The sequence below is a fragment of the Haemaphysalis longicornis genome, unplaced genomic scaffold, assembly GCF_048455015.1.
Source record: "Haemaphysalis longicornis isolate Haplotype H1 unplaced genomic scaffold, Haemaphysalis longicornis Haplotype H1 scaffold_4, whole genome shotgun sequence".
Taxonomy (NCBI): Eukaryota; Metazoa; Arthropoda; class Arachnida; order Ixodida; family Ixodidae; genus Haemaphysalis; species Haemaphysalis longicornis.
Genome location: NW_027526361.1, coordinates 150,335,152 through 150,479,330, shown reverse-complemented (window position 1 = coordinate 150,479,330; position 144,179 = coordinate 150,335,152). Strand labels below are relative to the sequence as shown.

Sequence of the window (144,179 nt, the reverse complement as noted above, 5' to 3'; positions counted from 1 at the left end):
CCCCGGGTGCCTTCTCTATTGTCAGCCGGTCTTTGGGGCGGGGGATTAAGCGGCCTATAGTTGTCGAAGGCTTGTGGGCTATTTGTACTCCTACCCCTTTGAAAATGCGGGCCAAGGCCTCGCTTGTTCCTGGAATATACGGCACCGGCACGCGTTTCAGGGGTCCGGCGGTTGAAGTTCTTGGAGAGTTTGTCACCCTCTTCTGCTCTTTGCGGCGGGTCACGGAGTGAATGAACTTTTTCGGGTAGCCGTTTTTCTTGAGGTCCGCAAATACAAGGCTTACTTCTTTCTTACGTTCTGATTCGGACGAGCAAATTGCATCAGCTCTGTTAATTAAAGACGACACAACTGAGGCTTTGTGGTTAGCGGGGTGGGCCGAATTAAAATGAAGGTAGCGGCCGGTGTGCGTAGGCTTCCTGTGAACGGAGAACACCAGGCCCCTGCCTCCTCTTGTCACTTGGGCGTCAAGAAAGGGAATGGAGCCGTCTCGTTCACATTCAACCGTGAACTGGATGGCGGGATGAACTGAATTTAGGCGTTTTTTCAGGCTGTCAACTTCGGAGGTCTTCACTATGCAGAAGCAGTCGTCTACATACCGGAGAAAAAGTTTTGGTTTCGGCCGGAAGGAGCTCAAAGCCTTCCCTTCCACGTGTTCCATCGTCAAGTTCGCCATTGTTACAGAGATGGCGGCCCCCATTGCGGTTCCAGTTTGTTGTTTGAAAATTTGCCCATTATGCGAAAAATATGTGCTGGCCAAGCAGAACTCGAGTAGGCGGCATATCTCGTCGGCAGTGAGCGGCGTCCTTTCTTTTAGGGTTGCGTCATTTTCGAGGGCAGTTCGGACCGCGGATACAGCCAGCGGTACAGGAACACTAGTGAACAATGACACGACGTCGAACGAGACCAGGCTCTCGTCTTCGTCAATGCACACCTGTGACGCAAGTTGCACGAAGTGTCTTGAGTTGCGTACATGAGTCGCGGTCTTCCCGGCGAGGGGGGCGAGGATGCGGTGCAGGAAATTTGAAAGGGCTCGGCACGGGGATGATGTGAAGTCTACGATCGGGCGAAGGGGGGCGCCAGGTTTGTGGATCTTCGGTAATCCGTAGAAACTAGGTGCGGAGCCGTTTCGACAGATCAAGCGAAGGTATAGAATTTTTTGTTCGGGGTGGTTCTTGAAAATCGCCGCGAGTAACTTGTTCAGCTGCGTCTGCGTTTGGTTTGTAGGATCCCTCTTTAACTTCGTATACTCGTCTCCGTCCAAGAGAGCCGAAACCTTCCGGTCGTAGTCCTGACGGTCTAACACCACCGTCCAGTTGCCCTTGTCGGCAGGTAGGATGACAATGCTTTCGTCTTTTCGAAGTTCCTGGAGTGCTCGGTTTTCCTCTGCGGTCAAATTTTTTCCCATTTTAAGCGGCAATTTCGATAGGAGGCCAATCGATTTAAGTCTTATTTCATCTCGGGCGTGCGGCTGTACTTGTTGAACGGCTTCCTCTACCGCGGCAACGACCTTTGCAAGGGGGGGGCTCGTAGCCACATTGTAGCTGTGTCCTTTGGCCAGAACAGAAGTTTGCTCTTGAGTGAGAGTGCGGGATGACAGGTTGGTCACAAAACCTTGATCTTGGGCAATTTGGGGCGAGGGCCTTATCGACAAACAAGAAAGTTTCTTATCTTGCGTGATCCGGTGTTTGTCCGCAGTCGATGCCGCCACGCTGTCAGCAAACTCGTCGACGGAGGCCATCAGTCCGGGGATGCGGTGCTCCAGTTGGCGCTTGGCAAAGAACAGGTCCAGTTCTTTCTTCCTGATGGCGGCGTTGCATTCGTGGAGGCGGGCATTGACGAGTCGATGTTCGGCTTTAGTGATGATATTCAGGCCCTCGCGGGTCGACACGGGCCGTTTCAGGCGCAGGCTCTCAGGTACGACTTCCCTTTCTTTACAGGTGCGGTTGAAGTCAAGATGAGTTTTGAAGACGGAGATTCCTTCCTTGATGCGTATGTAGCGCTTGACGAGCTGCATGGTGTCATGGCCAAAGCCTTGGCTGATAGACTTGAAAGTGAACATTTCGACAGACTTCTGTCTGGTTGGGAAGTTACTGAACTGAGATTTATAAGACGCAGCTGCAGCGTGGCCACTGTCACCCCTGAAGAAGAAGCCGAGCCGGCTTCGAAACGTCGGGTTTTTGCCTTTTTGCATTGTATTGGTTGGAGCCTAATTAAATCTCAGTTCAGTAACTTCCCAACCAGACAGAAGTCTGTCGAAATGTTCACTTTCAACTCATTGAAATTGCACTGCATTAATTATACGCAAATCTTCTAGGATGTATACTGTAACGCGCCATGTACTGCCCATACACCCTTACCGGGCGAGAGCTCGTCAAGTTGTCCACAGCAGCTTTTTCTCTCGCCTCGTCTTGTCTTATAAAGAACATCAAATAAACTTCTAAATGTTTGCCCTTGCTCAGATCGCGCAGCGGAAACTTATTGCGAACTTGCACAGAGTGCTGGCCCCTGTACGTCACCTGTACGTAGAGCGAATAAACATTTTGCTTAGAACTCATTGAAGTCCTCGGGCTGGCTTGCTCAGTATAGGGCACCTAGAGAATGGGCCGGGACCACAGCCTTCTCGACCAGCCGAAGCTGACTGTCAGGGCTCAAGGCTCTCTCCCAAAGCTCATCGCTGGGATAGGAATTGGGACGTGGAGGTCTCCTCGAAGAGTGCAGATCCTTGACGCGGGGGGAGAAAAAGTTGACCCTGAGAGAAAAACTAAGAGTCCGGTTCGGACTGTTTTATTTTTATTTTTCACGGGCGCCCTGCGCGGTTGCCACGCGTGCCTTCGCTGCTGCGCGTCGTTTGAGCAGGAAGCGCCGCCTTATCTCAACCGTCGGCGCTCACCAACCAAGGAAAAAGTTGCAGCGGCTGAGGCAACGCCGTCGCATCTCCTTTGTCGTGCCGTAACGACGCCCACAACTCGCTGAACACGCACGGTGGCGTCTTCAGAACAGAGTCAAGTTCATCGTTCCATCACGAAGCAGGTGTGTCGGATTCTGCCATGGATAATTGTGCGATACCGTTTCCTTGTGGGAGGACGAAGGTGAGCAGCTTTCTCTACCATTCACCTTTTTGTGCCCAGCGTGTAAACAAAGCGTGTCATCTTGTCATTGGGCGCGCGCGCGCTGCAGTTTGGGAGTTTTTTATCCTACCGTTACGGTGTCACGTGGTTGTTTATCGTGATTGCGGGAGCCGGCTGGCCAGGCGCAAGCAGTTACAGGGATAGGTAACTTACAGGGACAACCAACTTACTGACGGCCGAATGAGGCCGTGGTCTAAAACAAAACGTACTCCGTTTAAATTTTCAGAAGTAAATACCCTTTCTACGTACTTTCAAAGGAGCCCAAGGTTGTATTTTATATGGACCGGCAGACACAACGATACGCGCCTGAACATGAGCAGTATTAATTTTTTACCGTCCACAACATGAACAAACTATTCATCTGCATTGTCTCTGAAAAAGTTGTAACAGGTGTAAAAAATGTTTAACTTTCGTACCGAGAAACACCGCATTTCTTCCCTGCAAAGCACATTTTGAGACACACTAACAGCTGGGAATACGTTATTAATAGCAAATAAACCAATTTCTTTTTCCACGAACAGAAGTTTTTTTTTTACCGCAGTCCGTATATTATTTTTTATTTTGGCGAATACCTTTCGCAAGTTAGATTTTGTTCACAGCCACGACATTAAACCTTCCCTGATAGAGATAAAAATATTTTTCATCCTAAAATTCTTCGTCAAAATGAATAGTGTAGTGAAGTGACCGACGATGAATTTTGATTGTTTAAGCGGACATGGTCGAGTGCACTGCATGGGACGCCTGGCATGGAATGGCCTTATTGTATCATTCATTAATGTTTATATGTAATATTAGTGGTATTGTTTATTTGTAATATTATTTGCAATGACTGAAACATAAATAATGAAATAAAACATGTAAGTCTGACACACCGCCGTACATAACTACGCCGAAATCAAAGCAATCTAGAAAGAACAAACGAAAATACGAAACAAAAATTGAAAGATTCCTCGGTGCTTGTCTGCTTGCGTGCGTCGAAGGCGAAAGCCTGGAAATAGTTACTGACAACTTCTTTGTTGCTACATCGTACTTGCTTCTCTGCCCTTTCGTTTATTTCTGGTTTGGAGCGGGTCACTTCGGCAGCCTTCTTATCAGCTACACATCGTTTGCGTTTTTTTCTTTGGTTTCGTTTTGTCGTCTTACGGCGAGAATTACGTCATCAAACAGACTTGGACGCACCCCGCTTCCGGCTTCGGCGTGCTCGACCATAGAGTTTTTTACAATATACTAAATGCGCTCGACCTTGGGTGACTCTGCCCAGCGTTTGTGGCGTGATCGCTTGCGTGCTCTTCACGCGCGTTTGGGCGTCAACTGGGATTGATTAATTGATTGGCCGTCAACTGGGAAAAACAAAAAAAGGTCGCGAAACTGACGCCGATTTTGCGAAGTCAGGTGTCGCGGGTTCTAGCGCGCGCTAACTCGGCCGTCTTTGAAAGAGATGGGATGGGCTGCGGAAAAAAAAAAACGATACAGACCTATCAGCCGTGGAGAACTTTCAGTGGCAAGTTCGGAAACGCCGGGTTTCCGGCGAAGTCAGAGAGGCCGCCAGCTCTGCTGTTTCTTCAGCTGTGAACCACTCGTCGAAGCTGCGCCAATTTTTGTTTTGTTTTTTTTGTAGGTCAAACATTGTTCTCAACGTGTTTTCTTGAAACTTTCCCACTGGAGAAATAGAGAGCATAACCGTTTAAGTAAAACAAAACTGTTAGTGCTAGCTGCGTTGAATTTTGAATTTCGTACGAGTATTGATCTTCTGGCTCAAATATTCTCAATAATTTATTTCTGCTAAACATGTTTACAAATGAAGTATAGTACCAGATAGAAGGGTATGCGCAGGCTTTGGCCATACAAAGTACTTGTTCAAGGATTTTTTTTTTTAACTTTCGGCTGGTTGATAAATCGAGAAGCAAACAGGCAGGGAGACAAAATGGCTTAGTTATGATAGCCTAAGAAAGGCCATTACCTTTAAAAATTCAACAATCAGTAAAACGGGATTAACGAAATAAGAAATGTGAATTTTATATACGTACAAATGACGACTAAGTCGGAAAGAAGACACCCCCCTCAAAATAAAGGGAAAAACAACGTAAAATATCTCGAAAAAGCACTACCCGTATGACAGTCTGCGTATGCGGAAAATGTATAATTGGGAAAATTACATACACATTCCTTATACTTCTGTATATACAGGCCATTGGCAAAAACAAAGAAAAACTCAAACATATTGGGACCAAACAAGACGCAGAGCCCCCCAATATAGCTTTTTGTTTTGTTTGTTTGATGTATGTGCATGCTCCCCTGTTAAGGTTACGCGCATCATTTAATTTCTTTCTTAGGAACTTTCTTAGGCTGGGTTCAGACTGTTGCCGCACCTGTTGTAATAACTTTAAAGAATGACGTCATTTCACGTCTCAGTCAATCAAACTTCGTGACACGCTGTTTTTTTACGTCCACAGATCCCGATATGGCTTTTGCGTCCATAGTCTGAACATAGCCTTAGGTTCTTCTTTTGGTTTTTCCGTAGGTGCTAGTAGTCCGCTATTAGCCGCGCTCATCAAGCGTTCGTGGAAATACACCATCGCTGCCACCCGGAAGCTAGGACGCAGACAGATAGGTACGAGGGCATGCCTGAATGTGGCATGTGGTGCAGCGGCAACTCAAAGTGGAAAGGAAAGCGATGATACCACTGGGGAGACGAAAGAAAGGATACGAATTTTTGCACGTCCCATGCCTGCGCAGTGAAGTCCGTGCTATGCCCAGTCGGTGGTAGCATTTTCGCAGGCAACGTCGCCAGCCGTACGCCAACTGACGCCATCACACCAAAGCGCCTGACCACTGATAGTTACAAATTTTCACATTCTCGGTAAGATGGCGCACAAATGACGGTCTTGGCTATCAGGGGGAAAGGTGGGGCGAAGTTAAAACTACCCTAAAAACAGATACCGATGTCGTCTCATAGAATAATAATGCAAGAACGCTGGGCGTGGCTCTAGAGTACAGTTGCACAGCGGATTTCACGATCGCCGATAAACAGAATTTTCAACATTATAAAGTTCTCAACCAAGACATTAACAGGAATTAGGAGAATAAAGGATTAGACTCATGCAGCCACTGATGATGTGCCGGATATAACAGAGCCTACCCTATCACAAGCTTAGCCGCGCCGAAGAAGATCAAATAATCTTCATTATTAAGAAAGCATCATAAGCCCCCTTTGTACATTGCAATTTTTACCGTGAGCTGAATTGAAAACCCCTGGACCTTTACGGTAACGGAATGGATAACCAAAGAGGAATCTAAAAGAAGACGAAGGTTATTAGAACGACGGAGAGACGAAGTGAGAAGATTCGATGGGAAAGAATTGACTTAGTCAGCGCAGGACAGGACGTGAGCGCAAACAGGGCAAGCCTTCGTATCTTAGTATACCCAAATAGGCTGTTGTTGCTGTTGATGGTGATGATGATTAAAAAGTCCTCAAAGTGGATCTTTATAACACTTTTAGATAAATCAGAGTAACCACTCTCCTGCGACCAAGGGAGCGGCCGGAAAAACCAAACCGTGACGGGCTGAAGTATGGAACACAGGGACCCCTCCGTTGGAAAAGAAGCGACTGGATGCCATCATGGACACGTCAACGACACAGCAACTGTGCATATAAGCTCTCCTTTACTAAAAACATGGATCCAGCCTAGAACAAGACATGCAATAAGGCAAGATCACGTTCATTCGAGGCGGTTTCGAAATCTTGATAACGCAATATACACACACTCCGGGAGGTACGAAAGTACGATGCAGATATTGTCGTAGTTAACTATGCATACTTCGTGACAGCATAACCCTCCTACATAAAGGAACAAAGCGGTAGTTGGAGCCATCCTCTTGGCAAATGGACTAGCGGAAGTATCTAATAGAAGCGGAAACATCGTTACATCATTACAGACGCTCAAAGGGCATTGTACTGTTGGCCGCAGGCAGAATACCTAAATGCTTCCATAAGATCCTGCCGTTCAAAATGAAGAACGCGTCAGCTGGACACTCGGGCAAAAGAGCGTTGAAATAAATGAGGGAACGACCAAGAGGCACGCGAACTCACATACCGTGCTTCTTGCGACACGACTACCGCACAACGCTCTCACAAAAATTAAAATTAGTATAATTATAATGGCCATTTACACTAACATCCAACTTGTGTAGAGGCGAAGCCTGCTTGGTATAGGCGTATTCTTGGCGCCCTGGCGTTTTTGCCCGCGGTGACGAAACTGTTGGGGTACAGATATATGCAGTTTGCTGTAGAAGTCTCGTCTCTTTGAAGCAGGAAGCGTTCTAGCACGAGGTGATCGAAAACGAGTGTCCCAGTGTGTTCTTTTAGTAAGCGTTTCTTGCCCAAAAAGGTGAAACGTTCTAGCATGAGGTGTTAGAAAACGAGTATACCGGTGTGTTGTTTTAGGGCGCGGTATGTTCAAGCGGCTGGCGTTAGAAAACAAAATGTCCCGGTGTGTTAGTATACATGAGACGAGATACGACGAAGACGACGACGACGACAGGAGACGCCGACAGCCCGAGCCCCTAAGGTGCTGCACCCCTAAAACATTAATAACGGCTCCTCACCCTACGCCTAGTAACACGAGTTTCCCCTGGCCCGCCACAGTGCCCCATGCCGAAGAGTCTCATACTCTGTATCTACCAATATACGTCGGCGTGGATAGAAACGTTAGGCATTACCTTAAAACTAGGGTAAATTCGGACAAAGCCATTTCCAAGATATTCTTAGGGCAGAACACCTGAAACATTACATATTCCACTTCTATGGAGACATGGGAGGCAGCTTTTACTAGGTCTATATATCATGATTACCGTGAGCTGATTGTAAGGGCAAGGGAAGAAGCGGATGCATATGGGGCCCTAGACTTCAGGTTTAACGCTTGAGCTCCCGTCCATCTGTTCTCCTTCTTTTACAAAATCCTAAATATTTCGTCAACAGAAGTCCCCCCCTCCTCACTCTGTTTTACAAAAAAAAAAAAAAAGCCAGAACGTTCAGTCTTGCCGAGACATTCAAGAATTAACACTCTGAACCACTCACGCTGGCACCTTCTCGCTCAAACGGATCAACACCCCGCAGCCGCAACCTTTCTTGCTGACAGGTTAGGCCACAGAAGCACAGATGGCCTCTGCCTCTCCTGAGTCACGGCGATTGAAAACCCTTGCTGCTTGCCGTTCTGTGCTCACTAACCCTCTGTGCTCCTGGTGTTTAGATCGTAAATACAGCCACTCTGTTCCAAAGCGATCCCTGGGTATCGAAGTAGCGCAATCATGTCGTACATTTTAAGACCCAAACCTAGATGCCACCTAGACGCTTATTTTTGATGAGCGCCGTGTAAGCTTGTATAAGGAATGTCTGAGCATGTCGCAATTTCTTTGTGCTCGGTATACTTCGATGAGTTGCGATGACATGCGGTTACCTGCTAGGTATTCCTCAACGGCTGATGCTGTCTGACTATACTGAATTGCTCACCCTTCGCGATGGCTGAGTGGCCATGGCGTGGTGCTGAGCCCAAGATCGTGGGTTCTGCTTTTGAGATAGAGCCGAAAAGCAGACCCCCCCCCCGTGTGTCTATGCTTAGGCCCCCGTTGAAGATTCCCGGGCGGTCAAAATTCTTTCAAAACACTCCGCCCCCCTCGCTGGTCATAGCCCTGGTGCTGCTTCGGCGCGATAGGCTTGCAGAAATGTAAAATAAATGAATTCCCCACTGCTATGCTAAGTACATATTTATCACAATTGTTCGTTCTTGCTTAAATTTAAGGACACTGATTCATAGGCTGCGGCTTAATGGACTTTCGGTCGTTCGTGCAGTGTAATTATGGATTTAAAGTTCGCTTGTTTGATTACCTTCACAGGCGGAGCCACTACCAGGTGACCGCGATGAAGACAGCCACCAGGGTACAGATACAGAAGCAGTAAGTGAAATCTTGAGATCAACAAGCGTAACCAGCGAGTGTAGCCAGCCTTGACAACGGCCGTTAGTCATTGTACTGGTGTTTATATTTAGTGTCGGCGTGTATTAGATGAATGAATGAATAAATTTATTATAGAAGGGATGGCCGCAAACGACGTGCTACTTGGACTGTGGGCCTTCGTGAAGGAAGCTTACCTCGTCAACAGAACTTAAGCTTTATCGTGTATTAGATAAAAACGACTGGGCAATATTCGGTTTGACCTCCTTACATGATAATATTCAGCGCTAAGTTGACTGAATCATGTTCGGCCCTCATCGTACTTTCAGCGTCACGTAGTAAGAGGAAGGGACCATACAGTCATCCTAACAGTTTTTATTTGAGACCATTTCGTGCCAACTAAACTTACCATTTTATACAAACCCTCTGAAGCCTTGCAAATTGACAAACGCTATTGGAGTAGTCACAGCTATGACGCTTATTCTTCTTACCTGGGACTTGCACGAAGGGCGGAAAGGGCACTTGCTTATAAATATTGAGGTTACTTATTTCAAGTGAGTGGGAAAGAACCAGTGGGAAAGAAAGCTCAGTGGCTAAAGCGCTGTTCTGCTCAGCCCAAGGACGCGGGTTTGATCCCAGCCGTGGTGGCTGCAATTCTGGTTGCCGCCGAAAGCGAAAACGCCCGTGTGGGCACTTAAAGATCCCCAGGAGGTTTAAATTATTCCGGAGCCCTCGACTAGCGCGTACCTCATGGCTCCGGTCACCGCAGTCAATCAGTAATTTCTCGTCAAGCATAATGAGGAAGATTTTATCAGCTTAATACATGCGCACCTGTCTCCGCCTGCCAAGAATCCTTCCGTCATTGTGCCATCTTTAAGCCCGTGTTTTTATTTTGTCAACAAGTAGACATCGAAATAACAAACCAAACACAGGACAATTCGTAAATTATCAACATTTGTGTGGGAATATAAAGGGGTATTGTGATGAATTTGTGTAAATTGAAACTGGTGCCCGCATTATTAGTTTCAGCGAGGTATACCGCTCAGTGTCGGCACAAATAAAATTTTTTTCCTATGATTCGAATCGGTGAAGGGTAACTTTCGAGCTCTCAGTAATGTGATGACTGTTGTTCACGCAGGCCTCGGGGAAGCCGATGCGGTTGATTATACGATTGCTTGATGGCAATAGCACTGTAGTGGAAGCCTTCGCCACAGATAGCGTGCTCGACCTGAAGCAGGCGTTGCAGGAGAGACTCAACTTTCCGTCCGGCCAAATACATCTCGTTCATCATTATGAGACATTGGTGAACAGCGCTACCCTTGGTGAAAGCGGCGTTACGGACCTCTCTGTAATCCTTCTCATCTTGCGCATGTGTGGTGGTGACCTGCCGACCTACGGAGAAATCGTGAGGACATCTTCATGTTTTCTTTTCGGTTTTACTCGGACATTGATCAAATTCCGTGTCATCAATCGATTGTCCACGCAGTATAAAATATTGCGGAGAAACCGCTCCTCCTTGATCACTAAACTGTCCCACATGTATGAAATAAACTACCCCGAACAAAAATTGGCGTAAAACACTGTTATTATGCACTTGAGCCAGGTCTGCTTATTTAATTAAACAGGCAGTGTTCCTGGGCTAGTTGGTTGGAATGTATTATGTAAAGGCTGATGCGAAATGGTTTCCCATAGGAGAAAGCAGGACTAGCTCATGTCCTGCCTGCTCTTGTGAACGTTCTTCAGTTTACAGAACAAATTAGTTTAATTCATCAAAATACATCACCAAAACAGGTTGATGACGCATCTACATCCATAGCCTGCAGGGCTAGTAGGAGGTACATTACAAATGTAATTTGAAAAATACAATGCTGGGTGGAAATGTGACATGCTGGCATACAAGTAAAAATTATTGCAACATCTTACAGTGTGTAGTGCGTTTTCGCAGTAATTATTCCAACATCCAAACTAACGGTACTGGTTTATATCGAATACTAGAGTAACGTTTTACGCAGAGCAAAATATTTGGTAATGATTTATAGAGTTTTGTATGTGATTCTATATTTTTGCTCCCACGAAAGACAAGAGGCGAAGACCATATACATTATATAGTACCGGCAGGTTAAGAGTTTTATGTTCAGGATGCGTTATTCCTCATTTGGGTGCGATGAGCGTTGACGAGTTGTAAGGCTTGTTTGTAATAAGTATGCTGTGAATAATTATAGCAGTATTAGAGTGCTTCAGCTGACCGCTTTTGATGGTCTGATCCGCTCCTGCGGGCCCGCTGAGCGCTACCGAAGTGTAAGAAGCAGGAGCACTTGTAGCTAAACGATTAACGTATCTTTCTTCGACGGGGAATCATTCGCGTCACTGCTCGTACTCTTCTCGCGTGTAAACCAAATCGTCATCCAAAGAAAATATAATAATGTATATTTTAGGACCCTAAATAAAACAAAGTGTCGTATTTATTGCCTTATTTCACCCATTTTATATAATTATGTCGCTCACACGCTATAATGGTCTTCAGCATAATTCAAAGAAGCCGTTCACATTTCAAATAACTAAGACAAAGCTGTCTCTCTCGTAGCTGCATTAAAGTTGGCCCGCGCTTAGGTCGACCTCTTTCGCTTGCGTTCTTGACATCGTTGAAGTGTGTGACATCTTTATCATATTCGGAAGCGCTTCCGCCATTCAGTCGTTAATGTTTTAACTGAAAGACAAAACTTGCAGGTGACATCTGCGTTTAGGCCTTAAGATGTATGACGCGATAGCTTTACTTCGCCGTGGAGGGAGCGTCCTGAATTGGAGTTCGTGCATGTACCGTTTATGCTTTCCAAGAACTGCAGTTCAGCGACGACAGCTAGAGTAGTTGCAACGATTTTTGATCACTGCAGCGCAGAGAAGCCAGAAGCCATTTGCGATTTTGTTGCTTAAGACGTGGGCCTGAAAGGTTTTGGTTGCGTGTTCGCCAGTTTGAGCAAGATGATGACAACGTCAGTGTTTAGAAGTGTTTATGCTCTCTCGAGAGAGAGAGTTAGAAAGAGCGACAGAGACTTTTTTTTGTGTAACATTTATGGAAGTTAGGAATGAGGGGTAAAGCGAAGGTATACTATAAGGGTAGAACCCGAAGTCCAGGGCCCCAGCATCAGGTCATGCTGATTTTGAGGGGTCAACCTCGCCAGGACAGCTTCGTATGTGTCGATGTGTGGGTAATACGCAATGTTTAAGTTGTTCATCTGTGAGCGTACACTTCGATATGGCCTGGTTGCGTAAACAGAGCGGTTGCTTCCCCCTATTCAGCGCAGTATAGGATTAATGTCGCACGTTTCCTATTTAACACCTTCGCTCACCTAGACCTGTGAATATACGTGTTAATTTGTATCGTAAGGTTTGCGATTCTTCAGCGTTGAAATCCCCGTGTGAGACGGGGCAGAATGGTGTTCCTAGGCGGAAGGTGAGTAGCCATTGTCAATATTTTTATGAGAGGAAGTGTAGGATTCTTTGTCAAGGGACCACGCGGTCTATACTCATTTCCAAATCCGCCTTAAACATTCTTGAACGTCCGATTCACCGAAGAGGCAAAATTCTCTGGACTCCAGCCCATTCGATTCTCCAGGGCAATGACACCGTCCATAATACTGCCCCGGAGCTAACCCACCGAGCACCACGAGGGATAGAGGCTGCGAGCCCGCTGCTCATCTTCTACGAGATTACTCAGCATTAAAGGCTCGACCGCAGGGGTTACCCCCCGGCCCACGAATCCTTAACAAAAGCCCGTGAGAGAATACTTCGCCTGCTTCAAACGGATACGTTTCCCCACTTGACGAAATTGCGCCCAATGTACCCGACCCAGTACTCCGCTGTGTCAGATTTGTTTCGAACCTGGCATGCTCTACATTATGGTGGGAGTGCCATAAAACCCCACCTTAGACAGAATTCCTCGTCCGCCTCATGAGCAGTGGGAGAGCCTGCGGTCCAGTTCCAGTCCAGACGACCAGCTTTGATTTGTGGAAAGGGCCGTCGCAGCTGGCACCACAAATGGTGTCCTAAAATCAGGACACCACTCCACGATTTTTTTTGCTAATAGAGAAGTTTAGTCTCTATCTTCCTCCTCGGCTGCATCGTTCTCTTCCAAACCATTTTGCCCCTTGTTGAATGTGATGTGAATTTTCATTATCGTGGATCTAAGAACCCTCCTTGAGCGTTTGGGAACTATGCTTGCAGCCAAGAAACTAATGGCCTTTCGAGCGTATGTGACGCCATTAAGGCATCGATATGATAGTTCCGCGAGGCGCATATCGCCAAGAGGATTTCCACTTTGCCTTTTCTGTTTCTAGGAGCGTAATGAAGACACACCGATTGCGACGATAGTCCACTACGACAATTGCTGCCTTCCTCCATTCGAACGTCGCGGCGTTGGCGTATAGTGCCTTTTCATTGTTTTGGAGCTTTTCTCTGCGGAATTTGATGCTAATACCGTGTGTAGGTTTGCGTGTGTATTTTTGGGCAGTGGGAGCACTTTTATGGAGAGCCGCTGGATCGGTGGCATATTTATCGTGGCGTCAAGACGTTTTCTCTCTACACATGCTGCATATATTTCATAGTATGACCAGTCCCATTTTTCCCCGTATTGGCTCCCTTTGAGCGAGAAGAGTGCCTTCTCTGAGATGTTCCAAGCTGCTATAAGACTGTTACGAATCGACCCGCCGTCGGGCTTTGTTTCATCACTCCTCGACTGTGCGGCGAAGCCACTAGTGCGCCTTTCAAACACGCCCCAATAATGTGACTCATGTTTCCACGTCTCGACAAAGCCCGGGTGAGATGCTTCGCTTTCCGCGCGTTTCAAACTTCGACGGTTGCCGGCCCGGCGAGGCATGTCTCAGCGCGCTTCAAGGACACAGAGGCCCCGCGATCGCAGCGGAGTCCTCCTCTCTCCCCTCTCTCTCGGTCTCAACGTGCGCCGATGCTACCGACTGCTCACGAACTCTGGAACGAGCGTTGTGTGTGTCGGTGACGTTCGTAGCGTGTGCACAAATATAGAGGGAACGCTGTTTTCACCGTTGCGCTTTTGGGTATAAATACGAGCCGCCCAAGCGCTGTAGATCATTCCTGTTTGAGCAGTGAATCCGTGCTGCCACTCTGCTCGAGTTCTGTACTGTTACCTCGCCCGTGGGCGCATTGTTCTTTGACTTCGGCTTACCTCTTGCTACGAAGTAAACAGTTACGTTAGCCTATGGCTTCTGGACTTCTTCACGGCTGCAACAGCGGCTGGCCGCTCGCATTACACCACGCTACCACATGTATGTCGGAGGCGACGGAGCTCGGTTCGGGTTGGCCCACCCAGTCGAAACAAGACACAGGTTAGGACCTACGTGGTGATCATGAAAATTAAGAGGTAGGGCTGCCCTACTTGCTGTTGCTATAAAGGTTCATATTAGGCTTATTTGGGTACGTTTCTGGTACAGCAGGCTGACCGATATCGATGTCATGATCAGGGCCTACGTAAGTTTTGTCTGTTTTTCTGTTATTCTCGTTTTTCCGTTAAATTTGTTTTTTAAAATGTCGGCGCAATTTTTAAATATTTCCGGTACGGTATTTTGGCGATTGTGAGACCGGCTGCGCCGTCGCTCTATAGGTCCTGCCCATCATCCTTACGTGACTACTTTATGAAATCACATGCTGACTTATTTTTAGGTTTTTGTAACCTGGCAGCGAGGCGCAATTCATTGTTCGCCGGGCAAAGCTTATGGGATGACAATCCCGCGAATAATTCGAAAAATCACTTCCAAATTCTTGTAATTAGGAGCCATACAGGACGAGATTTTATTTTCATTGGGACACATCTTATTTTATTGGAGCTTCTATTCTAGGTTTTCCTTGGATTTAGTGAGCGTTACGTTAATCTTTTGCCTCCTTTTTATGTAGGCGACACAATGTTAGCCAGCTTCGGCATTATTGTTGTTTGGAGAGGCGCTTTAGTGATGGCGTAAGTTGAGGGCACTGCTGGCGACTGTCTGCCGAGCATGACAACCTATGGCGCGGAGGACGGACTTCAGGGCGCAGGCGCGGTGCCTGTTTATATCGCGCATGTTTTCTTTCGCCTCGGCCGTAGCTCTACTTTCCCCTACCGAGTTGCCGATTATCTGTACTGCCGGTTTGGTCTATCCATCGTATCTGGATGCCTCAACAGTAGATTCCTGTTAGCATCGATAAGGTACATCCGCGGACGCCTGAGGAGCACGGCTGATGGCGGACGTCTAGCAGGCGCGCAAAATCAGAGAAATGGGCCTAATAACGCTATCGCGTTAAAACGGTGTGCGCTGCTGCTCGCTCGCCTCGCCGCACTGAAGCCATCTTGGTATTCACCCACACATGTTTAAGGCGAGGAAGAAGAGGAGGGCGCTTGGAGGTGCTCTGGCACGCGCTCTTCCTGAGACCTGGGAGCTGCCTCTGCTGCAACAGTTTGACTGTCTTTACTCGTCAGTTTGTTTACCTGAGAAATAAAGACTAAATTTGAAGGCCCTGTGCATGTTCTTTCCATCGCGGCGGAAATGAAATAGGGCCCATCTGACGGCGCTGTTCTGCGGTTATACCGGTCCCTTTTTTGGGATATCTTCGTTACAGCCTGCCAGTCATTTGAAACTTGCGAACATCCCACTGCGCATTAGAGAATCATCAAGCACAAGCCCTCAGAATATGTTTGGGCCAACTACGATGTACCTCGACTGTGGGCACAATTTCCAAGGCACCTGTGATTCCAAAGAACGCTCGTCTTCGTGCAAAATCCTTCAAGTCTACCTGATGTTTCATAAGGCATGAGCATCATTCATTATGGGCTCTTCCGACAAAGTGCGCGAGAAGTAGTTTTGCGGCAGCAATCTTACGTTATAACATATAGTTCCATGACGATTGAGAGGATTCACAGCAGTGGCGGTTTCATAGAACCCTCTGTGGGTACGTAATTATTAAAGCCATCGATCCACCTTTCATTCCGCAAAAGGTCAAGAAATCTTCCTTGCACTTAGTGGCCCTCAAACAATTGGTACTATAGTGTTCTTGGCGCACAAATACGCTGGAACCGTACATCTATTGCTTAATGGTTCTGTGACTGAGTTCATGTCTACCACGGCTGCAGAAATCGGAAACCTGTGTGTTACCGGAGGCTTGAAAGTAGATCACAAAAAACCTCCAATGATACTGAGTCAGTTGCCATCTGGGAGGCGATTCGTTAAGTCTGTCGTGAACTACCGCAAGCTTGGCCCTGTATTGTTACTCAAATCCATAGCTCCACTTCTTCAATAATGTTACGAGGCGAGGACCTTGTGATGCACTTGTGGCAGAAGTAATGGAATTATGCTAGTTTGAACTGCAACGAGGAAATGCCCTTTACATTGACTGGGTACCAGGGCAAAGCAGGCTATCTGGTAATGATTGGCCTAACGAGGAGGCAAAGAAGATTTCTGCAAACGCAGATGTTGTATGTGTGCCCTTACCAAGGCCGGACATAACCGATCTTTTGTCTACCATTCTTCATCTCGCCGTGACAAGTCATTGGTCCCATCCTGAAAACCGTCATCGATGGCTACACCGGCTTGACGTGGCCAGTTATTTTCCGTTAGCCCCAGGTATTCAGAAAAAGCACGCCAAGCTGTTTCACCGACTAGGGCATGGCTCAGCCGTTACCTGTAAAGGCTATGGACATACTCCTCCCTGCACGTCACAATAAAGCTGCTTGAGTAATCGTGACCTGCCGATAATATTTACCCGGTTTTTATTTTTGTTACGCTACAACGTATGCTCACACGATGTGAGCTTCGGAAATTGGAATGAATAAACTCCGCGAATGTACCGCGTATTTATCACTCCACACGTTGTCTTTTCAGGTGGAAAAAGGACCCCGTTACCGCCTTTACAATTATGTTCGACCACGTCCGCCACCAACAGAAGAGGGGAGTGGACCCATCGAGCCTGTAAGTCAATTTCGATGAGCGGTCATTTGTGCACCTAGCATATGGCTGAGGTTGGAAAAGCGATCGAAGGAAAAGCGTGATTTTAAGAAACAATTTAAATCCGTTCCACGCAACATGAAAGCTGCCGGAAGGGCAGAGCAGTCATTCACCATAATGGGCTGCGGCGCCGTTACCCCCTCAATGCTACCGCCCATCACACTTTTTGCCTCCCTGTTTCACTCTTCTCTTGATGTATTCAACGGAGGTTTGCCCAATGCTATTCAAACTTCCCGCCTTCCCAAGGGTCGCGCGCGCCCTGCCTGCAACCGCCCTAGCGGGGACTAAATTTTACTGGGTGCCGGAAGGCATCCGGGAGGGCGCCGGAAGATATCCGCCGGGGTCCACGTGATATAACCGAATTATAGCCAAAACGTGTTCGCGTGATGCGGGCTGAGTGGCGTTTTCGCTCTGCGTTAATCGCGTGACACCCCGACGGAAATCAACCCCGCCGGATTTCTTCCGGCGCTCTTCCGGCCCCTATAAAATTCGGACCCAGGGTCCGAATGCCAGGGGCTGAATTCATAGGGCCGAATAATAAAACACTGTTCTTTTTTTGCTTGCATGCATGTCGCACGTGCCGGCGCCTTACCGCGCAGTTTGGAACGAGTCCTTTTTGTCAGCCACTCTTTTTTTCTTACTATCGTACAAACCTACCCAACGGGCGTTGCTAAATGAATGCGGGGGCTGCCAGTTATATACGCAGATTTTGCCTCAAATGCACCTGCAGGTTTCTTTGCTCAAAACAACCGAGAGATGTATGACGAGCGCCAGCGGGTCACGAATTTCGAATCATTATGACTATAAAACTGCGTGGTTTTCGAAGCCTCTGTGTTACGCCGTTACGGTACGCCGTGGGGCTCCACTTAGGCCCGTTATCTCGCTGCGCCGCCTGAGTCCGGCAGTCGTTTGACATCGAACAGAGTGACAGCGAACAAGCTACGACGACAAGCCGAGCCTTTAAGGTTCTGTGCACTTAAAAGTGGGATTTTGATTGGAATAAGTCATAGATAACCAATATTTTTGTATTGCAGTTGTACGAGAGATAGCAGCAGGTAGACTTACGGGATTGTACCGAACTACCCGCTTGATTAGTGTACTTGCTGCTCTGTTAGGCAAAGTTTTCAAAGGGGACTATGTCCGGCGGGAGAAAATAATTTAGGTCCTGTTGAGGTTTTTCTGACATCAGCTATGTCTTATATTCTACTAAGACACGGCGTGCTATTTGGCTAATTTTTCTTTAGTGTGTCCTTGATAGTCCCACAGTGGGAATTATCACCACGCGGTCACGACTGTGCACCGGTATGGAAGTATACACATGTATTTATGGTATTTGCGCGAACAACTTTTATGTCTTGTTATTAGAATAAAATGTACTATGATATGTGAATTAAGACAGTACCATACCAACATCCTCCCACTTCACCAAACTAATTCTAACGCATTCTCTCGTGAGGTATACCAAGCAGGAGTTAACCACGAATTGCATGGCTTGACGCTACGTTATACAGATGAGCGAAAATAAAAATCGTGTAGACGTATCTCCGCACACGCGCAGGAAAATTGAGCAAAAAAATTTAAAGACCCCCTCTAATTTCGACTTGATTCCTAATTACACGGTCGCTTGTTTACAGGCTTGCTCACACGACAGGTTGCTTTCCCTCTGGACGCTTTGCGGGAGCTTCCCAGACAGCAGTTCGCTTTTGTCCTGACTTACTAAAAATCGCTGTTTTGAAGTCGAGATAAACATACAAACTCTGATGTATTGCTGTTCTAGACGTATTGACAACACACGAGGCACATATAGAACTCAGTTTTATTCAGAGAGCAAGTACAGCGTTCGTAGAACCATGACTATATATTTATCTCTAAACCATCTGACGATTTCGTTCAGTTCTGGTAGGCAGAACTAGTTAGCACATTTTAAAGGCCCGCCCTTCCGGGCTGTACCTGATCGCCGTATCTTGAAGGGGTGAGAAATGGCTAAACCGAAACCCACTTGGGAAGCCACTGAGCAACCCTAGATGATGTTTGGCCCTATTTACCACACTGTCTTTGGTGTTTCCCATCCCATCGATTCGCAAAAAACGTTTTCGTAATTAATAGCCAACAAACAGTTTTATACCAAGCAAAAGGGGCCTTGATTTAAAGAACGACTACGACCCAGCTAATTCTTAGTCACTACATGGCAAGGTCACTACATCGCAATTAAGAAAGAAGAAGCCTTGACCTTTCGCACGTAATTCAATCACTCTAGCAAGTAAACTTTGTACTTTAAAAGACTGGAAAGAAGAAACAAAACTTTCCACTGGCACACGACATAGCGCCTAAATGAATATTTATCTAAGTATCCTGCTTCTTCTGTGATTTATACTGATGCATCTCAAAATGGCGAGAAAGCTGGATTTGGTATTTTTTCACAATCTTTAGATTGGAGTTATTTGCTGCGAATCCCGGATTACACACCCATTTTTATGGCCGAATTTTCAGCAATAGCTCTCGCCCTATGCAAAGTACCACAGCATGTATCAAAAATCATCATATTATCTGATTCGATGGCAGTTATATCGGCATTAACTTCCTCTTCGGACTCTCCATTGTACCGCACACTATTATATTATTTTTTGTTCCCAGGCACGTGAAGGAGGTACGCTTGTCTTGGGTACCTGGCCATAGGGACATCAGGGGCAACGAGCAAGCGGACCATTCAGCTAATCTTGCTGCCACAGTTCCCATTCGATTCGGAATTCCTAATCTGGCTCTATTTGCATCTGTGAGATTAAGACGATATTGGCATTTAGACACCACCCGTTCCGATTCACTTTTATCATTTGAAGAGTTCCAACATTTAACGTTCGGGTGGAATGTTCATTTTTGTGGCTCTCGGCAATGCGAGGTGACCTTCACCGAGCTGCGCTTCAGGGTTCGAAGGCTAAATTTCTATCTGTTCAGATCAGAACTTTCACCTACAGAACTATGTGTGTGGTGCGAGGTCCCCGAAACAATCGAACATTTTTTTCTCGACTGTCGCCGTTTCTCAACAGCTAGACAACTGTTTTTGAAGAAACCCATTGAGCGGTTGGGGTTGACTTTATCGATAACACTTATATTATCTATTGGCGTATCAAAGCTGGGGTTAGCAAAAAGGGATATATATATTTGCATTCAAAATTTTCTTTCTGCCTCAGGTCGTTTGAATTGCTAAACGGTGCTGATTAATGGGTAATTCGGGTTTCATTCACAACTAAGTTTCCTTTTACAGCCTCTTTCCGGAAATAAGTATTTTGAAGTCCCCACGTATTTAACCAGTTTAGCCCTGGCCAATCCCCCCTTGTGGGTACGTGCCAAAATATTTGAGGACATCATCATCATCATCATCATCACCACAGCGCCTGGCTTCCACCCTACCACGCCAGTTCTGGCTGTCCCTCCTGGAGGCAATGACGGAACGCAAGCATTCACTTCGAGTTTATCAATTCACTCCCGTGCTGAAAACGGCAAGCCTCCTGGTTAGCTAAGTTAGTAGAACGGCTGACCTAGGTAGGCGGTGTTCCCGGGTTCGAGTCCTGGACGAGGAGAAATTACTCTTCAACTGCGAAGTTTCTAAGACAGCTGTGTAGCTTTCCTTTGTAGCCATTCGGCTGCATTGAGGTGGTTGTCAAACTTTGTTTCGCAGAACCTTAGTCCACCATGGGAACATCCCCTAAATCTGGTCATTAACACCTGTAACTCACTTAGAGTTGTTGATCAATTCGCTCTCACGCTACGAATGGCTAGCCTCCTGGTTAGCTCGGTTGTTAGACCGACTTCCCTGGATAGGCGGTGGTCCCGGGTTAGAATACTGGACCAGGAGTAATTTTTGTTAAACTGCGAAATTTCTGAGACAGCTGCAAAACTTTCCTTTGTAGCCGTGCGGCTGCATTGGGGTGGATGTAAACTTTTCTTCGCAGAAACTTACTCCGCGGTGGGGATTTCCCCTAAATGTGGTCGATTAACACCTCTCATTCAATTCGAGCTGATCAATTCGCTCTCCCACTAGAAACGGCTAAATTTCTGGTTAACGGCTTTGGTAGAGCGATTCCCCTAGATATGCGGTGGTCCGGATAAGAATTCTGGACGAAGACGAGTTTTTCTTCAACTCCGAAGTTTCTGAGAAAGCTGTATACCTTTCCTTTCTAGCCGCAGGGCTGCATTAAGGTAGATACTAAACTTTTCTTCGCATAGATAACACTTTCTTATGCTCGCGAACACTGCACTGTCCGGCTACCGAGTTTTCGTGGCGCGCGTCTTTGAAGAATTTGGCGGGTGGGGGCTCCTGTTTGCCGCCGCCCTCTCGCTCACCTCCCACCGGAACACATGGCCAGCCGGAGAAATGGCGAGCGGAGAGAAACAGTCAAAGGGGGGCACAAATTTTGCGACATGCGCAAATATTATCTTACAGGTCCAATGATGCGTTCTACAGAGCCGGTGCATGCTGACAAGGAAAGAGGGGGAACTAAGTTGTCCAACAAACGCCGGAGTCAAACACACACACAAAAGCAAAAGAATTCTTGCAGAGCTGGGGAAGTGATAAGTCAGACCCCGCCGTCGACAGCAGCCGCTGGGGCAAGCTCCTGCACGACCAAGAAGTCAAGTGCATTCCTCTCTGAGCAACAATTCTGCGCACTGATGATTCGGGAACCATTGAGTAGGAATAATATAGAAAAATCAGAAAGAATACAAAAGAAAAGCAGTTCGGTTTATATTGAACTCATGCAGTCTCTCCTCCATTACTGAACTTCTGAACAAAAGTGGGTTCCAATCACTTTCCGAGAGAAATGGGATCTGCGGCGTAAAATTTCTTTTTCAGTTAGTCAAAGGGCACTACCATGTAGATAATTCGCACATTTTATCCTATTCTCCAGGTTATGCTACCAGAAAACGCCACGCTATCAAGATTACACCACTTGTCCCGCGAAATAACTGTTTTAAACATTATTTTTTCACGTGTATAGTTCTAGACTGGAATGACCTAGGAAATGATGTTGTTTCACACACAGAGAGAGAGAGAGAGAGAGAGAGAAAACTTTTATTTGAGCCACGGTTACAGAGGGTTGGTGACGGCTGAGCGGAGGCCAGCCGCGACTTCGGTAGCTCTGCGTACCAGGGCCTCCTAAATCTCCTGGCTAGAGCTACCCAACGCCTCTCTCCATAGCTCGCTGCTGGAGATTTGAGGGAAGGGGTCGTAAGGGCAAGCCCACATGGAATGTTCCAGAGTGGCACGTTGGCCGCATTGGGGACAGTTGTGAGACGGGAATGAAGCGGGGTGGATGTGGTGTAGACGAGCTCTGCATGGGAAGGAGTCTGTCTGCAGGAGTCGCCAATAGAGGGTTTGGTGAGGTGTGAGGGAGGAATGGGCGGGGGATAAAGTACGACGAGATAGTTGGTAGTGCTCCACGATGTCGTTGAACGTGATGAGGCGTTCTTTGGAGGAGCGCGCGCCATGTCGGGGGACGATGCGCACACCAGCCCGGAGTGTGAGATCGCGGGCAATGGCATGGGCAAGTTCGTTTCCCGGCAGGCCAGTGTGAGCCGCGGCCCACACTAACTCCACCATCTTTTGGGGCGGGTTACTCTAGATGATGCGGAGGGCTTCAGAAGGGATGGTCCCCCGTACAAAATGAAGCAGAGCAAGCTTGGATGATGATGATGATGATGATGGTTGGTTTTTTTTGGCGCAAGGCCAGCTGGGGCAAAGAGCGCCAAGCAAAATTATATAAGAGAAAACAGTGGCTACTAAAATGTCTAAGCCAGAATAACAGTAAAGTCAAATAAAACCAGTGGAGATGGCTGGTGTATAGGGCCAGTGTTGATTACGCATGATAGGATATGAGGTTTAAAAAGTTAACATCAGACAAATATTCAAAAACGCGTTGCACAGAGACGATGGCATTGTCACCCAAAAACAAGGAAGGGTGTTGCGGAATGTGTTGTCTGTATAGTTCATTGAAGTGTCTGTGTCTTGTTGTGTCGAGTGCCTTGCATGTAATTAAGATGTGGACTACGGATAGGCCCTCCCCACACCTGCTACACATGGGTCTTGGAGAGCCAGTGAGCAGGTGTGAGTGTGTTGCATGTGTATGGCGTATCCGCAACCTAGCTAAGGTAACTTCAATGTGTCTGTTGTGTGAGTCAGTAGTGTATGCTCCCAAGTGTGGTTTTATTACGTGTAACTTGTAAGCTTGGAGTCCGTGACTACCTTGGGCGGGGTTGGACGTTGTGTGGGGGCCAGCGCAAAGGCCACTTCCTCCGCAGTCGTGGGGGAGGTAGTTAAGATGGTAAGCGTGCAGAGGGGGGTGCAAGCGGAGTTTCGCGTTACCACCAGAGCGTAGGCGTTGGGATGGCGGTATTCCGCCGCATCACAGTACACCGCTTCCGGCCATTTTGCCAGTTCCCGGTCTAAGGCGCGTGTACGGGCTTGGCGGTGCGCTGAGTTGTAGACGGGGTGCATGTGCCGGGGAGGGTCCTTGTGAATATGTTTTCCCGAATTTCAAGTGGATTATGCATGGCACTTTTAACTTGTTCGGACAGCGGAAGACCTTCAGTAACGAGAATGGACTTGCCCGTTTCTGTTAGTTCTAGGCAATTTCTCTGGGATGATAAATGGGCTTCAACTAATTCGGTGGCGGTGTTAAAAACTCCGAGCTGGAGGAGACGATCCGTGGATGCGTTAGGGGATATCTGCCGGGCGGCGTGGAGACCTTACGGATGAGGCCATCGATCTTGTTCAGCTCGACCTTGGACGCTTGTATATATGGCAGAGTATAGAGGAGGCGGCTGATAAAAAAGGAGTGCACTAGGCGAAGGCGGTCCCTTTAATCTAGTCCATGGTGTCGGTTGGCTACCCGCTGAAGAAGTGCTATAATTTGGTCGACATGAGATCCGAGTTGTAGTATGAAGAAAGCATTGGATAGATTCTGCTGAATAAGTAGGCCGAGATTTCTGAGGCGGGAGACATTAGGGACTGTATATGGCCTTGTGCCGTTATTTCAATTTGGGGTTTGTAGGAGTACGTTTACGAGGAGGGAGGATTAACAGCTCGGATTTGGAAGGGGAGCAGGTGAGTCCGGCCAAGGCTGCCTGAGAGCTGACCGCATCGGCGCCTGCTTGGAGAGTGCTTTCAATATGTCCATCATTACCTCCTGGTACCCAGAGTGTAATGCCATCCGCGTATATGCCAAAACGAAGGTGCGGGATCTGTTTGAGAGATTTGGCAGCAGGTAGGAGGGCGAGATTGAATAGCATAGGGGAGAGGACGGCCCCTTGCGGAGTACCTCGGCTGGCCAGATGGTATGGGCCGCTAGTGTGTGTGCCCAGGCGTTTGGTGGCTGTTCGGTCACTCAGGAAAGCTCTGACATAGTTATACACCCTCAAACCGGGGGAAATGGCTGAGAGGCCGGCCATTATTGCCTCGTGAGTGACGATGTCGAAAGATTTTTTAAGATCAAGCGCCAGCACAGCTGCATTGTCCACTTTGCTGGGAGGCTGGATAATTTCGTTAGATACTTGTAGTAGTAGATCTTGAGCAGAGAGTTTAGGTCTGCATCAGAGCATTTCTTGGGGGAGGGCTTCAGTTTGAATTACGTGGTGGGTAAGTCTGGCTAGGATGACGTGTTCCAGCACTTTTCCAACACAGGATGTAAGCGAGATGGGGCGGAGCTGATCGAGGGCTACAGGTTTGCCGGGTTTCGGGATGAAAGAAATTGCTGCTGTACGCCACTCTGGAGGGAGAGTGCCACTTCGCCAGTAGTGATTGTAGTATTCGGTTTTTTGTGTGACGGAGGCGTCATATAGGTTGCGGAGCATCTTGTTGCTGACAGAGTCGGGACCGGGAGCTGAAGCGGGTTGGATGGTTTGAAGAGCCGTCCTGACTTCTGCTTCGGTGATGTCAGCGTCGAGTTGGTCGTTATATTCTCCGCGATAGGCTGGGAGTTGTGTTTTTGGTCCTTCCGGTATGTATAGGGGGCGAAGCTGGGTCATGATTTCGGAGAAGGAGCCAGGGGTATTCTGCATGAGTTTCTGTAGTTTTCGAGACTGGGCCGTGCGTGTGTTCTCAGGGTTGAGTAGGTGCCGTAGCAGGGTCAAAGTTCTGCGCATACTGAGCGCTCCACGCATCTGGTCACAAATTTGATGCCATTGTTCTTGGGCCAACTGTTTGGTATATTCCTGTATGGCGTTGTCGAGTTCAGCAAGTTTAGGCCGGAGGACCCGGTTTGTCTTGTTACGCAGCCAACGCTTCTGTATGCTGCGGTAAGCCTGCCACAGGTGCTGAAGGCGGGAGTCGACTCTGTCAGAGGGGATATCCGGGTCAAGGCGGGCGCTGGCTGCTTGGGTGTCTTGTAAGAGTTGCTTGATCAAAGTTGTGTAGTTGTTTGCAGCCGGAGGTGGTGCAAGTTGAGGGTTGGATCTGATTTGGTGGAACTTTGCCCAATCCGTAATGTGAGTATGCCGGCATGGGGGCGTGTACTGCTTGGGGATGGAGACATCAGATTGTAGAATGTAGTGGTCACTACCCAAGGTGTATTCGGTGCAGGTCCATTGCAGCTGTTCGACATCCTTGGATAGGGTTAAATCGGGGGCAGTGTTCCTCTGCACACTCGCACCCATACGGGTAGCCGTATACGGATCTGATTCCGGAGTGAAATTACCTTTTTGAATTTGTTCCCACAACAGGCGACCTTTTTTTTTTAGTGGTATAAGCATAGCCCCATTAAGTGTGAGGGGCGTTGAAATCGCCGACAACGCGGAGGGGTTGCTTGGATGCTTTCCTGGAAGCTGCAGTGAGGAGAGAATCGAACCTGTGTTGGTGCTCTCTGGGGCTGCTTTGTTTCACAAAGCTCATCATCTCTATTCGACTCGCACTTGATTTGATTGTTGTTGTTGTGGAGTGTCTTTTTTTTCTTTTTACCTGCCGTCGACTATGATGTGTAATTCTGTCAGATGTTATGTACGTGCTACAAAAATGGAACCCACCCTTCAAAGATCTCGTTATAAATAAATAACAAATAAATAAATAAATAAATAAATAAATAAATAAATAAATAAATAAATAAATAAATAAATAAATAAATAAATAAATAAATAAATAAATAAATTTCTTTATTTATTTGTTAATAGTTTGCAACCCCTTAATAGATTGCAAGGTGGGGTTAATCAAATTTACAACTGAATTTCTTAAATCACCAAATGAGGGCCTTTATGAAACAGCGTTTAAATACGAAGTCAGCGTTACATGCCGTGAAACTTGTTTTCACATGGGTACTTCCAAGGGCAGTGTTTTAGCCAGCCTTGTGTAGGTTTGATATTTGCTTAGGCACTGTTGAACGCTTTTTAGGTTATGATAGGTTTGTTTGTACTTCAAAATAAAGACCGCGGCAGTAAGTCTATTTTATTTTGATGGCATGTAGATATGTTCACTCAGAAGTGTAAATTCGATCACATACGGTTAGTCCAGCATGATAAATACCAGGGGCATATTTAATTAATTTTCTTCAATATTTTTGTGTCGAGCAAACGTTAAACGATGTCTCAGAACCCCGAACACGCATGTTTAAAAAATACACAAAATAAAGGTAAATTTATTTGTGTGTTCAGCTTCCCCTGCTTGTTTCTGCTTATATTTATTTAAGCGTATACGGCGCCAATAAATCAACACGCTTGGAAAAGGGCTGCAGATTGTGTGAGATGAAAACTGATTGTCTTTTGTCCGCATTTCTTTATGCAGGTCATGATATTGAAGGTGAAAACAGCTGCAGGACTACACTGATTGGTGGATGCGGTTGCAAGCGAAACCGTGGAAAACGTCAAGGAGAGATTGCAGGACATAGTAAAGGTGCCAGCTCATGTGATGAAGCTATTTCTTCTAGGCGTCAATCCAATAAAGGAACTAGCCGATCATCGCACCATTGGGGACAGTGGACTTAAGAATGGCGGCTGCATTTATCTCATTGTAAGATTACTGGGAGGAGTTGGATCCGAAGGTGCATTCAACACAATGGTGAGTTTACTTTTGTCGTTTGTTGTGCAGTTTGCTTATTGTGCCGTTTTTTATGATTTTTATGCTTTTGTTGTTTGTTCGTGTGTGTCGTTTTCCGTCGTTTTTATGCTTTTTTGTGGAAGCACTGGAGAAGCGGTGCGCAATAACTTTCGCCATGGCGTTGACCGTCATAAAGCGATGAGCAACACATGACGGTTAAAGAACCTTGGACATACACAGGTCGAGTGTGCTTTCGCGTGCACATTATGGACAAGGGGTGGCATCTTCTGTCGGGCATCTTGGTTAAGCATAAGCAAACAGACTTCCCTGTCTTTTAGAGGCAGTATACTGTACGCGAAAAAAATATCACATTAAAAAAACCTTTTTGGTTTTGACTGGAATGTACAAAGGGCTGCACCAAAAGAAGCCGGATGATTTAGAGTGTTCCAGCGCCGTTATGACCTCTGCCTCACCAAAATGCGTTATTATTTATACATAATACACTATATATTATCTGTATATAATCCACTATGTATGATTTTAGTCACAGTGGGCAGGGCTTCCGACTGGAGTTGTGATTTGTCCTGGGGAACCCAAGCCAACACTAACCGCATCGCTAGTAGGATTTTGTTGTAAGGGGTTCTATAGCAAAGCGTTAGCGCCAACACTTGGAAATAAGGTGAAATAATGTTAAGAATGCGTTATTTCCATCACTTTCCAATATTTACAAAAGTTAACCGGACCCGCGTCAATCTCCTGCTCCAATCGCGCGATTACAAAACAACCCTGCAATCAGAATTGGCCGAAATAGGAAATACGTTCCAAAAGATTCAATAACGATTTTCTTGCTTAAGACATTCCGTATTCAAAATATGTAAAAACATGTAAACCACTCTAGCAATTCTTTTTTCAGCGACCTACAATGATAACGCGGACAAATACAGCACCGAAAACAAGCTTCAACACAAAAGATGCGCCACCAGTCGTCTAAAAAGAAAAAATAAATCTGCCAGCGTCCCAAGTGATAAAAAAACAACAAGTTGCTTCTTGCTTTCAGATCAGAGCGTAAAATTTCAATGGAAAATCGTGTTGCGCACATCAGCTTGAAAGCTATCGCAAATATATTGGGACGGGTGTATAACGATTGCCCGTGCGCAGAAGCCCAGTCGCAAAAGCTCCGCGACGTTAGCCACGTGTCCCAAATGTCCCTGGAACAATAGCCCCGTGCCATAATCCCCGCGCGCGTGCAAAAAGCCCTGATGTCAGTATCCCCGAACCATTCTGCTGCGGCGATACGAGAAAAAAATATTTTTTTTTCCTGATGAAAGGGACTCACACCACTTGTGAGTCCCTATACTATTTATAAAAGGCTTCATAAATAGTAAGGCAATGTTTCAAGACCATTTCAATAAAGAGATAGGGGTAGCAAACAGAACGTAGAAGGCAAAAGGAAGGTAGGGAGCTGTCTTTCAAACCGCTTTAATCGCATGGTCATCAAAATGTGACGTCTCGCTGCCCCCCCCCCCCCCTTTCACTATAACAACGATGGAATGCGTTCCACCCTTAGCAATGTGGGGTGGATTTAAAGCGCACTGCTACGGAAGCGATAACCACGCAGTGCACAGTGACAGTTCGAGGTCTTGGGGGGTGTCACCTCGGCGGGGCCGCAGCCTCGTTGATGCAGCACGATATTCACCACCAAATGAACTACGTTGCCCTGCATAGGTTATTCCAACCAAAAAAGGAAGGATGCGCTCTTGATATATGGTTACAAGTAGGTCATGCCAACAACTAATTAAATTGATAATTGCAAGTCCTGAAGTCATTGAGAACGAAAACATTCACCACTACACGGGCCAGCAACGTAAGTCAAACTTTTCTCGTTTCTTTCGTTTTCTTCTCCTGTCTTTGGGCCTGCTTTCATAAGCCCACAAGAAAAATTACGAAGAAAAAAGTAAACAAACAGAATACCATTGGCTTAGATTATGACTATGGCGCTAACGAAAGAGCGGACATTTCGGCGCGGGGCAATTGGCACGGGGCAAATGTATCAGGAGACTCTAAGCACGGGGCTTTGGTAAACGGGGCCAGAAGAGTGGGGCTTTGGGCGCGGGACAACTGAGACGGGGCTTTGGAAATCGTTTAGCTCAAAGCGGAACATGAGAATTTTAGTCTACCAAGCCGCAACGGGATTTTCTTCGATAAGGAGCGAGTGTAACATCTTGGACACTTTCAATGACTCTGATTTCTTTGACGTAGCTTTTTATTTGATTACGTGTTTCAGAAATAACAGCGAGTCTAGATAAATGCATGCAGGCTAAATGCACTTCTGGTCGGGCTAAGCGCCCATCCTTCACTGTACACAGTATTGCCTTTATTCCTTCAAGTTTCTCGTTGGCTGTTTCTTGCGGAGCACACGATCGCTATGATAAGCTTCGTAAAGTACAAAGATAATGCGTCTTCAGCGGCTTCGGGACTATCTTTGGCCGCCGTGACGGATTGTATTGCTAATTGATGCCTGCTAAATATGTGTACGCTTGCGTCGGGGCTGTCGGCAAAGGACAAGCGTCGGCGAAACAGGCACGCTGTTCCCGGCGCGATTCAGTAGTGATAGCAGTTCCCTTTATATCTCTAGTATCCTATAGATACAATGGAATACACAAATTATTTCTGTTTTGTGCAAGACATTGCAGTAAAGCTGAACATCGACATCGGCTCAAGGCTCATCTCAGTAGAAGCGCCTCCAAGCGACAGCGTTCTAAGCGTCAAGCAAAGCATCGAGAAAGAGGCAGGAGTGCCCGCGGCCAAGCAAGCCCTATGGTACAGACACGAACTTAGTGACCGCAAGACACTGGCATCCTACGGCATCGGTGGAGGCTGTTATCTGAGCTTAAGATTGAAATGATGACTGGTTAATGAAGTAGGTCAAATGGCCAAGAATGGTACAATGTAGATTAGTAAAAAGGAAGAGGAATGAAAATAAAAGTTATAAAAACACATTTGAGCTTGTCTGTGTCGCATTAGAAGATCCGTCTAGCACCTATAACATAATCACTGAACCATTCAGGCCTGAATCGCACTACAAGTAGTCGCGGTGACCTCGAAGAGCGGTGGCTTGCCTGGCACACAGGAGAACTGTTTCCGCAAACCTCTTGAGAATGTGCAAGTTCCTTTCAAAGAGAACTGGACTTACTTTAGAAACTACAGCGGGGATAGTTTTATTTGGATTTTCTAGCACTGATTTAAACCCACTCGCTTGCATCATTGCATCTTTATGAGCTACACTGCGCTCATGAGGTAAGACGGACCCATTTTGCGGACAAACTACTTCACGGAATTATTTCCTGCCCGGAACTTCTGTCCATCCTATGTTCCGAGTTAGAGCACTGCACGGGTCCGGGCCGACCCGAAAGCCCGGGCCCGACCCGGCTCGCGGGCCCGGCCGGACCGTCCGAACAGGGATTATCTGCGGGCCCGGGCCGGGCCCGGGCTCATTGCCGCGGGCCTGGGCTGGGCTCGGGCTCCACGTCATAGGCCCGGGCCAGGCTCGGGCTTCAATTCATAGGCTCGGCGGTTAATAGTTCCGACGTGAAGTGTAGAAAAGAGCATAAAATGAACATTCTGAGTTTACTTTTACGCGCTTTTTGTTGTTAGTTTACACATCGTTTTAAAAACCTGTTTTGCTAGGTCTGATAGTCACTATACTGCAATTTTAATGACATTCCAGGTACTGAATCAAGATATAGCATATCAAAGTATAACATATCAAAGTAAAACTTTGATATGCATAACATATCACAGATACGGTTACAAGGAATGTTCTAGCAGGGAAGGAATTAATTAAGGCACCCTGGAGCTGTGAACCTATGTCTATGTACGTGTGTTTTAAATGTCGAAAAAATCTGAATGCGGCTGCCGTGGCTGGAAATCGAACTCGCGCGCTAGAGAAACGCCACCGCTTCACAACCACTGCAGGGAAAATGTTTCGACGCACGCACATGCTCGTGGATTCAAATGGGGAGCAAGAAATTTCAGCAATACCAACTTGTGACCGAGGGGGAGGAGGAGGATAAACATATTTATTGAGGAAAAAGGTTCCGTGAACTCTTCAGGAGGTGAAGTCCTCAGTCCAGGACCCCATATGCCTTGCCAGCCGCTACAGCCCGCTCCACCAGCCGGAGCTGGTCGGAGAGGCATGGGCTGGACAGGGCGCGCCTCCAGAGCTCGGGAGAGTTGTAAGGATTCGGCTTGGGGAGAGGGTGAGAGGAACTTGCGACCGAGACAACCACGTGAAGTTGACAAGAGTCTGGTCATCAAAGGTGATGGTGTCTCTCGTGTAAGAATACGGGATATTATTACGCCGATGTGGCGTGAACTGCAGACGGTGTAAGCTAAACTACGAGGACTTTTATACCCTTATTTTTTGCGTTTCAATTCATGACGTGCTTGTATAGAGTAGATGCTCCATCTGATTTCCCGCTACGAAGACACTGGACCAAATATAATAAACAAATTTTCTTCAGCGTCTAAGACCGGGCCTGGTCACACACACGCAGGCCCTCCTATAGGCTCAAAGATAAATTACCGGGCCAGGGCCGCGCCCGGGCTTGGTGTTACGGGCCCAGGTCGGGCTCGGGCTTCACAAAGCGGGTTCCGGCCGGGGTCGGGCCTTAAAATCAGGCCCCTGCAGTCTCTGTTCCCAGTTCCCAAGAAGTCCACGCGGTCGCGCTATTTATTCCATACCGGCGCAACTGGTACTCGTAACTAGCCTGTCCACCGACTGCAAAGCCTGTACATTTTACATCGTGAGAAATTGGATGTGTTTACTGATTCTATAACGCAGTTTCGTATAGGGTGGATCAGTGCTGTTTCTAGCTAACGGTATATTCCCTTACCGCGTCCGCATATTCTCGTTATGCCACGTACCTTTATCGGCTCGTTCCATTACACACTAGTGCACATTCTTCAACTTCTTGTTTGTAAACGCTTTCATGCTTACTTCACGAACTTTTATTTGTTTGGGTGCTCACTTACCTAGTATATTTGTGTAACTATTCCGTTCACTGTGTTCCACATCATTGTTATTACTTTTCTCTGTGCTTGTATTAGTGTAGCCTATTTTTAGAGATCGGTGTTGTATGTGTCATGTCATTGAGTGTTTTTCTTATTTTTGTTAGTGTACCAGCACTAAGACGTCACCTATGTTCCTTGGAACTGAAAATAAACTGATCGATTGATTGATTGCGAGGCGTCATCTTGCCGCAAGATGGCGCCTAGGAAAGATTGCTGTGTTTTATGCTGTTGTGTTTTTACGGTAAGCAAAACTTTTCCCGCTGCATTGCCTGTAAGAAACGCGTGCACGCGAAGTGTGTTGTATGGCCGGACGCTGAGCTTCAGCTCCTGAGATCTGGTGCACGGCCGTTCAAGTGCAATATCTGTGAAATGTTTAAGGTGGCGGCTAGGACTAGCGGTGCCAGCGACGGTATCCGCGCGTTCGCAAGCAGGGCTTCTTCCCTCTGCTCCCTTTGACGAGACTCGCTGGCAGTCGTCGAGAAGGCCCCGATGCCGCCGTCCCAACCGGGTGACCTTGGCGTCGAAGCTGCAGGTCTTCAAGCGCTCCTCATTGACTCGCTGTAGGGAATTTCTTTCCTCAGCGACCAAGTGGCCCGGATGCGGGAGGACAACGACCTTCTGCGCCGGGAAAACGCGCAGGCTTTTGACTGCCTCCGTCAGGAGAGGGACGGAGACCGAGCCCACTAAGTGAAGGTGGTCGCTTCCCTGCGTGCAGACGTTTGCTCCTTGCGAGCCGAATTTCTTCAGCGCCCCGCTGCTTTGCAGGATGGAGTGCGTGGCAGCTCGGGGAAGCCTTCTTTCGCCCAAGCTGTCAACAAGGAAATATCATCCTCGTCGGCTACGACGGCCCCGCTGCAGTCTGTGTCTCCAGCGTCTCCTGCACTGCCTCCAACTGCATCGACACCTTCCCCGGCGCTTTCCGTGCCTGTGATTGGCTGTCATCCTCCTACTATTGAAAAAAGTGCCGAAGCCGGGCATGCGTGGGTGCATCGAAGACATCTGCACTCGTCGTCGTTTCGCAGCCGAAGCGCCCCAAAGCTATGTTTGTTTCAAAGCTTTCTCCGTGCACCTCTGCTTGTCTCAATGTCCATCTGTCAACCGTAGGTGTGTCGCCCTTGAGCTGCCGACGACTGAAGACCGAATTTGACACGTATGCATCCTTTTATATTACCCTGAGTGAAGAGTGTTTCGAATGCTTAAATGAACTCGCTGTTTGGCCGAAAGACTGCCTCTTTAGGGAGTTTTGAGGCATGTTTCGTGAAGGCATGCTTCACAGCTCTGAGCGAATCAGACAAGACAAACATTCATGACTAGTTAAGAAGCGTTTTATCAGAATGTGCGAGATCTTCGTACTAAGGCAACTGAATTTTTTGGGTAATGTTCTCATTTCGTGTTTTCCGTTAATAGCTGTCTCTGAAACTTAGTTGAGCCCTGATATCCTGTATGGTGATTATTTTCCTCAAAATTACCATGTTTATTGTAATGATCATGCCTTAACGTTATGCAAACAGAAAAGGGCGGAGTGATTTTTGCCGTCGTTAAATCTCTCCCGTTTGTGCTACGTAGCGATATTCAAAACGCAGATGAGTCTCTCTGGGTTGAAATTCATCTCTCTAAAACTGAACAACTTCTACGTGGTGTATTTTACATTCCTCCTGATGTAGCTCCTGACGCGTTAAATAACTTATTCTCCTCCATTTAACAGGTGCTTACTACTCATTGCAACCGCAAGGTCCTCCTCCGGAGACTTTACCGCTCCTTGCATTCAGTGGAGCCAGCTAACCTGTTACCACTATAACCACATCATTGAACACAAGGGCAAGAGGTTACTCGGTTTTTTGTTTTTCACTTCTATGGCACAGTGTAATCAAATAGAAAACTGCAATGGAAATATTCTGGACCTGTGCTTTTCGAACTTTGATGGCGTTAGTTTGTCGCGCTCTGATGGTTCTTTAGTAATACCCGACAGATTTCATCGTCCTCTTTCTATTACCTGTTGCTTCCATTCAATGCTCCACCGTTCCGTTAATTCCAGCGGCACGCTACCTCGTTACGCGTTCGCCCGGAGAGGTTATGTTGGGCTGCATGGCTACTTTTCGGGTTCCATTTGGTCGACAGTCATTAACCACACTGATGTCAATGAATAAGTTCACCGTTTTACTGGGATGGTGCTATTTTTTATGAAGAAATACATCCTGCAATATTTACCGAAGAAGTTCAAGCTAACACACTGGTTTTCTTCGGAATTGCGGGATGTCCTGAAACTCAAGGAACGTGCGCAGAGAAAGATGAAGCGCTCTGGTGCCAACCAGTGTGCTCATGAATTCCGGCGTCTACTTACCCCATGCCAAATATTGCACAAACGTGATCATACTTCGCAACTGGCGTCTGTAGAAGCTAAATCAACTCATCAACCAGGATCCTTAAGTACATCCACTCTAGATCTAGTACAACTAAAGAATCTATTCGTCTACTAGACTCCAATGGCGCTGAGGTTGCAGAGGTGGCTGCCTGCTTTGCTCGTCGATTTTCTTCTTTTCTGGGATTAGCGGTGGTAGTGATAACAGCAGCGTCTTTGTTCAATGGGCGGAAACTCCGGTTTTTCGCAACTAGAAGAGAACGTCGTTCGGACCAGCATGAAGCGGCCAAAGCCTTCGCTTTCATGTGAGCCAGATGGTATTTATGCTGCATTTCTAAAACCATATGCAAATATATTCGTTGCTATGTTCACTTCAATATTTAATAACTGTCTCCGGTCTGGCACGCTCCCTCGCTCATGGAAAACCTCTCGTATATTCCCTGTTTTGAAGTCAGGCCTAGATACTGATGCGATAATCTATAGGCTGGTCTCGCTCCTTTGTTCTGCATCTAAAATTTTCCGGATATCTCTTGATAAAGTCTTGTCTTTCTCATTTAAACACGTCCTTATTCCTAATCAACATGTATTTATGCGTGGTCGCTCAGCTACCCTCGTGTGCTTCATGGAGCAGACTGTCCAAGCAATCGTTGGTAGAAACCAGCTTGATGGGGTCCACTGCGACATGAGCAAGGCCTTTGGTGTAGTCAACCACTCCTTATTGATTTCCAAGCTCATTCTGTTAGATGTCCACGCTTCTTTGCTGGGTCTTATACTTAGGTACCTCCAGGAACAAAATTTATATGTATGTTTTAACGGTGAAACATCATTTAGGTACAAATCAACCAGTGGTGTGCCCCAAGGCTCTGTTCTGGGTTCCCTTCTTTTTTACATTTTCATTAACGATGTTGCTTGTACCATTCACAATTCTTTTTTGTTGTATGCTGATACGAAAATATTTAGAGAAGTGTGTAATGTTCAGGAGTGTAATTCTCTTCAGCCTGATATCGTGTCATTCCATCGTTGGTGCGCTAAAAACGATCTAATTTTGAACCCCACAAAAAAAGTTGTCTCCTACAGTAAAAAAACTCAACAGTTGCAATACTCTTCCAAAATTGCAAGCGCTGCACCGCTGAGGGTGACCGAAATTCGGGACCTGGGCGTACTATTTGATTCATCTCTGACTTTCTCCTCTTACGTTGTCTGGGCGCTGTTGCAGACAACGTTGTCTGGGCGCTGTTGTCGATGTCTGGGCGCTGTTTGTAGGTATTCTAGAGAGTTTAAAGGTCCTATTCCTTTCTTAAATTTGCATTCGGCTCTCTGCTTACCTCTTCTAGAATACGGGTCTGCTGTTTGCAGTGGAATTTGCAAGTCCAAGAGTGACCGTATCGAAAGGGTTCAAAATATGTTTTTTTTTAATCTTTAGCGCCGTTTTTGTCAAGTGCAAGGAGACACAAACGGCAGCATGTCGTCTCTGAAAAGTATTCCTTCCATTGGTGTCGACGAATGCGAGCTTATATTATCTTGCTTTATAAACTTCTTCATGGTATGATTTTGTGTGATGATTCTGTTACACTTATCAATGTCAACTTGCGGAATCAACTTTTCAGAAAATTTGGAGCGTTCAGACCGGTTTCTTTAAATAGCCGATGCTCGTCCATCTGCAGAATAAAATTTGCATATAGTGAACATTCCGATCGTTTTTATTTATTCCAGAGCTCTTTTGCTTTGTTCTTTAATGAGTTGAAAACTGTTGTAGCTTAAGTTCCGTTATGTCGTCACAAATTTATGTGCCGTATTTATTATACGCAAACCCTGTTATTGCGTGTTTGTTTTCACTTTTCCATGTTTTGTGTTGCTTGAATATTTGTAGGTTTGAGTGTCAGTGCCGGTAACGCAGAAGTTTTTTTTGTCATTTTGGAACTTCCCAACATTTTGTCAGAAACCCTTAGTTTTATACGTATACTCGATGTCATGTGCATTGAATATTTGCTTGTATAGTTCCTATTTTTCACGTGTATTGAATGTTTCTCTGGCCGAGTGTCATGGCTTGCAACACTAGGCCTTTTTTTTCTTTTTTGACCTTTTGTTCTTTTTTACTTTTTTGCTTTCTGAGATTTCTGTAACTATTTTTACTTTATTGTTTCTGCCATACAGATGGTTTTGTGTGTTGTCTCTTCTTAATTTTAGTATTCTTTTTTGTTTTGTATGGTGTACCAGCACCAAGACCCAAGGGTTGTTCCCTGGCACCGAAAATAAAGGTTTATTTATTTATTTATTTATTTCTTGATATACATGTATTAAGTGACGCCATTCATGCGTACGAGCACCTTGTGTATTCGTGTACCACAGCGATGCTACCGTTAAGCGCGCGCACACGATTCGCATTTTGATGAGTCCATGGTTAGATCAAACCGGTTTAGAAAAGGTGTGCCAGCGCTCGAAAATGTTCCGTAAATAGGAAATAATGACTCAGCCACTTAATATGCAGTGCACGTGCTGGCATTAAGTGAGTCATTTCCGCTCGGTAGAATAGAGTCTTCTATTTGTAGGGTGTAAATTGTGGACTCCTGTTGCTTAAGCAACTAAGCCTGAAAGTGACTTGAAAGGACTGAAAGAAGGGGAAAGAATAGCATCAAACAGATCACTTTTCACGCACTAATTGCCAGACGTCGGTTTCGTAGGCATTAAAAAACTCATTGTCCGCGCCGAAAATAGGCATGCATAACAACGTTTAAGGCTCCAACTTAGGCACCATACATTTTTACAGAAGTTCCAAAAACTTCAAACGAAGACTTTCGCGACCTGTATACACGACAGAAAAAGAAAGAATGTCATTGTTTATGATGGCACAAGAGTCTCATTAAAGCAAGGCGTGCATTTGCATTTCCGGCAAAGTGCACTGAGCTGTCCAGTGGGCCCGTTCTTGACGTGCCATAGACGCTCGCGCACGCGCATGTGCAAGCATCGCGATGTCTTCCCTGCGTATTTGTCACCGCATGGTAGAGGGATTACATGTCTACGATTCAGTACTCATTTGCCCAGAAGTCCGCTTTAATCTGCACAATACAGCCCACCGGGAAAATAAGTATCAAACGCGCGCTCTGAAAAATTAAACTGAGTAGAAAAAATACAACGGCAGACAATTTCACCAGTTTGTTGCAACTATAATGTTCCCATCTGTCGTTTACAGATGAAGAAAAAAACAGTCCTTCTGGGCTGCGTTTGTACCTTGTGAACTGTGTTCCAGCTGTGGGAGTTTTTGCAGTTGATTTCTTGCAAAAATTAGGGAGGCTTGATTTTTATACATACCTTGGCAATCTTCTTTGACAAATTGTAAATCTGATTGTTGAGTGGGTAGCAGTTCTACAATGGAGCTCCAACTGAACAAATAATGTTAGCTTTTTCGAAGGTAACACATCTACGGTAAGGGGCTCAGTATTTGCATGTAGCGATTTTAGGTCCTTGCATTGAACCCTTAGAACGCAAAGCCCTTTAAGTACTGCCAATTGTTGCTAGATTACATGCTGGTAGCTCACTTGACAGCAGCGCATGGCAGCATATTCATCGCAGGATATCAAACCATGCACTTTCTGCGTCACAAATTCCGATGTGCGTGGCAGCACTGAGCCACTGAGCGCTGCGGCGCATAGAGTTTCATACTAATGTCTACTAGAGGGAAATCTGGCGCCACTGTCTAGGGGAGCCGCGCTTCCTCGAGCGTTCCGTCGTGTGTCGGGCAGGCATGTTCGACTTTTCCAAGGCATGGCTCAAGAACAAGTTGAAAAGTTGGCTTTGGATGCATAAAAGCAACAATATCACTGTAGAAGGCTCATCAAATTTGTTTTCTTATCATAAAAATGAACCCCAAAAAAGATTAATTTGTCAGTGATAATATAGTAGCTTCATGCACGATGAACAAGAAAAAATGTTACCCTTTTTTGTTGATTTTGGCTTCGAGACAAAAAGAAGCCACATGGCTAGCTACGCATACGAGGAACGTCGCTAGCGGCAATGGCGCCGCCCACGGGGCCCGCGACTGCAGCGACAGATTTCCCTCTAGCATATATTAGTATAAAACTATGCTGCGGCGCACATACGGCGCCTGTGAACGCGCGTGACCAGACCTGCCCTTCATGGGAGGAATTACCCACCATTTCAGCGGGTGAGGAGCAGCGCTAGGCGGATGTGATGTCACGTTTGCTCCCAGCGTTCCCGCGCGGGATGTTTACATTTTTCCGACTGCTGCCTACATGGCGTGCGCACCATAGCGATTCAAGTAATCGCGTTCGACTTATGCGGTCGACGCAAGAAATCGTATACTGGCGATGGCTGTCGCCCTGCCAGTCGTCGTTCAACAGCTCCAGCGTCTTCTGGTACAACAGCTTTGCAGTTAGCTGTGGGCGTTCAACTCTCCACCATCGGCCGACCAGGTGAGCGCTCCTTTTTGGCGGTTTTGCAGTCAGTTCGCATATCTCGTACTGAAAAGCTTGCTTTCTTCTCGCGGCAGTTATATTAGCGACGTTTACAAAATTCTTAACGGCGCGTTCTCACCGTCTTGCGTTATTGTCACTGTTTATGCTGCTCTGCTCGCGGCTGTCGGCGATCGCGAGCTGTTGACGGTTTGTTGCACGGCGCAGAGACTCGTTCGCACGCAAACCCGTCTTGGTCATGGCACTTCTTTGTTTCTCCTTCAATGTGGGGTCATTAAAGGGACACTGAAGTGAATTTGTCAAGCTCCCGTTTTTGCTTGCACTGTGTAGACTGGCGCAAATTAGCACACTTCTCATCGTTTATCGGGTTGACAAATCGCTAATTATTTTACAAAGCGCGAAAGAAGAAAAACTATCATGCGCGGTTCGCGGCGGCCGCACCAACTAAGCTGTGACGTTGGGAGGAGGGGGCACCGTGATTGGACGATGCCCAAGGTTAGCAATCAAACAAGTTTCGGTTTCGGTTCTGTAAAACAATATGTTTGGCATCCAATGGCGTCGTTGGATGAGCATTCTCAATATCCCAGTAATAGTAGTACGGCGCTTCCGCCATGTTGTCGGCTGTAAACTGCGTAACATAAGCCTCCCAGGACGCCTTGGAATCGTAGCGTTCACTAGCCGAGGGCTACGATGTGTATGAATGCCCTCCGCGTCCCCGCAGACGCTCAAATACATGCGCTTTTCCCCCATATTTGGAGCTTGCCTCACTCATGCCTGTATCGTAAAAAACGTGTTCGCACCAGGCCAAGGGTCTGTTGATTCTGGCCTGTGCCCACTGCCCGCAAGCAGTCGGTGCTTATGGCAACAGCACGCCAACGAGAACTCGCTAGCACGCCAATGCCAATCTGCGCGAGCTCTGTGGACAAGTTCGTGGAGCAATGAACGTTGCGGGCCAAAAAAAAGGTGAACTCAGTATAAAAAACATCGCGAAAAACGAAAAAGTTAACTTATAAAAAAAAAATCACCCACGCGCGGGGATTCGAACTTGTGACTGGCAAAACACCGGCCATGACTTACATAGCGCTCCAGACCACTCGGCCGCGGCGCCAGGCGTGCTGACCCCCGAAATATAAGGTACATAATGTATAACCAGTTTACACTTTTATTTACTTTTAGTATTTCAAGCAGCTTAGGTGACTTTTTGTTGTATTGCGCTCGTGCAGTAACCGTCCCCCGAGTTTCCACAATAGCTCACGTCTAGCAATTGCATTTCTTAGACGGAAAAGCGTTCGCAGATGCGTAGTCGTGCTGCTGACCGCTGTGCTTGTTCCCTCAGCGCAAAAAAGTGCTTCCCGCACCCTAGTTTTACGCTGTACGGTAAAAATATCAGTTGATTTTATTTCCTTAGTACATATATTGACATCGCTGACTCTTCTCCCCCTTCAAGAGGCCTTATATTTTCCTACTGGCGTACCAGACAGCGAAGCGTCGCATGTGCGCTTGTGCAGCCCTTGTGTGAAGCGACCTTGAGTTGGAGCTAGATACAGTGTACAAACTAACGAAGTAAATAAAGGCGCATTCTTCCATTCACAAACGTGTTGTGCCTTAGTTTCAACTGATCGAGCGAATTGCGAAGACCCGTCGGCGGCCGGCGGACTAAACGTTGGGCCGATTGACCCGGTCGCGGAAGGTCGGCGAGCCGTGCAGTAGCGCAGCCAATTGCCAGCTCCTCTCCTGCTTACGTCACACGAAAACGCCACAGACAATAGGCGAGAGTGCAGAGAGGAGGACAGTATTTTCGAATTGATTTTTCTGCTAAATAAATTCGCGTAAACGCGCTCAGAGTGGTCGAAACAGGGACTAGGGACTCCGGACTACAATTTGCGCTCGTAATCCCGCATTGTTTACATCACTTCAGTGTCCCTTTAAGATCGCTTGTGATCCTCTACAATTTTTTTAGGCAGAGTGCCTTGTGCTAACCTATCTTAATGTTGTAATGAAAATAAACTTGCTGTACGAACTAGTTAGAGCGTGACAGAACGTTGTTGGCAAGGTTTTAGTGTCGCGTGTGGTTCGTGAGGCCGTTGTAACAGGCTGCTTTAACCTCGTGCACCTCTGTACTGCATCTAGTACTCTTGCTTGCCAGGAGTGCCTGCCAAGGGATGCTTACTTCGTTCTGTGTTTTCATGTTTAATAGTGAACCAATCAGCGTTCTATAACTGATGCAACTGCAGGGGGAACGACCCCGATAACCACGTAGGGCAGGAGCACTGCTTGTGTGGTCTTCTCTGTCGTGTGCCCTTCTTTTCAGTCGTCGTAGATTATTTACTGTTGCGTGAACGTTGTTTCATTCTTCACGTTTTTTTTTCTTTCTGTTGTAGCATCTCCTGACTGCAGTCACGGTGCCCCTAGCCTGCCTGCAGCACTCATCCTGCCATTCTAGTGGGAACTGATGTTCGCAGGCCACTTGTCACAACCTAACGGGTTCCCGCCTTTGCCTGGCTTATAAGTGATGGTATAGTTTAGATACACCGCTTTTTTTCTCTCTGCATACATTTAAAGTGAGGGTTTGCACTAACGGAGCAGTGGATAGCCATGAAGACATCAGCGTGTGTACTGGAAATGCCAGTGAAAACAAAACCAAACGATCTACGGATCTATGCCAGCTTGACCGTTGCAAATCTTTCAGCGAGTATGAAAGCAATGGACAGCTGGGGATATCTCGTGCTCTAAATTGTGTTCTTCCTTCTGTTGGTTTTCTATTTGCTGGTGTAAATTTACGAATTGATAGTATGAGTAATGTAGACAGAGAACAAAGTGATTGCGTTGCTCGTGGAAATGCCTTACACGAAATAAAACTTCTTCCTGCGAGCTCGCACTGCTGATTGCGGCAAAAAAGGTTCCGTATAACAAATAATTTGATGCACCCAAACCCATCTGTGATGAACATATGTCATATAAATTATTTAAGGGCATGTTATTAACTCTGCAAACACAAGAAAGTGACCTCTTTGTTGTGCAGAAAAGTACTTTAGTAGTGATTTTGGCTTTTGTCTGTCCAGTGTCAACAGGAATAGTAGCTTTGACGCACGACTTTGCGGACACTTTCCTGTCACCTTACTTCAATATAAACACAGTGGTGGTGAAGACACCTGGGCTATCGAAATCACATGATGACAGGCAGTTACATTCTACCATGAGGAGCAGCCTCCACAAGCCGTGAAGCCTTGCTCTTTTTTCTGCTGGGGTTGTCTTGTGGTCTTGTCCCTGTTGGAATTGTCATGTTGATCATAATTTCACCCACATCTTCCCAGTTCATTCCACTTGTCTAACCCAATTCTAATGTTAGTGTAGGAAAATCTGGTGTCGAGCAGGTTTCATTTCAAAGGGAATACATGTAGCAACTACATCAAGCACTAGCTGATTCAGTTGCTTAGTGCACTTTGCTGTGAGCTGTCCAAAGCACCACGAGGGGAAGGAATGCTGGTCTTATGTAGTCTACTACTTGGGAGCTGCAAAATTACAATGAACCTTTTGTCGTTATCTAGGGAGCTTCAGTTTTTTTATGCTGCAGTGGAAATCATGCCAATGATTGTTTGTAAACGTCCATTCCACTAACAAATTCACGGCATTCCTTGACAGTAAGCGTCTAGATAATCACCTGTACCTATTTATAACCTGTACCTATTAATTTCCTGTACCTCATTATCGGATTTAAGCACCCAAAATGTAACAACTGTAACCGACCGTAACGCACAATCTTGAAAATGCTACCTTATCAACGCGAAAGCAATACGTGGCCCATTGACTAAGAAGCCACTATCCGCTGTCTGTACTAGCACAGCAGCTCCTAAATTGGCCGGCAGTGCAAAGAGTGAATTTAGTTCAAAACAACTTTGGGAAGAGTTGAAATCACATGGGAATCAAACCCCGTATTTCCCTAGTGCAAGTCCAGCACCGCATCCTTGATGCCACTATCGCTCAGTGGCTCTAGCTGACTAAAGGTGGACCCAGGGAGCGCACTGCGACCTTAAACTGAAAAAAACGTCCACAGGTACAAGCAACCCGACATACAGTGAGCTTGAAATTTCTTGGCTATTCATTAGGCCACACGCTCAATCTACAACACATAGCCATAACATCTCCACTCAGGTGAATCGGCCAGTCACGATGACAGCTGCTGCCTGAAGTTCGTGGCTGTTTCACCAATTCCCGTTTGTCTTAAAATAATGCTGCTTAAATTACACACTGGCCAACGGCACCTCGTCGAGTATATTTTAGGCTCCTGACATTCTGCAATTGCCTTGTTTAGTGGTAAAAAACTACATATTTTATCACATGTGAAGACTGCCGTTTCTGCTAGAGAGCATTTCGTGCTTTTAACCTGAATGGGTAGACTCGCATCAATTCAACACTGGTTGCGCACTTTGATCTTGGTGTAATAAACAGAAAACCTGGATAGAGTCAGAATACTCAAGAGGAAATTATAATTGGCTTATACATTGCACAGCCTAGCTGTAAACTTGAAAATTCATATTTTTAGGTTTCATGTGGCAAAGCTTGGTGTAGCTTGGGCTGTAGTGAAGGACTGTAGGTTAACTGTAGCAGGGTGGCGAGTTGGGCGAGTTGGTGTACTTGCATCTTGGGGAACAGCGCGAACTAACAGGGACACAAAAAGAAAGAAGTGGACAGGACTAAGAGTACTAGATGCAGTACAGAGGTGCTCAACCAGCTGCTCAAAGCTGCTCAACCAGCTTAGCGAGGTTAAAGCAGCGTGTTACAACGGCCTCACGAACCACACGCTCACACTAAAACCTTGCCAACAGCGTTCTGTCACGCTCTAACTAGTTCGTAGAGCAGGTTAAGTCAGGCCACCTGTGAATATCTGACATGCTTTGAAATCTTGGTGCACAGGCATTTTTTTTGTTCTACCTAAACTAATGCTTTGGACTTTGACCAAAATGTTTTGTACGGGTTAAACTGCACTATGCAACTACAAATAAGAATTGAACCAACTTACCGTTGTGTCCCTTCAAGAATACAGTGCGGGCCTGATATCGAAACTTGCATCCAACATTCCAGCAGTCGATTCGAGAAATGTACTTGTATGTCCAAGAGAGAAGCTTGAATATGATGATGGTTGGTGTTTAATGGAGCAAGGCCGCCGAGGGCAAAGAGCGCCAGAGAAGATATTTAGTGAAGAGGAGTGATTACCATGAAAAGGTAGGTACAAAAACGTGTAAACCTAACATAGTAAAATCAATTAAAGACAATGGTGATGGCTGGTGTATAGGGCCAGATTTGATTATACGTGATAGGAAATGAGGTTTAAAAACTTAACGTCAGACAAATACTCAAACACACGTTTCACGGAAATCATGGCATCGTCACCTAGAAACAGCGATGGATGTAGGGGGATATGTTGTCTGTAGAGTTCTCTGAAGTGTTTGTGTCGTGTTGTGTGAAGTGCCTTGCATGTGATTAGTATGTGTACTACGGATGGGGCCTCTCCGCACCTACTGCACTGGGGTCTAGAAGATCCCGTCAGCAGATACGAGTGCGTCGCATGGGTGTGCCCTATACGCAGCCTACCCAAGGCGACTTCCGTGTGTCTGTTGCGAGAGTCAGCTGTGTATCGTCCCAAGTGCGGCTTTATTACATGTAGTTTGTTGTCTGTCTGTTCATTCCAGTGTGTTTGCCATGTTCTACGCAAGTGTTGTCTTATGTGTGGCTTGAGGTCTGTATAGGGTATCGTTGTAATGTCTACAGTGTTCCTGAGTGCAGCAGCAGCGGCCCTCTCGTCTGTCAACTCGTTCCCAGCAATCCCAGCGTGTCCTGGGACCCAGCAGAAGAGCAGCTCATACTTTTGCGCATACACAGACATAATGGTATTGAAGAAAAGATTAACTATATAGTTTTTGGGAGGCTTGCGCGATGACAGTGCGCGAACAACACTCAAGGAATTGTGCATAGATGATGGAATTGGGAATTTGATTTTCAAGAATGTGCTGTATGATGAGTAAAATTCCATGTGCTTCTGCTGAAGAAATGGTTGTGTGTACGCTCATGGTTCTGGCTGCATTAAAATGTGGACCATGAGCAGCGAAAGACACCATGGTGGAGGTCCTAGATGCGTCACTGTAGACTTCTGATCATGGGTATTTAAACTGCAGAGATAGAAATTGCTGCTGTATTGCAGCTCGTGGTAGCCGAGTTTTGTTAAGTTTCATAAAAGAAAGGTCGAAGGACACAGGACGAACTTTCCAAGGAGGTAAAATGTCTCAAAAGGATGGTCTATACACATCTAAAACCGAAGCTATCAATTCCGAGGCTCGCTCTCTCACTCCAAGCGAAAAGGGCAGAGGAACGGATGAGCGATTTACAAACACCAAAGATATGGATGTATCGTAAAAGACTGGATAAAAAGGGTGGTTATTCAGAGATGAAATTTTGAAAGCATAAAGCAAGTCCATGTACGTTCCTTGGTTCTCAAGGCTCCACTTATTACACTCGACACACAGACTCTCGGCAGGGCTAGTGCGAAAAGCACCCGATGCGAGACGAAGCCCCAAGTGTAGCACTGGGTCAACCATTCGCAACGCCGTTTTAGTCGCCGACCCATACACCACACTGCCATAGTCTAAACGAGACCCAACCAAAGCAGTATACAAGTGCAGCAGGAGTTTTTAGTCAGCCCCATACGATTGGTGGGAGAGAACCTTCAGGATACTCATTGTTTTCAGACATTTATATTTAAGTTCCTTGATGTGTGGAATGAATGTGAGTTTCTGGTCAAACACAACACCTAAAAACTTGTGCTCCTTGTTCACAAGAAGCGAAACGCCATTAAGCGTAATGTCTGGGTCCGGATGGACCCCTCGCTTCCTGGAGAACACAACACAGGATCTTTTTGCAGGATTCAATTTAAAACCATTCTTGTCTGCCCAGCCGGCAAGCTTCTTGACACCAAGCCTGACTTGACGTTCTCATATTGACATATTAAATGGTTTAAAAATATCTGCACGTCGTCTACATACATGGAATAAGAGGTTGTTGGTGGCAGTGCCTTTCCAAGAGAGTTCATCTTTACTATAAAGAGACTGCCACACAACACGCCACCTTGCGGCACGCCATTTTCTTGGACGTGAACCTTTGAGAGTGCACAACCAACTCTTACTCGAAACGTTATATCTTACAAGAAACTAGCAAGGGTGTTCAACATGTTACCCCAAACAACGAATGACTTGAGGTCACTAAGGATCCCTTAACGCCAAGCGGTGTCGTAGGCCTTCTCAAGGTCGAAGAAGACAGTTAAACAGTACTGTTTACGCACGAAGGCATCCTTGATGTATGAGTCAAGTGCAACCAGTTGATCGTTCGTCGATCGCCCCACCCTGAAGCCTGCCTGGCACCTCTCGAGAAGACCGTTGTACTCGAGGAAGTACACGAGCCTGCGATTGATCATCTTTTCGAAGAGCATGCACAGGCAACTCCTCAGGGCTATTAGACGGTAACTTAAGGGGGACGACAGGTCTTTTCCCTCCTTCAAGAAAGCCACAACTATGGCCTCCCTCCAAGACTTTGGAATGTGCCCCGAAAGCCATATTTTATTAAATAGATGTAGAAGTGTTTCAAGTGCGTCTGTGTGTAAGTGCTGTAACATTGTCTATGTGATGTTGTCTGGGCCTGGAGCTGAGCGTTTACACGTGCCCAAAGCAGCCCTCAGCTCATGCAGTGAAAACTCTGAGTTATAAGAAGATGTTGACCTATTGTTACCTAGTATAGGCTTCTTTTCGGCCATTTGTTTGTGTTTCATTAAAGTGTTTGTGTAGTGCGCTGAACTAGAAACGTGTTGGAAGTGCTGTGCCAGTGTGTCAGCCTGGTCTTCTTCGAGTGTGTCCCCTGTTGTGCTGACCAGAGGCAGGCTGTTGTTTGTTGTCCCTTGAGTTTGCGTGTTCGTGTCCATACGTTCCGTGTGTCTGTGTAGGAGTTAATTGATGTTATGAATGTACACCAACTATCGCGTTTTGCCTCACGGCGCACACGTTTTCCAAATGCCTTGGCCCGTTTGAACAAGAGCAGGTTTCCCGACGTGGGGTACCGACAAAGGATACCCCACGGCTTGTTCTGAGCCTCTCGCGCCCGCCTACAGTCCTAATTCCACCACGGCCTCCGCTGGTTGCGCGGGGCACCAGAGGCATGCGGAATGGGCTTTTCGGCGGCGTCGAGTATGTGCGCCGTGAGTAGTTGGGAAGCTTCTTCAATGCGAAGGTGTCTAATGGTAGTGTGGTGTAGTTTGGATGTCCCTGTAAATGTACTCCAGTTTGCTTTTGATTCATTAAACCTTTTATGGGAAGATGGACTGCGGGGGCCTATACCTATATAGGTTAATGAAGTGGGGAAATGGTCACTACCATATGGGCCCGTACCCACACCTCACTCACGACATGGAAAGAGGATTGCAGAACCAATAACCAAGTCACGATGTGAATATGTGTTGTGTCCTATGTTATGGTATGTAGGCTGTTTATTGTTGAAAAGGCATGCTCCTGAAGATGTAAGGAACTTCTCTATCAGGCGACCTCGGGCATCCGTGTCAGAAGAGCCCCAAAGAGAATTGTGTGCTTTAAGGTCGCCTGTTCGGATGTAGGGTTCGGGACAGCTGGTCGACCAGTGCCTCAAAGTCAGCGCTCGAAAGTGCAAGATCAGGATGAATGTAAATGGAGCATACCGTTATCAACCTATTAAATATTATTGTACGGATGGCTACAGCCTCAAGGATGGTGTTCAAGGTGACAGGGTGGCATGCTAAGGATTTGCGGGCGATTATGGCCACACCGGCAGAAGAGTGTGTGCAGCCAACCCTGTCCTTTCTGTATAACAGGTAACCATTCAAGATATTTGTGTGCTTGTAATTCAGACGTGTTTCCTTGACACACATTAAACTTGGCTGATTGGCAAGCAGAATGTCATACACGTCATCAAGATTATTCAGAAGGCGAACCTCTTCCGCGCCTCTGGGAAGGTGATGTTTTCCGTGATTTTGAGGTTGATTATTTTCTTTTCCCTCTGGAACATTTCACACGTGCGGGAGTACGCAGCATGAGGTCCATGACAGTTGTGGCACATTTATTGTTGAGTCTGGCAGTTATCTGTCTCATGATCTTGAGATGAACATTTTGCACACGTTGTTTTGCCACGACAGGAGGTAGTGCCATGCCCGAACCGTTGGCCCTGCAAACAGCGCCGTGAGTTCGGGATGTACGGCCGGACAGAACAATGAATGAAACCTGCTTTGATGGATTCGGGGAGCGTGGAACGATCAAATGTCAAGATTATATGCTTTATCATGATTTGCTTATCATCTCGCCGAATGGTGATGCGCCTCACTGCCGTCATGCCTTCGCCTTTCAGACCTCCGAGCAGATCGGTTTCCATCTCATTTATCAGATCTGGCTCAGAAATCACGCCCTGAGAGCTATTGAGGCTACGGTGGGGTGTGACTCTGATGTCCAGATCTGCCATGCGATTCTGGGTCAGGAGGCTTGTGGGTTGCTGGTGAGTGTTCACCTCGACCAGGACTTCGCCGGTTCTGAGTTTCTCGGCTTGGAAAGACTTGTCCAGGATGCCTTCAAGGAATTTGGTGATAAGGAACACTGACTCGGAGGAGATAGGATTTGACTTGTCAAGAGATTAAACAATCAAGAAGCGCGGATAGTTATTTAGCTTTTGCGGTGAATTTGTTGGCAAGAGTGGGAATGAAGCTTCGATGCGGCCCCTTTTCGGGGGCCGATCACGTTTGGGGGGAGGTTTGGAAAATGCCATATAACACATTGGAAAGCAGGGAGATGGGGGTACTTTGTCCTTTGACCTTACCCTGGTAGTCAAAGAGGACCCGCAGCTCCCTGTCTGGTAGGCAGACAGGTAGCCCATCCGCTGGAGCTTGACCTGGGCACTGACGGCCACCGTTCGTGGTTTATAACCCTCCATCTATAAACACATCGCCACGGTTGGATCCAACGTATGTTTGGGGGCTCGGGGTCCGCGGTGTCGCCAATACCGTCACCAAGATTGCTCAAGGTGCCCCGTGCGGGGGAGAAGCTCGAATAAAAAGTTACCCTACTTCAACTGCATTCCTTGCATATTTACTTTATTTGAAATTTTTTAGCACAAAAACAACAAAACAGTACAAACAGGCAGTGCTGTCACTTTTCGTGCTCTTTCTCTCTCTCGTGCTTTGTGGTTTTTGCACTGTTATTATTTTAAAAATATGCCAAATTTGCCAATTTAGTTGGTTTTATTTGTTATGCTGTGTTGCCAAGGAAGCTTTGTAAATGTCACCTCCAAGAAAAAATAAGAATACCTAGCATTTGCAAGTGTACGCTTCTTGATGGATAGGAACTCTCACTATGTGAAAGTGCAGCCAAGAAAACACCAAAGTCGTCACAAATACTGAAGAATGTTTATTGACATGGCATCACATCACTTGCTAGACATGCAACAAGGCCCCATAATGCTGCTTACACAAGAGTGCGAAGCATGCTCCGTGGCTAACACCACTTGATAAAAATACAAACAGGCGCTTATCTGCCCCAAGGTTACCCTTAAAGCAAATGTGACACTGGAAATCAACAGATGTTATTGGGTTAGTTTGTGGGATAAGTGAGAAGTGCGGACAAAAGTTGAGGGCACTTTCATGTGTTGGATGAGGAGACTGCTTGCGGACGACAGGAAGGACCAAAGGGGTCACTCACTGGAGCAAAAGTGCTTGAAGACCTGATTTTAAAGCAAAACTTTCTATGTATCACTAGTGGAATATGCCATGCCAAAAAGGCATTGCAGAAAAGCCAACTTTCTCTGATAATGATAAAGATCGTGGGTGAAGATGTGCAGAAAAAAACGCTTCCTGTAGTCATAAATGAATCAGTACCCTCGAGGTGTGAAACCAAAATCTATTCCAGACACCATTACAACATGGTCGAAGCAGTTTTAATTTGGATACTGGTGCATCGACATGCAAAATTAGACAAAAATAGTGCACCTCGCAATCTAACTACGACAACATTCGAACGCGAAGCTTTCGTCATGCAAAATCAAGCGGCGAAGTTTCAAAGCCACTGTGATCAAAAGTCCAAACTGCGTGCAAGTCAAAGTGATAGGTCAGCGAGTCAACGTCCAAGCTCAGATGAAAATCAAGCAAGGAATCCCTCATGAGAAAACTTTAAGTTAACCATTGTTGTCGTAAGACAAAGAGGTGCATGTCTTTTTACCTGAAATTATGGCACTCAATAAACACGTGAAAGAACAAGTAACACAAAGCAAGGAGCAATTATGAAACAGACAAAAGCCACAGACTTGCACATACCTGTTGCAGAGAAGGAAATCTGGAGAGGCACTGTCTGGACAGGAAAGGGCGCAATAGTTGCGTCTGAACCTTGCCCCGCAGCCGAACCGGGGCGGAGAATAAGGCAAATGGACGAAATTAAGGGTTGGGAGTCTTAGTAGCCACTGTACTTTCCTGTCAACCAGGCGTGTGGCTGGATGGTATAGATGAACAGCAACGTGGGAGCTAGAGGACTGCTTGCTGGCGACAAAACTACCACCCAGTAGTCTGTATAATTTCTTGAAATAAAGTTTAAAAGAGGTTTATCCAGGGCAGTTGCCACCAGCACACTACGGTAGTATGGTGTAAATACACGTCAATCTTTGCTTTTGGGAGGTCTTTTACCGAGCTGTCTACCAAAAGTCAAATTCTTTTTTTAAGGGGCCCACTGTTCTTAAACCAAAAAACATGGTTTTTACAGTTATGACAATAAAACTCGAGGGATGCATATGGTTTTTCATTGAAACTGTAGATACAAAATTCGTTTCTGTGGAAAACAACTATATTCAAATTTATTTGGATTTTTATGTTTGATGTTTTGACAGCCTTTGTAAAAAAACTACTGGAGGGATGCAGCTGAACAAGGTACCGGTGAACTGTGCACAAATCAAGGATTGACTGCCATAAGGCGAACATTATAATTATATATAGTCTGTAGCAGTAGTTGCAGCTGTTTGGAGTTTTGGCCGGTACGGCAACACCAGTTTTCCTGGTTGCCACCTTCTAGGCCCAAACTTCAAACGGTTGTATCCTCTACTACAGACCAGATAGAATGATAATGTTACTATTATTGCACTCCTTTACTTGTGCACAGTTCACTGGTACTTTGTTCAGCAGCGTCCCTTCACGAGTTTTTTTATAAATGCTGTCGTAAAATCAAACATAAAAATCCAAACAAATTTGGATATAGTCGTATTACACAGAAACAAATTTCATATCTATATTCAGAATCAAAAACTACATGTCCCCCAATTTTTATCATCATAACTGTAAAAATAAAGTTTTTGATCAAAGGCCGATGTACCCCCTAACTCGAAGCTTTCACTCTTGCAACTTGAGTCAAAGTCCAAAATCTAAACTTCTTCGACCGTGTAAGAATGGCGCAGTCTGACAGACAATGGTTTCATAATGCAAGGGAAACTGGTTCCATTATGACCACGGGGAGCGTTTTTTCTTGAGGTGCTTGATGTGCTTCTGCTTATCATCCTCATCGGTTTGTGAAACCCACTGTGTAAAGTTAGCTTTCTTGCAGTGCATTATGTAGCCACATTGAACGCAATCAGTGAGGCCCTGCGAGCTTCACTTTAACAACAGGAGTTACGTGCCCGTCAAGACCCTCGTCTCAGAGAAAACTTCTGTTCACTAGCAGGCACAGGCTAGAGCCCAGTCAGGAGATGGTGCAAAGACATGACGAGAGTATTTAAGCACGGAGCTCAAGATGGAAACGAGGCGGAGCAAAGAGCAAGAAAAAGGCACCAGGAGGAGACTGCAAGCTCTGGGACGAGCAAGCTAGGTGTGGTGCTGTAGGGACACTCACGTCGCAACCCAAGCCTGGGCACGAGCGGAGTAATAGCGTAGTTCCGCCTCCTCTGGAACAGTGGTGCAGCTTTTCACGACTACCATCTTAGCGACCATGACTGCTCTAAAAAATGGGTCACAATAGCAGCGAAGAACCTTTTACAAACACTGGACTGCAACCTAATAGGTGGTATTCACTGGAAAGTTCATAGGGGGATTTGTTCACCCAAAAACACTGGAAACCACCCCGTTTGTGCCTGCGCATTGTGCCCCCACCTCGCAGAAAAAAGAAGACCCCGACACACATCGTCTGCACCACTTCAGCCTGATTATCGGCCGTAGTATTAACAGACCTATTAATGGCACTCAAATTACGCGGTGGTGCTCTCCTTGCCCTCAAGAACTTTGCATCAGTGGAGAATGAAACTGCGGCTGTGAACGAAAGCGGCACGGCATGCAAGAGTCCACGCTGCAGTCGATGATGATGATGATGTTTGGATTTTTGTGGCGCAAGGCCGACTGAGGGCAAAGAGCGCCAAAGAATGGTTGGTTCATTTAAGTGACATGAATGTAAAAGGAAATCATTTCATTAAAACAAAGTAAAACATAGGGTAATGAAGATGACTGGTGTAAAGGGCCAGGTTGTCATGATGCATGGTAAGAAATGAGATGTAAAAACTTGACACCAGTGAGAAACTTAAAAACGTGCTTGATGGAAAACATGGGCTCGTCTCCTACAAAGTATGATGGGTGAAGCGGAATGTGTTGTGTGTACAGTTGTGGAAAGTGTTTGCGTCGTGTGGTGTCAAGTGCCGTTCATTGAATGAGTACGTGAACTACGGATAGGGCTACTCCGCAACTGCTGCACTGGGGTCTTGAAGATCCCGTCAGCAGACACGAGTGCGTTGCATGGGCGTGCCCTATCCGTAGCCTACCCAAGGCGACTTCCGTGTGTCTGTTGTGTGAATCAGTTGTGTACCGTCCCAAGTATGGTTTTATTACCTGTAGTTTGTTATCTGTCTGTTCATTCCACTGGGCTTGCCATTTGCAACGAAAGTGTTGTCGAATATGTGGCTTAAGGTCACTGTGTGGTAGTATTGTTATATCTACTGTGTTCCTGAGTGCGGTAACTGCAGCCTTCTGATCAGCGATCTCATTGCCAGCAATCCCAGCGTGGCCTGGAACCCAGCACAACACCAGAACAAGTTTTTGGGCATATATAGACATGATAGTGTTGAAAAACATATGGACAATTCGGTTTTTGTATAGCTTGTGTGATGCCAATGCAAGAACAACGCTCAAGGAATCTGTATATATGATGGACTTTGATATTTTTTGTAAAGAATGTTTGTGCGATGAATAAGATGCCATATGCTTCAGCTGTGTAATTTGTGGTGTATGTGCTCATGGTTCTGCATGAATCAAAGTTTGGCCCATTAGCAGCGCAAGACACCATAGTTGCTGTTTTTGATGCGTCACTATAAAACCCTGCACACTGGTACTTATACTGCAGGGACAAGAAGTGCTGCAAAATAGCAGTTTTTGGTACCCTGGTTTTATCAATTTTCACGAAAGACATATCACAAGATACGGGTTGAAGCTGCCAGGGTAATAAAACGTCAGTAAAAGGAGATGTGTAAATGTCTAAAGAGGAGATGTTGAAATCCGAAGCTTCCCGCCTCACTCTAAGTGAGAACGGCAAAGGAATGGACGGGCAATTTACAAACAGTGGTGATGTGGATGCATCATTAAAAACAGGTTTAAAAGGATGGTTATGCAATGATGAAATTTTAAAAGCGTAGAACATGTCCATGTACATTTGTTGGTCCTCAAGGCACCATTTGTTGCATTCAACGTATAGACTCTTTGCCGGGCTAGTGCGGAATGCATCCGACGCAAGCTGAAGGCCCAAGTTGAGTACAGGGCCAAGAACCTTTAGTGTCGTTTTTGATGCCGACCCATACACGACGCTGCCGTAGTCTAATCGAGACCCGACTAAGGTGGTAAAGACCCGGAGAAGCAGTTCTTTGTCTGCACCATATGATTGGTGGGAGAGGACCTTGAGAATGTTTTGTGTTTTGAGGCATTTATATTGAATTTCTTTGATGTGTGGGATGAACGTGAGCTTGTCATCAAATATGACACCTAAAAACTTGTGCTCCCATTTACAGGAATAGATGAACGGTTAAGAGCAATCTCTGGGTCCGCATTAAGCTCGCGCTTGCGGGACAACAGAACACACGTACTTTTGCCCGGGTTTAATTTAAAACCATTAAGCTACGCCCATCCAGCAAGTTTCTTAACACCGAGCTGTACTTGACGTTCGCAGATTGGCAGGTTACAGGCATTAAAAGATATTTGCAAATCGTCTACATAGATGGAACAGGAAATGGTTGGTGGCAATGCCTTTCGGAGGGAGTTCATCTTAACAATAAACAATGTGCAGCTTAGAACTCCACCTTGTGGCACATCATTTTCCTGGACATGTATAGCGGACAGGGATGACCCAATCTTAACACAAAATGTCCTCGTGGACATGTAAGTAGAAATGGTGTTTAACCTGTTACCTGACACACAAAAGGACTTGAGTTCGCTAAAGATGCCGTATCGCCAGGCTGTGTCGTAATCCTTTTCAAGATCAAAAAATACCATAAGGCAGAACTGCTTATGAACAAATGCATCTTTTATGAAGGATTCCAACGCAACAAGTTGATCGTTGGTAGATGGCCCCACCCTGAAGCCTGCCTGGCACCTCTCGAGAAGACCGTTGTACTCAAGGAAGTACACGAGCCTGCTATTTATCATCTTCTCGACCAGTTTACACAGGCATGCAAGGACTGAGGCTTGGGCATGTTGGTTCATGACTAAAAGAAGGGGAACAGCGCAAATTTGACAGACACGAGAAGAAGGAGACGACACGCACAGCGCTGTGCGTGTCGTCTCCTTCTTCTCGTGTCTGTCAAATTTGCGCTGTTCCCCTTCTTTTACACAGGCAGCTTGTCAGGGCGATGGGACGATAGCTGGCGGGAGAGGAAGGCTCCTTCCCTTCCTTCAGGAACGCCACTAGTATGGCCTCCCTCAAAGAGTGTGGAATGTGCCCCGAATGCCATCATTTATTGTATAGGTGTAGGAGTATTTCAAGAGTGTCTGGGTGTAGGTTTTGTATCATGGTGTATGTAATCTTATCTGCCCCTGGAGCTTAATGTTTACATGTGCTCAGCGCAACCCTCAACTCACAGAGTGTAAATTCAGAATTGTAACCAGATTTTGGCCTGTTATTGTCATGTAGGGACTTCTTTTCACAAGCAATTTTGTGTTTCAGGAAAGTGTTTGTGTAGTGTACAGAGCTGGAAACGTGTTGGAAGTGTTGTGCAAGTGTGTTAGCCTGGTCTTCGAGTGTCCCCTGTTGTACTGACCAGGGGCAGGCTATGAGTATGTTGCCCTTTAAGTTTGCGTATTCTTGTCCATACCTTGTGAGTGTCTGTGTATGAGTTAATGGATGTAAGGAAAGCACGCCACCTGTCCCTTTTCGCCTCACGACGCACACGCTTTCCATAGGCCTTTGCCCGTTTAAAGGAGATGAGGTTTGGCGACGTGGGGTACCGGCGAAGTACACCCCACGCCTTGTTCTGGGCCTCTTGCGCCCGCCTACAGTCCTCGTTCCACCAGGGCCTCCTTGGGTTGCAGGTCGCACTGGAGGCCTGGAGAATGAACTTTTCGGCGGCGTCGAGGATGTGCGGCGTGATGAGTTGGGCGGCTTCCTCCACGTGTAGGTGTTTTATGGATGTGTGGTGTAGTTGAGATGTTTGTGTGAATGTGCTACAGTTTGCTTTTGATTCAATAAACCTTTTATGGGAAGATGGACTGCTAAGGCCTGTACCTATATATGTTTATGAAGTGGAGAAATGGTCACTATCATATGGGTCTCTGCCCACAACCCACTCAACACATGAAAAGAGAACTGTGGAGCCAATAGCCAAGTCAAGATGTGAGTATGTATTGTGTCCTAAGTTATAGTATGTAGGCTGTTTTTTGTTGAAAAGACATGCTCCGGAGGATGTAAGAAACTTCTCTATCAGGTGACCTCGGGCATCCGTTCTTGAGGAGCCCCAAAGTGAGTTGTGCGCATTAAGGTCGCCTGTTAGGATGTATGGTTCGGGCAGCTGATCAACCAGTGCCTCGAAATCAGAGCTGAGAAGTGCAAAATCAGGAGCGATGTAAATGGAGCATACCGTTATCAACCTATTGAATATTATCGTACGGATCCCTACAGCCCCAAGGACAGTGTTTAAAGAGAGAGGGTGGCGTGCTAATGATTTCTGGGCGACAATGGCCACACCGCTGGAAGAGTGGGTGGAGCCAACTCTGTCCTTTCTGACTACCATATATCTCACGGCACTGGGTCCCAGCCGAAACCAGACGCCGCTCTGCCCCCCGCCGAGCTGCGTCGGCGTACCTCCCCAGGGGGAAAGAGGCGAACCTCTTTCGCGCCTCTGGGTAGGTGATGTTCTCAGTGACCTTGATGTTGATGATTTTTTTCTCTGTTTGAAATTTTTCACATTTGCGGGAGTACGCTGCATGCGGCCCCCCGCAGTTCACACAAGTGAGGGTGTCGGGTGGGCAGTTGTCACTGGGGTGATCGTGCGCCGCGCATTTAGCGCAGGTCGTTCGGCCACGGCAAGAGTTTGTACCGTGCCCGAACCGCTGGCACTTGAAGCAGCGGCGCGGGTTCGGAATGTAAGGACGAATGGAGCATCGAATAAAGCCTGCATTTATATACTGTGGAAGTGCCGAGCGGTCAAAGGTCAGGATAATGTGTTTGGTGGGGATTATCTTGTCGTCCCTGCGTATCATGATGTGCCGCACGGCTGTGACGCCCTGATCCTTTAAAACGTCGAAAAGGTCGGCATCTGTTTCCGTCAGGAGATTTGTCTCAGAAATCACACCCTGGGAGCTGTTTAGGCTCCTGTGGGGTATGACCATGATGTCCAGATCATGGATGCGGGTTTGTGCAAGAGGAGTGCGGACGTGTTGTTCGGCATTGAGTTCTACAAGGATTTCTCCGGTCGTGAGCGTTTTAGCTTGATATTTGCAACCTATTGTGCTTTGCAGAAATTTATAAATCAAGAATACGGACATGGAAGCGACAGGTCTTGCTGAGTCACCTGACTCAATCACAGGAAAACGAGCATATTTATTGACGGTTGCTGAGAAGACTGTTGTTGTAAGAGGTGGGAACGAAACTTCGGTGCGACCCCTTTTCGGGACCAATCACCTTTGGGGGGGGGTTGGAAAATGCGATATGATACATTGGAAAGCAGGGAGACGGGGGTCTCTTCTTCATCAGCCTTACCCTGATAGCTGAATAGGTCCCGGAGCTCCCTGCCTGGTAGACAGACAGGGAGCCCATCCGCCGGAGCTTGACCTGGGCTCCGACGGCCACCGTTTGTGGTTTCTACCGGTCAGCATACAAAACATCACCACGGTTGGATTCACCTTATGTTTGGGGGATCGGGGTCCGCGGTGTCGCCAACACCGTCACCACGATTGCAACGCTGCAGTCGCCTGCGACCACGGATGTTGACACAACTGCCGTTTAATGCACAATTGAGAACAAAAACCAAATATTGCTTTTGAAGAAATGCTTTATGCACACGCCGATTTATATTTATATTCTATACTTTTATTAAATGAAGCCACTGCACTTGATGCCATCTCCTCCCGAGTTGTGCCATGCTTGCACCGTTCACCCCCTTACTGGCAGCCACGTGCTCGCAGCGTGGTTAATCTTAAGTCTTCAACCCTTTCCTTTGAAATCCTTTGTGTGCACGCACAGCTCACCACACGCTGTCGAAAAAGAAGAAATAAAAACGTGCAGGGCTAGAAAGCATAGCTGCTACCCAAGCAACAAGTGGAGGGGGCGCCCTTTTGTTTATTTTGTCCGAGGCGACTGCCTAGAGTGGCGAATTACCAGCCCGCGCAAGCGCAAATTGCTAATATAAAAAGGTCCATTACTGCAATGTCATGGAGCCCGACGTAGCGCAGATGCTGTGGCACATACATGGCGGCGCTAACACAGGGTTGCCCACTTGTGTGCCACACTAGGGAATACAACCTATCAAGAGCATGAATGTTGCCCAAATCCAGCCAGTCACAATAAACTAACATTTCACATGCCCACGCACCTCACCGTTTCCAATGAAGGCAACAGACATAACGTGAACATTGTTAGGGAAACTAGAGGGAATGTACAATCTTTACTACAAAACTCATCTAGGACAAACAGTTTTGGGGAAACACCCAAAACAGAGCAAGCTTCTGCGATGAAAACATTTGACAACAATTCCGAAGGACAAATTTTTCATCTTTACTTCCAACTTTCCCACAAAGGTGGCAGTTTTCCTTTTTTACTGTACGGCTGCACTTCAGAAAGATGTCGAACTTTTCGTTTACAGAAGGCATGCTTCTCCGTTCAGCTTGGACCCCTGCAACAATCGACAGCTCGGTGTGCCTATCAACTACCGTGATAAAATCCTTGGTACTTGCATGAAGAGTACACACATAACGAAAGACACGAAAGGTACGAACTGGCAGCAGGTTTACCATGTTTCTTCTAGGTAGTTCCTCGTACTCCGAATTACTTCGTATATTAAACCATTTTTACCACATGAAGCTGCTCAACTCTACATGCTTCGTTGTAGTTGGAAGAAGCTTTATTCTATGCTAATTATTTTGAAGTGCAGCATAGTCCTTTTGTTTTCTGTCTACCTCATCTAGACTAAATTTCAATAAAAAATTCCCTGTTTTCAATTTGTGGGTTCGAGCTTGTGGATACTCCATAATCAAAACATATAAGTGTGAAAAAGAATTGATGGAACCTTCTATAAATTTTAGACGATGCTATATGTACTACGTAGTGAAGTCCCACCGGATTTTTCTATACCCACCACCGATATTGCATTATCTAGGTGCAGTCAGAAACACTTTTTTATATGTTTTGACGTATTTTCAAGCATTCAGAGAGGCAAAATGGCTGCTTGTGACTGCTTCTGACCGATCATGCGTGGGTCAATACCACCAATCTGGCTGCCACAAAATCACGGTAATAACGCGGAAGTCTTCAATTGTGGGCCGGACTGTGCGCCAGGGCTGTCAAGCTGGGGTTGCCACTTTCTGATCGCGGCATCCACATGCCACAGTGGTTCGAACACTTGCCCAGTATGACGTTAGCTATTTCTGGCCTCGTTGGTTTGTGCCATAATGCTTGTTTTACTGATATTTAAGTACAAGACCTGCGCCGACTGGCGAGCTTATATTTCCTTCACTACCTTCTCTAGCTCGCCCTGAATTTCTCGATACGCAACTCTGAGTTTACATGCGAGCATCTCTGTACGTCGTGTGGTTCCTTGTTAATTAGCCAGACCATGCAACTGAGCGGCGCGAAAGCAGATTTGATGCTTTCAGCGCGTTTCACTTCTTTCTTCGACAAACAAGAGAGAAACTGTCAGTAATGCTTGGAGAAAGACGGGGCGATTCAGATATGCTGCATGGATATTTCCTAGTACCATATAAATAGTGTACTTAATCTTCCTCACAGCCAAACATCATTTTAGGTTGTAGTGAAACAGACCAGAAAACACCCCTGCCCTTTTTCATATCCTTTCTCTTTGAAGAACTCCTATCTTTATGTATTGAAAACCAATTTGCCCAGCAGCACACTTTATTAGTTATTTGTGTATATGGCAATTTTTTACATTTTATGATTTATATGTTCTCATTCTGTAGTATGATACTAACCTTGAGAATTGCATTTTTGATACAAGTGGTTTTCTTCAGGTGGCAGTTCCTTTTCTCTACAAAAAAATAGTGCTTACTGTAAACAGTCATCATCATCATTATCAGCCTATCCACGCCCACTGAAGGGCAAAGGCCTCTCCCATTATTCTCCGATTACCTCGGTCCTGTGCCAACTGTGACCAATTTATCCCCGCAAACGTCTTGATCTCCTCTGCCCATCTAGCTTTCTGCTGCCCACTGCAACGATTGCTTTCTCTAAGGATCCACTCTGTTACCCTTAATGACCAGCGGTTATCTTGCCTTCGCATTACATGGCCTGCCCACGTGCATCTCTTCTTCTTAATCTTTACTAATATGCCCTTAACCACGTTTGTTCCCTGACCCACTCCGCTCTCTTCTTGTCCCTTAAAGTTACACCTATCATTTTCCGCTCCATTGCCCGCTGAGTAGTTCTCAATTCAAGTTGAACCCTCTTAGTGAGCCTCGAAGTTTCTGCCCCGTAGGTGAGTACCGGTAAGATGCATCTGTAATACACTTTCTTCTTCAGCGACAATGGTAGGCTGCTATTCATTATCTGAGAATGCCTGCCGTATGCAGTCCATCCCATTCTGATCCTTCTAATTAATTCTACCTCATGTTTGGGATCCGGGGTCACAACTTGGCCTATTTAGACATATTAGCTTACCACTTCCACTACCTCGCCCCCTATTCCAAACTGCTGTGCTTCCCCGAGGTTATTGATCATTACTTTGGTTTACTGCATATTAATTTTCAGGCCCACGGTTCTACTATGTTCGTACAGTGCGGAAAGCATGCTTTGCAATTCGTCCCCCGAGTTATTTAGTAAGGCAATGTCATCAGCAAATCTGAGGTTACTGAGGTATTCTCCATTAACCCTTACTCCCACCTGTTCCCAATACAACGTTCTGAATACTTCTTGTAAACATGCTGTGAATAACATTGGAGAGATTGTGGCTCCTTGTCTGACGCCCTTCCTTATAGGTATTTTACTGCTCTCCTTATGGAGGATGATGGTAGCTGTGGACCCATTGTAAATATCCTCTAGTATTCTTACATAACTCTCATCTACCCCCTGGTTCCGTAATGCCTGAATGACTGGTAAGGTTTCGACCGAGTCAAATGCTTTCTCATAATCTATGAAGGCTATATATAGGGGTTCAGTATACTCAGCGCACTTCTCTATCACCTGATTGATTGTGTGAATATGGTCCATTGTTGAATAACCTTTACGGAACCCTGCTTGTTTTTTATGTTGACTGAAATCTACGGATGCAGAAATTCTGTTAGCGATTACATTGGTAAGTACCTTGTAGACGACTGACAGTAAGCTCATCGGCCTGTAATTTTTAAAGTGCTTCATGTCGCCTTTCTTATGGATTAGGATGATGTTCGCGTTGTTCCAAGATTCCGGTACCATTGCGGTCATTAGGCATTGCGGATACAGGTTTGCTAGTTTTTCAAGTACAATTTCTCCGCCATCCTTCAAGAGGTCTGCTGTTATCTGATCCTCACCACGTGCTTTGCCCCCTTTCATTTCTTTCAAAGCCTTCCTTACTTTTTCGGTCGTTACTAGTGGGATGTCTATCTCCTCTGAGCTACTGTCTCGTTCGGCATTATCCTGGATGTCCCGGCTACTGTACAGATCCCTGTAGAGCTCCTCGGCCACTGTGACTATTTTATCCCTATTTGTGATGACACTGCCTTGCTTATCTTTAATTGCATACATCTGATTTTTCTCCACGGCAAGACGCCTCTTCACAGCTTTAAGGCTACCTTCGTTCTTTACAGCGTATTCGATCCTCTCCATATTATACTTCCGTATGTCAGCTGTCTTACGCTTATTGATTAACTTCGAAAGCTCCTCTAGTTCTATTCTGTCAGCTGGGGTGGAGATTGTCATGGTTTGCCGTTTCCTAATTAGATCTTTCCTCTCGTGTGAAAGTTTACCACTATCCTGTCTAGCCATCCTGGCCCCGACTTCTACTGCACACTGCTTAATAATGCGTGTAAAGTTGTCGCTGGCTTCCTGTGTCGTAAGCTAGGCTTCCTCGGTAAGAGCTGAGTATCGGTTCTGCAGCGCAATCTCGAATTCTTCCACTTTATGGCTTACTGTTAGCTCATTAATCGGCTTCTTTCGTACTAGCTTGTTACGGTCTCTCATCAAATCTAGCCTAATTCGAGATCTTATCATACGATGGTTACTACACCTTACCCTTCCGAGCCCTTCCACATCCTTCACAACGCCAGGGTTATCGCATAATATGAAGTCTATTTCATTTTTATGGTCCCCATTCGGGCTCTTCCACGTCCACTTCCGGCTCTCCCTTTTACAGAACGTATTCATTATGCGTAGGTTATTCCGTTCTGCAAACTGTACTAGTACGTCGCCCTTGCTATTTCTACAGCCCAGATCATAGTTCCCAACTGCCTTGTCTCCAGCCTTGTCTCTGTAAACAGCATTCTTGTCTCTGTATCCCTGTCCTGCCTTGTTTCTGTAAACAGTATCAAACAAAAAAAAGGAGATTTGTTTTTACTAAGGAGTAGAAACGCTCACGTCAATTTATAAGGCTGAGACAACGATTATGGCAGTCACTACACGTGCTGTGGTTCCCATAGGGCTAACAAGCGATTTGCAAAAAAACTGGACAACACTTTCCATGGTGCGGTCACGTGCGGTTCTGCACCGATGGCATCTGGCACCATTTTTTGTCTGAGTGCAATGAAAACTGCCTTCTTCAAAATAACAGACATTTTTTAGCGACATTTATATTCAGGCAAAAAGTTCTGCGCAGCCATTGCACGTAGTATTGCCTGGTATAAAAAATTGTGCTCAATAGGTTTCTCTGGAAAGCGGGCTGGTGTCTCTTCTACTTTGGAATCATTTTTACTGCCTTAGACTGCTCATAAATTTGATTATTGTATTATTGTGCAAAAACGGAACGGGGCGATAACAGCACCACTACAGCACGGCAATCTTTCTAATGCCACTAAAATCATAGTGTAGCACGGCGGATTCTGAATGCATTCGAAGCACCCCATTTGAGTCAAATGACATTCGGACCCTAGTGTAGCCGGGGTATAAGAAACAACAGCCTCGCCTGGACCTTTTGCCTGCAGACCTATTTTTAACTACCTGCAAACAAAGTAGAATACTTTCTTCTTGTCTTCTTTTTATTTTACGGTGAAGGGGTGGGGCTGCTTCTTTTCCTTCAGCTTGTTAAGTTAGTGTTTTTCATATATGATCAGGTATTTAAGCATTCGGCAGTAGACGTGTCCTGATCAGGTAATCTTGAGTTTAACTGAGTAAGGCATATTCTGATTTTGATCATGCTAAGTTGCACACTCCGAATGCTCCCCATGAGCACAAACGAGTTGCAGTGAATGAATGAAGATAGCACGGAATTCTGTTATCAACACGTAACCGCCCAAGAGTTCACACACTTGAGCACACTCATGGGTACCTGACATGGCATAAGATTAATAGCGGTTGCCCAGCAGTTGGGCAACACGCCACAATTTAAACTAAATGCATATGCTACTCGATAGTTTTCCTCCAGCTTAGAAACTGTCTTTTCCATGTATATTATAGTTCATAAATATACCATAGAATGCTCAGCGGTAGCATCTCTCATAAAGTACAAAATGACAAGAATAAGATGGGCATTGCTTCCCCAGATGATCTTTTTGTATCATTGATGACATGAAATTGCCAAGTGAGTCTTTGGATCTTGGTAACAAACTGTTTCAAAGCACAATGCAGACCATGATGAACAAACACCATTGCTTCAGGTGCATAGCTTGTGACACTGTGCAGCTCAAAATATATCTGTATGATTGATTGATTGATTGTAGGGTTTAACGCGCCGACGCAACGCAGGCGATGAGGCGCGCAGTAGTGGAGGGCTCCGGATTAATTTTGACCACCTGGGGATCTTTAACGTGCGCCGAAATCTCGTACACACGGGCGTTTTTGCTTTTCGCCTCCATCAGAAAAGCGGCCGCCACGGCCGGGAATCGAACTTGCGACCTCGTGCTCAGCAGCGCAACGCCTTAGCCACTGAGCCACCGCGGCGGGTAAGATATATCTGTATGTCTTCCTGCCTCATTTTCCTGTGTCTACATATACAAAGCGCCTTTATTAACAACAAAAGCAGCGCGGTGGGAAGGGTGTAAAACATTCAAAGATCACATTGCAAAATAATGCGCTTTAAGCCTTTTTTAAACGTATGGATGAGCTGTTAGCACGGGTGATATCACGGAACAGAAATCTTAGTTTTTCATGATGTCATTCTTGTTTTCCACATGCTTTGTATTTCCCTTTATATGTCTCTGTTTCTTTCAAGGCGCGGTCACACTAGGCCGACTCGATGGCGACGAAGACGCCGACGAGTCGCCAAATCATCCGCCAACTTCCGAGTTTGCCCGACCGCGCTGTCATACTACGCCGACGGTGACACAAACACGCCGGCCAATAATATGTCCGCGTAGTTTGACTGGCTCGCCGACCGAAGACGCCAACAAAACCGTTCGCCCGACCAGTTGCCCGACGCGTCGTCGGGAATCGATCCAGAATTAAGCGAAAACTGCTCCCCGACAACATTCATGCCGCAATGAATGCGGCTCTATTTTGATAATTTCTGGAGTGTAATAAACTCAGTAAGGTCCATGAAGCCCATACGACTCAACACTAGCGCTAATGCAATCCGTATTTTGGCTTTCGACGCTCGGCTGTGCTCTTCGCCGACGCCGCTACGCCGGAACTGCAAACTGCACATGCGTGTGCAATTGGCTCGCCTGTAGACAATGTAAGGTAAGTTTCGTGCAGAAGAAGAGTTACGTAGAGTAATTTGGGTAATAAGGGATCAATATCGGCCAAGGTTTTTAACGTGAAACGTAAAACCAAAGTATGGCAAGCACAATCCCCGCAGTGGGAAATCGCAGTCGCAGCCGGGAACACACATTTTTGCGAGCGCTTTCGCGAAGCAGCAGAGTTGAGGGCGATAAGCTATTGTGGGGGCTACAGGAAGCCTTGCTGTGCAAACGCTATTTAAGAAATTTCAGTTTACCAGCCAGGAATTCTGTTAGTAGTAAAACAGAGAGTAAACGCCGACGTATGACACAGAAGGATGGGCCTCCGTCTAGTTCCCAGGCTATTTCGCAGCGGGCCAGCATTTGTGCGGTGGCGCAGTGGTCTCGCGCGTCGCACCCGTGCGCTCAACATTGCGGGTACAATTCCCGGCGGGGTCATTTTTTGAGCGGTTTTCTAAGGGGTATGGTTTGCGTATGCCATTTGTGAATCGTTTTCTGCGTGATTTTGAGAAGCAACTACCTTTGCAATGCAAAATTTCCTTCGAAACAGTGAGTGGCGTTTTGAGCCGCAACAAATAATTTCCTTTTTCTTGCACCATGTTTCTCGAAAATGCGGTACTATGGTGCAATGGAAGGCCTTCTCTATTAGGGGAGGTTAAATTTCCGCTGACGTACGCACTAATTTATATGCATATTTTACGTGCCACAGAGGTGTCTTTTCCCCGGGGGTTCATCCATAACATCCATATGATTACGGCCGCAGCAGCAGCGCACAGCTCGTTTTTCTTTGTCCGTGATCTAACAAGAAGTTCAGGAGTACATACAGTACAAGCAGCGCACACGCCAATACGCACGAATGGCTTCAGTCGTGCAGCGGCAACACGATACTCCTAGTCTGACTAGATAAAGAAAGAGATCCCCGGCGGACAGGCGAGGCGGCAGAGCATGGTGTGACAAGCGCAGGAGCCGACATCGTGCAGACAAGGACGCCCCCGCCGATTTCTCGCCGACGGAGACGGTTGGCCCAATAGTCGGCGTTGGCGCGGTGTGATATGGCCGCCGACAGATCGCCGACACAGTGTTGGCCGACCAAATCGGTCGGCCGATTTGGTCGGCCGACAAGGCGTTTGACCGGCCGACAAGGCGTTTCTTACAACATTCTTAGCCCTGTATGGCTTTCTCGCACAGCTTAGACATCGTGCGAAAACGCCAACTTACGGTAGTGTAACAGCTGAAGGCGTGGTAGGTGCACCTTCTCCCGTTTGCACTCAAGAGTTTACATGAGCAGGCATTAATTAACTGCTGCATAATCGAGTACAATCGAAGGCACTTCGCACTATGAGGCACAGGGCAGCGTAGTAGACCTCTCACTCGAGGATCTTTAGCGTAAACCAAGACATCGCGTACAGAAGGTAATTTTTTTGGCTTTATAAATTCAACGCAGCCTCAGCAGCCAGGAATCGCACCCGAGACATTGTACATCCCTGCAGCCATAGGAGACCATGCAAGATATGAGCAATCTGGCACCTTAGAAATCGTATTCAGACGAATAAAGCTACTGGGGGATATTATTTAGTGTTTACAAAAACCAAGGATAAACAGCATGGGGGCACTAGATACATACTTGCTTACACAATACTAAAAAAAAATTAAAAAAAAATGACGTGGGCAGCCGAGGCACGGTATATCTACGATGTTGACAAACACCATATATTGTGCCCTGGCCGACCACGTAATTTCTGTTCCTGCCTCCATTGGAAGCTGAAAGGCGCCGTAAACGGCCCTGTGGTCAGCCATAACCCATCACACACCCAAGACTCACTACAGTGCAAACTCTGTCGTGACGGAAACCACGTACAATACCGTTTGCACGAAGGTCACGCCAGCCCGCCTCATAGATTGTGCTATATCGGTAGTGCATATAACAATTTCTGGTGGGACTTCACTAGGAGGTACTTAAAGCTTCGTCCATAAATTTTGAACAGTGAAAAAATTAAGGTAGTAAATAAGCAGTGCATGAGCCACGGAGACAGAAGTATTTTGCTCCGTGGCATGAGCTATCCCTACCTCTTCATTGTTTCACTACTTACTGAAAGACTTGTACTTGAAAATGCCAGGCTTAAATGGATACATAGACTAGGTTTTTTTTTGACATTGGCCGAAATAACTGAGTTTGATTTTCAGTACACACGCTGCTGTCTTCATGGCTATCCACTGCCGCGTTACTATAAACCATCGCTTTAAATGTACGCACAGAGAGAACGCAGTGGTGTATCTAAAGTATACCTTCAATTATAAGCTAGGAAAGGGCGGGAACCCGTTAGATTGTGACAAGTGTCCCGCGAACATCAGTTCCCACTGGAATGGCAGGATGAGTACTGCAGGCAGGCTAGGGGCACCGTGACTGCAATCAAGAGAAAGAAGTGGAACATGAGGAAAGAAACACCATTGAGGCAGCAGTAAATAAACAATGTAAAAAAGCGTAAACGACAGAGAAGACCACACAAGCAGTGCTCTTTCCCGGCCTGCGTTATCAGGGTCGTTCCCGCTGAATTTCCATCGGTTATTGAACGCCGATTGACCTCACTATTAATGATGAAAAACACATAACGAAGAAAGCATCCCTTGGCAGGCACTACTGGCAAGCAAATGTGCTGGATGCAGTAACGAGTGCAACAGGGTAAAGCAGTGTTTTACGACGCACTCACGAACCCCACGCACACACGAAAACCTTCCCAACAGCGTCCTGTCACGCTCCTAACTTCACCAATAGATCGTACTGCAAGTTCATTTTCGTTACAATATTAAGATCGGTTAGCACAAGGCCCGTTCTCTAGAAAAAGCGTCGAGGATAACAAGTGATGGCAATGACGCCACATTAAAGACGAGACAAAGAAGCTCCATGGCCGAGACGGGTTTGCGTGCGAACGAGTCTCCGCACCGTGCAACAAACCGTCAACAGCTCGCGATCGCCGACAGACGCGCGCAGAGCAGCGTAAACAGTGACAATAACGCAAGACGGTGAGAACACGCCGTTCAAAATTTCGTAAACGTCGCTAATATAACTGCCGCGACAAGACAGCAAGCTTTTGAGTACGAGATATGCAAACTGACTGCAAACCCGCCAAAAATGAGTGCTCACCTGGTCGGCCAATGGTTGAACGCCCACAGCTAACTGCAAAGCTGTTGTGCCAGAAGACGCTGGAGATTCAGGAGATGTTGAACAGTGATGTTGAACGACGGTTGACAGGGCGACAACCATGAACACTTTACGAATTCTTGCGTCGACCGCAAAAGACTAACGTGACTACTCGAATCGCTACGGCGCGCACGCAGCACTCGGAAAAATGTAAACATACCGCGCGGAAACGCTGGGAGCAAACGTGACGTCACATCCGCCTACCGCTGCTCCTCACCCGCCGAAACGGTGGGTTAATTGCTCCCCTGAAGGGCAGGTCGTATGCCAGCGCCGCCGGCGGACGCGGGAATCTCGCTACGCGTGACGGCTGCGGCCGCAACGATGTGACTCAACGGTGACCTAGCACTGCCTCCCCGAACTTGCGGCGTCAGGCAGCAAGACGCCCGAGTGCGAAGGCTGTAAAGAGAGCGTGGGAGGGGAATCGAGTCCGGTTTTGATTCAATATCATAACTGCCGCACTTTTTTTTTGTATTATTGTGGCTCCATCTAGTTCAACGCAATAAAAACACATAGGGAAAAAAATGTTTCTGCGTGTCCCTCGATCCGCGCTTGCCGCCGCCTTCGCCCGCCGCCAATTACTCACGTCAGCACCCGGACTGCAAAGAGCCCTCCCGCTTTAAAGTCCAGAAGATGTTGGTGTTCGTCAGGACCTGCAAAGCCTCGCAGAACCGGAATGGCTGTCACATGACGTGCTTCGCCACGATCTTTATTAGTCCCACCACATTCCATTTAAATCACGTAATTTCATCCGCCTATCCGAGCATCCGTACAAATTGTTTACCTTGGTTCCTTCTGCACAGCGGAAACTACATGCGAACGGCGTATACACAGGATATTCGCCACTTTATGTTCCTCAAACACGCACAAGGTCATTTCGCAGAGTGAAGGTGCTAAGTTTGACCCAGAGAGTCAACTCGGAAGCCGGCTCCGGTTGTTTTATTTTTATCTTGCGCGCGACCCGCCGTAGCAAGGAACGCCTTCGCCGCAGGGAATTGGTTGTCGCCGGATGCGCCGCTTTTTCTCTCGCCTGTTTAGTGCACCTACCAAGAAGAAATTGACTTCGGCTGAGGCAACGCAGTCCGGGCGTCCGGGCTCATTTCTTGGCCTATCGCTACGCCCTGATCGTGCTAAGCTCGCATCTCTGCAAGGGAGTGAAAGTTATCGGTCGCTCACGAAGCGGGTGTGTCATATCTGGTGGGTTGAGCCATGCGTAGACGTGCGATACCGTTTCGCACTGGCAGGACCACGGTGCGTAGTTTCCACTCTTATTCACCTTTTTTGTGCGCGGCTTGTAAACGAAGGGCGCCATCTCTTCGCGTGTGCGTGCGGTAGCGTTACCCGCGGTTGATGGTGTGTAGTACGCTTTCCTAATGTTATTTCTCTCCTTCGATCTTTAGGAGGTTGTTAATCCGACCGAACTGGGCTAGTAGGATATGTTTGTTTGTACGATGATGTCCTCGCTGGAGCGTTGCCTCCCTCGATGCCTTTAGCCTAGCTCACAGTTCCGTGCTCTTCCATCGCCAGTATGTTTCACGATTTTACCGCTGTATGGCCCCATCTTCTGACCCTGGCTGGAGACTGTTGCGGCAATCTGTTGCGGCCATCTTCTGACCCTGGCTGGAGACTGTTGCGGCAAACGGTTCGCAAGTTTTAACATAGTTTCAATGTATGCCTTTCTTACTGTTACTCGGCCTTTCGTTAGGAAAAATCAGTCTACCGTAGTAACGTCAGTTTTTAGTGTATTTCATCTGGAACAAATTCCTTCTTTTTGTCTCCTAATGGTCTACCCTTTCCGTTAAAAAAATATTGGCACGCAAATTCTTGGCTCAACTGTCTAAATTGCGTTACAAAATCAGCGTAAGACGCTGTAGTACACATGAAATTTTACCGGCTCTGTTATATCAATTACATAGGATGCGTTGCTGGGAAAGTTGGTTTGAATGCATTTTGGAAAAGGTGAGGTGCAGAGGTAAAAAATGCTAAAAAACTCAAACGATTGACATTCATTCAAAACGATTACTCTCGGTGCACACTGCTCAGTCCTAAATTACTGTGGGTTAGTGAAAAATTGAAAAAGTGAACGACAAAAAAACCCCTATCTTGTAGTACATGGTAAGTTGAAGATTGATTGATCGTAGGGTTTAACGCGCCGACGCAACGCCGGCGATGAGGCGCGCCGTTGTGGAGGGCTCCGGAATAATTTTGACCGCGTGGGGATCTTTAACGTGCGCCGAAATCTCGCACACACGGGAGTTTTTGCTTTTCGCCTCCACCACAAAAGCGGCCGCCGCGGCCGGGAATCGAACCCGCGACCTCGTGCTCAGCAGCGCAACGCCTCAGCCACTGAGCCACCGCGGCGAGCAAGTTGAGGATTGATGACGGCACTTGTATATGGGACGATAGCACGAACACCCCCGTAAAAGTTCGAACAACGCTAGTGCCGGCGCAAATTTCAAACACTTCCCAATCAACCAGTCCATGACATGTCTCTCGCCGATTTGATCAAAATTAGCGCCTGCTTAATGTCAATGTTCCTAGCATTGTCATCAAAACTGTAGATCTCGAAAGGATATTACTAACCTATGAACCCCACATCACCGTCCTGACGGAAACATGATTAAGCGACATTAATTCCGATGAAGACATAGTACCAGAAAATTACAAATTTTTAGAAGATAAAGGCCGTCTCGTGGTGGCGGTGTCGCTGTTGTCTTAAGTAACCACACATCCGCTACTCTTTTCACCCAAATAGAAGATCACCAAAGCTTATGCCTGCAGCTAAATATCTCTGGAAATATAATTACTGAATTACCCTTTATCGTTCCCCCTCTTCGGAAGTAGAATTTTTAAATAAACCTTATGATTATTTACTTCCAGCGGCTACCATTCCAAAGGCTACCTTCATTCCATTCCATTCGAAACATTCCAAAGGCTACCTTATAATTGCCGGTAACTTTAACCTCCCGCATATCATCTGGGATAAATTATGCTCTCCATGTTCCGACGATCAGATCATTTTTGACACTGTGTTGGTGTGCGATTTTGACCAAGCAGTAGTCGTTTCAACACGCGTTGAGGAGCATAGTGCATCTATTCTAGGTTTAGTTTTTTTTAGCAAAAGTTTCTCGAATATTCATGCATCCATAGAAGATGGGCTGCCTGATCATAAGCTTATCCTTTTCACATGTTCTGTGGTAGATATATCTGAGCAGGTGCTATTACAGCGCAAAGTGGTTAAAGACGGTATTAGGGCTGATGATGCATCGGTCCTGGGCTATCTTGATGGGGCTTTTGACGAGTTTTCTAGCAATGATGTTAATTATGTGTGGTAAAAGGTCCAGTCACTTTGCGACTTTTTCCTAGAAAACTTCGAACAAAACCACATCTAACCGTAAAAACCTTTGGTTATGCAGAGAAATCACTCATTTAACGCGGAAAGTTAAGCGGATGAACAGGCGACATCACAAAGGGCTGCTGCTTCACAACTTTAAAGATGTACTTATAAACAAAATACGTCCCGCCAAACACCACTATTTCTCGATGTCCTTGCCACAGTTCCTTAAAAGCGATACAGGAAAATTCTGGCGTAAGCTTCAGCCTAACAAACAGAAAGCAGTCGACTGTGTCATACTTGGAGATAACGTTATCCGAGATTCGAAGCAAATCCCGACGGAACTTAATCGTTATTTTCATTCAGTGTTTTCTCATCCGACCCAGTGCGACAACTCAAACGAGAACTCTGTAGTGGTTAATCCAGATTTCATAACTTTTGAAGGCGTGTTTTCCATGATTCTTAACATCAAAACAAAATCATCATGTGGTCCAGGCAACATTCCGAACGCTTTTCTACTTCGGTATGCCGAGTCTCTCGCAGGTTTCCTAGATTAAATTTTTTGTTCATCCCTTTCCCAAGGCATTGTCCCGAAGGAATGGCGCATCGCCCGAGTGATACCAGTGTTTAAGAAAGGAGATAATGCCATTATAACAAATTATAGGTCAATATCACTGTATATCATGTTGTAAACTCATGAAACACATCATATCTGACGACATAATAAACCTTTTAGAAGCGGGAAACATCTTGTCGCCATTCCAGCACGTTTTCCGCAACGGATTTTCTACCACTACACAGCTAATTGCTTCCGTCCATTCATTATCTGCCGTTCTTGACAAATCAGGCCAAATGGAGGAATACTCTTCATAGATCTTTATAAATATATAGATATAATTTCTCACTGAAAGTTCATTATTAATCTTATTTACTGGTTCTTTCCGTCCACCATTGCAAACTGGTTGAAATTTTATTTATACTCCCGCATGAAATTTGTCGATATCAACGGTTCTCAGGCACAATGGCTTCCTGTAAAATCCGGGGTACCGCAAGGTAGTGTCCTCGGACCTCTCCTTTTCTTGATTTATAGTATATAATTGACAAAATGTGTTAAAGTGGGCGTTACAATTAGACTATTCGCGGACGACTGCTTATTGTCCAGCACTATTAATTCCGTTAAAGATCAGCAAGTTACAAATGACAGTCTTGTAACAATAAATAAATGGTGCGACTGTTGGGACAGGAAACTAAACGCTGACAAAACCGTATTTGCGCGTATTACCAGAGTCCTTCACAAGCATTGAAGGACGCTGGTATTGCTAACAAAAAGTAACCATATAAATATCAGTACACAATTATTGGCCTTCCTATCGATCAAACCGACAGTTTCAAATACCTTCGAGTTACAAAAAAATAGTACTTTAACTAATATAGGCCGATCAGCTTACTGTCAGTAGTCTGCAAGGTACTTACCAAGGTAATCGCCAACAAAATTTCTGCAACCTTAGATTTCAGTCAACCTAAAGAAGAAGCAGGGTTCTGTAAAGGTTATTCTACAATGGACCATATTCACACGATCAATCAGGTGATACAGAAGTGCGCTTAGTATACTGAACCCCTATATATAGCGTTCATAGATTATGAGAAAGCATTTGACTCGGTCGAAACCCTAGCAGTCGTTCAGCCATTACGGAACCAGGAGGTAGATGAGCATTATGTAAGGATACTGGAGGATATCTACAATGGGTCCACAGCTACCATCATCCTCCATAAGGAATGGAGTAAAATACCTATAAGGAAGGGCATCGGAGAAGGAGACACAATCTCTCCAATGTTATTCACAGCATGTTTACAAGAAGTATTCAGAACGTTGGATTGGGAACATGTGGGAGCAAGGGTTAATGAAGCATACCTCGGTAACCTCAGATTTGCTGATGACGTTGCTTTGCTAAGTAACTCGGGGGACGAATTGCAAAGCATGCTTTCCTCACTGGACGAACAGAGTAGAGCCGTTGGCCTGAAAATCAATATGCAGAAAACCAAAGTAATGATCAATAACCTCGGGACAGCCCAGCAGTTTGGGATGGGGGGCGAGGTAGTGGAAGTGGTAATCGAATATGTCTACTTAGGCCAAGTTGTGACTCCGGATCCGAACCATGAGGCAGAGATAATTAGAAGGATCAGAATGGGGTGGAGTGCATATGGCAGACATTCTCATATAATGAATAGTAGCCTACCATTGCCGCTGAAGAAGAAAGTGCATGACAGTTGCATCTTACCGGTACTCACCTACGGGGCAGAAACTTGGAGGCTCACTAAGAGGGTTCAACCTAAATTGAGAACTACTCAGGCGACAATGGAGCGAAAAATGATAGGTGTAACATTAAGGGACAAGAAGAGAGCGGAGTGGGTCAAGGAACAAACACGTGTTAAGGACATGTAGCAGAGATTAAGAAAAAGAAATGGACGTGAGCAGGCCATGTAATGCGAAGGCAAGATAACCATTGGTCAATAAGGGTAGCAGAGTGGACCCCTAGAGAAGGCAAGCGTTGCAGGGAGCGGCAGATGACAGACGGGCAGATGAGTTCAAGAAGTTTTCGGGGATAAATTCGTCGCAGTTGGCAAAGGACCGGGGTAATTAGAGAATAATGGGAGAGGCCTTTGCCCTGCAGTGGGCGTATGTAGGCTGGTGATGGTGATGATGATAATGATGATGACACACATCCTTAAAATATGCACGTCAGCTCGGCGAAAACTTTGCTTGCTGAAACATAAACGGAAACGCTCACCTTCCAACATAACGCTTCTTACCTATAACAGAATAATACCTGATAACACGACCAAGTTTATAATACGCATGCGTAGTTTGGGTTCCGCATACAAAAAGACATTGATAATATTGAAAAAAAAATGAAACATAAGCTGTGCGTTTTATATACAATCGATATCACCTTCTTTACTCCCCCACCAATCTAAGGAAAATGAACGAAATCCCAGCACTGTAATCTCGAAGACAAATAGCCAGGCTGAAATTTCTTTTTATTTTGCGCAAGGAGGTTTACGACTTAACGCATCGACCTTACTCACTGCGTTATCATCGGGTCTCACGAGCACTATGATTCCGCTAAGTTCACGCCTATCCCAGTGCGCACTAACAGATTTAAGTATTCGTTGTTTCCCCGTACTATAACCGACTGGATTAATCTCCCCCTGAAAGTCTTTATTCCAGTGGTAAGTTGAAATGTATTGATGAAATGTTTGATTTCTAAAAAGAAATTCTCACAGGTGTTCCTAATTTGTACTGCCTTGGTCAGACGATTTTTACCCGCTAGAAATTATGTAACATGTCTTAACAGATTGTTACACCACCACTCCTGCTTAGGCTGATTCGTGGCCCGCAGTATTGTCTAAATAAGTAAAAAATAAACTAACGTTCAAAAGAAGAAACACAACAAAATTAGCGTTTGTCCTGTCAAATATTGTGAACGTTTACCTTGGCGCCTCAACTTCTTCAAAGCGGTTGTTCTAACAGTGTGTAAACATAATCAGTGCTCTCACCATGCTTCTGGTGATGAATGTCGTTTTTTCGTATATTTATAACTTGTATGCTTGATGTGTCGATTGCCTCGTTCTCGCGTAATCAGCACTCAAATATTTATGAGTTGCTACAAACACATTTAAAGTATATCCACATTTCCAGCGCGTTTCTTCTCTAAAACTTCTGTTTGTTTTGGCGTTTATGTCAACTCAGAAGGCGAAGTATTAAAGGTTGCAGTTGTGGTTTTGTAGTCTGCCAAATGGCAGGCGTGTTTGAGTCCTCTCAATTGACATCGCCACTTTTTTCCTTAGCCTCTCCTCATCTCTGTCATGAAAACAAATAAACTTAGCTCAATAGAGGTGAATGCATGCTAAACTAAAAATACCCCTTTTGTGCCATTTAGGTTGACAGACCTCTTTTTAAAAACTGGTCACAGTTCAATAAAAGATAAGCCAAGTGTTTACTTCCGCGTGATTTAAGACCAGTAGAGGCCGTGTACAGACAGCTTTAAAACGTGCTCCACAGTGACGCATGAGCCAGATATATAACTCAGCAGAAGTTAACTCAATTTCCTGCCATTTTGAAGAAGTGTCAAGTGCTTTTAGACAAAGTACGCCATTAGATCGCGCGCCCTCTTAGTCCTTAAAACAAGCCAGCTTTTTCGCCGCATCACCTTAAAAAGTATCTCGCAAAAAAGATTATCCTCTCTTTAACAGGAAGGATAGTTGCTGTAAAGAGAGCCTCATAGTTGCGTAGATTTTGGTGTTTTCCACAGCAAAGCCTACGCGGGGTGATATCTGCCGTTTCTTCTGGAGCCGGCTTTTAAGATTCTAAAAAAAATGAAGCAAGAATTTGCCTACCTTGCACTGTGGTAGATTTAGTTGCACAACTGCGCAATAATCAACAAAACAAGAGTCGCAATTTAGCCTACGAAAGGCCAATACATTTTTAACGAGCGTTCGTCGTTATTTTATGTTTCTGCAATTTTGTATCTGTCTACGAAGTTACTTTGTGCTTTCGGCAGTTGTTCGCCAAAGAGCGGAGAAATATCCCCTTCAAGTGAATGAAATGTCCCTTGTAGATGGAGGTAACAAGACTTTTTATACGCTAAACACTATACTGTAGCTATATAATTATGAGGCAAGCTACTTGCATGGAGCATTGATTGATTGATTGATTGATTGTAGGGTTCAACGCGCCGACGCAACGAAGGCGATGAGGCGCGCTGTAGTGGAGTGCTCCGAATTAATTTCGCCCATGTGGGGATCTTTAACGTGGGCCGAAATCTCGCACACACGGGCGTTTTTGCTTTTCGCCTGCATCAAAAAAGTGGCCGCCGCGGCCGGGAATCGAACCCGCGACCTCGTGATCAGCAGCGCAACGCCTTAACCCCAGAGGAGCATTTATTGAAGCCGCAATATTGTGACATCAGGAGTAGGGAGCGGCGAATATTCCCTACCCAGTTTTTAAAGACGATAGTCTGTATTGACATACTTAAACCCGTAAATTTTGGTCTGTCTGTATGCCTGTCTTTCTGTACGTCTTTCTGTCTGTCCCTCCATTCAGCGTCACGGCTAAAAGGGAATGGAATTATTGAACGAGGCGTTTATACATGCACAACATTTCGAGACTACTAATCTGGGGGCCATGTTCGCACTTGTCAACATTGTTGAGGAACAAGGAAACACTAGGTATATTTGAGGGAGACATCAATACATAAGGAAAATTTGCACTCTTTCTTTTTTAGAAATACATGGTTGCTTAATTTTTGATATAGGGAAAAAAATACGTCTTGAAAAACGTGTTTTGACCTCAAAGCACAAAAAAGCGCTCGCGGCGCCCCTTTGTGGGAGTCATCCAAGTTCAATAGTAACAACAGGTTCCAGTAGATGGCGCGAGCAGTGGAGCGCAGCAAAATGTAATTGACTTAAGCTTATCGTGGGAAGAGTTAAACAGAAAAAGACCGAAAAGAAAAGAGGCATTTGTGTGGCTAGGGCGGCAGAAGATTACCGCCTTTCGGCGGCATTTGCACCTAAGTGAGTAGATACGCGGCCAATTTTTAATTGGTTTTCCCTTACAACAAATGCCCTCTAGATGTGAGCTAGGGCAATGGGAATGAATGTGCATTGCTAATCTATCAGCACGTGCCGTACATTTGGCACTTCACACGTTGTTTTTGCAGGTGGGAGAACGATCTGGTGGCCAGGATGTCCACAGCGAACAAGGGCCTGCTGCAGGCGGTAGGGAAGTAAGTCAATTTCAATGGGGCGTCACGTACACCTAGGTTGTGGGCGACGTTGGGAAAGTGACGGAAGGGTTAATGTGTTTTTATTGGCGTATTTTAAACATGGCTAACATTTTTGTATTGGTGTTTGACGAGAACCACCAGCGATATTTGCAGGCAAACCTACGGGCTTGTACCGAGCTACTTTTGCTTAGCCCAGATGAAACGATCGTGCGCGCAAGGCAACAAAAACTGAGAGCAAAAGCAATGTCCAACACAGCGGGGGCTCACCAGCGGGCACTCCAACTCTATTTCAGCGACCTTTCCTTGCGCATCTTCATTCGTTGACGTAGCCCGATGGGCAAGGGCTGCCATATTTTTATCCGCAGTGTTTGCTTTTTTCTTGCCGTTAGGCCTAACGTGCACTTTCAGGTCCCATTACACAGGTAGCCACACGTTATTGCAAAATGACAATGAAATTGCTTATACCATTTTTAGGCACAGTTTTAGGGCTACCTGCATGTAAACCATTCAAGAGCTATACTGCATAAATGCACAGGTGTGGCCACTGCTCCCCTGGGGATCTTTCCTTCTAGGCAGGGGCAACAACTCACACAGTGGAACCTATAGACTCCTGCATAGTACCGCCTCAAGTGTATTCCCGCCCAGACCAAACCCTAATTTAGGCAGTCCAGGCATGGGTCGCTTCAAATAACGTTTCATCTGGTCTCTACCACAAAGCAGCGCAAACCCGCCGAGGTTCTCTGCCCATTGCTCTTTCTGGGATTCCACTTTAGTGCGGGTCTTAACATTGACACCATGTGAAAAAACTTACCACTAAACGCATGCATACAAAAATACCACTAAACGCCTACCTCGTTGCACTAAATGCATATACTCGCTGATGCTTCAACCAGCTACCAGTGCCAGCGATTTTGCGGACGTGTGTGCTGAAAACTTCTGTGACGGAATGCTAATCTTCAAAATGCACATCACCCGCAGAAACTCAAAATCACACGTCGGCACCTTCATGTATACGCAGTTTCTGTTGGGAAGACATGCATGAGGCGCTCCAATACTTATCGTTACATTTATTGTTGACATTGCGGTCCACGACAAGAAGGGGTGGATCCTGACTTCAGTCGCTGAATTCTTACTGGAATGCTAGAAATATCACGGTGATTCAAACAGGAGATGTTGATCGTGTGTGGTTTTTCATTCACGACAAATACGATTGTTACAACCATTACTTTGAAGCAGTAAATGATGCACTCCCTGACCATAATTTGTATTGGTATTACAGTCGCCTCGCTGGGCTTCCAAGGTGCAGCACAACATTTGGTGGGTTACGAAAACGCAGAAAGAACAAGACAGAAGAGGAAACGATGGTTTCTCGCACGGCCAGATACTGCCACGGGCGCTCGTCATAGGTTAAGCTAGCGGCATCTGCCGCGGGTGAAGAAACGGCTCGGCCGGCGCAATCGGCTTTTCAAAGGCACCTCTTTTACACGGCGCTTTCCTTCCGCGAGCACACCCATAGCGGTTGCCGCCCCTCAATTCGGCCACTCGCACTCTAATTAAATACTAAATCAAACACTTCTCTCCCTCCACTTCTTTCCAACCTTTGAATCCCCTTCCCCATCCCCCTTGGGCCTGATGAGGTGTCGACAAGCTTCGTCAGACAGTTTCGGGCTTTTTTCTCCTCCCTCTCTGCGCCCCCCCCCTCAAAACCTCAAAAGAAGAAAGACTGCCGCCACGGAATGAATCGCGGCCGTTATCATTTGTTCCATCAGCTACCTCTCCTTCGAAGCCGCAGCTACGAATCTTCGCAGTACGCCTACGAATATTCGCAGTTTTTATAGTGACATTATCTGGTCTCTCGCCCACGCTTGCCGCAATGGGCTGTTTCCTTCCCCTATATTCATGCTCCGTGTTTAAGACTCACTTGTGCATGTCGAACCCTTGGGTCTGAAGCAGGTAACTGCGTTGTTATCACTGGTAAATCATGAGCGGTGACCTATAAATGACCAGCCTAGTTGACCACTAGCTGAGGAGTCAGCTGACTATCTCTATGCGACTAAATTGAAAAGTGACCGTATAAACCCAGTGACAAGTGGCGACGCCCGGGTGGGTAAGAGGGGCTACTAATGATTTATCGAGAATGAGTTACTATCCCCCTGTGGGTCCTCTGTTGGTCACTGCGGATCAACACTGATTAACAATATGTGGTTCACTATAGGACGCCGGTTGGCCACTACTGGACGTAACCAGAGACGCACCAGTTGTCTCGAGCTAGTGGCCCAGCACTGACAGGGCGCGCCAGTCATCCATGAGGGTCAGCTGAAAGTTGTTTGTGAGGAATTCCTCTGCAGGAACAGACAGACGGACAGGCCAGCATTTAAACTTCAGTAAGGCTTGGTGTTGCGCCAGTTGGTAGGTATCAAGACATGAGAATTTAAAACATTCACGTATCTCAACGCAGACGGAAGTCGCTAAACGCTTGTGGGCTCCCACCTCGAACACAGTAGTGATGGTGTTTTGTTGGTGAAGCACCTAAGCAGCACACGTGACCACCAAAGAAACCATCAGGCGCAAGGCACAGCGATTCCAGTGAAGAGATGAGAGGGAGGGAAACGCTTTCCTGGTTGTGCAGGCAGCCACACAACGAAATCCTCTACGCGAATAACCGGATTCCGCCATCACCTTTTTTCAGCTCATATAGTGTCCTCCCTACTTATCGACGGAGAAACGTCGAGATTTAGGTATTTAATAGTTCTCGTTCGGGGTTCGTGGTTCAGCGTATAGGCCTGATCTGGTTTCAACGAAATACGCAGAGAGGATTTTAACTAAATTTGTTGGTCCTTTTTCTTTTTCTCCACTCATTGCACTGCAGGGATAATTTGAACCGAACGTTGTTAGTTAAAAGGGGGTGCGATTAAGAAGTCTAGCATTCAGAAGATGGCGCCTATTTCTAACCTCTCCTTTCTATTGGTCATTCATGTGTGTATTTTCAGTTTCTATCTTGAGCCTCCTACCATCTCTTACATACCGCGGATTGGAGCGATGCTGTAAGCGTTTGCAGCTGACGATCTTGTGGGGTTGTCAGCGCCAATAATGAAAGTACGATCGCTGCCAGAACAGGTTTGCACCCACCTGGATCGGGTAGACGCATCATGTTTATTCTCCTTCTCATGTTTATTATTATTTTTTTAATATAACTAAAACGGCAGAATGTTATAGAACTGAGCACTGCTAATCATGACGCCTGAGGTAGCGGTCTTCAAATGAATACCGACATAATAAAGGGCTTACAATTTTACCCTCATGCCCAAAAGACGCGCACACTGATGAATACATTGTATTTAAATGCCAAGGTATTCATTGAGCCCGAACAGGATGGAGCGACCACTTTTATACCGTATTAGCAGTTAAATGTTTAGTTGGCGTCAAACGAACAGTGAATGCCAGCAAAAGCTACTTGCGTGCTGTTGGAAAAGCACTAAAACAAGGCTGGTGAAGGTGCATTCACACCAATACGGGGCTTTCTTTTGCTAATACCGAGGTATTACATTTGAAGCACTTAAACACAAATAAAAATAGATGTTAATATGGCCCCTCATTTACTAATCAAAACTGATGAATTTAAGCAGCAGAACTACAACGCACATCCATTCAGAACAAGTCGTCTGAGCCAGTTTTTGAATTTTGAAATTCGTCTTCACTTGTGCTTCCTAATTTGCGTCAAGATGGACTCTTGACACTTTATACCCTCAGCCTTAGCTGGAACTTTATATTCTTAAAAACAGTTATGGCCGTTCCACTCAATGTGAGAGCTGTCGGACGTGTAGAGCAGTGATTCGCCATAATGGGGCTGTAGCGCCGTTATTCGCTCACTGCTACCACCCAATGCAAATCAAATTTCCCGCCTTCGCAGTGCTCGCGCGCCCCCTGCCTGTAACTGCGCCAGCGGGAGCTCTGTTCTTTTTGTGCTTGCTTTTCCTCCCGCACGTGCCGACGTTGAAATGCCACTTTTTTTCGTTTACCATTGTAAAAACCAACCCAAGGAGCGTTCGTAACTAAATGAACGCGGCGCTGCCGGTTAATTACGTACACTTTGCCTACAGTGTGCCTGCAGTTCTCTTAGTGCTAAACGTCAGGGAGATGTATGACAAGCGCCAGCGGTTTGCGAGTTTCGGACGCTTATGACTATATCAACCGTTTTGCTTTCCAAGCCTCTGATTTACGCCGCGACGACAGCGGCTACGACAGAACGCCGGCTCTACTTGGGTCCAGCGAGCGAGCTACGACGACAAGGCCTAAAGTTCTCTGCACTTAAAAGGAAGTTTTGGTTTGAGGCTATTTTTTTGACACAGCGAATTCCAGTTTGTCGGTAGTCGTCGTTCGTGTTAGGGAGACGCGAAGAGGAGGCATTCTGACGATTTTTCGCAAAACGTCTACCGGCAGGGGTTGCTCACCAGGGTGAAAGCCTGCGTCCTGTTGGCAATTTAAATTTGCGTAATCGATGACATCCTAATAGAAAAGAAGTTGGCGCTAATCAAATTTATGGCTAAATTTCTTAGCGTACCGAACGAAGAAGCCTTTACGAAGAAGCGTTGAAACGCGAAGTCAGGGCTACATGGGATGTCACGAACGTTAAGGATGGGGTACTTCCAAGGGTATTAGTATTTCCGACTTTGTGCAGTTTTGAGATACGTCTGGGCACTGCTGCAAAACTTTTTCGGTTATGGGAGCTGTGTCTCTACTTCAATATAAAGAGTGTGCCTATTCTGCCATCACCATAAATTCCGCAGCAGTTATTCTGCTTTTATACAGGGTGGTGTGATGATAATTGGAACACTTTAAATTGTTTCATGAGCGAACCGCCGCTCTGTCCGAGCTCGAACTTCACACGAAGCTCGCCTTTTGTGGTCTATTTTTTTGACACCGAAAACAACGACGGTACTTATCTATTTATTCTCAACAGAAATAAAAACGATTTTCGCCTTGTGGAAAATGGCGGCCGATTTCGACGTGCTAGCCAGCGCAAGCTGATCTTGGAACGACGGTGCCACCTGGGGTGTGCAGAGCGAAACGCACGACAGGGATTCACGGTAGGAAAGAGCCAGAGCTCTTCGATGTAGGCAGTTGCGAAACTCTGCCTCGAAACAGGGCACAGGGCCCGCAACCCTGACCCCCTTTGCTTTGGGTCGTGTAGAGTTCCTGTATATAGCTCCCCTACGTGATATACAGGAACTCTAGGGTCGTGCGTACTGTGGCGCCACCGCGGCCACCGCACGCACTATCCAGAAACAGTAATTATCCAAACAATTGACCATTGACAACTGACAATTGAACAGTAAACTTTATTTTAAAGCTACATTATTTTGTTATTTTTTTTTACTTTCCGAAGTTATTTGTTGTTTACTTCGGCGCGGTTTTTTGTTGCGATAGTTTCTGCGTCTGCACAACTGACTCGACCTATTGGCGCTTGTGCTGGCACTCTGGTACAACATAGGTCCGACCTGAAGTACTAAATTTCAAGTTCTCGCTCAGCCTACATCACACTGTATGCCAAAACTAATCCAGTAGCGGATCAACTGCTCTAAATAATCCTTTCAAGCTTGCGGAAAGCCGTCGAAGCGAAATTTTAACTCTTTTTTTGCCGCCGGAAGACCGCAGATGACGCGCAGCAGAAGAGAATGAGTATGCGACAACGCATCTCGCTAAACACAGGGTTGCATTTTTTTACTACTCTTAATTCCAATGTATATAAAACGCTTGCGTGGTTGCACACCTTCGGCTTATTGGGCACAACAAATTTAGGTAAGCAGCCAAATACCATTTTTCGCCCAGGTCGTCAAGGGGCAAACCGCGTTGCGAAGTTTATTTTGTCACACATAGATGGCGCTACTGAACGGAAAAATTCAAAGCAGCGGACCTATCGTAGGGCCACTTTTTTATGCATGGGGTCTACGGGGGGTTTCGCAACTCGTATATCGTCTGGGAAATAGCCAAATGAGGTAGAAGACGATCACAAAATAGGAAAGCGGGTTAGAAAAAAAATCCAACGTTGATTGACAACGATGAACCGTGGGAATATTTTATTATGATTAGTATCAGCTGTTATGCAAGCATTTGTGATAATCGTAAACAAGGGACGAAAGATGTTTTGATCGTCTGCTACACCATTTGGCTTCTTCCTACTGTGAATCCCAAACGTACGTTTAGCTCTGCATACCCCAGGTGGTGCTGTCGTTCGAAGGTCACCTTCCGCTGTCTCGTACGTCCAAATCGGCCGCCATTTTCCCGCTGGGTAAAACATTTTTTATTTATTTTCAGAATAAACAGGAAAATTTTTTTAAAGTGTTCCATTTATCGTCGAACTACCCTTATACAGCCACAAAGGAATTATGGGTGCAAACACTTGCGGTTTGCCCAGCATAATAAATGCGAGTGCCATCTGTAACTAAACTTCTTCCATATTTTTGCGTAGAGTGAACGTAAAACGAGGACTCAGAATTAAGAGTATGTAAGGATATATATATATATCTTAAATCAAGGTAAATCTGCCGGTTTATTTATATTTACCTGCTTGCGTTTGCTTATAGCATTTATAAAATTAAACCTGTACGGCGGATAAAATCGACAAGGTCTGGGGAGTGCTGCAGATTTTTTTAGATGATAAATGATAATGTGTTTTGTCCGCCTTTTTTATGCAGGTCGTCCGTTTCACGGTTAAATCTTCTTCAGGACTATGCACTTTAGTGGAAGCAGCTCCAAGTGATACTGTGGAAGACCTAAAGCCTATACTACATGAGAAGCTCGGAACACCAGCACACCTGATGGAGCTATTTTTTCGTGACGAGGCTCTAGATGACAGGTGCACCCTCGGTGCGTGTGGAATAATGGATGGCTGCGTCATTTACCTGATCCCCGCACTGCGTGGAGGATCTATACCCCCCGACAACCCGAAGGTAAATACACTTTTCTTGTTTATTTCTCATTTTAAGCTGTGTTGAACATTATTGCAGCATTCACCCATCTTTAATACGCCGCAAAAGTGGACACGGGAGAAAAGTTCCTTAGCTCTTCAATAAAAACTGCAAGAGCAAGCTGTGAAATTGCCGAAAAAATGTGTGTCTCAAGTTGCTCAAAACAATGAAAGAAACGGCGCGCCATAACTTCGAGAATGTGCACTGGGTTGAGCAGCCTAGAGCAATGAGGGAAACGCGGCCATTATAAAACCTCGGGCATTCTCAAGCCGAGTATGCCTTCGCGTGCATAAAGGGACACTGAAGGCAAAGTACAACTTGTTCTAGATCGATAGATTAGCTCACCGAGAACATGAATATACCACTCTTACCCAAAGCTTGTCTAAAATAATGTACGAAAGACCAAAAAAGTGAACACAGGTATCGCCACCGCTGGCCATACCTGGCAACTTATACCAGAAGTGGTTAAAATCGCGTGACAAATTTCTTAACAATATGCTTCGCAGGTTTGTAAAACGTACCTGGAAGTTTCTTCAGTGCCATGTTTGAGCCTGAAAGAATAAGAAGAGAGACAAGACAGTAAGAAGGGAGTTCATGCGATAGATCACGCGCCAACCACAAACGCCAACAAGTTTGTTTCCATGTCGCTGCAATACCTGATGCAATACTCAGATAGTTGCACTGCTGTGCACATAGCAGCGTATATTATGACGCTCTGCGTCCTTTTGCTTCGCCAAAAAACTCCGTAACGGCTATTTTGGCTGCGCCAGTATTTTCGAGTGCACGCAACGTCCGGCGCACGCAACGGGTTCGCTGGCTGCCGCTGGATGGCGCTACTTGTCCAAGCGTGTGGCGCTTACGCTGTCCGAGAAGGCGTTCCGGGGCCCATCATTCACTCAGCTTAGAAATGACAACATGCTCCTCTTCAACAAAGCGCAAATACTAACAACGCGCCCCATGGAGAAACATTCTTCTTGGCATTCCGGAACAGTAAAAGAAGTCACGACTGATTCCCAGACGACTTAATATCCCAAAAGACTGTAACAAACTTTTGTAATTGTTATTTCTATGACTTACCATGGACCACGTGAACAAACACAGTACCAATGACAAGCTTCAAAACAACATGGTGTGTAGCCAGCCCGAAAAAAAGAAAAAAGCCAAGATTGAAAACATTTCTAGCGTGAAAAAATTATGGCCCTTCCCTTCTGCGAAGATGGATGACCTCTGACCTGCGAAGCTGGACGCAGTCGATGGAGGACACGAAACAGACCACGTTTGTTTCTAATTTGCGATTGAGCATACTTCCCAGCCATTTAGCTGAATTAAACTTGGAAGTACTCGAGCTTTATTACAACGAACAAACATGGGGCTGTCAGTTTCCCTCCCGTGTCGTAGCCATCTTACTGTCTGTGTAACGCACAACACAATCCTGTCGACCAGTGAAAACACCATACAGGTCGCAGGTCGCATTGGGCTGTTTGTGTAAGTCTCCGGCCAGCACAACGGGCATGTTATCAGCGAGGGCATAAAACCTATAGCTTCGCGTGCACGCCCCCCCTCTCCCTCCCCACTTCCTCCCTACACACTCAGCACGTGGGCGCATAAACCGCAACGGCTTATGTGTGGGTACTTACACATGAAAGACACCGGCAAGAAGAGGGGCCGGTGGTGGCGAGAAAGAACGTCAGAGTGGCGCCGAGCAAAGAGACTTTACCGGGAGGAACATTGGAGGGGGGGGGGGGGTTAGACAGATACTGCTTAGCAGTAAAAGGAAACAATCAAGTTGCATCTTGCGTTGAAATCATGGTGCAGCGACACTTTAATAATCGCAAAGATTGTTACTTTATTCAGTTCTAAAAGCTACTGCAAATATAAACGGGTTGAGAGTTGGGCGAGTTCGTGACCATTCATCTAAAAAAAAAAAAAGAGAAAACCACACTGCGCGCAAATTAACGGGGACAAGAACACATGACAGCACAAGCGCAGTCGTACCCGCCGGGGTCGCTTAATGGCTAAGCTGTGGTGGTGCTGAGCCCAACGTCGCGGGTTTGATTCGCGCTTCGGTAGCTGCTTTCCAGACGGAGGCGAAAAGAGAAGACGCGATGTGTCAATATTTCGACACAGGGTAAAGTTCACCAAGGGGTAAAACTTCATCCTGAGCCCTCCCTTACGGCATGGCGCATTACACAGGTGTAACTTCGGCGGGTTACCCTCGCTACCGCGAAAAAATCGAATATATGTTGTGACAGGCGGCATGCACAAAGTAACATAATTCCGCTCACTGCCCAATTTCAATGTTACTTCAAACTAGGCGGCAGAAATCGTAGATTGTTTTAGCAGCGTCTGGCCGCGCAGAATTACGTTTAAACTGAGCTCAAAGAGGAACATCAGGTTCTCTTTCTAGCAAGCCGCCCCGCGTATATCGTTTAATGGGGAAAAGTGTAACGCGTTCGTCACTTTCCGAGACTTTTTTTCTCTCATAGAGTGTGTTCTAGATATCATTGTTCGAGAAAGAACAGCGAGTCTAGATAAATTTATGCAGGCCAAGCGCTGCTGTATTTGGGCAAACGCCGATCCTCCATCGTGGGCGTCGTTGTTTAGGTTTCTTGGAGTTTGTTTTTTGGCACATTATTGTGGGGCACTTGGTCGCTGCACTAAAATTCGCGAAGTACATGATCAATCCGTCTGTAGAGACTTCGTGATTGTATCTTAGGTCGCTGTGACGGAATGTTTGCTTCTTGATCCGTGCTAGACCTTTCCACGCTCGCCTCGGGGGTGTGTGCAAAAGACAAGTTTCGTCAAAATATCCCGCTCCCCTAGGCGCGATTTCATAATGATCGCACTACGGTTTCCACCTCTAGTATACCTGTGCAGTACCTGCAATGATGCTCAGAACGGATAATGCAAATTGTGTTTATTTCGCGCAGGACACAGTCATCACTCTCAAGATCTACATCGACCCGGAGAAGATGATCTCCGTAGAGGCGGCTTCAGACGACAGTATTCTAAGCATCAAGCAAACCATTGAGAAAGAGACAGGAGTGCCTGTGGCCCAGCAAACCCTATGGTTCGAACACGAACTGAGTGACGACAAGACAGTGACGTTCTACGACCTATCTTCTGGGTGTACTTTGCGCTTAGAGAAAAAATAAATTGCCGTCCGCCGCACCCGAACTCGGGCTGCTCGCGGTGAACGCGTTCAGGCCTGTGGAGTTTTTGGGGATTATGTTACCGATTTTATGTGCGGGTCACTTTAGTGGCCCGGCTTGTCGTCATAGAGTGTCCGGCCAAACAGAGGCTTCGTAAAAAAAACACGCTTCCCCGGGTTATGATCGAACCTGGAGGCCTCGTGTTAAGGGCCATCCCTTTGCGGCACAGAGGCACACGGTGCTCATACGCAAAGTGTTAAGGTAATCTTTGCGCTGCGCAGTTGACACAGCTGCTCCGTTGCGGATGCAAATAAGTACACAATAATATAAAATACACAAAACATCATAAATTGACGCGAGGATTACTCCAAATGGATAAAAACTGAATACAGTGTTTCTTTATAGGTCCTTTCAGGGGCTGCGGTGCCCTTTCTTAAGTAGTTTTTATATATCAACGCCAGGCTGATATTGAAACTACCAAGGGAGAACGCCACAAAGCCTCTTGGCCGGCTACGCACTTCCCCACAGGTTTCAAGTTGGGTGGAACTGTTTTGATGTTTTTTGTATGGGCGTTTTCAAAAAAACACACCAGGCTACATTTTCATTTACTTACGCAGTACTTAGGGTCGCAAAAAGCAATTTCTCCATTTTCACGAGCCACTGTTCGCCCTAGCAGTGTCATGCAAATAAATCTAACAATTTGTTCGCGCTGTTGGGTATACCGTTAAAAATGTGCTCGTGGTGGGCTGTGTGGCACCGCTTGTTAACCGTTGTTCCCTGGCATTGCTACCGCCTCAGAGAATTTGCCCAACGACCCAGGTTATGCTACGGCGATTTGCTGATTTTCTTCGAAGAGACGAACATGTCGTAAAATCGGCTGTTTTCCGCACAACTTTCGTTATAGACTTTTGTGTATGCGCTAGGATTCGTGAGAAATAAGGAAGCCTGTTTCACATTGAATGATCTAGCCTTCTCGTTAAATGGGTACGCGAGCCTCACATCGCGCGATGAGGAGACACCATGGCATGGTAGTAATAAACGAGCAACTTTATTCTAAGACACGAGAATAAGAACACAACACTAGCCGGCGCTTCTTTCAGCCGGCGAAAATAACAGAATTCAGCGCTAGCAACATAGCAACAATCGTGATAACACTTGGCTGGCCGGAGCAGTGAAATAGTGACCACAAGTTATGTAGGCACGTTCAAAACGCTTGCCGCTGAATTACGTCACTTCAGCCTGTCGGGGTCAAAACAAAGAGAGCCAGTTTCTCGAATTCTTTGGCGTCCTCGAGTCGTCCTGCCATCCATGTCGTCGTGCTGTATGCCGTGCCTCTTCAGCGGGTCGCCTGGCCTCCGCCCCGTCTACGCACCGCTGAACACCCCCCTCGGCTTCCCTGGTCGACTCTTATATAGGCGTCATTGGCTATGCTGCGCGCTCATTCTGCGTAGAAGACTGCCTTACTTCAGCAGGACTGTTTGTACGGTGTAGTGTAGTTTGCGTTGTCCGTTCAGAACCCGGAAACGCACCTTTAAGTTGCTGATACCTGTGTTATTTGAGAAAAAGAGATAATGGTATTGCCAGCGCTGTCGAGTAAGGAGCTTGGAGTAGTTACCGCTTGGTTTGCGCTGTCTCTTTGTGATAGCGTATAAGATCATCGTGAAGTTAAAGGTATTACGCAAGCCCGTCTGGTCGGGATGCATTTTGAAGAAAGACCACGACGCCGACTACAAGTTATTTCGAGTTTTAAAGAAATTAACGTTTCGACTTCCACACGGAAGCTTTGGTCACAATAAAATCTTGGAGGGAAATAATCGCCTTAAGTACGTTTCACAACACTGCGTAGGCAACTTGCGTAGATTGGCGGCAGATTTCCGGCGTTCCTATTCAGCGTGTGTTCCGTCGTCTGTATGTGAAGTGATTCCAGTAGCAGGCGTGAGGTAGCATTCCTTTCTTTTGCCAGGACACGTGCAGCAGACCAGATCGGCATGAGTGCTACCCTGGAAATTAATCGGTCTTGCAGCTACGCCCGGGTAGTCCACAAACTAATGAAATACTTGTCGGGCTCAGGGCGTCTATTTCAACTTCCATCGTAGTGGATGCCTCAGTGGCTGGAGTATCGATTCAGCGAACTACGTCTGGCATTGTGGAGTCAGTGTAGTTGAGGAACTCTCGTTTTAACTTAACAGCGAAGATGTTCTTGGTGGAGGCTATCATGGGACGAGGCGTGGTAACGCTGGAGCAGTGTTGTGGAGAGGGCATAATCTAGTGACGGGAAGAGCCAACACCGAGCACGGCTACGCAGTGGAAGCTACGCAAGTAGCCCACAGCAAAAAATGAACAAATGATATCACTCCGATTCCCTTCGTGGCTCAGATGTGCGCGCTGGGGAATAGCGTCGGCATGAGTGAAAGGACAGGCAGGAGTGGCAAAACCGTTCGAGTCAAATGCTCAAAGTTTAGATGCACTCGTATCAGAGCATTCTGCTTGGACACGTGGCGCCATCTCTGAGTTCCTCCTGTAACAAACACAGAAAGTAGTACAAAAACTTACGTAAACTTCGTCCAGATAACATGAGAAAAATACTAATTAAAGTTGAGGACATAGTGTTGAGGACTACATTGCTTTAGCAGTCCTGCGCCCTGCTGTCATCGCCGCAGGAAGCGCCCATTCGCCTTCTTCAGCAACGTAATTGACTGGCCTAGTTGCTACTCCATAATGTACGGTTCATCGAGAAAAAAATACAGGGACTTGAAAAGGCACAACGCAAGAGCGCTACTAGTGTTTGTCTTCTCTAGTGCCTGTATTTTTTTTTGCGCTGAACCCTACTCTTTCTCTAGCCTTGGCAGCGTTCAGCGTTATGCATGAAACGGAGCATAGACAAGTGGGCTTAGTTGCCATTTCTGCAATGTTCGGGAAATTTGTAAAGAGCGCCAGCGAGAGTTGGCGCGCGAACGGGCACGGCGTCGTCGAAGAAATCCGGAAGCCCGCGCGAGCTATACCAGAGATACCACGCAATGAGTGCCAATCAGAATCGCCACCTGGCGTTCCTTCAGTGGTATCTTGTCAGACAGATGTCTATCTGTCTGTCTGTATGTCTGCCTGTCTAACGACAACTGTGGGAACCGGGCAGGGAGGGAGGCCATCGGTGCGCTCGTATTTTAAATGCAGAGCATTTCTTTAACTCACGATGTTATGCGTCCGTACCTCGGCGTCCGCAGCCAGCCAGCACGGGCGCCCCTCCCCCGCTCCTCCTCGCTCTGAACAACAGGTGCGGGCGCGCATGCGCGTGCTCCGGCGCTGAAAGAGGCGTTGCAGCAGCAGGTGCTACCTCCTCTCCCTCTACTGCGCGCGCTACGAATATACTCGTTGCCCGAGCGAAGGATCCGCGGCCCGACGTTGACGTTTGGCCGCGGCTTCTCGTGCACGAAGTTCGGAGTCGGCAGCGCGCCGTCTCGCCGCCTTGTCTTCTGCCGCCGTCGATGAAGATGATGGTACGATGTCTTGAACTGGTACTGCAACGCTGACGTTGGCTCGCGTCGCGGTACTGGTTGAAGGTGTTGCTTCCATCGCTTATGAACTTCGACGATGGCGCACTGCCCTCCCGAGAGGGATAATAAGAAAGAAAAGAAAAGGAAGAAAAGAATAATAATAAAGATCCAACCGATTGCCCCGCAGAGAGGGTGGGGTGCAAACGATGGCAATAAATAACACGTTACGTACTTACGTCTCTCCTCTCTCTCTGTCGTCTCGCAACCCAACTACCCAACCCCTACGACAACTACAACTACCACCACCAACTACCACAACCTACGCCACGTGACCACCCCCAATGCTCTGCATTTACTCGTGTCCCTCGCGCGGGGGCATGCGACGGAGGTTTTTTTTCACTATGTTAGGAATTTATTAAGCATGTAAAGGGGGTAAATTACAGCATAAATAGTCAATAACCAGTTCTAGACTACCGGGGAGAAATTTGCAGTTCGTAAAGGAGAGTTCTCATTTCGAAAACAGGAGACAAAATTTCGAAGCGGAAGCTTGGCTTAGTTGGAAAAAACGTCAAATTAAACTCCAAATTAATGAATAGTTCGGTTGCTTCTTCAAAAATGGAAGTGTAACACTGGGGTGAGTAAATTTTCTAGCATAAGGAGCACAAATTGTGTGTGTGTAATAGTGAAATTAACGAACATTTTTTAAGCTGTGTCTCCGGGTGCCATTGTGTGTGGAGGAAATTTTTGGTGCAACTAGGACTGCAACCACAATTGTAAAAAAGAAGAGAATGGAGTTCTGCCTTTGGCATTGTTAGGATACGTTTCTAACACAGAGAAAAGCAGGAAAGTGTTGGGAATTTACCTGGAAATTAGCAGAGAGATTCAATATTACTTATTGTCTAATATGAATAATATGGGGCTGTTGCAAAGGGAACCTAAACCTTGGAAATCCAGATGAGTAGTAAAATACGAAAACCTCCCCAACTAAGTGGGTTACAGAAATCTATAACCACTTTTTGTGCCTGACAGAAGCAGATCTAGCAGAAACGAAGACCCACTTCGTGATGAATTCATCAGAAAACTGAAAACAAGAAGGACGTTTGGGACATTATGAGTAAGTCACAGCAGGTGGTGGGTAAGGAGCCCAAATCAGAATAGGAGGTAGGGAGGAGAGCGAGGGACTTCAGTTTGGAGCGCACAAAGAAACAGAAAAAGGAAAGGGACGAAGGCATGCCAGGCAGAAGCAATAGGAGGGAAAAAGGATGATCCCACAACAGAGGATGAGGAGGAGTTCCCGCAACTCGGAAAGGCCGAATGTGAGGATGAGACACGGAAACAGGTTGAAAGCGAGGAGGAGGAAACCTTCAAAGCTCAACTGCAAAGGAAGGTAAAAGAAGTTGACGCAAGAATTCTCAGAAGCCTAACAAAGGTAACTCGAGTAACTGAACACTAGGAGTGGGCAGTGGGAAAATTGGTAGATGATATTCAGTAGATGAGGGGACTAACAATAGACCTCATTGCCAGGGTGGCAGAATTGGAAGGTCAACTAGCAGCACTAAAAGTATCCCACAGACGACTTTCGCAAACGCAACAAAGAGTCAAAACGTCACTCCGGCCCTGACCCTGTGGAGGAAGGAGAAAGGCGGAAGCAAAGTGTTTTCACATCAAACTCAAAGACACAGGGGAAAAAGACGCAGGAATGGTAGCAGAAGCTGAACTGAAAAAGAACTTTGAACCATCACAGTTTGGGTTGAAGAATGTGACACTGCGGAAAACAAGACAAGGAGTTTTGGTCCTAGCCGATGAGAAAGAGGGACTGGAAAGGCTCAAATAAGAACTGGACGCCCATTAAGTACTCAAATCCAAACTGGCAGCGGAATTCCCACGAGGAAGACAGCCGGAAATCTGCATTTTGGGGGTTTCGAACGAGACACAGGAGGCAGAAATCCGGGAAGAACTTGCGAAACAAACAAATGCGGAGCAAGAGCAGATAATAATAAAACGGAAGATACAAGCAAAGAGGACGAGTGAAGTAGCAGTAATCGCTCAACTCCCAGGTCCAGCATTCCGAAAAATCATGGGGCAAGGACGTGTGAGGATTGGATGGACAATGTTCAGGGCAAACGAAAACTTGTATGTCCTAAGGTGTGACAACTGCGCCAGGTTTGGGCACCCCTCAGTGGCGTGCTAACAAAGAAACCCGACATGCACAGACTGCACAGGGCAGCATCATCACTTGGAATTCCGGCATCAGAGTACTTCTGTAAAGAGTGTGCTGTACAACCGGAAGGCCGGACGGGACGTGCTAGATGCAAGGCGCTCAGTGATGGACGTGAGATGTCCGTCTTTCAAATGATTTCGAGATGATATGCGGGAAAGAACCAACTACGACTAAATGCAAGAAGGCAAGTTGGTCAAAGGCATCTAGGTAAGTAAGACGATGGTGTGAGAGGAAAAGAAAGGGTCAAAAGAGATAAGTAACTCTGGTAATGTGAACAAATTAAAAAAAATCAAGGTATCTCAGACAGACTTATAGTTTGTACAGATTAACCTGGCAAGGTGTTTCAAAACGAATGAATCCCTTAATACGTTCCAAGGAGAGAACATGATAGATAGATCGGTTGTGTAGGAACCATATTATGTACAAAGAAATATAATAGGCTTTCGAATTAAAACACCTATAGTGGCAAGTGCATATAGCCCAAAAATGACAATTTTTGATCATTAGAAGATATCCTAGCTTTTCCCATTTTAGTTAAGAACGAAATAGTATGTACAAGAATACAAGGGAGAGAAAGAAATAATTGTTATAAATGCATATTGTGCACCAAAGAATGATCTTAATCCAATAGTGGTTGAAATCGAGAATCTACTACACACTGTCGAAGGTGAACACTTTTTAATCACAGGGGACTTTAATGCAAAACATCGTTTATGGGGACGGTCAATAGCGGATAGAAGGGGCGATGAAGTAATTAGTTTTATCAACGCCAATAGCTTAAATATTCTAAATAATTCGGGGTCAATCCCTACATTTGAAACGGTAAACGGGAACAGTTGGATTGACCTTTCGTTGGCATCTATAGAGTTAACGACAGAAATAAACAGATGGGAGGTGTTAGAACAGCACAACAATAGCGATCACAAGTACATCATGATAACTATTTTTAAAACAAAAAAACAGAAAGAAAGCTGATTAACAAAAAAGGGAAACTGAAGATACTAGCGATTTAAAGGACGACTTTTGGTACAAAGAAGCAGAGGAGCCGAAGTCAGCAGACGATGTAAACTGTTTAGTTGATAACTTTTATATAAAATTCGAAGGCCTAGTCAGAAAACACTCGAAATATGTCACAAAGGATAAAGAGCCAAAGCGTTGGTGGAATGATGAACTTGAGGTGGAGCGTAAACGGGTAAAGGCACTCAGGAGGCGATATCAGAGATCAGATAACATACACAGAGCAGAGTATAAAAGGAGATATTATGAAGCTCAGATGCAATACGATGAACATCTGAAAGAGGAAAAACGAAAAAGTTGGGATGGAATTTGTGCCCACATGACATCAAATCCATTCCAATTGCACTATAAAATAGCTAGGAACCAGATTAAGAAAAAGGTGTTATTGTCGAGCATACCTAAGAAGAATGGGGAACGGACACAATCAGTCGAAGAAACGGTTGAAGAATTAGTAAGCCATTTCTATAATTTTCATTTCTATAATGTTACATTCGGCGTCGGCGTCGACCACCAAATGTAACCTTTAAACTCTCCCTCTCCCCCTTCCTTTCTTCCCCATGCTGACCGACGCGTCCGCCTTCTGTAATAAATTTTTGTTATGTTATGTTATAATTTAAAGGAGCAATCAGAGGAGATGGACAATATCGCTAGCATAGTAGAACGTATTGAGAATACGAACGACAGCATAACAGAAGAGGAAATTAGATATACTATATGGGCCTTGAGGAAAGATATAGCAGTTTGACCAGATGGTATATGTACGGACTTTTTACAAAAAACCTATGAGGTAATTAAAAATTTTCTTCATCGTGTATACTCAGGATTTTATAGGTTTGGATACTGTCTAGAACAATGGAAGAGATCCAGAGTGATCTTTATCCCAAAGCAAAACAACCCAACAGATGAATACGAACGGTATAGACCAATTGCAATAAATTCACTACTAGGTAAAGTGTTGGAGAAAATTGTGAAATCCAGGATGTATTATTTTTTTTTTACAAAAATAATCACTTTTCCAAAAACCAGTTTGGCTTTATACACAACAAGTCGACGACAAAAGCACTGAGACAAATTAAAAAGCGAATTGATCAAGTTAAATTAAATTGGGAAACAGCGGTATCAATATATATAGACATTAAGAATGCATTTAACTCCATTCATCGCAATAGTGACACCTGACGCCCCTAGGAACCATGTGTCACCATTTTACAGCCATTCACCCCGCCAACCGTAAATTCCACGCTTCGGATGAGCAGGATTTGCTGGGCCCAGCCGTCCAGCCGTCACCCCTGCAAAGCCGTTGCCGCCGCGGCAGCGCCATGGGCAGCGCTACAGAACCCGAACCACGGAGCAAGATAAAGAGGAGCGCCGACTGTGGCCCAGAAAAAATCATTTGCTGGGGAATGTCTACGCGCCGCCGGCCACCCAGCTTTCCCTTTGCTCTCTTCCTCCTTCGTTCGCCCTCTCGTCGCTTTGCCTCTGTACATGGCTCTTCCCTTCGCTCTCCCTACAGGCGTCTTTTCTTTCGCAGCGACTTCTGTCGTATGCCTGTCCTACTATGCAGGAGGAATGCCTGCACGCGCGTCATTTAAACGCCCGTGCGCAGCCGGAATAGACGCCGCAGATAATCGCACGCCACGGCATACATGGCGATTGCTTATTCCCTATCAGGGGCGTTTATTCTGACTTTATGAAGACCCGCTAAAAATATTGTACTAACCCAGCAGATGTAAGACGCAACTGAACGACGACGACTTTAGGAGCACCAAAGAATGAGCAAGAGTAATATGAAACGCCACAACATGAAGTCTAGCGTGATTCTGCTTACGACCAATCGATGCAGCGCAAAAATTGCCCTCTGTTGTTGGCCCGCTCTCCGGCCGCGTGCTTCAATATTTATGCTGCTTCTGCGCACGAATAACGCTTACAAGGGTCGCCCGGAGTCTACATCGGCAAACGGCAATGATACACACATTTCTGTGCCAATGACTGAATTGGATGGCTGCCCTGTTGTAATAAGTAAACAGAAACACTGTCAGCTTGATAAGGCACCCAGGAATATCAAACGCAACCTTCATTGTAACTCATGCCGCAAATTACCACCCGATGTTCACTGTCGCTCTACGGTCGTGTTATCTCGTCGATAACGCCGTGGACTCCAAATAAAATGCTGGAATTTGTATGGCGGCAATTTTGCGCCTACCAGGGTTCACGGCGCTTTTTTTTTTTTCTTCTTTAAGCAGCTGACCAGCAAAACAACCGGCTCGTCAAACCTTTTCTTTCGGCGAGTCATCACATAGAGATATAGGGTCCGGACGAATTGAAATATCGCGCAATGAAGGCTTGTGAAAAGACCGCACTGTCAGGGCCTCGATCTTGAGCAGATTGCTACGTCGCGGGCAGTCGCAGGCGATGTTATCGCGTTTCTGTTATTTTCTGATGAGCGTGTTAGTGCCTGTCTGTGTTCTAGGCGCACTCTGTTTTGGACGTAAGTTTGAGAACGGCGAGAAAGCTGAGGGAACTTTTATAATCGCTAGTGATCAGAACCATTTGCTCCTTTCGCCTTTTGTAAAACCTGTTAAAACACAGCCGAATTGGTGTTCACAAATTTACAAAACGGAGTCACATTTTCGGCAAGCACTGCATAAAAGGCAGTGTTTGTATAGCAGCCATATGTCTATATGTGGGCTCTACATTTTGTTTTCCCGCCATGCAAACCAATCCTTAACGTATCTTTGCCGTGCGACCACACAATTCCTTCGGGTCCGGGTTACCCAGAAGGTGCTGTCGAACAAGTTAATCAAGCCGTGCGAAGGAGGAGTGCAATGAACGCGAAGCGGCGCCAACGCAGGCCCAAAGCACTCCGTGCCCAAAACTACCGTCCCCGAAGCAGACGACAAAAGCCGACGGAATGCGTTCCGCCATCACGCCCGCCGGCGCACGGGGAACGCAGGCCGCTTAGCCGGCGGCCCATTCGCTGCGCCATCCACATGAAAGTGCGCGCTCGCCGCTCCTCCAGTCCGGCCGTGATGAGGGGCCCTCAGGAGAGAGCGAAGTCGATCTTGCTCCGTGACCCGAACCACCATGATCCAACACAGTGGCTCCACCTATGGGCGCCGCTCACACCCGCCCCTCGTCTTCTCCCGTCACCGACGGTAGAGGGCACCGCTCGCTATAGCGGGAAGCTCAAATTCAACCTCACGAGAGGAATTTGAAACCTCGCTACCACTCATCCCGGTCACCGCCACACTGGTTCTTACTCCGGAGGGTATGGAGTACGTCGTCGAAGGGGAGGAGACCAGCCGTAACGCAGTGCGCCAGCCCGGCTGCGCAGCTTAGGTGCCAAGGTCGCGCACGCCACCCACCTCCGCCCAAAGCAAGCAACCCCAGCACTCAAACATCCAAGGATGCCAAGCACCGCCGCCACAATAACAAGACCCCCCCCACCTCCGGAAGATCCACTCCCACCAGCGTATATTAAAGTCGTCTTCCCCCGCAAGGAGGAATGAACCTGTCGAAGGTTAACCCTGTGCAGCTGGCGGATCGCATTTTCCTGGCTGCGCAAGTATATGACTTCGAAGCCGACCGGATCCGAGTGAACACTCGCGCCAACTTCATTGTGGTGAGCACGCCCTCCGAACAAAGAGTCGCCAGGTACGAAGCCATACGCGGACTCGCCTGGGGGCACCAAGATTTTTTCACGCAGAGCAACTCCCCCCCCCCCCCCCCTCCCCGGATAGGACTATCTACGGCACCATATTTCAAGTGCCACCGGAAGACGACGAACCAACAATCACCGAGAGTTTGTCACGGTACAACCCTTCTCCCCATTTGGATGCCCGCCGCATCCAAGGGAGAAGAACTGTCTAAATCTTGCTCATAGGCCCTGTCATCCACTTCTGGGTGAGGGTCAGAGCCGCAAGTATGCGCTGCCATCCATACAAGCGCAAGACCGAAGCCGGCATTGCCTGCTGGAAGCCGGGCCCCTGGAAGCACGTTTTCCCGAACCCGGCACTTGGCGAGCACTGCATGGCCTGCGGCTTGCTCAACCCCCACCAAACTACCCATGCACTCCAAAATGCGTTGTTTGCGGACAAGGACTTTTAACGGGGGCGGCTGCTTGCCCGATGAGATTCCACCCCAAGAGACCAACTCCAACGACTGTTTCAAGGACACCTGCAATCGGCCCCACCACCCTACCCGACAGCACAAGCAAGGATAAGAAGACTTCAAAGCCATTTATGAACACGTCAGGCCGAGACTGACCTACAAACAGGTGGGGCAAGGTTTGGTGAGTGCTCCACTGCTCCCAACTTCCTCCCCCTTCTGCGCCCCCCCCCCCCCCCCCCCCACACACACCACAGATGATCCTTTTGCAGAGATGGCAGCCATGCGCCACGCGATGCAACAACTCCGCCAGACGATTGTTCATATTAGGAATGACAACGCCCGGCTTAAGGCGGAAAACACAGCTCTTAAGGCACAGCAAGTAGCTACGCAAAACCAACCGACCCCAGGCACAGCTGTCCCAACCGATCCTGGGCATCTGCAACCCCCACTTATTAAAAGAGGCGCGTTAAACGCATTCCCCCTCCAGTACAGAACACTCATGAGCACCCTAATTAACACACTAAAATTCAGGAGGACACCAGCAAATCCCTACAGTCCCCCGAGAACCATGTGGCCTCGCAGATCGGCCACCATGTGGTCACGAGATGCTTAAATGGATGCAGGTAGTCACACCTGAGTTCGCTCTACCGCCGCTTCCACCTTCGCTAGCACCAAGCAATGACAACTAACTCAGGTCCTTAAGCCATCCGTGGTGCGGAAGTGGAATTGCCGTGTCCACAAATGCTAGCGGGGCAATCTACAGGTCCAAATCACTCCAGTATTAACTCCCCATTAGCAATAGCACTTCAAGAAACCAACACGCCAGCTGCACTTAAAGGGGTCCTGAAATACCTTCCACCGATGGATGGATGTACACGTGCCCAAATAAAGCAAAGCATTAGCAATCTCCTCGTGCAAGAATTTTGTTAAAGCGATGAGTATTAGCGAGAAAAATCGTAAATCAAAAACCGCGCATTATCGTCGCGCGGTATTTCCTCCTCCTTTCAACTTTTTCTTCGCTGTTGTCGGCGCGAGGCCTTCCCTCCCATGATGCTGCGCTCCTCAGCGATGACGTACTTCCGCTATTGCGCTCCTCAGACTGCCGTCTGCTACAGGCAAGCTTTTTCGGCCTTTTCATCTTTGTTGACACCAGGGACATCGATTCCGCACTCCGCTAAATGCTGGAAAAGCGAACGAAGACATTTGAATAAAAGGAATACTGATTGTGAAGAAAAGGCTTGGATTTGTCAACAGGTTAAACTCTCAAAAAGCGGGGGTAGTGGTCTGGTTTCGGGGGCTTGATGGAAGGAAGAGGTAGGAACGATGCTTTGGTGCGGACCCTTTGTAGGGTCCGATCGTGGTTGGAGGGGGGTTTTCGATTTTCCATACAGAATAGGAAAAAACAGGGAGACGGGGGTACTTTCTTCGTCAGCCTTACCCTGATAGCTTAAGAGGTTCCGGAGCTCCCTGCCTGGTAGACAGAGAGAGAGTCCATCCACCGGAGCTTGACCTGGTCTCCGAAGGCCACCGTTTGAGGTTTCTACCCTTCACCTTAAAAACACATCACCACGGTAGGTTACAGCTTATGTTGGAGGGCTCGGGGTCCGCGGTGTCACCAATACCGTCACCACGATTACTCAAGGTGCTCATGCGGTGTGCAATGTAAAATTCTCATACTGTTGAACTCTTCTCGTCGCGTGAAAGCTGCTCGGTGAAAGCTTACTGGGCACAATTTTACTGCATCGCACCTTAGTTCTGCAAGGAGGCTACCATAGGGTTAACTCTTCTCGTGGCGCGAAAGCTGCTCGGGGAAAGCTTTCTGGGCACGATTCTAGTGCATCGCACCTTAGTTCTGCAAGGAGGACTACCATAGCGAGTCAGAATGTGACATTAATCCGCAAGTTAAAGTTCTGGCAGATAATTGATGATCAGAACGTCAACAAGCATCCACCACTGAGTTGTTTTCAATTCCAAACGAATTTCTTTGTACTCTTGCTTTTTCTAAATCTGGTGCTTGCTGTAGTCATTAACAACATGTTCTGGGGACTAAGCTGGTCCTGTTATAATATCAAGCCATGAGATTTTTTTCAAAGACCCATTCAAAATTGCGCATTTTGAAATGAATGCTTGGCTTCTTCACTACGACGCACGGACGCCACGCGTGCTCACATTTGTTTTATATCGGATGAATTAATTGGCGGTACTGAAATATTTTCTAGGACAGGCTTTTGAAATGTGAACCTACAAAATGTGTATTCTCAATTTTTTTAACTATTGGTGGTTTGTGATACACAACTTCTTTTTTTCATTTTCCTTGGCGTCTGGACAAAGCTTTTATTTGGATTTCTTGGCAATCATTATTTATAATTAGATTCTATCATTGGATAGAATTTAATAATAAGTAATGATAAATAGAATCTAATGATAGATAGGTTCTATCTATCGACGTTGAATCATCCGTATTTTCTGCCACTGCACTATGTGCCTAGAAAATACGTTTAGCGCACAAAAATGCCTTCTTAGGGCCCTAAAAACTCCCAATTTTCTGCAGTAACAAAAGTGTTGAGGCTCTTGTGTCAGCTTCACCGCATAACTCTAAATTTGTGCACGGAAGCCCCTCTAGAACACTAGAAATTTGTAAATAATAAATTGGGATAGAGAAACTAATTATTGTGGCTTGTCCCGTCAAGGCTATGGTGTCAGCTTTACCGCATCGCTCTCTATTTTCGCAGAAAAGCTCGTCCAGTGCATCAGAAACTTTTGAACAAGTTTTGTACAAAATCGAAGAACGTGACAAATATGAGAAATAAAAAATAGCGGTTGATCCTTCTTTCACAGGAACCGGTAACCACGAAAGTGAAACGTGCCTTCACAGGAGCAGCTGAATGTTAAAGGAACCTAATTCACTTGCGAAGTGTTCGCGAGCCTGGCCCTGCCAGACGATTTGACGCTGGTACGCGCAAGAAACAAAAAATAACCAGTTTATTCAGGGACCAAAAACCAAAAATGACATGCACAGAAAGAGCAGCTTGAAACACAATGGTCAAGGGAGAGACGTCAGCGGGGGGGGGGGGGGCGGCCTCAATATATGCGCGTCCGCCGTACACAAACGCACTGGCACCGAGACACCAACTGTCGGCGCTCATTAGCGTCATGATGCGCTACTTCGCTTCACCTCTCCTAGACAGCCGCACTTTCTGAATAAGTCGTAAGGAAGGGCACAAGGGAAATAAATAAGGCGCGTTCGTAGAGCTACTCACTTCTCTGCTCATAGCGCAGTCGGTAGACCACAACAGTACCTCGCGTTGCGCCGAGAGGGCTGGAGAGGGAATGGGCTCGAATCCGAGCGCCGCAGCGTCAATGGCACTTTTTCTGGCGACGTCACTTCCATGACGAAAATGATGTCAGTGAGATCTGCGTGTACCCGGGCATAAAAAAATTCCGTGTTAAAATTGGGGTTAACAAACTAGATACGTTCACCTTAATTCAGATAGACAAGTTGTTCAAAATTTCATATTCTTATGGCCACTAAAACATGAAGAAACTGAGGCACATAACAAGGGAGTGGTGCCCCTTGTACGGACAACTTAAGTTTCTTTTCCACCAGTATTAAATGCGATCTCGATAACTATAACTGTAAGCATGCTTTACTGCTTTATGCTCTCACTTATATCAGTAAATAGAATAAACAAGGCGCTGCTTCTTCGATCGAAAAAACTGTTCACAGCGGATTTCCAACATAAACGTGAGCTGCTATCACGGTATTTGCACAATTTTCTTTTCCAAATTAAAGGACTCATTTTTTTTCTGTCTTTCCCTTAGTATCAAATGTACTCTGCCACTTCTACTCCCTTTTCCCCGCTCTATCGCTACACGCCGCTGCCGATCCCGTCACGCCCGCGATCAGCCGGCAGCGTTGGAAACACCGGCGCGCCGCCGCCGGCGATTTCCGACCGGCGTACACGCCAACCTTCGCCGCAGTGCATTGGTTGGTGGCGTAAGCGCCATCTTCTCTGCCCAATTCTCTCCCCGACCAAGGGAAAATTTGCAGCAATTTAGGCAACGCTGTCGTGGCATCGCTATGCACATAACTCGCTAAACACGCGCGGCAGCATGTCTGGAAGGGGGCGGAACTCAAATGCGGGTCTTCCACGTGCGCAAGATCTACCCAGGAGGACGTATTTGTCGCTACCGATTCCTCTTGGCAGGACGAGGGTGAGTAGCTTCCCTCCCCATTCACCTTTTAAAATACAATAGTTTTCCTTGGGCTACTTAAACCCAGAAATTTTGGTCTGCCTGTCTGTGTGTCTTTTTTTGTATTTAATGCCTGTCTTTGACAATTCACAACAGATTAAATCTCAACATTGCAAATATGTACACATACCAGAGGTGGAGTTGCCAGCCACTACAGGGCTGACTTTGTCCATTTAAAATGCCCTCATATTGATTAGTTGCTCGATTTTCGGCAGCCAATCAGATAGTTCCTGGTAGAACTTAATAACTTCAACAAATCGCCCAATGCCCTCTTTGAAATACTCCCTTGCACATCGCGTATCAACATCATTGTACAACCTTGGTGTACGAGAGCGCCATATACTATGGAGACCCAGGGCCATGGCTAAATCGTAAGGCACTCCATCCTCATCGTCTATTGCAAGGAAGAGTATACCGTGAGGATCTAGTTGAAAATCTTTGTGTAATATCCTCTGTAGGACATCCCAAAAAAATACTCCCTCCCAGCAATGCAAAAATACATGATTTATTGTCTCGCGGGATTTACAACTAAAACAATCTGTCTTCCATGGTGCGAGGAACCCCCTTTCTTCCATAAACATTCGTACTAATAATGTTCCTGTATGTAACCTAAACATAAAGGATTTGACCCCTGTTTGAATCTGCATTGTTTTAACCCTCTTAAGCACATCGCTACCTGGCCTCCCACAGTACATAGCCTTGTACATGGGAACAGGGAACATAACATCGACAATATCATGGTACAATTTCTTACGCGAAACCGTACTTGAATACCCTTTTGAAAATCCTGCGTTTAAAAACTCCACGCTGGCCACGACCTCTTTAAAATATCCAAAGATACCTCCTGTCATGTATACAGTCGTAATCACAAAATCGGGGAGAACCCTGCCTAGCGTTAAATTGACACACTGTACGAAGAAAAGGGTCCCTTACTTCTCTCAAAAAACTCGATTCAGCCACCCGTACAAAGTCAAATTGATATTGCGCAATAGTCTTATATACTAACAACCAAATGTAAACGTCTAAGCCCGGTTTATACGTTCATACTTGTCAACATTGTTGAAAAAGAACAAAACATTACGCAAATGTAAGAGAGGAAATTAGTACGCAACGAATATTTACAGTGATCCTTTATTAAAAATTCATGGATGCTTGGTTTTTCGGTAGCAAATGATATTCGACATCTACTGTAGAAAACCGCCGCATCCTGGAGGCATATCAAAAATCACGCGGCAACAGCAACGAAAGGTTCCACTAGCTAGGTTGCACGTTCTGCTTAGAACGCACATGGAGCACGGCCATGCGGTTGTATAAACCTTGTAGTCGGCCGTATGCATTCACGCGCATCTCCGCTGTACTGCAGCGCTGGCTTTGAGGAACCCGGCCTGTAGCAGTGGAACGCGGTAAATTCAAATCGCCTTGCGCAAACCTTTTGTGTGGTCACCTTGGGATGAGCGCGACGGTACAGGATTACATGAGAGGTGAGCGGGAAAGCAAAGGGGGGCATTTAATGACAAATGTCTACAGATACTATCGTCTTTTGACGACATTTGCAACAAAAGGAGCAGATACGCGGCCAATTTTTTCTGCGAACGTTCCAAACAAAAGGGCGGCATATCGTCACCCGCGCGTGCGCTGGGGTTAGGGGGTAGGAAGTTGTGGTACATGGCGTAATTAAGCTTGCCTACATGGTTTTTTTGCTTTTTGCTCTTAAGTGCATGCTAGTACTGGGTGTATACTTGTCGTGCTAGAGGTGCACAATGCGCATGGATGGAACCACTTCGAATGCAGTTTCTTTCTCTTTGAGGGGCCTCGAGCACGGATTGTCGTGTGGTGCACTTTTGGCACCGGCGCGTCGGGTGGCCGGGCTGAGGCGTGAAACCGGAAGCAGCGGCGGCAACTTTCTGCAAAGAAACTGCAACACAGGCTTGCTTTAAAATAGGTAATTCACGGAATGACGGCAAACAGTGTGTCGTCGGTTGGACGTAAATTCTCCAGGCAATCCGCCGAGGAAACGGGGATAGTGCGCTGGCGGCCACCGTCTGCGAACTAACTTGTGACACGCCCAAGACGTGTATTGACATGTGTAGTCGGGTCAATGTATTGCTCCTCGGGTCCTTTGAGGCCACTTCCGGTGCGGATCTGTTCTTGGTATCAACGTCTAGTTTGAGCGGGAACATGAAGGATCATTTGAAGAATGTACAGAAGAGGTGCCTAATTATGAGATTCGCTTTTCGGCTGCAAGGGCCCTATGAAGGACCTGAAATGTAAATCATGTTGCCTCATCCGTCTCGTGGGTTTCACCCCCTTTGGAGGCGTGGCTTTCCTAATAGAATCAAAACGTTTGTTATCGAATGTGGAGAGAGCATATCCTGCTGCGGGCTTCTCTCCAGCTCTGATCTGCGATGTCGCTGCGCCAGTTGCAACTCAATTGTAAATATTGTAATAAAGTGTAAATATTGTGGAGTAGACGCTTGTCAGCTATGTGCTTCAACATCCAGCAGCACACTAGCGGTCCCCCGTTAGGGTCCTATAATAGCGTGGAAAGTTTATCAACAGCGTCGATCGCGTGGCCGCTTACCGTGATTTCGGAAGTGGACTGCGTATACTCGAGCAGTTACCGTGAACGGTAACTTACTGAGACAGCCAACTTACGGCCCGCCGACTAAGGCCGTGGTGGGCACTGAATATAAAAAAATATTTTCTCATTTAAATAAAAAAGTACTCCGAATAAACTTTCACATTAGTGCCCTATCTACAACCTTTTCAAAGAGCCCAAGTCTGTATTTTGTACGCAGCGCCACACACTGTTATAAGTGCCTTAACATGAGCAATATTCCTCATTTTTCGAACTTAAGGGGGGCTCACGTGACCGCGTTCATGTGGACTTTACTAATTGGTGACCCACGGGCCTACAAAGCATTGTGAATCGATTTAAACGGTTTCGCAAGTTTAAAGAAACGTTCCTAACGGCTTAGTTTGCTTCCTTTAGCAATATATTGCTTCTTTACTGAGGCAAAAAAAAATGAAAAACACGTGTTGGTTTATTGCCTTTTTAGTAGGTGGCGCAAGCTTCTTGGCAAGCAAGAGTTTTATTTTTTATTTCAGTACAAACGTGAGATATTTCTAAAATCTCTGAAATGTAATTCAAGAGTTCCACGGATGTGTTAAACGTTTTCACTGAAAACGGAGGAGGGCTGCAGTTCATCCTGGGATTACCTAGCAATGATGACCTTAAGTTTGTTGACTTACGGTTTCGGTTTAGGTCGGACTACACCTGTTTTCTGTATCAGCCATGGTCAAAAAGACCACTGTTTAATTACAACTGAGTACACTTAAAACTGGTAAAGAACGGGATAGCCTTATAATGCTTACGGGCGTCTTTAGGAGTTCCTGTTCTGGTTCAGTATGTGAGGATTTCCATGGTGAGGTTTCTAGGCTTAAAGAGGCATTATTTCCTGGCAGCACACTCAGCAGAAAAATCGGTCAGGCTTCTAAAAAAGTAGGGAGGCGCTGATGAGGCCGGATCGTCAAGGGAAAGAATTAAAAAGGTTTCTGTGTTGCCCTACGTACACAGGATGACGCGCACGGACTGAAAAAGTTGGCAGCATGGTTTGGTGTGAACGTTGTGCTTTCTGCCCTGTTAAACTAAACAGCGTTTGTCCGGCAGTCCAGCGGCGTGCTGAAGATGAATTGGGAAAAAAAGAAAGAAGCGTATCACCCTTTGTACCGTGCTGTGCCGCTGTTGTTTAACAAGATTCCTTTATCTTGCCGAAAAGTGCACGTTGGTCAGACAGGTGTCTGCGTTTGACTAATGGAGCACCGTGACACGCTTAAAAAAGAGGACCACGCACGTCTCGCCGAGCGTTGTCAGACGTGTGAGCATCATCGCTCTCCGCTTTTCCGCGAGACTGATATCCTGTACGGGTGCAAAGACAGGCGTACTAGAGAGTTGCTAGAATCATTCTACATCAGAAAGTGGGGGACTGATTGCATCAGTGAATCATCAGTTGTATTGCACAAGAAAGAATTTGTTTATTCTGAGCGGTCGTTGCGATAAGGTGCTCCGGTGGTGAGAAGGATGCGTTGTAAACTGTGTGGTATTTGGTCGTGTTAGTAAGTTATTGGCTGGTGTGGGCACGTGGCGTGGCCATTAAATCAAGTTGAAAGTCACCACTTGTCCTGTTCACTTCTTTTTTCATTGTGTCCCTGTTATTTCGCGCTGTTCCCGAAGATGAGACTTGAAACTGCCGGAGGACCATATTTTTCCTTGGCGTAGGGTCTCACTAAGACCGAATTTTAAAACAAAATTACGCCCCTTACGGAGAAATAGATTTAAATTGTGTTTTTTCGATTGCGGGATTATCTCTCCCACCCATTCAAATACCAAAACGCATTTTATGGTGTATGTAGCCCGTAAGGTCCTCTTAAATGCGATTTTACGGTCTCGCCTTAACCAACCCTAATGTCGCGAATTTGCATTTGTGAGCAAAACCTGTGTTCTTAAAACTCCCAGGGTGCATGTGTCACTGCTTTGTAAATCCAATTGTTTTTTGCTGGTAAATGTTGCTTTTACAAATACACAACACTTATTTTAAAGATTTCGCCTTGCGATGCCGCAAAAAGGGCGAAAAGGATTTTTCTATAATTGTACCCAAGACAGGGGTTGCAGCCCCATCGAACACTGTGACATCGAACGCCACTTCATAGAAGCCGTTTCATCTAACGCTGTTTCATCGAACGCCGTTTGATAGAAGGACTTGTCATCGAGGACATTTCATCGAATTCGGTCGTACACAATCGAGAAGAGCGTTAATTAAGGGCCCATAGGCAAAACCAAATGAGATTGTTGTTTTTTCGCAGGCTTCTATCTTCATGCTGATCATTTCGATATGACAACTTTATTTCGGTATAAACTTCTGGTTAGTTTTATTCAAGCATGGTATCAATCACTTTGCATGTGGATAAGCTTCGATGAGTTCGCTAGATACTGTCATCTACAAAGTGTCTCAGCCTGAGCACGCGACGCCAATTTTTTGGCCTCCGTCCAACAATTCTGCGGTTTGGCCTTCCTGCCACAGCATAGAATTCGACGGAACGTCAATTGACTAGAGTTACTGCGGGAATCGCTAAAATCTTGCTGGCTGCAGAAGTTCGACGAGTTGAAAAAGGAGTTCCTGCCAGCAGTCTGGGAGCTGGTACGCTGATTCGAAAAAAAAAATAGTTCGTGGAAAGCGACGCCAGCTGCCTGGTGGAGTGGCGACCTGCACGCCAATCCGGTTTCCGCCGGCCTTCTGGTCTGTTCAGCCCTTATCGGAACAAGGCAATATCTCTACACCGGCGTTTGGCGGTTACTCATCCTCCTGCAACACGAGTAAAAAGCTACGGACGAACGGCTGAAATCACTTTCGCATAGCCAGCAGCCGCATATGCTTTGCTAGCTAAGAAGAGGCCCTCGAGCGCATCTCGAACCACCGGAGAAGCATACCACTAAAGGAATTTTTCAGCGAAAATGCTTGTGAATAAAAATAGTTGCAGCGTTTTCGTGCATGTTATGTCATTGTACATGTACTTACATAAACAGCTCACATCGTCGTTGAAAAATAAACTTCTTTGATAGCTGCCAGTCGGTTAATACATTTTAGTGCGTCCTGAAAATGTGTGACTTCTGGCATATGCTTTGTGTAAACACAATATCAGAAAACGAGAAGAAAGGAAATAACAACAAACTTCAGTAATCACGACACAAAAGGCAGCACCACCCGGAGCAACTTCAACACATTGCATGTCGCCGATAATCGATACGGGAAGTGGCAGTGACAAAGCCTTGTACCTAAAAATGAGCGGGTTTCTTATGAAAAATGAGCCACACTAAATTATAAACCTGGGTAGAAATAAAACAGTAGCCCTGTACTACCCCTAATAAATTAATAACTGCAGTTGTTAAAACACCCAACTTCATTCTCGGACAGAGCTACGGACGCTACAAACTGGCACTGCGGCCGCGGGAAGGATCTATTTTGTTAAGTCTCGTCCTTTCTTTTTGTGTGTGCGTGTTGCATATAAGTGCATGTGCATTCGTATATGCAACCGTAGGTCTCAAATCACCACGGCTGCCGCGGAGTACGCATGGGGGCAACACGTTCCAGACCACTAGACCAACGCAGAAGCCAACGGAAGGGTGTCGTTTCGGCTGTAATTCACCAACGGTGTACCGGGTCGGACGCAGCGCCGCAACCTACCTGTTATTTTTTTAATTGGCGCCGCGTAGTGTAAAACGGGCCATTGCAAAAAGGTTGATGGTAATAGGGCGTCTGCATACTTTGTTTTTTTTTTTTTACGGCGAAATACGTTTGATGTAACTTCAATTTATTTTCGGGTTACAGCAGACGCAAGTATGATTTTTGACTTTCGGGGGCGTCGGACGTAGCTAAAAAAAAAACTAAAAATCAGGTTAACTGGGTTGTTTATTCCTGGAAGGGGCTCGATGGGAAAATACGAAACGGTAAGGGCGTTTTGTACCGGGTTGAAGCGGCAGCGAACAAACGAGAACGTTCAAATAGGAACATGCGAAATGGGAAAGGGTGGAAAGGGAAGGTCGTTTTGCGCCAGGTGGAAACAGGAGGGAAAAAGCGGGAAGGATGAAATGGGAATGGGTTCAAACGAGAACCTCCCTCGTTAACACGTATGGTATGATGTATTTGCCTGCGGTTGCGGTCGATTTCCGATTTCTGTTCCTCTAGGCGTCTAATTATACCGATTCGTAAACTGCCTGCCGAACTGCGAGGAGATCGGAACGCGGCCATATTTGAATGAATGTTTTCGTGAGAGCCAGCAAGCCTCCACATGGGGAGAGGCAGCGGTGCAGCGGAAGTGCTTACAACGTTCAGCAGAGATGTAAATTGCAACCGCGGTCATTTGTGCCATATCCCGCAGAACTAGTCATGCCTTAAGGCATTCGGAGAAGGCAGATATTGTGAATGTACCAAACACGCAACCGGAAGATGTTACGGGCTCAAACAAAAATATACTTCTTTCCCTCTTCCACAAATGATGCATTTTGAGTAACAATTGCACTACGTATTTCTAGCTACCTGCTTGTAGGGTAATACTAACTTATTTAGAGCACAATTTGCTTTCGAGGTTTCTTTTCGCTCCTAATCGTCCCGCTTCAATCACGCAGTATTTGCCGATATTAGGGACGGTTATGCTTGTATCACTCTGGGGCATATCGTTACAAATATTAAAGAGCCTCAGCCACGTTCTTCGCAGCTAGCGAGCCTAGTTACCAGACCGTGAGCCGAATTCCGTGGATGCCGACACCACACTGTTGGTGCTGCTAATGGCTTCTCAGTGCGACAAGACTACATCTCGATGGACAATGTCTTGGAAACTTCAGTAGCGCATAACGTCCGAGCGGGAACAGCAGCTTCATCTCCGTGGACAGCTCGCTTGCACCTCAAGGTAGATAGCAGCTTCAATTTGTCGCATTGTACACGCGCGATGTTTTTTGCGGAACTCCACGTCCCTCATAGTGAATATTTTAAGGTTCACATGTGCATGTCTACCCAGTGAACTACCGTCGGCCACACCAAAATAGAAAAGAGAAACGGCAAGATGAGAGCCGTTTCATTTTCCGTGGCAAGCCCGCCGGATGTAAACTCCGCTTCGATGGCGGCAGGAAGCTTCGCGGCGTTATCGAAGTAGAAGCCAGACGTATGCCACGGAAGAAGGCGGGGGACATTGTCGCCGTTAATCAATCCTGTGGGACGACACGAGTAATCAACACGGCCGGTTGTGTTCCGGAGCCCTTCCGGCACCCTGTACGATAGAAAATTCACGCATCTCCACGAAGTGAATCATGACGAGTGGGCGAAGCATGGGCATCGTTCTTACTGTAAATCACCCGTGAGAGTGCTTAGTCCTGCTAAAACGATTTTCAATCCAATTCAATTCAATCCATTTTAAGTTAATCGAAACCATTTCAATTTATTCTAATCCAATCCAATTCCAATTCAATCCAATCTAATCCAATGCTCTTAGGGCATGCCCAGCATAGCTCTCCAGTTGCGCGCACTCTATCTCTTATTCCCTCTCTCTCTGAACCTTTTGTTCACAGATATTTCGGTTTACAAGGGGCTGAACGTATCTCTCTCTCTCTCTCTCTCTCTCTCTCTCTCTCTCTCTCTCTCTCTCTCTCTCGTTTTGTGAACCTTCTATTTATTCTCGTTAACCTTTTGGGAACCTTTTGTTCACAGATGTTTAGATTTACACGGTGCTGTGCGTCTCTCTGTCTCCCTCTATCTCCTTCTCTCTCTCTAACCTTTTGGGAACCTTTTATTTTGTTCTTGTTAACCTTTCGTGAACCTTTTGTTCACAGGTGTTTCGATTTACACGGTGCTGAGCCGTAAGCACGGAAGTCGGACGCCGGACGGACAAGCCTCGGCCTTAACGTGCTTCGGCCATAATAACCTGTGGGTTCGAGTATGTTGATGTTCGATGATAATCCACCGTTAAGCGCAAAACGTTTCAGACATATAACATGACTCACGAGCACAGGCGACAGGAACGTGCTTTAAAAAAATTCGCCGCAAAGATGACTGACCCTTTGGACCCCACAACACGGACGCACTTCAGGAAGCTCTTTCATATGGAGCGCAGTCGAGACGAGTTATCATCGAGATAACGGTGTTGCATTGTTTGTCAGAAATGCGCGCCGAACTTTCCAATTTTCTGTCGGATAGGCCGATACGCCGAAGTTTTCGCCAGAACATGAAGAATGTAATTGGACGTGGGCAGGGCATGTAATGGACGTGGGCAGGACATGTAATGCGAAGGCATGATAACCGTTGGTCATTAAGGGTAACAGAATGGATCCCTAGAGAAGGCAAGCGAAGCAGGGGGCGGGAGAAAGTTAGATGGGCAGATGAGATCAAGAAATTTGCGGGAATAAATTGGTCGCAGTTAGCACAGGACCGGAGTAATCGGAGATTGATGGGAGAGGCCTTTGCGCAGCAGTGGGCGTAGATAGAATGGTGGTGATGATGATGATGACGTGTAGAGAGCACATAATGTGCATCCAAGAAGGTTGTCATCGCTTTTGACAAGTGCTTGTGTAGTATGGGGTTGTGGAAAGGCTACGCCTTCTTCCCTCACCTACTTAGCTGCACTAGATGGCGTATTGGTGTCTGCGTATTTCGGTTTCAGAAAGAGTGCCTTAGGAAGGACCAATCTGCGTAGGTTGGAAATATTAACTGACAATAAATGGTAAATAAAAAAACTCTACATCATCAACAAACTTTGCTGCCGTAGAAACTAGGGGTGGATCACGAAACAACCCGAACGCGTTTGAAACGCATGTCTCAAAATTCCACTGCCAAAACAAACTGGCTATTTCCCCTCGTGTTCAAAATCCATCCTCTCTTATGCACATGTTAGCCATTGCCCCTTCCCGAGCCCCCTCGACCTCCTTCCTCTCCGCTAATGGTCAAGAGATCCAGAGTCAAAAGGTCCAAAATGTCAAAAGATCCAATAATCACGTTACAGCCCAGTCAAAAGATCCAACGGGTCAAATGGTCCAATGGGGGTCAAAGGTCCAAAGAGTCAGATGATCCAACGAGTCAAAAGGTCCAAACGAGTCAAAAGATCCAACGAGTCAGGAGATCCAATGGGCGAAAAGGTCCAAGAATTCCGAAACCGCATCAGAAGTTACAACGAATTATGACAACCTTCGGCGCCATGGCTAGGGTATGCAATTTAGAGACGACGTTATTTTATTGTATTTTTAGTGTTGTTTTGGCTCCCATACTTAAACTTTCCCTTCTAAATGTAGAATCTATGCACTTGGCGCTCCGAATTAGGCCGTGGCTCATTTGAACGTTATGAACAACACTATCCATGAAACTTGTTTTTATTTCTCATTATTTTCTCAGGTTGTTCTCCTTTCCCATTCCTCTGTCATTAGATACTATTACATTAGAATAATTTCGTAGTTATTGCTTGTGTAGAATGTGAGCTTCAGGGTTGTCAACGAGCCACGACCCATGTCGCTCTTATTCGGCTATGCTGCGCTGACTTGTATGATTGCTGCTGAAAATATTCATCTAGTAATCAAAGTCAATATCCATCAAATAAATGACCATTATAGGGCTCATGATTACGCCAACAAAAAATCGAGATTTCGAATATAAGGGCTACGTTTATACACTTTGGGAAGCTTGTTACTACCTAGGGTTCGAGGCGATCCGAGTTGAAGTACGTCATGATAACCTGAAGCTGCTAGTTGCAGTCCGCGTCTCTTTTTTAGGTGCGGAGTACCTCAGGACTGCACAATGTACGTCCGCGTCCGTCCTCATAGCATTTACAATCGCAAAAAATTCCACAGGCGCCGGCAGGCTTTGAGCCTGTGTTTGGTAGACCAGACAGAGTTAGTGACAGTCGTCTTACCCATTGGTCTACGACCGTGAGTTAGTACCCGAAAGTCAAACGGCTTACTCCCTCACCTGTAACAGTGCGGAGTACCTTAGGGCCTCCCAATGTCCGTCCGCGTCCATCCGTGCGCACACCGCCATCAAGCGAAAATCAAGCGAAATTCGCTTAGAGCCGTGAGATGCAGTTTCATTTAGGGAATAATCAAGGTGCAACTCGCGGCTCAAATCGAACAACGGTCGGGGCGCAAATCGGATGTCATTTGGGGTGCAACTTGGATGTCATTTCGAGTCCCCGTACTCTGCACCCTCGCCATCATCCACGGAGTGGAGATGCTGCTATTTTTTGACACTGTCGATAATTTATTGCCAACACCTGCTTACGTGGCGTCGCTCCCATAAGTGATTTTTCCCTTTTGTGCAGCTAAAGAGGTAGAGGTGGTGAGGAGCTGATAATGACATTGGTCTCGGGTAAGAACAAAGCCACGGCCAAAGTATGACCAGTATGCTTTGTGAATGAACACCGACAATGAAAAATGAGCTCTCCTTTCAGCAAACTAACTCTATGTACGTTCCAGAAAGCATAAAAATGTATTTGGGTTTTTTAAACACACTAAACACACCGATTTCCTGGAAATAGGGGTGGCGCCGGGACGGAAACGTCCGGCGGGGTAGAGAAGGTGCCCTTGGTAATGCATTCGTGATAAGGGATTATGTGAGTTGCGTTATAAGCAAACGGAAGAGCACATGGATGCCGAATGCCAAAAAATTACAAGTTGTTTGCGATTGAGTCAGAAAGAGGCTGGTTCCTATCCCCTAGCAAAGGCGATCAATTACGCAGCTGCTATGACAGGTACTTGAAAGTGGAAAAAAATTGTTACGTTCACCTATTTTTAAAACACAGATATTGTGATAATAGGTCGCTAGAAAGAAAACGATATATGCAACAATAATATTATCGCAATGCTACAGTCATTCCGGCAACTATTTCGCAGATAAATAGTGCTTCATCTATTAAGGCCGCATGAACTTTTAACTACGTTAAAATAACGCAGAAATACGAGCAAGAACACGTGTAATCAATAAGTACGATTTTCGTGCATGCAACTGCCACGAGGCACACGTGTTGCTGCCTACAACGCGCGCTTCAAATTGTTTTTGTGCCGAAAGCTCCGTGCACCGAAAAGCCCCGAAACAGAAATGTCCTATACTGAAAGACCGGAGCCGGTAAACGCCATTGTTAATGTGCGCTTAACCATTAAGATAATTTCCCATGCCCGTAACGCAAACGTATTTCTGTAGGACAGCAACATGCATATACTTGCACATGCACGCAACATGCACATGCCAAATGCAAAAAATTACGCCCACCTCCCATCGCGGGAACCCTCGTGTGATGCGACGCATCTCATGGGGGGTTCCATTGGCGTTTTCCATCGTATTGATTACACCTATAGCAGGGATTCTCACGCAAAATAGAGGTTGGCGTAATTTTCCATTTTCACCATGCAATGCACATGCAGTACACCTATGCTCAGGTACGGTCTTTATTGCAGACGAGAATGAGTGCCTTGTGGTCCGTAAAGTGCACAGTTAGGGGCTCGACGCATTAAGCAATCGTCGAGTACTGCGAAAGAGTGCAAGCGTAATGCGGACGACCGTCGACTGAGACCGTCGGAGCGCGGCATGCCGCTTTATATTTACAGCGCCCGAAGGAGGGGAAAAGCGGAGAGAGAGAGTACTGCACATGTGCAGAGCCGCCCACCGGCGCCTAGCAACGGAGTGAGAGCGCGCTGCGCCAACCCGCAGCTGTTTGGGAGAGAGTGTTCGCTATCGGAGAGAGGAGAGGAGGAGAGGCGCAGCTGTGCGGACAACGCCGGACAGACGCAGGCAGGACAGAGGGGCGAGCATGAGATGCGTTGCATCTAAAATAGTACCGCGAAGGACATTGATGGGTTACAAATAAAACAAATAAAGTTCATTTTGGAGAGCATTTTGTAACCACTCACTCACATTTACAACTTGGCTTTATCATCAGGCGTATTTCAAGAACGCATGAAACAGGCAAAAGTAACTGTGGTCTTCAAGTCGGGTGACAAAAATAGTCTCAAATTATAGGCCAATCTCTGTACTTTCAATTTTCTCTAAAGTATTTGAAACAATAATATTTTTAAGTTTGGATTGTTTTTGCACAACACATAATCTAATTGCACCCCATCAGTACAGTTTTCGCAAGGGAAAGTCTACAGAACTTGCTTTATTAAAACAAAAAGAAATGATAATGAGTTCATTCGAAGATAAAGAGTTAGTTATGGGAGTGTTTGTAGATTTCTCCAAGGCATTTGACTGTTTAAATCACCGCACACTTTTATTGAAGCTCGAGCACTACGGAATACGTGGTCCGCATCTTAATCTTCTGCAGTCGTATCTTCCAGATCGAACTCAGCCAGTAGTAATAAACCGTGAAGTTTCAGCTCCCAGCTTTTGACCGCAGGTAACCCTCAGGGAAGCATATTAGGCCCATTATTGTTTAACATTTACATCAACGATATTGCCAACATTACAGATCAAGCTTCCTTCGTCATATACACCGATGACACTAGAGTGTTTGTTCAATCTGAGATCCCCGATAAGTTGTGCAATATCGTAAATTCGACACTCCAAAGACTTAACAATTAGAGCTCCGCAAATTCATTAAGAATAAACAGCAAAAAAACTAAAGCAATTATCTTCACTCCTTACCAGAAGCACCTAAATTTTGATTTCAACATTCACATCGGTGCGAAAAAAGTTGCGGTAACCTCAGAAGCTGCAGTTCTAGGAATAATATTTAACGGACATTTACTGTGGAGCTCGCAAGACGATCACGTTCTTACAAATCTAGCGAAAATTTCGGGAATTCTATGCCATTTCAGGTATATTTTACTCACTCGTCTCAAGTTACTCATCTACAACTCCCTTTTTTCAACCCAGATATACTACTGTTCTCTGGTCTGGAGCACAACTTCTAAATCCAATATAAACAGGATTCTTACGTATAAAAACGCGCTTCGCCATAACGCAAACGCGCCATGGGATGCACCCACACACAATCTTTTCTTAAATTACAAGATACTGCCATTCCCGCAGTTATACAACTACAGGCTTATTGTGATGTATAAAAACAGCGTTAAAAGCAATAGCTAGGCATTGCTGTCTCTGTGTAATCTGGAGCTTTGGCGGCTTCGTACAGTTTTGGCCGTCAGGCAAAGTGGTTGATACGTTTTGCTAGAACAAACCAAGGGTTAAACAGTGTTGAAAACCGTATGAGTAGGTTACTGAATGAATATCGATAAAAAAACGTAAATATCTTGAGCATTAGTACTTCAGCCCTAAAATTAGAATTACAGATACGTCATCAATAAGTTTTTGGCACTTGAAGTTATGAAGGCTATATGTAAGTAATAAAATGCAGTATTAAAACCACGGGGACCCCTTATCATATCTGTGTGCATGCATGATATTTATTAATGTTCTTTCTTGTGAGTTGAATTGTTTGTGTAAGACAAAATTCTTGCTACGGTGTACAGGGGTAGTGTGGCATCATTTAGACGTTTTTATGTTCTGGACTTCACCTGACACGTTGTGAATTTCTTTTGTATTGTACTTAGCAAGGTATATTTAGATGTTTTATTTCGTTTTTCATTGCTGTCATCAATTTGTAATGATGAAAAGATAAGCATCTCTATCGTTTTTTACGCGTCGTTTTCATTCTGTAAATCACATGTATGAATTTTTGTTACCTAGGAGATAGAACAGTTGTATGTTTTGTATGTTTTTTTATGTTTACATTACTCAATTGGCTTTGTGTTACTACGGCAAAAAAATTCTGTATGTTAGTTGTTCTCCATGTGTGCACAAAATTTCTGCCATTGCTGTATGCCATGGGTACTGGGACCTCGTCAAGCTGTCGCATGACAAGCTTTTTGTCCCATTTTCCCTGCATTTCTGTGTATTAGGAATGCTCAAATAAACAAACTTCAAACTTCAAACTTGAAAGAAAAACAAGCATTGGCTCGTAAATTGGTGCTTAGAACGAATGAACACACTCCTTCTAGGGAAAACGAAGCGGCAACGGAAGTATAGTCTTGACCATTAGCAAACAAAAGTGCGCCAAGGTGAGGCCCATACAGAAACTAGATCACTTGACTGGCCTTAGCCGTGTGAAAAAATACAAGTCAGGATGTCTCATATTGGACCTCTTGAGTCGTTGGACGTTTTGACTCGCTTTAGCCGCGTCAAAAGGTCCAATACGAGTCAAAAGATCCAATGGGACAAAAGGTCCACAGTGAGTCAAAAGATCCAACGGGTGAAAAGATCCAACGCGCCAAAAGATCCAATATTGGACCTTTTGACTCGTTGGATCTTTTGACTCTTTGGATCTCTTGACTAGGAATCACTATAACTGTATTCTATAACTGGGGGGGAGGGTAGGCGAGGAGGCGGGAGATCCGTTTCACTGATAAGGCGTCCCTGCTTTCCTTCGATCGTCCGCGGAAACACCGAAAACACAGGCGTCAAAGAATGCCGTACAGACGAAGTACAGAAGCGACGAAATAATTTACCAAAAATAGTGTCGAAATACAGGCGGAGTAATAACAAGCAGATCTTACCACGCCCTTCCGACATTAAAGGGACACTGAAGGGGTTTGTAAACATTAAGTGATTTATAGCGCAAATTGTAGTCCGGAGTCCCTAGGCCACGTTTCGACCACACTGGGTGGGTTCACGTGGATTTATTTATTAGAAAAATCCGGATGAATTTTGACCACCTGGGGATCTTTAACGTGCGCCGAAATCTCGTACACACGGGCGTTTTGGTTTTCACCTCCATCAGAACATCGGCCGCTGAGGCCTCCATGCTAATATAGAAAACCTAACTATCCCTTCTCTTTACCAGGCCGAACACTGGTGACCCGGCCGGACCGAAGCATTTAAATTTCGCCGAAGAACAGACACCTTATTCCTCTGCTGCAGTACTTTTTATTTACTTGCAGCAGGGAGAACGTCCGTCTTTGCCCCTCAGGCGTACCGAGCTCGCACAATGCCAGGCGGGGCTCCCCTGCTCCTTACTACTAAAAGGGTTGCTCCTCTCGCCAGCTCGAGGAGAGGGCTTTCGCGGCAGGGGTAGGCGCAACACGCGGGAAGAAAGACAAGGATTATGTACCGTAGGATTTTGAGACAAGGGGGGAGCGGGGCGGGAAAGCTGTGAAGGGGGTAATGCGTCATGGGGAAACGTGCTACACCCGAAACTGTATAATCATGCCTATCGTTTAAAAAATTGTCGGGGTAGAAAGGTCTGCTTACGTCCTGTGAATTCGAAATCTTGGCCATACTATTCGACAAGTTCCTTACTATCACATCGTATTTCCGTCATTTTCTTCGCTTTCGTCTCTTCGCTTTTTGCACAAATTACTTCGACCGGATTCCTTTCTGCTACACCATGTTTGCGTCTCTTTTTTACTTTCGTTTGTCGTCTTTGGGAGTGTACATCAAAATCATCAACAGGCAAACTTATGAAGCAAGCAACAACATCCGAGGGATCCCAGTGTGGCGAGGTCATTATGCACCTGTGGTACTCACGTGCCAACAAGTTTGGTTGTCACGGCTTCACCTTTCGTTCCATCACTGGCAATGTGAGGAGACAGTGAAGTGTTTGCTCGTGGATCTTGTACTGTGGAGATCCGGATTATAGTGCCTCTCTGGCGTACTGAATTTGCGGATTCCCGAGGGAACATATACTGATGATGTCAAGGCCATATATCCTTACGACATTTTTTAACAGACAGCGTTGTTAGAATCATTTTTTGTATTGCTCCGTGGCTGCTAGCCGTGCCCTATCAGCCCTGCTCATCAAGCATCCGCGGAAGTACGTCATTGCTGCCACCCGAAAGCTACGATGCGAGGACTCGCCTAAATCTGGAATATGGCAAAACGGCAACTGAAGTGTGGAAAGGAGGACAATGATGCCATTGCGGAGACGAAAGAAAGGACATCCATTTTCAGAAGCTGCCGCGCCTGCGCAGTAAAGTTCCTTCAAAGGCCGGTTGGCGGTAGTATGCTCGGCCCACACGATCGCCAGCCGTGCCCGCACCTGACGTCATCACACCTAATCGCCCATCCACCCGAAGATAAACATTTAACATTTCGGTAATTCACGTGCGGAAGCCACACCTATGCAGTAGTGGAAGACTGCGGATTATCTTCGACAGACTTGGGTTTTTTTATTGCGCTGAAATCGAGACACGCGGGTGTTTTTCATTTGGTTTTCTGCTTCCATCGGAAAAACAGCCGCCGCGGCCTGGAATTGAACTCGCGCACTTGGGCCCAGCTGCGCAGCGCCTTCAGGCAAGTTCACACTTTCGTCGAAGTTGCCGTGCCGCCCTGCCGACGGCCACCAGCGGCGTCGAGCCGCGTTGCGGATGGAGGCTGCCGCGCGACTCCGGGGGCGGCCTTGGGAAGGGCGGCACGTAAAGACCGATGCAAGTGTGCACGTAGCTTTAACCACTGAGCCACCGCGCCGTGTTTTGTGCCAGAAGTAATACTGGCACTGGGTCACCAAACTAAAACAGGGAGCAAAGGATACAAACTACTCTGTCAAATCAAAGAAGGTAAACGTTCTCAGTTGAAACGAAATAACATAAAACCAAGTATACAGCGTCCAGTGCATGAAGCTTTGTGGGCGCTTCTCTTTTCCCCACCAAAAGTGTGTGCTTACGCTAGTGAGGTGCAAGAAAAAACAAAAACGGTAAATTCAGCAGGTTTAATGCGGGTTTTAAGGAAGTGCATATGTAGAATCATGATAATCAATTGAAGGCAGCGAATACGAATACATAAACCGAAGTCAACATTATCATGCGTCGTGCTTTAACGTTTATTCAATGTGTTCATATTTCGCGTTTACTTAATGTAGATGCACCTGAACAACAAGAATGGACTGCGTAGGTGCTGGAGAAAGGCTGAAAAAATTGATAACGTGTGGCGTCCACTTGTCTTTATGCAGCTCCTCGATTTCACTGTGAAAAGTGCGTCGGGGTTGTCTACTCCAGCGGAAGCCCTTTCCAGCGATACCGGGCTCGACGTAAAGAAGATAATGCACGGCAAGCTTGGACTCCCACCGAACCTGCAACTTCTCTTCTATGCTGGCAAAGAACTAGAGGACAGCTACGTCCTGGAGTATCGGGGCGTCCGTCAAGGAAGTGAGATTCGCATCCTCACGTGCTTGCGTGAAGGTTACCTCACGGCCCTCGAAAGAGATGTGGAGGTGCTTTCATTTGTTTTTTGGTTTTCACTTTTACGGTGACCTTACCGTTTTGTTATTTGAAAATGCAACTCATTTTCACCGCTGTTTTTATGGTACTCGAAGAAAACAGAATTCAGCCATGTGTTTGCAGAGGGCTTAAAATTGTTTAGTTCAGCTTACCTGCATAACTGGCAGGTTTTTGTTCCCAACTCTAGTATGGTAGGCTGACAGGTATTTACGGCAGGTTGTTTATTTTCGGGTGGGCTGCTTGACGGAAGACTTTTCTGCTTTCTATGTGAATGTTGCGTGCATAGTATACCTAATTTACGATAGACCACCATTTTAAGTAGCCACGCGGCCATGGACGAAAGCACACACTACATTAAAATATTTAAGTCGACAACCGGCGTCATTTAGCTTCATTTAGGGGACAATTTCCGGTGCAAAAACACACATTGAGGAAAAATTCCCCGCATTTCCCCGAGGGGAAGAATGTGAAAGTGCGAATGCACGAGTTGAATTTGCGCGGTTCGGTAATGTTCGCGAAAGAGAGATCACACACACACGCACAACTACAAAGAAAGAAAGATGCATTTATTCACAGACACCTATTTGTGTTGTCGTTGTACTTGATTGCTAGAGCGGATCTCAGCTTTGAAATTTCGTGTCAGTACTCCTTTAAGCGGGTGCATTAGCCCCTCTCACGCCCGATACCTGGCCAATCCCCCACGTGGGTATGTGCCATGTCAGCGGCCAGGCAGCGCGCGCCCATCTCCCCCCGTTGCCAAGGAAGACGAGGAGATTCCTGGCCAATCCCCTACGTGGGTATGTGCCATGTCAGCGGCCAGGCAGCGCGCGCCCATCTCCCCCCGTTGCCAAGGAAGACGAGGAGTGCGCGCACCCGCAGCTGTTGCTATGCGGACGGCGGCGGACGCTTCAGGCTCGCTTAAGAAGTGCATTCGCACTTAATATCCTCCTGTAAAGTTTTCAGTTCGTCGTTTCCGTTGACGTTCAGCTTCGCGTGCCTTAGTTGTATCTGTAGCTTCTTGACGTAGTTTGAATGAGTTAAGGGCATAAGGCGCGTTCGTAGCACTTGCTCCTATCTCGTTTTTGTAGCGCAGTTGGAAGAGCACCCCGTAGCTCCCGTTGCGGCCAGAGAGGCGTGGGATCGAAACCGGGCGCCGCCAACTATTATTTCTTTTTGTGGTGGGGTGGGAGAGGTGCGGATGGACGGACGACGCACGCAGAGCCCAGAGCAAGATATCATTCGCATCTAAAAGGCGCCGCGACGAACTGGTGGGGAGTATCAGGAGAGTGGTGTGGAGGTCTGGGGAATTAAAGAAAAGCGAATGGATGAGACAAAGTCGAGCGATCTTGCAGCGGAGTACCAGTGCGGGGATTACAAGGGATGCTTTGATGTTGCTGATGCTGTGGTGAGCGCTATATTTGGAAGCGATAAAGCGAGCGGCGCAGTTCTGCGCAGTTTCGAGAGAGTTGATTAAGTACGCTTGGTAAGGATTCCAGATTGATGATTCCTATTCTAGTTTGCTCGTGACGAACGTTTCATAGGCGAGTTGCCTGGTCGATGAAGGACATGATGCAGGAGATCTTCTGGGGAAGCCAAGGGATTTGGATGCACCAGCAGCAAGTGTTTCGATGTGTTCGGACCATGATAAGTTTTTTGTGATGAGAACTCCCAGATAACGGTATGATTCTGTTGAAGAGAGGGTGAGAGAGCTTAACGTATATACAGTGGTTATACTGGAGCGTTTTTGTGTTATTTGCATGAGTTTGCACTTATCAATGTTTAGCTTCATTAAATTTTTTTAGCACCACCTTTCTATTTCATTAAGGTCGTGTTGAAGCAGTTCTGCATCGGTGTTGCATTCTATCCGGCGGTACAAAACGCAGTCGTCCGCGAGGAGGCGAATGGACGATGAAATTCTGTTAGGCAGGCCGTTTATGAAGATTAGGAAGAGTAGGGGAGCTAGTACCGAGCCTTGAGGAACTCCTGAGATAACTTTGGTTGAGGATGAGTGGTGGGATCCGAATACAGTGAACTGGGAGCGGTTAGTAATAAAAGAGCGAATCCATGATAGTACAAAGAAGTCAAGGTTAAGGCTAGAAAGTTTCGCTAGTAGGCGCTGAGGGGAACGCGATCGAAAGCTTTAGAAAAGTCCAGGTAAATGACGTCAGTTTGAACGGAAGAGTCAAGGTTAAGGTGAAGGTCAGCAGTGAACTCAAAAAGTTGGGTTTCACATGAAAGCCCGGCCGGAATCTGTATTGTTTGGGAAAGAAGTATTTGTTGCTGTCAAGGTGACGCGCAATTTGGGAATATATTATGTGTTCTAGTAATTTACACGCGATGTATGTTAGCGAAGGATGATATTAGGATGATATCAGCAACACTGGTCGAAACAAACGCTTTCTTAACATTGTAGGTTTTACTAGGCAAAGCTATGCATCTGCTTACAGATATAGAAAATTTGAGGGCTAGAGCATCATCATCATCATCATCATCACCAGCCTATCTACGCCCACTGCAGGGCAAAGGCCTCTCCCAGTCTTCTCCAATTACCTCGGTCCTGTGCCAACCGTGACCACTTTATCCCCGCAAACTTCTTGATCTCATCTGCCCATCTAATTTTCTGCCGCCCCCTGCAGCGCTTGCCTTCTCTAGGGATCCACTCTGTTACCCTTAACGACCAGCGGTTATCTTGCCTTCGCATTACATGCCCTGCCCACGTCCATTTCTTCTTCTTAATTTCTACCAATATGTCTTTAGCACCAGTTTGCTCCCTGACCCACTCCGCTCTCTTCTTGTCCCTTAATGTTACACCTAGCATTTTCCGCTCCATTGCCCGCTGATTCGTTCTCAATTTAAGTTGAACCCTCTTAGTCAGCCTCCAAGTTTCTGCCCCGTAGGTGAGTACCGGTAATATGCAGCTGTCATACACTTTCTTCTTCAGCGACAATCGTAGGCTGCTATTCATTATCTGGGAATGTCTTCCATATGCACCCCACCCCATTCTGATTCTTCTAATTATCTCTGCCTCGTGGTTGGGATCTGGGGTCACAACTTGGCCTAAGTAGATATATTCGCTTACCACTTTCACTGCCTCGCCACCTATCTCAAACTGCTGTGCTGTCCCGAGGTTATTGATCATTACTTTAGTTTTCTGCATATTAATTTTCAGGCCCACGGTTCTACTCTGTTCGCCCAGTGCAGAAAGCATGCTTTGCAATTCGTCCCCCGAGTTACTTAGCAACGCAACGTCGTCAGCAAATCTGAGGTTACTGAGGTATTCTCCATTAACCCTTACTCCCACCTGTTCCCAATCCAGCGTTCTGAATACTTCTTGTAAGCATGCTGTGAATAACATTGGAGAGATTGCGTCTCCTTGTCTGACACCCTTCCTTATAGGTATTTTACTGCTCTCCCTATGGAGGATGATGGTAGCTGTAGACCCATTATAGATATCCTCTAGTATTCTTACATATTGCTCATCTACCCCCTGGTTCCGTAATGCCCGAATGACTGCTAGGGTTTCGACCGAGTCAAATGCTTTCTCATAATCTATGAAGGCTAAATATAGGGGTTCATTATACTCAGCGCACTTCTCTATCACCTGATTGATCGTGTGAATATGGTCCATTGTTGAGTAACCTTTACGGAACCCTGCTTGTTCTTTAGGTTGACTGAAATCTAAGGTTGCAGAGATTCGGTTAGCGATTTCCTTGGTAAATACCTTGTAGACGACTGACAGTAAGCTGATCGGCCTGTAATTTTTCAAGTCCATCATGTCGCCTTTCTTATGGATTAGATTAGGATTAGGATTAGATTAGGGCTAGAGCAAATTTAGGCAACTTGGGGATCTTTATTATTTGCCTAAAAATGTTTCTCCCTGGCATTTATGTTTTTCTTACTCCACCGGAAAAAATTATACCTGACTATAGGTCTATAAGTGCATCGAAAAATACTTTTATTTTGTTGTGCGGGAGTAACAGACATTGAGGTAAAACAAACTAACGAAACTCCTTCCCTCTGGAAATGAGGGTGCCAGTGAAGTTTTCCCTCAATGGAAACGAAAACAAAAGCCTCTCTGCGAAAATAAAAACCAATAAGAGATATGAAAAAAAAAAAAAAAAAACATAGTTCAGAACAAAGCCCTAACATCTAGAAGCACACGCTGCTTACTCATGTCGCGGTAAGCACGCGTAGCCAGGACTTTTTTTCGGGGGGGGGGGGGGGGGGGGGGGGAGGCGGAGGGGGAGCTAAAGTTGTTTTCAAGCCCGCCACCTCCCCCCCTACCCCCGACAGAGAAGAAGCGAGGTAGTTTAAAGGCGCCCTTAAAGGCTATGAAGACAAAATACATGTTTGGTTCATTCAGCAGACTGCATTTTCCTGATAACAATGATACCAATCTTATCGCAAACTTCAAACGAATAATCGAGATATGAAATAAAACATCAAGAAGCGGCCACTTCCCACTCACTTTTCGGCGATTTCTCTATGACATCACAGGATCTTTTTACGACTGGCGTCAAACGACCTAAGCCCCCGCCAAGGAACATGGCTGCGCGATTGTAGAGGAGCGTTTAGTTTCATTGATGCTATCATTTCAATTGCTACGTGCAGTTAACCCACTCATGATTACGTTTTAGTGCTGCCCTGTACTAAATCACTCCTGCCCACATTACATCACTGCAGCTTGAAAATCGGATTTTTTTTTACATTTGTTGCATTGCTGCGGTTTCAAAACGCCTTCTGGGAGGAGCAACCAAAGGCTAGTTGTTTCAAATTCAACAAGGTTGGATTTTGTCTTCAAATGGGCTTAAGGTCTCTTATGTTATTGGTGTTGATTATGATGGTATCTAGTGCCAGATGAAGTTGTAAACTGGGAAAAAATCCGCAGATCGCATGGTGCAAATCTGCGCCCGTGATACGGAACGTATACAGCACGCACGGGCACCTTGTGCAGGAATTGCATTAAATGACCATAGTTTCATGTGATTTCAACGTGTGTGGTATGATGAGTATGAAATCTGCAATAAAATGTCGCAGGCCGTAACAATGGGATTTTTGTATTTTGTTGCTATTGTCCAAAACGCAGAAGAAATTTTTTTTTTGCTGATTAGCATTCTACGCCCGATCGCGTGGTGTGAAACGGGGTAACAAAGGTCACAATAACGGGCACATCATGCGACAGCTGCTACCTCACTTGGAGTTGCGTGCCTGTAGATAAAGGAAACTACTAAAACTGCATGAGAACAAATATATTTTTAACTTTTCATGTACTTCAACTGTTCATGTAATTCATGGACAGCTGTAACTCTTCATGTACTTAACGCTGTCCCGATGCACTTTGAGTAACCCTCGTCAACTTTGTGCATCATAGGATATTTAGGCGTTGATATGAGTAGAATTTCCGTTTTTCCTCTTTCTAAGTTACCTATCCGCTTCATATCTGGCGCTCCTTTCAACAACAAATTCAAACTCAAATATTGTATTAGAAACAAAATGAAATATAAATTTTTTGGATCACAGACATAAAGGTACTGTGACGTCGTGTAAATATTACAAAGCGATTATTTAAATATTAAACGACACAGTGATCAGGCAAGGATAAATCAGGGGTCAGAGGAAGAAAATGACTTAGAATTGCGTCGTCTTTTGTGTGTTGCATGGCACTTCGAGTGTGAGCTTCCCAAAGCAAGGGCGCTTCGGCCCTTGCACCGTTTTGGCATGTCGGCGTTTTTGTGACTCAGGACCCTTATTATACACTGCGCTGGGCAGACGCCGCCCAGGCAAACAGCGGCCGTGGACGCAATGGAGGGGCTTTTGTTGTGACCGAGGTCGAAGATGGCCACCGGGTATTTGTTAATGTATCGAACGCCGTCTGCCTATGGCAGGGGCTGGTGACCGTCAAGCCTTCACGTGTAGGATAAAGTCTGGAACTCGCTGGGCAAGCCGCAGCATGCCCTTTTCGTCAACTCCCTGTTCCCCAGTTTCGTAGCTTAGCGAAAAATACCGACGAACGAATCTGCCTAATCGCGGAGGAGAAAATGACTGTCTGCAACATCGCTTTCTGAAGGGGACACGCAGTGCCCGCAAGCTGAGCCCATTCAATTATCCAACGCCAACACCCTCCCGGGCTCCACAGAAACGTGAAAAAGAATGAAGGGGCGACGCGCAGAAGAGGGGCATACTTTGCTATGCACCCCAACCACGAAGCCGCTCTGCCCAACCACGACATTCATCCCCCTAAAGCACACGTTTCGCCCAATACGCAGACCCATCGTTTTCTTCAGTTAACTGTCGGCAACCGCCGCTTGCATGTGGTTCTGTTTACACACACCAAATATCGTCTTTTCCCTTTCGGCCCTTTATCGTACCAGTCTTCACCCAGCAATGGCGGGCGGCCTCTCTTTTTTTCCGCCGCGAGTCAGTGCGCACCACTCCTTGCTTCCCCGGTTATACCGCGACGAGTCAATATCGCCTGCTGAGAACGACTCAGCCAGCCAGCTATTCTCTGTGTGGCGACGTGCCACACACAAAGGGGCACAACGTGGGCTGAGCTTACCCGAGGGAGCCTTCCCTTTTCGAGCGGCACCATCCTGACCCGGGCGCTTCGTTTTCTGTAAGCACCAATGCGTTAGCACAGGCATTGGGTCATGAATGTGTTTAACAGTGACACATCCGAAGGATATGCGCCTTTGTTCACAGGCGACGTACCAGGCATAACAAGCAGCACGGCGCCGGCCGGGAAAATTTCGGGGGGAGTGGGGGGAAGGAGCTGAACCCTTGTCAGCCCCCCACCCTTCCCCGGCTACGCCACTGGAACTGGCGACTTGCGACAGACGGATAGAGGAACCCGCGTGACGGAGGCAAACTAGACAAACCGGGAGTTCACAACAGCGACTAGAACCCAAACCTTGATCGAGATCTTGCCGAAAGTCGCAAGAAAATCGCCGTCATTCATAATTTTCTCTTGCTACGAGCCTGGGAATTTAGCCAATTTGGTGAAAAGGAGGCACTACGCGCGGCGCTGTGGGCAGAACATGGTTCCTTAAAAACTACGGTGTGACGAGAGGGGTGCAGTGAAAATTTCGGGGTGGGAGGAGGGGGGGTTGAACCCACCAAACGCCCTCTCTGGCTACGCTGCTGACGCGCTTGTAGGTGATCTGGCAGACGAGAGCGACCGAGCGCTGCTGTGGTGTGGCGTGATGCGAGCGACGACGCCTATTGGCTCCATTGGGACGTGACATCCCGTGACAATTGTGCGCGCAAGAGAAATCCCCGCATAGATTTTAATCTCTAACTAGATCTGTAAGCTCCATACGAAGCACATCATCACTTTACCTCCCGGCCAGTCCCTCCGAGTGGCTACGTGTAAACATTTCAAGGGCATCATCATCGTCGTCGTCGTTGTCATTATAGCACGGGGATAAAGTTGGCTATCCCGCCGGGCACATGGTGAACAAGTGAGCTCGAACAAGCTTCGCTTGAAAAGTTTGGTGACGCCAAACTATTTCCTGCGAATTCTGGATTCAAAAACTATTAGTCTCTAGTTTGTCAGCGCCGAGTGATTCTTCAAATGTCGCTGCTAGTGGGAATATGTAAATCCGCCACAAGATCGATACTAGCCGATCCTGCTGAGTAGAAGTGTGAGACGTCTTGTACGTTTTCATTGGCCCGCAGCAAATTGCAATGGTAAATCAGCCGTCGACTACGGACCAGCGTTCTGGTTATATGCCCATTCCCTTGCGCGGGCATCGTTACGTGACAAGTATCTGGGAACCAATCAATGCAGTATCTACAATGCCGTGCGACAGCACCCCAGCTAGGACGGCTTTCTAGCCATAGCTAGAATGCCGTCCGATGACCGAGAGCGTGTGATGTTGTTGTAAAGAGGTTCCGTCTAAGCTTCCTGTTAGCAGATACCGGTGGTTCGAGTGCGGCTCCTGTATGCTTTGTTTCTGTGTACATCTTACGTTTCAATTGTTAGTTTTGGTAGCTTAAGTTAGTTTTCGATAATTGCGGTTATTTCAACGCAAAGCGTTCGTAATCTCGTCGAGCGTTTTTTGCCATTAGCTTCATTATATTGCGACGGCCCCATACCCTTGGAAACGCATCACGTGACCCGCCGAGCTCCGCAAACGGCCGCGTCCACTAGCCGCCGCCTCCGCCACCACTGCCGGCTTGGCGCATGCGCTCTCCGTATCTGGGTCAAAGCCTACCGCTTGACTTGCCGCACCTGTGCGAGCTTAGCCATGGATGAGAGCGATGCCGGGCCCTCTTCTCTGAGCGTTACGCCGGAACTGGGGGCTTGGAGCCGTTGTAGGCAAGGGGCGTCTGACCCCCTCGCGGTTATCGCCCGGCGAACTGCCTGTCTGCAGAGGGTCCAGAATTCCAAGCGCGCGAAGCTAGCCTCGGAGTATGCGGAAGAGCGAGCCGTTCGGATTCCAAAAAACGCCTGAAGGGGGACCACAGCCGTACACAAAAGTGGCGCTTAGACAAATCTTAGAATTATTGCCGCTACATGAAAGTTTAACCAAGTGAAAAAAAAAGACTTAAAGGGACACTGAAGTGATATGTAAACATTGCGGGATTACTAGCGCAAATTGTAGCCCGGAGTCCCCAGGCCATGTTTCGACCACTCTGGGCGCGTTTACGCGATTTTATTTAGTAGAAAAATTAATTCGAAAATCTTGTCCTCCTCTCTTTACGCTCGCCCATTTTCTGTGGCTTTTTCGTGTGACGTCAGGAGGTGCCGAGCTCGCAATTGGCTGCGCTACTGCACGGCTCCCCGGCCTTCAGACAGAGTCAGTCGGCCCAGCGTTTCGTCCGCCGGCCGCCGACGGGTCGTCGCAATTCGTTCGCTCAGTTGAAACGAAGCCAGGACACGTTTGTGAATGGAAGAATGTGCCTTTCTTTACTTGGTTAGTTTGTACACTGTATCTAGCTCCAAGTCAAGGTCGCTTCGCACAAGCGCAGCACAAGCGCACATGCGATGCTTCGCTGACTGGTATGCCAGTAGGAAAATATAAGGCCTCTTGAAGGCGGGAGAAGAGTCAGCGAAGTCAATATAGGTGCTAAGGAAATAAAATCAACTGATATTTTTACCGTACAGCGTAAAACTAGGGTGCGGGAAGCACTTTTTTTGCGCTGGGCGAACGACCACAGCGGTCAGCAGCACGACTACGCATCTGCGAACGCTTTTCCGTCTACGAAATGCAATTGCTAGACGTGAGCTATTGTGGAAACTCGGGGTACGCTTACTGCACGAGCGCAATACAACAAATAGTCACCTAAGCTGCTTGAAATGCCAAAACTAAATAAAAGTGTAAACGTGTTGTACAATATATACCTTATATCCTTATATTACCAAGGTCGGCTGAGCCGGTCTCGTGGCCTAGTGGTCTGGGGCGCTAGGTGTGTTGTCGCAAGTGTTTTGCAAGTCACGAGTTGGAGTCCCCGCGGGTACGTGGTTTTTTTTTTTTGCAAGTTAACTTTTTCGTTTTTTGCCGATGTTTTCTACATTGAGTTCACCTTTTTTTGGGCCGCAACGTTCATGGCTCCACGAACTAGTTCACAGAACGCGCGCAGGCTGGCACTGGCGCGCTAGCCAGTTCTCGTTGGCGTGCTGTTGCCATAAGCACCGACTGCTTGCGGCCAGTGGGCACAGGCCAGAATGAACAGACCCTTGGCCTGGTGCGAACACGCTTTTTACGGTACAGGCATGAGTGAGGCAAGCTCCAAATATGGGGGAAAAGCGCATGACATTTGGGCGTCTGCGGGTACGCGGAGGGCGTCCATGCACTGCGTAGGCCTCGGCTAGTGAATGCTACGATTCCAAGCCGTGCTGGGAGGCTTATCTTTATGCATTTTCACAGCTGACAACATGGCAGAAGTGCGGTACGATGATTACTCAATTATTGAGAATGCCCATCCAACAACGCCACCAGTTGTGTTTTACAGAACCGAAACCGAAACCGAAACTTGTTTGCTTGCTCACCTTGGGCATCGTCCAATCACGGTGCCCGCTCCTCCTAACGTCACAGCTTTAGTTGGTGCGGCCGCCGCAAACCGCGCATGGTAGTTTTTCTTCTTTCGCGCTTTGTAAAATAATTACCGATTTGTCAACCGGATAAACAATGAAAAGTGTGCTAATTTGAGCCAGTCTACACAGTCCAAGCAAAACGGGAGCTTGACAAATTCACTTAAGTGTCCCTTTAAGTAAGCTAAGTCATGCTTTCGCTTTCCATATTCACGGTTTGCTGGTCTAAGCCGCAATATTTTTTCTGTTAATTACTTTTTGTGAGGTTTGTTTACATGACGTTACTTTAATTGAGGCCGAAGTACTGCCACACGAGACATTTTTCATCAAAACGGAGGTGGATGTTGCTTTAGTGGAGTGCTTATAATACCGCCGTATGTCACTCTATACACAGCGTTCAATTAAAAGGCCGTTAGCTTCGAACAGATCCCTGGCGCCAACACGTGAGTGCCAAGATTCTGCTTATATTCAGCTTCACAGTTCTGGTTACCTTAACGTCCGATCTAAAAACGTTCTCAGCAACTTCAAATTTCGATATCCGCCGGCATGTGCCAGTGGTCGGACTTGTAATTTGAAATGCACTGCGCGCATTAGGTACACTTTGAATAAGATGCAATCAGAGAGTCGAACTATAGGGCAGCGGTGGTGATGCATACTCGACTGCCATTTAAGAAGCCTTACTGAGCTCCCATGCTGACCAAAAGTGAATTAGTGCTGTTTTCGACTGAATTCTATTCCGTTTGCGCGATTTGCGGCTTAGGCCTTTCTTAAACCCGTTTTGCTCCAACAGACGCCAACTCCGGCTTTCCGCCTAATCGGTCACGTAATGATTTTACGTGATTTTGTCGTTTCTGGCACATTTGAAAAAGGGTTCTACGCGATGGCAGCCTTTTGAATGCAGTGGATTACCAGAGGTACAGCAAACAAAGACCCGGATTGAACATAACTCCTGTTGGTGTGTAGGCTTCAATCGCGCTCAAATAATTGCGTTGACAATAATTGGGGCACGAAACAAACTGCCGGGGATTTGAAATGGCCAATAAGGTCTTTCTGCCGGGGTCTGAAATAGTTCGATCACCATATATTACGAAAACTCTCTAGCGATGGTGTATAAACTTGTTTAGGTCCACACCTCTCAAATGCGAAAGCCGCAGCCCACAAACAGAAGAGAAAAAAATACAACAGCCAGAAAGAAGCCATACGTTCTGTCTCTTATCATTGCGGAAAGTTAAAAAGAAGTGTTGTGAGTTGCCTAGGCCATTCTCAGACTTAAAATGCTTTTGCGGCCACATATCACTGCGGACTATGCCCTGTAGTTTGTTTATTCGTGGTTTTTGTTATCTGCGTCTGGTGGCGCCAAGCTATTGTTTGTATATAAGTTAAAAGGGAAGCGCGCATTTCCGTCTTTCTTTTCTATGTTGCGCAGGCTGTCTGCCTTGATAGGAAGAGTGTATCACCTGTCTTCACTAGAATGGAATGTTCGCCCTTGATCGCCATTGTTCTACATCGGATTGGATGGTTCTCAAAGGTTTACTCGTAAGGATAATGCTTGCGAGGCAAAAACCGCATTCCAGTCGGAGACACTCGCCAGTGCGCGTCGTTTTGGCGAATGCTACTTCGCCGTTTGAGTGTTCCTGGGCTTCTTGGCGAAGCACAAGTTTCCTACAATAAACTTTGCTCTTGGAAGGAACCTGCGTCATCTATGGCTGCGTGTTGATATAAAAACGAAATTATAATAACGCTGTTTTGTCTTCTAAATTCAGCTTCATACCCCCGCCGTGCGCTCTTACGTTTCTCCCGTAGCAATGCTTGTTCTCTCGGAGCTTTTGCCGGGCGCTGCTACAGAATGTGAGTGTTGACAAAATGGCGCTGTTGTACAAGTGTGGTGGAGTGCTCACCGCGTTTCGGTTTACATCCCTGTGGTTCCTTGATAGACAATATTGAGTGATGAATATATTCAGATCAACAAATATCTCTTTTGGTGCTACAGGAAGAAGAAGCCATTGAGATCGCAGTCGTGATGCGCCCAGGCAAGCACGTCTTCGTGAAGACATCTCTACGCCAAAGCATCGGCTGCATCAAGCGCAGCATCGAGGAAGCGGCAGGAGTGCCTGTGGCCCAGCAAACACTAAGGCTCAATGATGAAGACCTTGGCGACGACCAGACAGTCTCTTTTTACCGCCTGCACAACGGCGGCGTTGTTTACTTCTATATAAATGAATAAGTTGACGTCACCCACAGCAGAAGGGGAGGAAGCCTCAGATAGAGGGAATAGAAACAAAGGGTTTGTGGTGGTCGTGTCACTGATTTTCGAAACGTGCCTGCTTCAACGCGTGCCAGTTCAATCTTCCTTTACACTTCGGAAGGCTTTTTTTCACGGAAGGTGTGTTTTACATTCTCGCGGAACACGTTTTAAATGCACAGTATTACAATTATGAATTTATTAACGGCATCGTGTGCCCCGGAGACAGCCTTTGCTTCTGGAACCTGCTGTTACAAATGTATTTTCTCACTTTATATTGCCAGAAACAAACTGTAATAAAGATTTTTCTGCTGTGTCTTTATTTCACACGACTCCTGCATACCTTCCCGTTTCTAAACAACGCTACTTATAGAGAAATAGATGGTGGAAGGATCTTGCGCTTCTGTTTCATTCTGGTATTTTCCTAAAATAGGAACGCAGTTATGCAACACCCGTTTGATTTAAACCGAACAATGCGAAAGCTTCTGGGCAATTTCGTCCAGCTATTTGGTGTAGGCATATAAGATATCGCCTTCATCGCGTTTCATAGCTGCACACAATAGAAGTTTTTCATGCGTTCACGTGATCTGCGATGGGCCTCAGACCAAGATGCTCTGTAATGCCTGCGGGTCTGGAAAGTACGTTGAATGAACTAATGTGCTAGTGGAAGACGGTTTCGAACACGGTAAGTTTGCTAGCTGCTTGTTGCACACAGCACAAAGGGACTCGGAAACGAAGTTAATATTGCCGCGAACCATACATTGGGTTTGTTTATTTGTGTTTTGCTTTTACCGCCCGGCTGCGCCAGTCTGCGTTATCTCTGCGCCAAGGGAAGCGCGTGTTCCATTCTTTCTTTCTGTGCCGCATGTGTTATCTGTTGTGATAGGGAGAGCATTCCGATCTAACGTGAACAGCCCAGAATATTCTTTTTGGATCTACTATGTTCTCGATGCGAATCGACGTTTCGAGAACCACGCGCGCCGAAAGATAAAAAGCCTGCAGTGCGGACGCCCGGGCATTCGATTCGACGACACTCGCCTGTGCAAGTCACTTTGTTGACCGCTGCTTCGCCGCCTCTGTATTCTTTTGAGTTGTTAGGGGAGCACAAGTTCGCTCCAATAAACGTATTTCTCATTCAAGACAACTGCTTCGTCCTTGTCTTGGTGACATCTGGTAAGGTGCTGGGTACGCACCCTTCATGCCCACTACAACCTCTGGAAGCCGCCAAGCCAGTCCAACAAGAGCCAGCCTCCGCGTGCAAGATTTACCACCCGAGTTCGGTCTACTACCGGAGAAGACGAAGAAGAAAGACGTCGCAACCAGCACCATGCTCAACCAAGCCAATCCTCCTGTCGTTCTGCAGCAGCCACGGGAACCGCCATCATTCCGAGGAGCCCCCGCAGAAGACCCAGAAGAATTGTTGGAAAAACTGGAGCGTGTCCGGAAATTCAACAGGTGGGACGACGCAGAAACGTTCCGGCACGTTTTCTTTTACTTGGAAGATTCGGCTCGCACTTGGTTCGAGAACCACGAGAGCTCCTTGACAAACTGGGCTCAGTTCAAAAGCGAGTTCACTAAGACCTTCACTACCGTGGTCAGAAAAGAACGCGCAGCGCTTTTACTCGAAACTCGAACGCAGCACCCCAACGAAGCGGTAGTGATCTTTGTTGAGGAGATGAAGAGGTTGTTTCGACGTGCGGATCCGGAGATGACAGAAGAAAAGAAACTAAGGTTTCTCATGCGAGGGGTAAAGCAGGAGCTTTTTGCTTGCCTTGTCCGCAATCCTCCCAAGACGGTGGCCGAATTCGCGTCTGAGGCTGCCGCGATGGAGAAGACGCTGGAAGCTCGAACGAGGCAGTACGATCGCCCGGTCAACGTGATGGTTTCCGAGACGATCGGTGCCGGGGCTCCAAGCTCCGACACACTGCGTGAGACCATCCGAGCAGTGGTCAGGGAGGAGCTTCGGAAGCTTTTTCCGACGACGCCGCAACCTCAAGTGGCTTCCCTGACTGACGTCATCCGCGAAGAGGTTCAACACGCTTTGGGCACTTCTATGCCATCCGAGGCACCCCGCGAGCCACAGGCGATGACCTATTCTGCGGCTGTTCGTCGACCCCGCCCTGCTCCAACCCGTCTACAAGAAGCTCCACCGTACCGCCGTCCACTCTTGCCGCCGTCCCCACTCTCGCCGCCGTCGACCATACCGCCGTACACAGCCCAAACCCAGACGCCGAGGAAGACTGACGTTTGGCGAACGCCAGATCATCGTCCGCTGTGCTACCATTGCGGGGAGGCCGATCACATCTATCGTCGCTGCCCGTACAGGAGACTCGGACTGCGTGGTTTCTCCGTCGACGCCCCACGCCCCCGACCCGGCCAGCGCCCTACTGAGATCGACGAATACCTGTCCAACACCAACCGAGGACCAGCCCGCTCACACCGATCGCCATCGCCCTACCCATACCAGTCGCCTAACCGCCGTAGCAATGCTGATTTCGTACGTGGAAGGTCCCCCAGCCCACGCGGGGGAAACTAAAAGCAGCAACTTCTGGAGGTGAAGTTGCTCTACGGCGAAATACTGGAAACCCTCCAACGACGCAAGGACGCACCGAAGACAGTGATTCATGACATGCCCTCATCCCGACGACCCGACCCAGCCCTGACGAGACTCCTGAACACGACGACAGCTACACGGCGCGACGCGTACCCGACCTGACCGAGACGTCCGTTGAGAAGACGACGACAACGACGATGCCCAGTGCCCGACCGTCAACACGTACAAGCAGAGATACGACGCCCCGACAAACCCGGAACTCGAGGAAGACTGCATCTGACGTCAAGGTGTCCATTGACGGCTTTGACGTAGTCGCCCTCGTAGACACGGGAGCTGACTATTCGGTAATGAGCGGACCATTTGCGTCTAAACTGAAGAAAGTTATGACCAGATGGGACGGTCCGCATATACGCACAGCAGGAGGCCACCTCGTGACGCCAAGTGGAACGTGCACATCACGCGTCACCATAGACGGCACGACGTACCCTGCCGCGTTCGTCATCTTGCCTAACTGCTCCCGCGACGTAATTCTCGGAATGGACTTTTTGACGGACAACGGCGCAATAATTGATCTGCAGACCAAGTCGATAACTTTTTCCTCCGATCACTCCATGACGCCGGAACCGAACCCCGAACACCGTGCAGCTGTGAGGATAGCCGATGATCATGTCACCCTGCCACCCCGCGCAAGTTTGATGATCACCGTCTACTGTGAAGGTGCTGCTCCTGACGTTGACGCTATCGTGGAGAGTGACCAAAGGTTGCTTCTCGACCGCGGTGTGTCTGTCGCAAGAGGCATTGCGCGCATCAAGGAACACCAATCCCACATTTTGGTTACTAATTTCACCGAAGAGTACCAGCATTTAAACAAGGGCGCGGCAATTGCATTCCTCGAAGAAACGCAAGAAGCAAGTGACGTGATCGCGGTCGCCGACTTTGAACGCACCCCCGTAGAAACCTTCAAGCTCCCGCAGCCCTTCGACGTGAATCCGGCGCTACCGCAGGAACAACGGAACAAATTATTGGCTTTGCTGCGTCGCTATAGCGGATGTTTTTCGTCGAGCGCAAAACTACGTCAGACCCCTCTAGCGAAGCACCGAATAATAACCAAAGATGGAGCCCGACCTACCCGACACTCACCGTACCGCGTCTCTTCACACGAACGGGAAGCCATCCGGACTCAAGTCGACGACATGCTCAGCGACGACATTATACAGCCATCGAAAAACCCCTGGGCTGCGCCCGTCGTACTCGTAAAGAAAAAAGACGGCACATTCGGGTTTTGTGTTGACTACCGGCGACTGAACAAAATCACGAAAAAGGACGTGTACCCCCTCCCCCGAATCGACGACGCCCTCGACCACCTCTGCCACGCGAAGTACTTCTCATCGATGGACCTGAAGACCGGCTACTGGCAAATTGAAGTGGACGAGAGAGACCGAGAGAAGACTGCATTTATAACCCCAGACGGCCTATACGAGTTCAAGGTGATGCCGTTTGGGCTGTGCACAGCACCAGCGACGTTTCAAAGAGTCATGGACACTGTGCTAGCTGGCCTTAAGTGGCACACCTGCCTCGTATACCTCGACGACGTAGTGGTATTCGCCCGGACTTTCGACGAACACCTTGCAAGGTTGGAGTCTGTACTCGAGGCCATTCGTACGTCGGGGTTGACGCTGAAGCCTGAAAAGTGCCGTTTCGCATACGAGGAACTCAAGTTCTTGGGCCACGTCGTCAACGCCGCGGGAGTCCTACCTGACCCGGCAAAAACTTCAGCTATCGCGAACTTCCCTAGGACGAAAGACAAGAAGGGCGTGCGAAGATTTCTCGGGCTGTGCGCATACTACCAGCGCTTCGTCGCAAACTTCGCACGCATTGCAGAGCCACTCACGCGCTTGACGAAAGACAGCACCCCTTTCAGCTGGGAAAACGACCAAGAAAAAGCATTCTGCGAGCTGCAAAAACGCCTGCAAAGCCCGCCCGTGCTCGCTCATTTCGACGAAAATGCCGAAATGGAAATGCACACGGACGCCAGTGATATAGGCTTGGGTGCCGTCCTTGTCCAAAAGCAAAGCGGCTGCGAAAGGGTAATCGCCTATGCCAGCCGTGGTCTGTCGAAGGAGGAAAAAAACTATTCTGCCTCTGAGAAAGAGTGCCTGGCTATTATATGGGCGATTTCAAAATTTCGCCCATACGTGTATGGAAGGCCATTCAAGGTTGTAACAGACCACCATGCGCTGTGTTGGCTCGCCAATTTGAAGGACCCCTCTGGCCGTCTTGGGCGGTGGAGCTTGCGCCTGCAGGAGTTCGACGTTACAGTCGTTTATAAATCCGGAAGGAAACACTCCGACGCCGACTGCCTGTCCCGCGCCCCCGTTGACCCACCACCACAAGACTCTGATGAACACAGCGCGTTCTTCGGGATCGTGACGGAGAGCGACCTAGCCGCCCAGCAGCGTGCCGACCCCGACTTACGCGTCATAATCGAGTACCTCGAGGGATGCAACGTTGCCGTTCCTAGGACCTTCAAACGCAGCTTACCAGCATTCAGCCTGAGAAACTCCGTCCTCGTGAAGAAGAATTTCAGCCCCGGAACAAGAGCGAATTACCTTCTCGTCATCCCCGCGGACCTTCGTGACGAAATTTTGGAAGCGTGCCACGACGACCCATCTTCCGGACATCTCGGCACAGCCAGCACTATTGGAAAAATCAAGGCGAGGTACTACTGGCCCGGCCTTACCTCTGACGTCACCCACTACGTCCGGAGCTGCCGTGACTGCCAGCGACGAAAAACGCCGCCGACAAGACCCGCCGGACTTCTGCAACCGATCGCCGTCCCATCGAGACCATTTCAACAGATTGGAATGGACCTTTTAGGCCCGTTCCCTACGTCACGATCACAGAACAGGTGGATTGTCGTAGCGACAGACTACATGACGCGCTACGCAGAGACCGCCGCTCTTCCGAGGGGGACTGCACAAGAAGTGGCAAAGTTCTTTATAAGCCAAGTTGTGCTGCGACATGGAGCCCCGGAAGTCCTAATCACAGACCGCGGAACGGGATTTACTGCGGAGCTGATGCAAGGAGTATTACGCTACAGCAACACGGATCACCGAAGAACGACGGCGTACCACCCCCAAACGAACGGACTAACAGAACGTCTGAACAAGACAATCGCAGATATGCTGTCAATGTACGTTGACGTTGAACATAAGACTTGGGACGAAGTGCTCCCGTATGTCACGTTTGCGTACAACACGGCTATCCAAGAGACGACGCAGCTGACGCCATTCGAGCTTGTCTACGGTAGAAGGCCGACTACGATGCTCGACGCCATGCTTCCGCACGTAGAAGGCGACGACCTCAAAGCCGACGTCCACGGATATCTTCAACGTGCGGAGGAGGCCCGCCAGCTCGCTCGAGTTCGTATAACGGACCAGCAGCTGGTGGATGCGGGCCGCTACAACCTCCGACGCCGAGACGCCGAGTACCAACCAGGGGATCGTGTGTGGGTTTGGACTCCCATCCGACGACGCGGACTCAGTGAGAAGCTCCTGCGACGCTATTTCGGACCCTACCAGATTCTACGACGTGTTGGCCAACTTACCTACGAAGTGATCCCTGATGGTGACTCCGGCACATCACGACAACGCAGGCGGCCTGAAGTTGTCCACGTGGTTCGCCTGAAACCTTTCTACGGACGATGACGAACTTTTATTTTCATTTGTTCGGACTATCGCTTATGTTAGCATCGGGTCGATGCACTCTTAGAGGGGGGGTAATGCCGCGAACCATATATTGGGTTTGTTTATTTGTGTTTTGCTTTTACCGCCCGGCTGCGCCAGTCTGCGTTATCTCTGCGCCAAGGGAAGCGCGTGTTCCATTCTTTCTTTCTGTGCCGCATGTGTTATCTGTTGTGATAGGGAGAGCATTCCGATCTAACGTGAACAGCCCAGAATAATCTTTTTGGATCTACTATGTTCTCGATGCGAATCGACGTTTCGAGAACCACGCACGCCGAAAGATAAAAAGCCTGCAGTGCGGACGCCGGGGCATTCGATTCGACGACACTCGCCTGTGCAAGTCACTTTGTTGACCGCTGCTTCGCCGCCTCTGTATTCTTTTGAGTTGTTAGGGGAGCACAAGTTCGCTCCAATAAACGTATTTCTCACTCAAGACAACTGCTTCGTCCTTGTCTTCGTGACAAAATCCAACAGACAGACAGACAGACAGACGCAGGGAGAGAGGGAGAGAGAAAGCAAGAGAGACAGGCAGCCAGACATACAGACAGACAGACAGACAGACAGACAGACACAGACAGAACAATTTTATTTGGGCACAGCTGGGGTGATTAGGCCGGCGAAGTCATCGCCGTCGTGCGTCAAGCAGCAGGGTCTCTTTTGGGCAGGGGTCCGGCGCCGTCGGCCATGCAGGCCAGGACTTCTTGTACTTGGGGTTTGGGTCAGGCAGGGTGTGGCCTTCAAGGGCTCCTCGCTGGTGATGGTAGGAAGAATGGGGTGAGATTGGTGGGGTGGGATTGGGGCTTGATTGGCATTGGCATTGGGGACGAATGGGGTGGGACTGGCAATCATCTACAAAGGCGGGCGCCATATCTGCCGACATCAGTGACCACGTACCGGTTTACATGCTCATAAATAAGCTATCTGAACCTACCAAAAGGAAACAAACTAAGCTTTACCAGGACGTTTCAAATGAAAATATGTTCAAATTTAGAATTATGATAATTTCCGTTCCCTGCGTCAATTTATTAGAAAGTTGCGATGCTGACCTCGCCTATGAATCATTTATTGAGTCGTTCTCTGCTGTTTACCACAGATGCTTTCCGACAAAAACAGTTAAGGAAATCAATAAAACTCGAAAACCTTGGGTAAGCACAGATATTTACTAGCAAATTAAACAAAAAAAATCGACTGTACGCAAAATTTAAGACAAGAGATAGATCAATCTTGGCTGATTACACTCGCCGCGGTGGCTCAGTGGCTAAAGCGTTGCGCAACTGAGCACGAGGTCGCGGGTTCGATTCCCGGCCGCGGCGGCCCTTTTCTGATGGAGGCGAACAGCAAAAACGCCCGTGTGTACGAGATTTCGGCGCACGTTAAAGATCCCCAGGTGGTCAAAATTAATCCCGAGCCCTCCACTACGGCGCGCCTCATCGCCTGCGTTGCGTCGGCGCGTTAAACCCTACAATCAATCAATCAATCAATCAATCAATCTTGGCTGATTACAAGGATAAACGTAATAGTCTTGTCACTGTCATCAGAAATGCCAAGACAACTTATTATAATGCCACATTTTCTCCAAATGCTGACCGGCCTGACCTTACATGGAAGGCAGTTAACACTGTTCTTAACCGTTCCCAACCAAAAATGCCGTTGACACCAGTTTTCATAATGGGGAAATTATGAGAGGAACCGTTTGGCCAACTTCTCTAATGATCACTTTGTTGGTCAGTTCTCGGAATCTTGCGTGCAACAAGATTCATCCCTGTTACAACCCAACCAAAACTCAATATTTTTATGTCCTACAACTCAGCGGGAAGTTATATATACAATTATGAACTTGAAAAACAGCAGCGCATTTGACGTAGACGACATGCAAATTCAACCGGTGAAGCACGTTGCGGACGTCGTTGCACCTTCTCTAACCCATATTTTAGATGCGACGCTGAGAGGAGCATCTCTTGCCGGCGGCCCTGTCCTGCGTCCGTCGTCGTCGTTGTCCGCGTCCGCACAGCTGCGTCTCTCCTCCGCTCACCCCCTCTCCTCTTTCCGATAGCGAACACTCTCGCCGAACATCTGCGGGCGCGTGGCGCAGCGCACTCACTCCGCCAGTGGGCGGCGCTGCGCGCTGTGCGCATTTGCAGTACTCCCTCTCTCCGCGGTCTCCTCTCCTTCGGGTGCGCTACGCCCGCATCCCTTCGCGTGGAACCCAACCATGTGATTGAAACGCAATTCACGTTCACTATGCGTTTCACGCAATTCGACTAATCGGCCAAACGGAAACACCCAACGGAACCCCCTTCAGCGCCGCATCGCACCAGGGTTCCCGCGAAGGGAGGTGGGCGTAATTTTTTAACACGATTTTATCATCAGGCTTGTTTCCTAAAAAATGCAGATGGCGAAGGTTGTCCTTATTATTAAAGGTGGAGATAATAATTTACCTAAGAACTATCGTCCAATATCTATCTTAGCGGTATTCTCTAAAGTAATTGAAAAGCTTTTACACGCCAGGTTATCCGATTTCCTTAGCCAAAACCCATCGCTACATTGTTTTCAACATGGATTTCGCAAGCACTGCTCCGCACAAACGGCTTTACTGAAACAGAAAGAAATAATCCTGCATAATGTTTCACAAAATAACCTTTCATTAGGTATATACATAGATTTTTCAAAGGCTTTTGATTCCTTAAATCGGCAAACGTTACTGGATAAACTTCACTCCTATGGCGATACGGGGGGTTGCTCACACCCTTATGTCCTCCTACTTGAAATATCGAAAAAAATATGTCTGTATGGGAGAAGTTTCGTTCGAACCTAAACGTATCGGCTCAGGTGTTCCTCAGGGGAGCATTCTAGGGCCACTTCTTTTCTGCATATACGTCAACGACCTTCCAAACGCCTTGTGTCACCCAAAAGCTTCGCTTGTCTGCTACGCAGATGACACAACCTTGTTAATAACTGGTTCGACAACTGAGGATGTACAGGAAACTAGTAATGATATGCTTCCTCGTCTTGCAACCTGGGCCAGGCAAAATGCTCTACTAATAAATGCAGACAAAACAAAGGTTGTTCTTTTCAGGCAAAAAAAAAAACAGAAATGTCTCGCCACTAACACTTACTATCGATACAAACAACATAGAATTGGTAACAACTATGAAGGTGCTGGGAGTCCACTTCCATTGCAACTTGACCTGGCATCAACAGTTCAACGAAGTGCATCGGAAATTGTGTATAACTGTTGGGATAATTACAAGAAATCGATATACACTTCCGGAACGCATTAAGCTTTTGTTGTATAATTCCCTTATCTTGCCGCACTTCTCCTACTCCTATTGAGTATGGGCTACCACAACAGAAACAAATATGACTAGGTTATTGACCCTACAGAAAAAGGCCTTAATAATTATTGCGCATGTCCCCTATCACTACCACACAAAAGAGCTTTTCACCCCATTCCATGTCGTTAATGTACTAATTCTTTACGATTTCAGATTGCTAAACTCCTTTCGTGTAGCTTTTAAAAGCCGCAACTTATTATTTAAGGACATATCTAAACTAACAAAAAACGCTGTGGCGTACCAAACGCGTTTTCCGTCCTTATGGTGCACGCCGACACCCCGCAACAATTACTGTCTCCAGTCTTTAACGTATAACCTCCCGGTGTTGCTAAATAGATACGACACTCTTTCCATTGATATATACCGGCTTTCTCCGAAAAATCTAAAAGCACTCTTTCTTTCCTGAAAAACCTTGTGTGTCAGTTTTTCTTTTTTTTTTGAGAAATTACCAATTGTATAAAGTACTTATTGGTCACTGTTTCCGATGTTTCATGTACACAGCCTTCCTTCACAAAAATTTGATTCCACTTGTTGAAAAAAAATTATTGTATATAGTGCTTCTTTTGCCAATATTGTAGCAATTTCATACTTGTTACCATTCACGCTTCCGCTAAGTATGGTCATGACTGTGATTTGATTTGATTATTATGTCTCCCTTTTATTTCTCGTGTGTGTGTGTGTGTGTGCGTGTGCGTGCGTGCGTGCGTGTGTGTGTGTGTGTGTGTGTGTGTGTGTGTGTGTGTGTGTGTGTGTGTGTGTGTGTGTGTGTGTGTGTGTGTGTGTGTGTGTATTCGCTGCCCTAGGTTCTCTCCACAAGATGTGTAATCTGTTGTCTCCACAAGATGTGTAATGCAATAATATCTGCTGTTGTCTGCTGTTATAATAATGATGTCTGCTGTTGCCAGAAACCGGGGCAGCCCCCTCGTCAAGCCGCTTGTAACAGTGGCTTCTTGCTGTTGTGCCCTCCTTTTATAAAAGAAAGGAAAATAAACGATATGATTTTGATTTGATTCTTCGCAGTTTGACAAGATTTTGAATCTTCGCAGTTTGACATCTCGGAGTATGGATGCGATAGAAATATTCTGCCAAATGACGAGGTGCCTGCGGGATACGGGGCCGGACGCACCGCGCGGTGGCGGAATATGGTCGTCGTGGGGTGCGGACGTGTTTTGCGTTCGCTCCCGCGCGGCCGGGGCAGTTCGCGATTTTGCCGGTCACACGTTGCGGGTCATGGGTGTTTGTTTCGGGCGGCGGGGGTTCTGCTGCGTGGGGCCGTCTAGTGTAAGCTGCCGCTCGCCAGTCCCCGCTAGTCTGCACTTTCACCCAGCAAACTCTCCTGACTTGGGACTGCCGTTGACAGCTCATCGCTGAACAGCCTCGCCTCTACGCTCCACCGTTTCTGTAGGGATCTTCTCCCGTACGCAGAATGACGCCAGGATACTTGATTAATGATGTGTTTTGTGCGCGGTGGTCCCAAGTGGCAGTGGATACTCTTCTTCTCATCCTAAACAAAACAAAACTACTAGCAGAATTGTCTATTTACACAGGCGAACTTGTGCCCACAAGCGAGCTGCGAACGGCTAGCTTTGGCCGAACTCTCGAGCTCTTCACTCTTCTGTTCTTCTCTGGCTGCCTTTCTTTGCCGTCTTCGCCTTCACAAGTTATCGGCTGCTATCCCCCAGTTGGGTATGTGGAGAAACAAGAGCGGTTGGTTAATGCTTTCCCAGGGTATGGCGTTGAAGTTCAAACTCATTACGAGCCGAGGCAATGTAAAGACACTTTCCATATAGAGGTAACACTCTCGCTGCCAATTCTTGATCCTCCATGTCACGAGGCCTCTCCTTAAATTTTCTTTTGCTCTACGTATCCGTCTCATTAAAGGACGACCAGCCCATATCCCCCCTTGCCGTTTCGTTCATCGTTTTGCTAGGCTCATTCGGCCACCCTGCCTACCGCCTTCCGATTTACCTCCGGGTCTGCCTGTGTCTCTTGTTTAGGGCCCAGAATCGAATATCCGAAAGTCAATCCTAGTACTATGACCCCTTTCCCGACTCCCCTTACCACCTCGCATTTTTTGTAGCTCCACAACGCTTTGTGGTTCTTTATAGTCGCGTTCCGTCTTCATTTCGTCCTAAGATGAGCCTCATGTGCATGTGTGTACTCCGCGTCGTCGTTAAGCAATACCCCACATATATTTGTACTCGTTTACCGACGGCATTTTACTTGCTAAATTGATACCGATTTGTGTCCGTGTCCTCCCTAAATATCATGATCCTCTATTTCTCTCTGCTAAAGGAAAGCCCTAGCTGCGCTGTTTCGTCCGCGCGTATATCCATCAGGCCCTGAATACCAATCCGGTTGTACGCCATCAACAGTATGACGTCTGCATGAACTCGTTGTTCCACCACCTTCCCATTTTTTTAGATGCGACCGCATCTCGTTCACTCGCCTTGTCCCTCCATACGGCGTCATTGTCCATTCACACCCCTCCCCCATTCTCCTCGCCGCGCGAGCTGCGCTC

The 144,179-nt window shown here is 46.7% G+C and overlaps 3 protein-coding genes across 4 annotated transcripts; all 3 read left to right on the top strand.

The window, feature by feature from the left end:
* Positions 1 to 2,844: 2,844 nt before the first annotated feature.
* LOC144179436 (ubiquitin-ribosomal protein eL40 fusion protein-like) lies at positions 2,845 to 30,092 on the top strand. Of its 2 annotated transcripts, XR_013324227.1 has the most exons (7): positions 2,845 to 3,089; positions 6,628 to 6,835; positions 9,021 to 9,080; positions 10,216 to 10,482; positions 16,958 to 17,044; positions 26,844 to 27,116; positions 29,780 to 30,092. XR_013324227.1 is itself a non-coding variant. In XM_077707790.1 (6 exons), the coding sequence occupies exons 1-5, from the start codon at positions 3,048 to 3,050 to the stop codon at positions 26,883 to 26,885; spliced, it is 498 nt and encodes a 165-aa protein (XP_077563916.1). In that variant the 5' UTR covers positions 2,849 to 3,047; the 3' UTR covers positions 26,886 to 27,116; positions 29,780 to 30,092. The 2 variants fall into 2 exon arrangements, 1 of the variants encoding a protein (XP_077563916.1); XM_077707790.1 differs by lacking the exon at positions 6,628 to 6,835 and having other exon boundaries at positions 2,849 to 3,089.
* Positions 30,093 to 68,724: 38,632 nt separating this feature from the next.
* Positions 68,725 to 87,007, top strand: LOC144180613 (uncharacterized). Its single transcript, XM_077708930.1, has 4 exons — positions 68,725 to 68,932; positions 76,736 to 76,801; positions 83,497 to 83,751; positions 86,700 to 87,007. The coding sequence occupies exons 1-4, from the start codon at positions 68,891 to 68,893 to the stop codon at positions 86,922 to 86,924; spliced, it is 588 nt and encodes a 195-aa protein (XP_077565056.1). The 5' UTR covers positions 68,725 to 68,890; the 3' UTR covers positions 86,925 to 87,007.
* Positions 87,008 to 101,772: 14,765 nt separating this feature from the next.
* On the top strand, positions 101,773 to 132,261 carry LOC144180612 (uncharacterized). Its single transcript, XM_077708929.1, has 3 exons — positions 101,773 to 101,975; positions 119,484 to 119,744; positions 131,775 to 132,261. The coding sequence occupies exons 1-3, from the start codon at positions 101,874 to 101,876 to the stop codon at positions 132,006 to 132,008; spliced, it is 597 nt and encodes a 198-aa protein (XP_077565055.1). The 5' UTR covers positions 101,773 to 101,873; the 3' UTR covers positions 132,009 to 132,261.
* Positions 132,262 to 144,179: the final 11,918 nt, after the last annotated feature.

What these genes read in the sequence shown, in the direction of transcription:
- LOC144179436 (XM_077707790.1), top strand. Translation starts at nt 3,048, where the DNA reads ATGGATAATTGTGCGATACCGTTTCCTTGTGGGAGGACGAAG. An exon ending in TGCCGACCTACGGAGAAATC is followed by an intron (nt 10,483 to 16,957) that starts GTGAGGACATCT and finishes TTGTCTTTTCAG; the next exon opens with GTGGAAAAAGGACCCCGTTA. An exon ending in GGAGTGGACCCATCGAGCCT is followed by an intron (nt 17,045 to 26,843) that starts GTAAGTCAATTT and finishes TTCTTTATGCAG; the next exon opens with GTCATGATATTGAAGGTGAA.
- LOC144180613 (XM_077708930.1), top strand. Translation starts at nt 68,891, where the DNA reads ATGCGTAGACGTGCGATACCGTTTCGCACTGGCAGGACCACG. An exon ending in CTGCTGCAGGCGGTAGGGAA is followed by an intron (nt 76,802 to 83,496) that starts GTAAGTCAATTT and finishes TTTTTTATGCAG; the next exon opens with GTCGTCCGTTTCACGGTTAA. An exon ending in TACCCCCCGACAACCCGAAG is followed by an intron (nt 83,752 to 86,699) that starts GTAAATACACTT and finishes TATTTCGCGCAG; the next exon opens with GACACAGTCATCACTCTCAA.
- LOC144180612 (XM_077708929.1), top strand. Translation starts at nt 101,874, where the DNA reads ATGTCTGGAAGGGGGCGGAACTCAAATGCGGGTCTTCCACGTGCGCAA. An exon ending in TTCCTCTTGGCAGGACGAGG is followed by an intron (nt 101,976 to 119,483) that starts GTGAGTAGCTTC and finishes GTCTTTATGCAG; the next exon opens with CTCCTCGATTTCACTGTGAA. An exon ending in CCCTCGAAAGAGATGTGGAG is followed by an intron (nt 119,745 to 131,774) that starts GTGCTTTCATTT and finishes TTGGTGCTACAG; the next exon opens with GAAGAAGAAGCCATTGAGAT.